The 120347-nt window shown below is 46.2% G+C and overlaps 18 protein-coding genes across 39 annotated transcripts; 12 read left to right on the forward strand and 6 right to left on the reverse strand.

Moving 5' to 3' along the window:
• Nucleotides 1-1375: 1375 nt before the first annotated feature.
• On the reverse strand, nt 1376-9859 carry tnk1 (tyrosine kinase, non-receptor, 1). Its single transcript, XM_086103886.1, has 13 exons — nt 9383-9859; nt 8061-8277; nt 6637-6707; nt 6381-6554; nt 5583-5735; nt 5231-5508; nt 4986-5112; nt 4673-4914; nt 4336-4578; nt 4190-4251; nt 3003-3409; nt 2758-2853; nt 1376-2270 (listed from the first exon to the last, which is right to left on the reverse strand). Exons 2-13 carry the CDS (start codon nt 8215-8217, stop codon nt 2094-2096), a joined length of 2187 nt encoding a protein of 728 aa, XP_085960012.1. The 5' UTR covers nt 8218-8277; nt 9383-9859; the 3' UTR covers nt 1376-2093.
• A 3711-nt stretch (nt 9860-13570) lies between these two features.
• Nucleotides 13571-18805, reverse strand: LOC147209014 (decapping and exoribonuclease protein-like). 2 transcript variants are annotated; one of them, XM_086103908.1, is made up of 7 exons: nt 18635-18805; nt 17622-17931; nt 16416-16645; nt 15427-15646; nt 15035-15170; nt 14880-14974; nt 13571-14518 (listed from the first exon to the last, which is right to left on the reverse strand). In XM_086103908.1, exons 2-7 carry the CDS (start codon nt 17915-17917, stop codon nt 14410-14412), a joined length of 1086 nt encoding a protein of 361 aa, XP_085960034.1. In that variant the 5' UTR covers nt 17918-17931; nt 18635-18805; the 3' UTR covers nt 13571-14409. The 2 variants fall into 2 exon arrangements, with proteins under 2 accessions (XP_085960034.1, XP_085960025.1); XM_086103899.1 differs by having other exon boundaries at nt 14880-15170.
• Nucleotides 18806-23679: 4874 nt separating this feature from the next.
• On the forward strand, nt 23680-29787 carry trmt44 (tRNA methyltransferase 44 homolog). 3 transcript variants are annotated; one of them, XM_086103934.1, is made up of 12 exons: nt 23937-24064; nt 24172-24233; nt 24687-24810; nt 25149-25368; nt 25492-25560; nt 25650-25757; nt 26705-26776; nt 26956-27062; nt 27144-27327; nt 27488-27773; nt 28773-28889; nt 29014-29787. In XM_086103934.1, exons 3-12 carry the CDS (start codon nt 24743-24745, stop codon nt 29247-29249), a joined length of 1467 nt encoding a protein of 488 aa, XP_085960060.1. In that variant the 5' UTR covers nt 23937-24064; nt 24172-24233; nt 24687-24742; the 3' UTR covers nt 29250-29787. The 3 variants fall into 3 exon arrangements, with proteins under 3 accessions (XP_085960042.1, XP_085960051.1, XP_085960060.1); XM_086103925.1 differs by having other exon boundaries at nt 23681-24233; XM_086103916.1 differs by having other exon boundaries at nt 23680-24233; nt 26956-27327.
• Nucleotides 29788-29918: 131 nt separating this feature from the next.
• Nucleotides 29919-37593, forward strand: LOC147209016 (F-box/WD repeat-containing protein 7-like). 4 transcript variants are annotated; one of them, XM_086103959.1, is made up of 14 exons: nt 29919-30724; nt 31083-31233; nt 31883-31959; nt 32058-32193; nt 33068-33202; nt 33283-33406; nt 33517-33632; nt 33690-33803; nt 33926-34107; nt 34271-34496; nt 35643-35724; nt 35802-35945; nt 36009-36158; nt 36543-37593. In XM_086103959.1, the coding sequence occupies exons 5-14, from the start codon at nt 33146-33148 to the stop codon at nt 36722-36724; spliced, it is 1377 nt and encodes a 458-aa protein (XP_085960085.1). In that variant the 5' UTR covers nt 29919-30724; nt 31083-31233; nt 31883-31959; nt 32058-32193; nt 33068-33145; the 3' UTR covers nt 36725-37593. The 4 variants fall into 4 exon arrangements, with proteins under 4 accessions (XP_085960085.1, XP_085960091.1, XP_085960070.1 ...); XM_086103965.1 differs by having other exon boundaries at nt 32058-33202; XM_086103944.1 differs by lacking the exon at nt 31083-31233.
• Nucleotides 37349-40490, reverse strand: anapc10 (anaphase promoting complex subunit 10). 2 transcript variants are annotated; one of them, XM_086103970.1, is made up of 5 exons: nt 40312-40488; nt 39863-39980; nt 39497-39587; nt 39307-39427; nt 37349-38004 (listed from the first exon to the last, which is right to left on the reverse strand). In XM_086103970.1, exons 2-5 carry the CDS (start codon nt 39975-39977, stop codon nt 37771-37773), a joined length of 561 nt encoding a protein of 186 aa, XP_085960096.1. In that variant the 5' UTR covers nt 39978-39980; nt 40312-40488; the 3' UTR covers nt 37349-37770. The 2 variants fall into 2 exon arrangements, with proteins under 2 accessions (XP_085960096.1, XP_085960092.1); XM_086103966.1 differs by having other exon boundaries at nt 39307-39587; nt 40312-40490.
• Nucleotides 40491-40909: 419 nt separating this feature from the next.
• tox4b (TOX high mobility group box family member 4 b) lies at nt 40910-46653 on the forward strand. Of its 4 annotated transcripts, XM_086103990.1 has the most exons (10): nt 40910-41035; nt 41525-42034; nt 42150-42218; nt 42290-42574; nt 42650-42910; nt 43252-43575; nt 43659-43739; nt 43810-44397; nt 45357-45511; nt 45608-46653. In XM_086103990.1, the coding sequence occupies exons 2-10, from the start codon at nt 41927-41929 to the stop codon at nt 45663-45665; spliced, it is 1929 nt and encodes a 642-aa protein (XP_085960116.1). In that variant the 5' UTR covers nt 40910-41035; nt 41525-41926; the 3' UTR covers nt 45666-46653. The 4 variants fall into 4 exon arrangements, with proteins under 4 accessions (XP_085960116.1, XP_085960133.1, XP_085960109.1 ...); XM_086104007.1 differs by lacking the exon at nt 41525-42034 and having other exon boundaries at nt 40924-41035; XM_086103983.1 differs by having other exon boundaries at nt 40932-42034.
• A 699-nt stretch (nt 46654-47352) lies between these two features.
• Nucleotides 47353-56110, forward strand: supt16h (SPT16 homolog, facilitates chromatin remodeling subunit). 3 transcript variants are annotated; one of them, XM_086104021.1, is made up of 24 exons: nt 47358-47679; nt 49004-49096; nt 49173-49343; nt 49438-49590; nt 49665-49811; nt 49880-50031; nt 50299-50471; nt 50547-50637; nt 50701-50774; nt 50874-50986; nt 51165-51230; nt 51301-51399; nt 51701-51816; nt 51890-52043; nt 52116-52243; nt 53165-53427; nt 53507-53625; nt 53723-53961; nt 54108-54183; nt 54298-54467; nt 54538-54667; nt 54742-54871; nt 54961-55035; nt 55500-56110. In XM_086104021.1, exons 1-24 carry the CDS (start codon nt 47614-47616, stop codon nt 55598-55600), a joined length of 3099 nt encoding a protein of 1032 aa, XP_085960147.1. In that variant the 5' UTR covers nt 47358-47613; the 3' UTR covers nt 55601-56110. The 3 variants fall into 3 exon arrangements, with proteins under 3 accessions (XP_085960167.1, XP_085960147.1, XP_085960157.1); XM_086104031.1 differs by having other exon boundaries at nt 47360-47679; nt 54745-54871; XM_086104041.1 differs by lacking the exons at nt 54538-54667; nt 54742-54871; nt 54961-55035; nt 55500-56110 and having other exon boundaries at nt 47353-47679; nt 53507-53635; nt 54298-54461.
• Nucleotides 56111-57140: 1030 nt separating this feature from the next.
• Nucleotides 57141-63968, forward strand: LOC147209020 (E3 ubiquitin/ISG15 ligase TRIM25). Of its 4 annotated transcripts, none has more exons than XM_086104060.1 (9): nt 57141-57233; nt 57663-57909; nt 60697-61323; nt 61404-61512; nt 62122-62220; nt 62304-62537; nt 62632-62654; nt 62766-62914; nt 62985-63968. In XM_086104060.1, the coding sequence occupies exons 3-9, from the start codon at nt 60710-60712 to the stop codon at nt 63311-63313; spliced, it is 1557 nt and encodes a 518-aa protein (XP_085960186.1). In that variant the 5' UTR covers nt 57141-57233; nt 57663-57909; nt 60697-60709; the 3' UTR covers nt 63314-63968. The 4 variants fall into 4 exon arrangements, with proteins under 4 accessions (XP_085960186.1, XP_085960178.1, XP_085960203.1 ...); XM_086104052.1 differs by having other exon boundaries at nt 57146-57233; nt 57632-57909; XM_086104077.1 differs by having other exon boundaries at nt 57146-57233; nt 57632-57909; nt 62125-62220.
• A 216-nt stretch (nt 63969-64184) lies between these two features.
• Nucleotides 64185-67007, forward strand: mrpl48 (mitochondrial ribosomal protein L48). Of its 2 annotated transcripts, none has more exons than XM_086104100.1 (8): nt 64185-64300; nt 65133-65161; nt 65230-65261; nt 65341-65429; nt 65502-65671; nt 65754-65856; nt 66674-66763; nt 66841-67007. In XM_086104100.1, the coding sequence occupies exons 1-8, from the start codon at nt 64280-64282 to the stop codon at nt 66916-66918; spliced, it is 612 nt and encodes a 203-aa protein (XP_085960226.1). In that variant the 5' UTR covers nt 64185-64279; the 3' UTR covers nt 66919-67007. The 2 variants fall into 2 exon arrangements, with proteins under 2 accessions (XP_085960226.1, XP_085960216.1); XM_086104090.1 differs by having other exon boundaries at nt 64201-64300; nt 65130-65161.
• Nucleotides 67008-67151: 144 nt separating this feature from the next.
• Nucleotides 67152-73628, forward strand: tec (tec protein tyrosine kinase). 3 transcript variants are annotated; one of them, XM_086104134.1, is made up of 16 exons: nt 67152-67349; nt 69060-69234; nt 69312-69416; nt 70084-70165; nt 70250-70378; nt 70479-70758; nt 70874-70939; nt 71043-71097; nt 71240-71322; nt 71403-71536; nt 71636-71710; nt 71801-71972; nt 72061-72342; nt 72418-72536; nt 72648-72805; nt 72877-73628. In XM_086104134.1, the coding sequence occupies exons 2-16, from the start codon at nt 69097-69099 to the stop codon at nt 72958-72960; spliced, it is 1962 nt and encodes a 653-aa protein (XP_085960260.1). In that variant the 5' UTR covers nt 67152-67349; nt 69060-69096; the 3' UTR covers nt 72961-73628. The 3 variants fall into 3 exon arrangements, with proteins under 3 accessions (XP_085960260.1, XP_085960250.1, XP_085960268.1); XM_086104124.1 differs by having other exon boundaries at nt 67153-67349; nt 69023-69234; XM_086104142.1 differs by lacking the exon at nt 67152-67349 and having other exon boundaries at nt 67356-69234; nt 70250-70375.
• A 920-nt stretch (nt 73629-74548) lies between these two features.
• LOC147209023 (uncharacterized) lies at nt 74549-76151 on the reverse strand. The gene is made up of 2 exons (XM_086104196.1): nt 75662-76151; nt 74549-75580 (listed from the first exon to the last, which is right to left on the reverse strand). Exons 1-2 carry the CDS (start codon nt 76110-76112, stop codon nt 75441-75443), a joined length of 591 nt encoding a protein of 196 aa, XP_085960322.1. The 5' UTR covers nt 76113-76151; the 3' UTR covers nt 74549-75440.
• A 1004-nt stretch (nt 76152-77155) lies between these two features.
• On the forward strand, nt 77156-81128 carry LOC147209024 (leukotriene B4 receptor 1-like). 3 transcript variants are annotated; one of them, XM_086104173.1, is made up of 5 exons: nt 77156-77201; nt 78180-78735; nt 80078-80278; nt 80353-80393; nt 80579-81128. In XM_086104173.1, the coding sequence occupies exons 2-5, from the start codon at nt 78190-78192 to the stop codon at nt 80874-80876; spliced, it is 1086 nt and encodes a 361-aa protein (XP_085960299.1). In that variant the 5' UTR covers nt 77156-77201; nt 78180-78189; the 3' UTR covers nt 80877-81128. The 3 variants fall into 3 exon arrangements, with proteins under 3 accessions (XP_085960299.1, XP_085960280.1, XP_085960289.1); XM_086104154.1 differs by lacking the exon at nt 77156-77201 and adding an exon at nt 77231-77905; XM_086104163.1 differs by lacking the exon at nt 77156-77201 and adding an exon at nt 77233-77386.
• Nucleotides 81129-81697: 569 nt separating this feature from the next.
• On the forward strand, nt 81698-84362 carry ltb4r (leukotriene B4 receptor). The gene is made up of 3 exons (XM_086104185.1): nt 81698-82349; nt 82442-82718; nt 83411-84362. The coding sequence occupies exons 1-3, from the start codon at nt 81880-81882 to the stop codon at nt 83792-83794; spliced, it is 1131 nt and encodes a 376-aa protein (XP_085960311.1). The 5' UTR covers nt 81698-81879; the 3' UTR covers nt 83795-84362.
• Nucleotides 84363-84483: 121 nt separating this feature from the next.
• LOC147209026 (kelch-like protein 33) lies at nt 84484-87846 on the forward strand. Its single transcript, XM_086104113.1, is given in 5 exon segments — nt 84484-85362; nt 85365-85979; nt 86080-86450; nt 86534-86704; nt 86791-87846. Coding segments are annotated over 5 exon segments (2451 nt in total). The 5' UTR covers nt 84484-84588; the 3' UTR covers nt 87311-87846.
• A 267-nt stretch (nt 87847-88113) lies between these two features.
• LOC147209027 (kelch-like protein 33) lies at nt 88114-92238 on the reverse strand. Its single transcript, XM_086106013.1, has 4 exons — nt 91044-92238; nt 89996-90935; nt 88933-89100; nt 88114-88784 (listed from the first exon to the last, which is right to left on the reverse strand). The coding sequence occupies exons 1-4, from the start codon at nt 92236-92238 to the stop codon at nt 88262-88264; spliced, it is 2826 nt and encodes a 941-aa protein (XP_085962139.1). The 3' UTR covers nt 88114-88261.
• A 1062-nt stretch (nt 92239-93300) lies between these two features.
• On the reverse strand, nt 93301-96643 carry LOC147209028 (uncharacterized). The gene is made up of 5 exons (XM_086106014.1): nt 96500-96643; nt 95434-95493; nt 95247-95317; nt 94994-95165; nt 93301-93977 (listed from the first exon to the last, which is right to left on the reverse strand). The coding sequence occupies exons 2-5, from the start codon at nt 95464-95466 to the stop codon at nt 93795-93797; spliced, it is 459 nt and encodes a 152-aa protein (XP_085962140.1). The 5' UTR covers nt 95467-95493; nt 96500-96643; the 3' UTR covers nt 93301-93794.
• A 3850-nt stretch (nt 96644-100493) lies between these two features.
• On the forward strand, nt 100494-109778 carry ndrg2 (NDRG family member 2). The gene is made up of 16 exons (XM_086104209.1): nt 100494-100688; nt 104078-104163; nt 105253-105294; nt 105374-105479; nt 105572-105692; nt 105796-105858; nt 105926-105986; nt 106054-106140; nt 106215-106271; nt 106765-106868; nt 106948-106986; nt 107079-107130; nt 107202-107249; nt 107324-107359; nt 108010-108061; nt 108146-109778. Exons 2-16 carry the CDS (start codon nt 104089-104091, stop codon nt 108301-108303), a joined length of 1101 nt encoding a protein of 366 aa, XP_085960335.1. The 5' UTR covers nt 100494-100688; nt 104078-104088; the 3' UTR covers nt 108304-109778.
• A 534-nt stretch (nt 109779-110312) lies between these two features.
• On the forward strand, nt 110313-119992 carry LOC147209030 (uncharacterized). 2 transcript variants are annotated; one of them, XM_086104221.1, is made up of 33 exons: nt 110313-110413; nt 110498-110557; nt 111269-111334; nt 111416-111472; nt 111565-111606; nt 111761-111787; nt 111886-111924; nt 112020-112880; nt 112961-113062; nt 113146-113232; nt 113296-113358; nt 113444-113503; nt 113578-113613; nt 113706-113771; nt 114337-114381; nt 114459-114527; nt 114617-114688; nt 114776-114862; nt 114949-115011; nt 115071-115151; nt 115264-115374; nt 115450-115491; nt 115566-115619; nt 115718-115801; nt 115983-116102; nt 116198-116308; nt 116379-116420; nt 116488-116550; nt 116958-117032; nt 117123-117162; nt 118466-118517; nt 118596-118941; nt 119045-119992. In XM_086104221.1, exons 1-33 carry the CDS (start codon nt 110393-110395, stop codon nt 119444-119446), a joined length of 3546 nt encoding a protein of 1181 aa, XP_085960347.1. In that variant the 5' UTR covers nt 110313-110392; the 3' UTR covers nt 119447-119992. The 2 variants fall into 2 exon arrangements, with proteins under 2 accessions (XP_085960347.1, XP_085960354.1); XM_086104228.1 differs by having other exon boundaries at nt 116201-116308.
• Nucleotides 119993-120347: the final 355 nt, after the last annotated feature.

A 120347-nucleotide genomic window follows, 5' to 3' on the forward strand; every position in this document is an offset into this window, starting at 1 on the left:
CTGCACTGTGAAGCCGACGTGCTAACCACTGGACTACCGGGCCGCCTCTCTCTCTCTCTCTCTCTCTCTCTCTCTCTCTCTCTCTCTCTCTCTCTCTCTCTCTCTCTCTCTCTCTCTCTCTCTCTCTCTCTCTCTCTCTCTCTCTCTCTCTCTCTCTCTCTCTCTCTCTCTCTCTCTCTCTCTCTCTCTATTATATATATATCCATCCATCCATTTTCCGAACCGCTTGATCCTTACTAGGGTCGCGGGGGGTGCTGGAGCCTATCCCAGCCATCTCCGGGCAGTAGGCGGGGGACACCCTGAATCAGTTGCCAGCCAATCGCAGGGCACACAGAGACAAACAACCATCCACGCCCACACTCACACCTAGGGACAATTTAGAGGGTCCAATCAGCCTGACATGCATGTTTTTGGAATGTGGGAGGAAACCGGAGCACCCGGAGAAAACCCACGCAGGCCCGGGGAGAACATGCAAACTCCACACAGGGAGGCCGGAGCTGGAATCGAACCCGGAACCTCTGCACTGTGAAGCCGACGTGCTAACCACTGGACTACCGGGCCGCCTATTATATATATATATATACAGTATATATATATACAGTATATATATATATATATACAGTATATATATATATATATACAGTATATATATATATATATATATATAATTTCTTTACAGTGCCATGAAAAGGATTTGCCTTACATATTTATTACACACAAAGGTTTCGGTTCATCAAACCAATTTTAATATCACACAGAGACAGCCCAAGGAAATACACAATGCAGTTTCTAATTGGCCCTTTAATTTATCAAGGCACAAAAAAAAAAATCCAAACCTACCTCAGTGTGAAAAAATAATTGCCACCTGAACCTATTAATGGGTTATGCCACCCTTGGCAGCAATAACTGAAATCGAGCGTTTGCAACAATTAGTGATGAGTCTTTTTGTTGAAGAATTTTGGCCCACTCTTCTTGGCAGAATTGCTTCAGCTCTGCCATATTAGAGGCTTTTTTTAAGCATGAGCTGCCTGTTTAAGGTACAAGGTGGGTGGGGCAATTACTCTTTCAGATAGGGACAGGTAGTTTGGGATTTTTTTGTGTGGGGCCTTCATAAATTAAATTGACCTTTAGAAACTGCATTTTCAGTATAATATTAAAATTGATTTGATGAACTGAAGCCTTTGTATGGAAGGGGACAAATATCACAGATATCAGGAAGGGGACAAATACTTTTTCACAGCACTGGATAAAGCAGCACGGTGCTCTCCCGAATTATTGGCACCTACGGTTAAGATGTGTTCTTTAGATTCTAATAAATTCCGTTTTTGTCTCAATATTGTAGGACCAACATTTAAAAAAAGAGGAAAATCCAACGTTTGAATCAAGTGCATTTATTCTGTGGGGAAAAACCAAAACCCACATCAAAATATTAATTCTTTGACATCAAATGATGTGTGCCACAATTATTAACACCCCTGAGGTAAATACTTGGTACATGCGCCTTTTGCCAACACAATGGCGCTTCATCTTGTTTGTTTCACAAGATGGGCGAATACAGAAAGAGGGATCTTGGACCATCCCTCTCCACTTGAGCCCCCCCGCCACAGGTTTACAATGGGTTTGAGGTCTGGGAACTGAGATGGCCATGGAAAGAGCTTAATTCTGCTCAGCAATTTTGACCATTTTCAGTGTGTGGATGCTTCTGCTTTCATTTCAAGGCATTTAACACATCTTAACCAGGGGTGCTGATTACAGGGGGGGGGGGGGGCAGTGTGTCGTCAGCGATATTGACATGAATGCCATAAATTTACCAGACGCACCCATACAAAATATCATCGACTTGCAAGAAAAAAAGTCATCGTACGTACAAATTTGTAAACTCACAGGTATTTTTTTTTTTTGTGGATAAGGTCGCAAATCTCATGAGAATAATGTACAACAAATTTATTCAACAGAACAAATTACACAGGGAAATATGAACAAGTGTCCCATCAACAGTAATACAGTAGTGAATAGAATATTTTAAAAATGTATAAAATTAAAAAAAAAGTGTAAGAAATGGTGAGTGTCTTTTGAAAAGTGACAATGCATTTTTACACCCGTCTTTCGCCGCTAAGCTGCGCACGCTCTCTCTCGCCCGAAGCCGATCGGTCATCGCGCGACCAGCGGATGAGGTAGCGGCTGGCTAGCTGCAGGTTCCACTGGTACCTGGACAGGATCCGCAAGCAGTCCTCTCGCGAGCAGAGACTCAGTGAGTAGAGCTGCTCCATCTGTGGACGGGGTGCAACATTCTGGTTAGGGTGACGGTGAACCACGGCAAAGAGCTCAAATTGAGATGGCAAAGACCTCGGCGTGGCTTTTAATTTGACCTCATTTTGACCTTTGGGAAAACAAACTAGAACAACGTGCGACGGGAGAAACAAGTTGTGATCTTATCGGAGTAAAGAAGAAAAAAAAAGCATAAGGACAACAAAAGTTGCTATCGAGCAAATAACCAATAACATAAGTTATCTTTTGAGAATTTTTTTTCAATCAGAATTTGCCCCCCACCCCCAAGAAAAAAATGTTACTCGAGAAAAAAAAAAAAGGTATTTGTAATCTTTTTTTCCATGGAAATAGTTGTAATGTTTGTATGAAAAAAGTATCTTTTCTGGGGGGGAAAAATTGTATCCTTCAGGGTTGCAAGCTGTATTTTCTTTCTTTTTTGGGGGTGGGGGTGTTCTTAGAATAGAGTGAAGAAAATTTGAATTTTTTTGCCTTGAGTTGCTGCTCAGCCCGCAGAGGGTTCCATTCATTCCGCTGGAGTGCGCCGTGAGCCTCCTCGATGGTCACCCCGTGCACAGCCTCCATCACCTGAACACAACACAACGGAAAGATTCCAGGACGCGCTCTGTCCTAATTCTACCAGATGACAAAATCGTGATCTTACAAGAAAAAAAAAAAGTAATGAATGAGAAATCTGCATTTATTGGATTAAAATTTAAAAAAAAAAGGTTGACGACCTGCGAGATGAGCGCATCTCGGGCGTAGTGCACAGGAGACGACTTCTCCCTTTCGCGAAGCCGCTCTTTTCCGTCCACGTACTCGTCCAGCTGAGGTGTGGAACGTGCCAGCTGGGACATTTTGACCAGGTTGGCGCCACCCGCCGGTGGAGGTGGCGGCGGCCAAGAGGAGCCCGGGACCGGGTGCACGGTAGGCCTCCTCTGCGGCTTCCAATTGGCGCGCTTGAAGTTGGGCGGTGGCGGGCGGGGAGGCGGCAGGACACTGGCCTCGCTGAAACGCCGGACATCCTGCTGCATCACCACGCTGCGCGCCGCCATCGCCGGAGCCGCTGGCCTGCCCGGGGCGGCCGGCGGAGGCGCCCGGGACTGCCGACCGCTCAACACCGACTCCAGGCTTCGAGAAATACCTGCAGGCGGCATCCAGTCGGTGAGTCATGTTTGGCTTCCAAAAAAATGACGTGACAGTGATCCCTCGCTATTTCGCGGTTCGGTTATCGCGGCTTCGGTACATCGCGGATTTTTTCAAACATATTCATAAAAAAGAAAAATATATATATATATACTGTATATTTTTTGCCCCATATACATGTAGTACAGTACTGTATATGTTGCTCTATGTGACTCGCTGTTGTTTTGCTGACTTTCGCAGCTTCTCGCGGACCGTTTGCGGACTTAAAAAAAAAAAGAGATGTTTACTGTATTTTGTTATTCATATACTAACCTAACTTATACATGTTTAAATCCATGAGTACACAGCATTAAGTCATGTTAATTACTTCAAAATTGACTTGTACATGCATGTATACCATTAAATTAAATTAGTTTTTTAGTTCTTCCTACTCCCTTGATCATAATAACTGTGTTGAATGAAGACTGATTTCTTACTTTTTTACTATTTTATTTACCTTATTTTCTGTCAAATTATTACTGTATACATTTTATGTTCAATAAACAAACAATTTGGCCTTATAAATATTATGTACACGTACCTATGTGGAGGGGGGGGGGGTCGCTATTTCGCGGATTTTCGTTTATCGTGGGTGGTTTTGGTCCCCAATAACCGCGATAAACGAGGGATTACTGTATTCAATTGCAACTATACGAAAACATGTATTTCTTGCTCAGTTAATGATGCGGATGACACATAAAAAGGGGAAGGGAGAGCAGGATTTGAGGAAATACAGCACCTGACATTTTGAGCAGATTGGAGCCCTCCTTCTCTCTACCTTGCCTCCAGCCGCTACTGCTTCTGCCCACCACAAGAATAAGTAAGTAAGTCAATCAAAAGTTCACCAAATAAAAATGATGCCCATTGCCGTCAAAGGCGACTGACTCCTCCAAGTTGTCGGGCGATCCCCAACTACGATCCACATGAACGTCTCCGTGTGCCGCGTGGTGCAGGCTGCCCTTCACCGTGGGCGAGATGAAATTGGAGGCGGGGTTGGGCGCCGAGTTGGCGGCGGCGACCGCAACGGGAGGGACCGACGGCGGGATGGGTGGCATGATGACGCAAGGAGGGAACCAGCCCACGTTGAGCGTCCTGTGGTTCTGGCCACGCCACTCGGTGTGTTCCAGGCTGCGCAACGGATCAGCTCGATCACTTTTTTATTTTTTTTATTTTTCTTGCCATAACTGATAACTCTCATGCTAGTGGACTTTTGACGGGTTACCCGTGCTCGACGACGGTCACGAGGTCGCCGGGCGCCAGCGCCAGTTTCCTGGCTTCGGAGAACTCCCGGCCGGCCTGGACCTCCATGGGCTTGGCCTCGGTCACCATGGCGATGAGCCGCGCGAAGTCGGGCCGCTCGGCCGGCTCACACGCCCAGCACTTCCTCATGACGGCGTACAGCTCCTGGGGCGAGTCGGGCGGCTTCTCCAGCCGTTCGCCCTCGCGCTCCACTCGCCACAGGATCTACAATTTGCACCACGGTCAGCGGGCCTTCCTGTAAAGTGCTCGCCCGGCCGCCCCGACTGCCCGCTTACCTGCCTTCCCGACAGGCCAAACCACGGCTCCTCGCAGTACGTGAACATCTCCCACAGGGTGACGCCGTACATCCACACGTCGGACGCGTGCGAGAATGAGCCCACGCGGAGACTCTCTGGAGCACACCTGTGTGAAGAGCGGGGGCGACCGGGGTTACAAATTTCAGAAGGGTACCCAAGGTCAAAGGTGCAAAAGTCAAACGTCGCGCTAGCTGAGTGGCGCTCACGTCCACGCGAGCTCTCACCACGCGAAGGGAATGCGCCGATGCGCCGACATGATGTAGTGGTCGGCATCGTGGCTCAGCCCCCTCATGAGGCCGAAATCGCCGATCTTCACCATATCCTTGGACGCCAGCAGGACGTTGCGGGCCGCCAGGTCCCTGTGGATGAAGCGGCGCGTCTCCAGGTAGTCCATGCCGGCCGCGATCTGGCAGGCGAAGAGCCACAAGCGCGCCAACGGGTACTCGTACTGCCGCGAGCGTAACGTGTCGTACAGCGAGCCCAACGGGGCCAGTTCGGTCACCTGCAACGGGTGCGGCAGGCTCATGAGCAAACGGAGATGGTAAAGCGGCCGGGGGGGGGGGGGGGTCCGCTCACCATTTTGAGGGGCTGCGTGAGCACCACGCCGTAAAGTCGGATGATATGCGGGTGGTCCAGCGACTGCATGCTGGTGACTTCTTGTAAAAAGTCCGTCAAGGTTTCTGCATGACGGGACATGCTGCTCCGCAGGGATTTCACTGCAACGGGTAACTGCAACACAACCGGCATAAAATATGGCAATTATTATTTTACAGTTTTTTCTTCAATTTTCTATGTTATGCATATTTGGTTTGGTCATTTAAAAAAATATTTTGATTCAATTTTAGTTTTTATTTATCCAATTTTAACTGTATGTATTTATTGTTTTAATTATTACATTACCTATTATTGTATGTATTTAGTTGTATTTTCGAATGTTTTTACTCTGTTTACTTTAAACGCTTATTTTCTTTTTACAAATGGTGTCATGCGTTATTATATTTATTTTTACAACATGTTTTGTATTTTATCTTGGCTTCATTTCATAATGTTTTTTGTTTGTTTTTGCTCATTTCTTTTACTTGAGTCGAATTATATTTCTGCATTTGATTCTACTGCCGATGTATTGATTGAAATAGTTCACATGCCATTTATTTTACTTTGGTTATCATCTCACTGTGTTCAGATTTTATTTGAGAAAATCATGTTTATTTTTTTTCTTTGTTTCATAATGTATTAATTTAAATTTTTCTTTCTGTCATTTTTTTATCAAAAAGCTCCCAAAACACCGAACCCTCAACGAATCTTTCCAAATGTGTGATTGATAACTGAATGTTTTGCTGGCGTCGTCTCCATGTTTTCATTTGTGTGTCTTACAACTCTTCCAGTGGGCGTGTGCCACTCCCCCTTCTTGACCACCCCGAAGGAGCCGGAGCCCAGCCTCTCCCCGAGAACCAACTCGCTGTCCTGGATGAGGCTGGGGAGCGCCCGGCTACCGCCTTCCGGGTTGTGCTCGCCGCCGCCGCCGTCTGGTCCGCGGCCGCTCGGCCCCTGCGTGCGTAGAGACGTTACAGTGGATCGGGCGTGCTTATCCGACGTGATTGCAGTTGTGGTTTCTTCCACGTGGTCATACCTTGAGCACCCCTGAGCGCCAGTTTCGGGACGTCTTGTAGCGTTTTAGTGCATCCCATAATCTTCTTTGTGCTTTGGTTCAAAAAAAAAATAAAATAAACCCACACACAATTCTGACGTCAAAAACACAATTGGTTTATTTACAGCAAAAATTGCTGCTATCCAATGGAAACTGAAAACCAAGTATGTTCAGTTGATTCAAACATATTGGCCCACTACTGCATAACGTAATATGTAACGCAATAGGCAACAAGCAAGACGCCACATGATATAATGAATCATAAGCCCTGATTGGAGAATTTGTGTCATTATGGGATTAGGGGTGTGGCCTTTTCTTGAATCACTAGGTTTTTTTGGAGAGCAGACCAAAATACGTATGTGCAAGTGGAGCTGACTCACAGCTCCAAACTGTGACTCGTGGCCTAACTCAGGGGTCAGTGTTAAGCCCCTTTGTTATTTGTGCTTTATATGATTGATCCGTGTAAGATTTCAAAAACTCCACACTTTATATGTCTCGAAGATGAAACGAGTGTTCTGTTTTGAGGTCATGATTTGGGGAAAAAAATACTGCGTCGAAAAAGGTGCAAACATTTTGAATAGTTTGATTCAAATGAATCAACCGTCAATTTAAACAAACCTAAATACATGATCTTAGTAAACCGCCCAGTCAATGACGACAGAACAGTAATTACAAAAAAAAGAGACTATAATGCAACATGTGAAAGAGACAAACTAAGTTGGATAAATCACAAAAGTTATATAACGATGAAATAATGTACATCTCTCGCATGATTGTTGAACGTTAAGAGTTCTTAAACGAACAGACATTGTTTATTTTGTACTCCTCCTTGGCTGTCCCTTATTTGACCTTTGTTAGAGGTATGGGGAAATACATATCAAACTACTATTGAGCCATTATTTATGATTCAAAAACTCATCTCCACGCATGAGAACAATGAGAACTGTCAAAAACGTTGCTTAAAGAGAAGCCATAAATCAGCTCTTGACTCATAAAATGACTTTAATGATCAAAGACTTGGTGGAATATTAAACAGCCCAATTTATGTACGAAATCTTTTTTTTTTTAAGTCTGAATGAAATGGAAACTGAAACAACTGTGTGGATTTTCCAGGAGATTGTTGCCGTGTGTTGTAACTTCACCCATGACAGTCGCACTTTTCCACCATCAAAAATTGGTGCTGTCCAATGAAAACCAACCTTAGTTTTTAATCGTAATGTTGATACTGTATCATATGATACGAAGGGTAGGACAAAATATCAATACCCCAGTTTAACCGTTCAGTCCTTGCAAAAAAAGGCCATCCTGGAATGTGGATTTCCCAGCATGGACATTTTGCTAAGCCGCATAGTCATTTTTTGCTTGGGCAGCGGCGATATTTGATGGCATATAAATATGAGACTCACCGGGTTTGCTGATACCGATATGCTCCAGGTCGGCCTCCTTGACATAGGCGAAGTGCTCGATGCGCGTGATGTTGAGGCCGTCGCGGACGCGCAGGTAGAACTTCTCCAGCTGCACGTCGGCCAATAGTTGATACAACCATTGCGTGTCCTGCTCCATCGGCGTGCGGCGGAAGCTTGGACTCTAACCGGGCAGCCGGCGGACAATGGTGAAGGGATTCTGCAACAGTTTCACAGAGATTTGTAAAAGGCGATCCAGTGAACGATATCCCCCCTGCTGGTCACTGTTTTTCGATGTCTCTTGAACGGATTGCGTTTGTTGCATTTCGTTGCAACCTGTGGTACAATGACAATAAAGCTAATTCTGATTCTGAAGCCGCTCAATTGGCCTTTAACAATCCTGAGACGTAAGCATGGAGGGGTAAAAAAAAAGAGCTGGGACTGACAAAGCTGGTGCCTGTGATGCTAACGTTTATGTGCACAGTGATGAATCTTTAACTGGCTTGGCTACTGAAAACACTCTTGATGCCTTGGGAGCACAGTCCATAATGTCAACACGTTGATCAATTAGCATCCAACCATCCATTAATTTTCCGACAGACTGCCTTTGTCCTGACTTTGGGCAAGGCGCACCCTGGACTGGTCGCTAGCCAATCGCAGGGCACATACGTAATGACAAACAAGCATAGGCACTCACATCTTTGGACATTTGATTATTATTACTTTTTAAAGGACTGAAATGGTTGAGCATAGATGGATGAGGTTGAAATGAAAGAAGTACAAATGTGTACAATAAAATATTTACATTTCTTTTTATTCATTCATTTCATTCATTCAATTCGTGCACAAAGTATCACTGGACTCGTGACAATGAACCTGGAAATGGTCAAACCTTATTGGTTCTTGCAAACGTGCAGCTTTTAGACGTTTGAACCCACAGTAAGGAAGACGTGCTAATCACGACGAATAACTTACCGTGTTTTAAAACAAACGTAAAAACGAGGGCTTTTAGAAAACATTACATATGTATATATAAAAATAAAGGGAACACTTGGAGTTATGTTGTGCTGTTTAAGTGTTCCCTTGATTTTTGAGCAGTAATTCTCAACTCAACTGTATTTATAGAGCACTTTAAAACAAGTTATATGTATATAAAACACATGTATTAACTATTATGGATCCTAAAACGTCATTTATCGAAGCGCATAAAGGCCTGTGCATAGCAGTGTAATTGGGTGTTATTAAGTGCTACAATTCGTTAAAAAATAAACCACATGCAATCCATATTTCCGATGTGTTTTGTGCGCTTTTAGGATGATACTTACTGTAAAGGACGAATATTGCTCACAGCTCGTTGTCACCCCCACACACACACCTTGACGCCAGACGACATGTTCCCCCTCCACCGCACAAATCTTTGGAAAGTCCTCGATAAGGCGTCACGATCCCACAAATTTGGTCTTTCTTTTCATAAAGAGAAAAAACAAATCCTCGCTACACGTCACTTGGAGCTCGTTCGGTTCCACTTTGGAGCGAGTCAACAACAAGCGACTGAGACTCGAGAACGTACCTGTCTGGGAGGCTTTTTTTTTTTCATTTCCGGGACCAAGCATGCCTTTTTCCGGTCATGACTCACCTGAATCGACACGCAAACGACGCAGACCACATAAATAATAATAATAATAATAATAATAATAATAATAATAATCAAAGTCAAGGCCTTGGCCTAAATCACTCATGCAAGCCAAATATTTTGATTTAAATAGCAAAGTACAATTAAGATATTAACTCAACTCAACTGTATTTACAGAGCACTTTCAAACAGCCACCGCTGCATACGAAGTGCTGTACATAGAGCAACTAACATACACAACAATAAAGCAATAAATCAGTACAAAGATGGTCGAAAGTACCAAACAGTAAAACTAAGATCAAGTCTGAGTCATGCTGAGTCAAATGCCAAAGAATACAAGTGAGTTTTGAGGCGGGTTTTAAAGATGGGCAGCGAGGGGGGCGGGGGGGGGGGGGCTTGCCGAATGTTCAGTGGGAGGTCATTCCAGAGAGAGGGACCAGCAACGGAAAAGCCTCGATCCCCTCTGAGCCTCCGTTTTACAAGACCTGTATTTGTTCTCACCCCCCCCCCCCCAAAAAATGATTTAATAAAAAAACTATCAAAAGGTATGATGAGAGCCATGTATATTTGGTGGGTAAATAAAAAAAAAGAAACAAACAAAAAACTATCAACATAAACTTGATTCAAATAATGAAATGCCAGTAGAAAAATAAACAATTTAACATTTTCCACATATATTGAGCCCTTTTTTTGGCCACCATTGTATTAGTCTTATTTCATGATGACAAATTACTACTACTATTACTGCAGCACATCTCATTCAAAACAAACCAAACACTAGGTAATTAATTGCCAATATAATTATGTAATTTCAAATGCCAACAGCCCTACATATCGTATTTATTCTCGATAATATGGCATAATATGATCATGTTTTCCTGAACAGTGTTAAGTATTTATGGATACATGTTTTTACCTAAAAACAAATGTTATGGTAGCGACATGAATATCCATCGGCTTTTGAAAGGTGTTCTCCTGGTGAAGTATGCGGTTCTTAAGAGTTCCTCCCAACTCATAGCGGCTACTGCCGACCGAGCAGGTTCAACAGGATTTTTTTTTTTTAACAGTCTGACGTGTTTGTATGCACTCTGCAGCAAGCCAGATTTTCCTGAACTTTGCACTTCCTGTCACAGTCGCTCCACCTCACCTGACTGAATGGTGGTTTTCTTTTTACAGTGGAAAAGGGGCAATAATAAACACTTACAATACGGGCGGGGCCCTATAGCCCCTGGGCTAAAAATAATTTTAGTTTTTTAGAATGATGTAAGCCAACGGGTTTATTGTGCAACCTTGCTATTTTCAGGTCGAGATAAGCGGTTTCTGGGGCTAACAGGAAGTTTGGTTTCACCTTGACACTTCCAGCGTGTAGGAATTGTTTTTTTTTTTTTAATTTCTCGCATTACAAGTGCTTGGCTGCCTTGGTAGGGAATTTAAGGTGTTGTGTTCTGTTGTCTGACAAATTACGGAAGAGGATTAGGGCCGATGAAGAAAAAAAAAAACAAGGTTGCCAAAATAATATCACAATTCGAAACTCATGCAGAGGACGGCTGCATCATACGTGTCGTCGTAAATTACGACAGAGATGCCTTGAGATACGAGTGACGATGATGTGAGATACAAGCAGTCGTTCGGCCAATTATTATTTTTCCCCGCTTTAGAATTGTGAGCAAAAATTTTGAGAGATGAGCACCTTTACTCACGGAAGTTTACTATCCAACTAAAAAAATTGTATAACAATTCATAACAACCACGTTGCTTAAGTCCACATAGCTGAATGCGAACAAGCGATGCAAAACTCCATTGACAAGCTAATGAATAGCATCAGTCTCACGGTGCTTTATTTATATATTTGAACCCAGTAACAACAAATAGTGTACCCATATGGATACTCTAAACACTCAAAAGCGTATATTCTTTATCACAGGCAAAGAATGACTATCACAAAGGCCCAAACGATTAATCAGCCGGACGATATTCAATATTTTATCATCTTTTTATTTTATGTATTAACACGTAAAGTTAATCAAATTCTTGAGGACAAAGTATTGATTCATATTTTTATAGTTGCATGTGTTAAGGGACCAAAAATGTTATTTTATTCATTACATTTTTTTTTCATTAATGGGCCATTCGGAACCTTATTCTGTAAGTATCAAACTCGGTCAGGCCTCAATTATGACTGCGGCTAGATGAAAAGCTGTTTCCGTCTCCATGTACATTCGATTTAGCTTGTTTTATACTGCCCCCAAGTGGACAAGGTGACACCAGGAGGAGAAGCAAAATGCTTATTGGAGTGAAGCAACTCATTTCAAGAGGGAAATTTGGTTTTCAGCTCATGCTCCTAATTGAACTCATATTTCAAGGCACCACATTACCCCGACTTTTTGCTACACACACCAAAAATAACCTTGTAGTGTGTCTGATGAAGGTCCTCATTTCTGAATTTGCCCCCCCCCCCCCCCGAGCTTCAGACGTGTGTTGACCACCCACATGGGCATTGTTAGTATCACATTCACCGCCCCTGCATGAGCAACAGCGACAAATGGTTTCCATTGACGCAATTATGGTTTCGGCATGGGACAAATTTGTTTGGCAAAATTTCCCAGCATCACACAGCCGTTTGCGTTTCGCCTGATATGATGCCCATGAGCAGGTCTTTGCCCTGTGACAGTCAGCCTCTTCAATGTGTTGACGGTGTAGAAGTCGACAAAGTTGGAGGAGCAAAGGCTGGAGATGACTGAGAACCAGCCTGTGTACAAAGCTAGCCTGTCACGTGTCATTCCCAGAGAGTGGTCAGTTATCTGCTGTCAAGAGTTTTTCTCTGAGAAAGTTAAGCAAATGACTCGACACACAGGGAAGATTGTCCTTTTGACGGCGGAAGAGGATCTCTGAGGGCGAACGACGGTTGGTGCCCCGTGGTCACTCTTAGAGTTCCTTGTCCTCCCGTCGGACTTTTATTGTTTACATATGCAAAATACAAGAAAAACACTGCCCCCGATATTTGCATACCACGCCCCTGGTCCGGCCCCTCGGGAGTGATCTGATTACCTTGGTTTAAGATTTGAACCACAGATATGTTGACACCTGAATCAGCAAGTTGCAGACTTCGCAAGATGACAAATGTCCGAACGGGCGCGACAGCCATTCCCAAACCGTCTTTTCATGTTCTACAACACTTTGTTCCCAAATTGTTGATTCCCACTTTGTGACCGAGTCGAGATTTCTTCCATCTGTTCGCCCCCTTGCTTTGACGTGATAACTGTGGACTTCAAAAGCCGACACCTTTGCGCACGGGCATTTGGGGGCGCTGGATACGCACCCAAACGTCTAGACACGCCCAAATTAAATTAAACTTTAAACATGATACCATTTTGCTCATAGATTTCGCTTATCATCTGCCCACATCACCAGGGCAGGTGTGCTATCTTGGCCAGGATGATCGGTGTGAAATTTAAAAAAAAAAAAAAATTGATTACAATTCTGAGACTGGAGATTTATTTCTGCCGCGTTTGCGAGGTGGTGGTGGACCTCAAAAAGCAGGCAAGAGGGAGGAGCAGGGTGTAGTTGAAGACGTGTATTGATAAAACACAGAAAATTAAATCCTAAACAAACAAAGTCCAACGTATCAAACAAAAACCATGACTGAAGCTCAAAACTATCAATAACAGAAACATGACCTAAACATGACAGACAAACAAACGTGACAGCAGCAAAGCGCAACAATGACCCGGCGATGAATGTTCGGGTGGGAGTCCTTTTGTAGAACTAATTACCTAACGACCAACAGGTGTGCAGCTGCAGGGGGAGCCCTACGGTGCCACCTGTTGGTCCCAAACCGAATCATGACAATTTCGTAGCTTGGAAGAAGGACAACACACTATTTCCTCAGCAGTTATTTATTTCATCGAACACACTGATACACAGATTGAAAGCGTAACAAAAAAAAACCACAGCCATTAAATAAAAGCGATGTCACCTAAATGGTAACTGCTGACAGACATACTTGGTTTCATAATTCATCATCAGTTCAACTTGAAAATCCATCACACCATCCTATTGTCTCTCCATTACGTTTCTGTCAGGTGAGTAGTTTGACTTTACGTTTGCTTTATAATACAATTTTCGAATCGCGCGACATCCATCCATCCATCCATTTTCCGAACCGCTTAATCCTCACAAGGGTCGCGGGGTGTGCTGGAGCCCATCCCAGCTGTCTCCGGGCAGTAGGCGGGGGACACCCTGAATCGGTTGCCAGTCAATCGCATGGCACACAGAGACGAACAACCATCCATGCTCACACTCACACCTAGGGACAATTTTGAGTGTTCAATCAGCCTGCCATGCATGTTTTTGGAATGTGGGAGGAAACCGGAGCACCCGGAGAAAATCCACGCAGGCCCGGGGAGAACATGCAAACTCCACACAGGGAGGCCGGAGCTGGAATCGAACCCGGTACCTCTGCACTGTGAAGCCGACGTGCTAACCACTGGACTACCGGGCCGCCCGAATCGCGCGACAGTGAAACACAATTGTACTGTTAATAAAGGTTTTAAGCTTGCGGCAGTGATCCTGGAATTCGTTCCCTTCACATCATTTTCATATGGGAAAAATTGCTTTCACTTGTAAGCCACTAAGCATTGCAAATTTTATGGCGGTTCAACTTTGCTATTTAGCATGCATCGTTTCAATAAATATGAAATGAAGGTGGTGTGACTCCCTTTATCTCATTTCCGTCACGTACCAGTCAGGCAGGAAGGAATAAGGGGAGTTCCTGTATACAATGAAGGTCACGCTACTGCGTGCTTTCCGGGAAAACAGATACACCACACTGGAAGAACAGAAATTAATTGTTTGAATGGAGAAAAAAAAGGATTTGCTATTTCTGTAGAAATTTTACATGCATGCTGAAGAGCTGACCAGGCCTGCATAGTGATATCATTGAATTAGGTATGTGGAATGTGAGAATAAAATGAATGGGGACTTTACATCTTGCCCTGTAGTTAGGTACAATTTGTAATGATAATTGCACACACACGCACTGACAAACACGAGTACGGATTTGTGAAAAAAATATTCGTGAAAACCTACCAAATTTTGACACAGGAGTTTTTACGGCCCGGCGCCAGCGATATGCAAATGGTCTTCAGCATTCACACAAGTGAAAGAAAGTACTTGGACTGGGAACTCACTGAGGGTCGTCTTCGATCACCACACGCTTGACAAAAGACAGGAAGTCGCTGCAGAAGTTCATGCAGACTTCTGGCTTCCAAGCCAAGAACTCACCCTGCACAAAAGTCACAAAGCACTTTGTGGGTCTGCTTCTCTTGTAAAACAAGAAGTATACCTGAACCAGCTGTGGAATTTCAGCAGTTCGATAAGTCCGCACAGACAAGACACGCCCGTTGTCATTGCTGAAGCCGACCACGATGCGAGGTACTCCGAGGAGGAAGGACTGTGCCCACCACTTGAGTAACTTGAACCTGATGAGAAGAAAATCCCAGAGACCACCCACAAGAGGTCGCTAAATCTCAAAATTGTGTCTTGTTCTATCGAGGTCAAAGTACACTTGTGTCAGATGACATCCTTCATCCTTGAATCAAAAACGTGAAAAAGCCAAGACTTGGAATTTGCAGTGAGGGTTGAATGCATGACTCGATGTCTCTGCGATCTGACCACTTCCTCACAAAATATGGAAAATCTGATTTAGTGGCACCACTGCGATTATTCTTGACAAACCTGTGGAATTTGCTCCGCTTTTTGACTGTGTTTATCTCTCTTGATATCTTGAGCTCCACATAGCAGGCAGGAGGAGCCGGAGCGTTCGGATCTCTGTCCCGGCAGTCCACCTCGCCGGAGAACAGCAGCCTGTGGTCCGAAAGACGAGTTCTGACCACGCTGCAGAAGGCCTCATTGTAGTTGACCACGCCAGTCGAATCAGGCACGCCGTCAACTTCGTCTTTGAGTGGGGAGGAGTGAGGCAAAAATTGTTTACTCAACATTACAAAACAGTTTGGTCACCAGTGTTGAGCAACTGAATAATAATTACTCAGAGTAATCCCTCGTATATTCTATTTTCACTATTTAGAAATTCACCTGTTCGCATATGAAAACAAAAAGTGCAGTAAAATGCCACAAGACACCGCCAATGTCCTTTCTTAATGGGAATTGCCGAGTCAAGGAATGATGGCGAAGTAATATATCTTGAAGAGAGACAAGCTTTGTGTGTTCAGGAGGAGCTAAATTTAACCTGGGTTGTTCGTGGAGGTTTGCTGAGTTTTCAATGTATCCAAGGGTTTCGGATCACCCTATTTATTTTTTACTGAAGATTATTGAACATCAATCCTCTTCAATCCTGTGTTTTACGCCGACTCAAAGTGATGGCTGTAGATTCATTTGAGAATGTGTGTACATCTTTGGCCAGGATTATCAATATACTGTATGTTGTGAAATAAATTATGGATAAAATCCGGATTTGTTTTCTGTCAACAGGTCGATTAATTCACGAGTTGTACAATATTTTTGTGTGTTTATCTTATGTGTGTTTAGAGAACCCTAAAAGAAAATGTGCCATAAATTCTATGAAAACATGCCTTGGGCATTTTTTCATTTAAGGTATTTAGAAAGGGTATTTCTATGCTGCGGATTTCACTTACAGCCTTTTTTTTTGTGAGTGATGTAAACAAAATCATTCCAACACACGCGACTACAAACCGTGCAAGTTCTACCTGCGCGCATGTACTGCTTAAACATGTACCCCCAGTACATATTCTCTTTGTGACTATCGGTGCGTTTCTGTCGGTAACAGCAAGCACTTTCAGTTTCCACTTCGTTGATGTAAAATACTCCTTGGAACTTGGTGACGGCAAGCGACCACTCAGATTCATCATCGTAAGGTGTGCAGAAAACTTTGGTCAAACGGCCTCGCGATGTTACAAAGTCAAAGTCAGCTGAAGCTCTGGGGAGAAAAAAAATGAAAAACGTTATTGGTGTCAAAGCAAAAAGTCGGGGTAATGTGGTGCCTTGAAATACGAGTTCAATTGGTAGCATGAGCTGAAAACCAAATTTCCCTCTTGAAATGAGTTGCTTCACTCCAATAAGCATTTTGCTTCTCCTCCTGGTGTCACCTTGGACACTTGGGGGCAGTATAAAACAAGCTAAATCGAACGTACATGTAGACGGAAACAGCTTTTCATCTAGCCGCAGTCATAATTGAGGCCTGACCGAGTTTGATACTTACAGAATAAGGTTCCGAACGGCCCATTAATGAAAAAAAAAAAGTGAAATAACTTTTTTGGTCCCTTAACACATGCAACTATAAAAATATGACTCAATACTTTGTCCTCAAGTATTTGTTTAACTTTACAACTGAGAAAAAAAAACATTAAAAATTGGCCTTTTTTTGTTTTTTTGTTTGTTTTTTGCCCAAGTGTGTGGTTTTTTTTTGGGGAGGGGGTCGTGGGTGTTTGAACGTCATTATCTTTGTCTTACATTGTAATGTGTTAATGCATAAAATAAAAAGATTATAAAATATAGAACATCGTCCGTCTGATTAATCGGTTGGGCCTTTGTGATGGTCATTCTTTGCCTGTGATAAAGAATATACGCTTTTGAGTGTTGTTAGATTTCCGTATGGGTACACTATTTGTTGTTACTGAGTTCAAATATCCGTTGTGAAAGCCCCTTGAGACTGATGCTATTCATTAGCCTGTCAATGGAGTTTTGCATTGCTTGTTCGCATTCAGCTATGTGGTTGTTATAAATTGATTAATCATTTTTTTCGTTGGACAGTAAACTTCCATGAGTAAAAGTGCTCATCTCTCAAAATTTTTGCCCACAATTCTAAAGCGGAGAAAAAAAATAATTGGCCGAACGACTGCTCGTATCTCACATCATCGTGACTCGTATCTCAAGGCATCTCTGTCGTAACTTACGACGACACGGACGATGCAGCCATCCTCTGCATGAGTTCCAACTTGTTGGCCAAGATCCATTGCAGGATGTGTTCCAGAGTTTTTATGAAGTTCTCATCTCCCTGTATGTCGCGGTCACTGTAGCCGTTCCTCAGGTCAAAATTTGTTGTCTCGTCAGGTTCCACAAAGTATCTCATCTGACTCTTGTCACGGTGGAATCGCCACTCCGTGTCGAGGGAGAAGGAACCTTCCTCCACTCGCTCTTCGAATGGAGGCGAGCATCTTTCATACAACTCCTTTCTGGCACTCAAAATCATAGCGTACAATGTGTCTGAAAGTGAGAGAACTCCAAATGAAAAAACAAAAACAAAAACGAAGGCTATAGAGGAAAGAATCGAAACACTGATCAGTTGGACTGGTGCATTTAAAAGTTTAGAGGTCAAATTAAGTTCACTTGTCAAGGTTTTGGCGCATTTGCGGTTCATCCCAAATCCAATAAAAGTGTCGTCTTATTCAACAATAGAGGCATTCTAATCCAAGTGTGTGTTTAGTTAACATCCTGAAGGTACTTATGAACTAATAACTGTGCTTTAAATCAGCGGTCCCCAACGCTGCTGGCTGATCCCGCCCAGGTTTACAATGTGGGCTGGATGTAAATGTTAACATTTCTTTTTCTAAAATAAACTAAAAAAACATCAACAAATAAAAATTACAAAAGAAAAAATATATAAGGAAAAAAAACATCCCCCCCAAGTAAATCGCAACTGCTTCAAATAATAACTGAGCATTTTCATCTTCTCATCCTGGATCAGTACCGGTGGACCTACATTTACAACCACTGAATATTCATTGCCAGATTTTCTGAGCTTTTCACCACAAACATTTGTCTGTAAATCATATCAAATCATAAAGTGAGAACATCATGAAAACCAAATCCCACCTATTTGTTGAAACCAATTATTAAAAAGTATATTTGATTAATTTTATGCTCTATCAACAAAAATTCAAGCCTTTAAAAAAGAAAAAACTCTCACCTGATCCAGGAACCGAGTGTGAGAGTGGGACGATCCCAACAGCGCTGTCAAGACTTGGTTTGGTTTTTGCTCCAGCGAAATTTCGGTTTTATTACTCATGAATTCAAGACACCACAGGAATTATGGACTGTTTGTTAGTTGCTCCATGTACAGCACTTTGGAAGCAGCGATGGCTGTCTCTATAAATACAGTTGAGTTAAATTGAGTTTCACTTTCAAAGGAAACCCTGCCCATTTTTCCTTCAAAACACACACCCACTCACACACACAAGCACACTCACACACACACACACACACGAACACGCAAACTGTTTTTGCCCCGTGAGACAACTTGAACCCCCCACCCCAAACAACAAGATTTTTGCTGTCTTTTCCCCATTCATCCAAAGGGAATTCACAAGACCTGAATGGAATCACTTCTCCCTAATAGTCCCCATTGTACCGCTGTCGGTCTGCAACGCCACCCCTTCGCTCATTACAATATGGGAGAACGCATCTAAAGAAGGAACGGCACCAAAAAAGTAACCCTCCGTCTCACAGAAAAGGTTTAATTTAAAGTTGACAGCGACACACACCAAAAATGACCTCGTCGTGTGTCTGATGAAGGTCCTCATTTCTGAATCCCCCCCACTCCCCCGGGAGCTTCAGGCGAGTGTTGACCACCCACGTCTTTTCATGTTCTACAACACTTCGTTTCCAAATTGTTGATTCGACGTGATAACTGTGGACTTCAAAAGCCGACACCTTTGCGCACGGGCATTTGGGGGCGCTGGATACGCACCCAAACGTCTAGACATGCCCAAATTAGTGAATAGCGCGCGGACCGGTCTTTGGGTGAATGTATATTGTAGTGATGGGTCCATGAGGCCTCATGAGGCGTGTCGACACAATGACACACTGTGTTGATACTGTGCTGATACTGTGTCGCTGACCACTGCCACCTGCTGGACCTTCAAAATTCCTGCAGCCAACCCACTTGACAGACTGAACAGACTGATTTGATGATGAAGTGTATACAATGCACTACCTCACTCTACCCACAATAGCCACAACCGCCATTGCTTATGTTGTTGTTTATGCTGTTTATATTGTTTATGTTGTCTATACTGTTCAGATTACATGTCGTTTTTATACAGTGTAGCTGCTATCCTTTCTTAGCTGTGTGTGTTTAATGCACAGCATGTTTGCATACATATATGCACTGAGGATTGAGAGGAAGAAATTTCATTTATGCTGCATGTCATACATAAAGCATATTTGACAATAAAGATGACATTGACCCTTGACAATATCAGCATGCAGGAGAGATTGGTCACGGTGATGCTGCAAAAGAGGTGGTCATCATGTGTTTCAGTCGAGATGAGCCGGCAGGTCTTTCTGGTCCGCGATGATAACGTGCGCTTTACTAATCTTTGCATGTGTGTTTAGATAAGCGCGACTCTTGGCACGACTCATGGCATCATGTTTGTTTCATCTTCTAGTTTTTCTCTGTGTAAGGGCTTTGTACGGCATCTAGTGTAATTATAAGGAGACATCCTACCACCAGTTAAGCTTCATTTTTCAACTAGTTGAAGAGGGAATTTCGGTATGTATGTTGAAAATAAAAAATAAATAAAAGAAAAAAAGAGGAACAGGCAGGTGAGGTTGGACGCAGTGATGCTGCGATAGAGGAGGACATCATGTGTTTCAGGAGAAAAGAGCCAAAAGGTCACGGGATGTTTAGAAAGTTGTTTGTAAGTCACAAGTACACTTTTTGACTGAATAAATGTATGTACCGGTACGTATAATTACTTGTACACCAGTGGCGGATGCTGGTCTGACATGGGGGGGAAGCTCAATTTCGGCCTACATCATAAAATGTGTCCGTTTATTTATACGTGAATTCTACTCTCCGTTCCTTTTCAAGAAAATGATCTGCAGTTCTCGCAAGCATTTATTCACACGAGGACTCCACAGACAAAAACACTGCTTCAGAGTGCGAGGACTGTCTTCCTGAGCCAGTTACAACTTTGGATGAAGAGTCAGCATATGATCTCACACCTGAAGAACTTTCATTGAAAGTTGATCAGACATTGTTCTGTTGTGATGGAGGCAGATGCACAAACAACAGGTTGATCGTCTGTAAAATAAATCATATCACATACAAGTATATAACATTTTTACCTGTGGGCTTTTTGGTTTTGTTATTACCAAATGAGTGGACATTATTTTTCAGACAACTTACCAGTTACTTGTAAATGAAGGCTCACTAAATTTTCTGATTCCTCTGATTCCTGCGGTGTCTTGAATTCGTGACTAATGTACGGAAGAGGATTAGGGCCAGCGGCCCGGTGGTCCAGTGGTTAGCATGTAGACTTCACAGTGCAGAGGTACCGGGTCCAATTCCAGCTCCGGCCTCCCTGTGTGGAGTTTGCATGTTCTCCCCGGCCTGTGTGGGTTTTCTCCGGGTACTCCGGTTTCCTACCACGTTCCAAAAACATGCATGGCAGGCTGATTGAACACGCTAAATTGTCCCTCGTTGTGAGTGTGAGTGCGCGTGGTTGTTCGTCTCTGTGTGCCCTGCGATTGGCTGGCGACCGGTTCAGGGTGTCCCCCAACTACTGCCCGAAGACGGCTGGGATCGACTCCAGCACCCCCTGCGACCCTAGTGAGGATTAAGCGGTTTGGACAATGGATGGATGGATGGATTAGGGCCAATGAAGAAATACATAATTCCCTTACATTGTCTGCCAGAGGACTGGGTGGTGAACCTTTTTCCTTAATTATCTCAGATATGGCTGGGCCTGATGCTCTGATCAACACGTACACGCCGTCTCTGGTCCCTCCCCATTTCACAGAAATGAAACATAAGGAATAAACAAGCAACTAATTATGTGCATGGCAAAGACAGCCGATGCAGCATCCGTGTGTGTTTCTCAGGAACTTTTATAGCATAGTAGTCAGACTTAGTTTCCCTCCCATCTGTTTGCATGTTTGCACTGAGGATTGAGAGGAAGAAATTTCATCTATGCTGCATGTCATACATAAAGCATATTTGACAATAAAGATGACCTTGACCCTTGACTTTGAAAGCTACAGACGAGCCCTCCAAAAACAAATAAGATTATCCAACTGATGTGAAACAAACGCTCACAAAGCCATTTCCAATCTAAATCTGAGGAGTCCCTTTCGAAAGAAGCACAGTGGCAATAAATGAAAACTTAAAACACACTTCGGTATTCTCTATCTCGAAATGTTTATTCCTCACGTATACTGTACCTCAGACGAATTAGCATATAGATAACCTATATCTAATGTAACCATTAGATGAGGAAGGCCGATTTCGCTTCCATTTGGGGCATGAGTCCACAAAAATGTCCGCCCAATATTGTGTCCATGAGTGAAACTGGTGTTGAGGTGCTCACCCCCCCCCCTCTTTCCAGATGATACATTAAACGAGCGATTACAGTTAATATAAAATTCAGGAAAAAAACAATGACTTGGCAAACGTTTGATACTGTATGTAATGAGTGTTGGGGGAAAGTGGCCTTCTTTCCCTCGCATGTTTGTTGAATTTCAGACGAGGAGGATGTTGGTCATCCAAATACAGGCTGGAGTCGACGAACAGTTTCTTCGAAGTTTTTAATAACAGAAATATTCCGGGCACCCGCGGTTTACAGACAATGGCTGCGGTGGTCACGAGCGCAAAGAAGGAAGGGATTCGCATCATATTTCCTGTATATTATCAGAAGGGCGGTACCGAAACACAAGAGGTGACATCAGAACTTTCGTTTCTACTAAACCGTTTCTTATCTTGTGCCGAAGACGCCGCGGGGGCTGGGGGGTGGGGGGCAAAACGATGAGGGTCTCTGGCACGAACAACGCGGGGGTTCCACAATGTTTGTGCGTCGCTACAAGGTCTCCAGTAGGGAGTGTTCCAATTTCAAGTGATGATTGCTTCAAGGACGCCAACCTACGCTGCGGATTGTTGTTGTTGTTGTTGTTGTTGTTGTTGTTGTTGTTGCCCCAAAGCTCACTTGTATTCTTTGGCATTTGACTCAGCATGACTTAGATTTGTTCTTGGTTTTGCTGTTTGGTGCTTTCTACCATCTTTATTACCGATTTGCTTTACTGTTTGTTGTATATGTTCATTTGCTCCATGTACATGCCGCGATGGCCGTTTGAAAGTGCTCTATAAATACAGTTGAGTTGAGTTGAGCAACCTCCTGGGTCCCAAAGCGGCTCCTAAAGCCACAGCGACCCGGGTACCTGCAGACCCAGTTGCCGGCTGTTGACTGGGAACTGTTCCTAGCCCGAAGGCACGCCCAACACCGCTTGGAGGTCGTTCCCGAGTTGGGCCTACGCTGCGGACGGGACAGTTATACAGCATGACTGAACATTAGCAGAATACACACTTCATGAGTATTTCACAACAAATCGAACTATCGTTTCACCCTCTTTTCAAACCTTGCGGTACGTCATCATGCAGCGACAATGATGATTCATTTAATACATTTCAGAATTTGTAGTGGACAAAGTGAGATTTTAAAAAGGGATTAACAGCTTGAATAAGTTTATTGTTGTTTAAGCAACAGTTCTACGCCTCACAAAGTACACCTTTCTGAGCATTCCGACTAAACATAGGGTTAGGTTCGTTAACACGCGTCTCAAATTACTCTTGTTTTATTTATGAATTATATTTATGTCTTTTTTACTTTTTTTTACGTAAATATTAGCTGTGTGTGGTCAATGCACTACATGTTTGCACTGTGGTTGAGAGAGGAAAGTAATTTCATCTGTGCTATATGTTACACATAGAGCATATTTGATAATAAAAGCTGACTTGACTTGATATGTATTATTATTATTTTTAATTAAAACACCAGTTTCTTGTTAATTTTGGAAAACACGACAGTACGCGAAACACTACGTAAAACACTCCATTGAGACTATCGAAAAGGACGTTATGTTTTCCCACGTTGCTCGAGCGCTCTCTTGTGGTAGCAGAGTGGCGTAATTTCAGCACATGTTCTGGTCGATAAACCCCGCCCTCTTCGGTTCTTACGCTGGGGCGCGTCATCACACGGGGACAAAGATTCTGCAACAAAAACAACAATTTTGTTCGGTGGAGAACTTGTTTTCAGTTTTATTTATTCACTTTTAGCGCTAAGATATATTTAATTATTCAATCAATACCCCACACTGTTTTTGTCAATCAAATAAAGAAGCGGACGTTTTTATTTGTTAAAAAAAATCTCTAAATTATCTCGCTGTTCGTAAACGCGTGTTTCCGGAGTAGCGTCGTAGACTCTCAACCATGCTCAAACGATTTGAAGTCAGATTTCCGGCGGATTGCGAAACCCTCCTTGATGGTTTCTGGTCAGCCGTGGACGTGTGGATAAAGAAACCTCACGTCGTCAACAAGCGCCTGTGCGGCGTCCAGGAGACCGAGGTTGTGGAGGGTGATGAAGAAGCACTGCGGTTACTGCCGCAGGATGTGCTGGCTTGGCTCAGCGGCAGCCACGGCACTCACCGAACACGTCTCTCCTCTCATGTTAGGACCTTTATCCCCAAAATCGACATATATGGCACAGGCAAACAGAAAGAGGTCGTTGTTAAAGGTAAAAGATGGAGTCAGAGGCACGGCTAAACAACGACCACTTGACTTCTTGTCGCTGCCTTGTCTTGCCGTGTTTTTTGTTGTTATCTTCTTGTTCTGTTGACCTCCTCTTGGTGACGTCTCGTCTTGTTGACTTCGTGTCCTAAACTTGTTGTCTCTTGTCTTGTCGTTTTTACCTTTTTGTTGACTTCTTGAGGTGTTCCTGTTGATTTTTCGTCTTATTATATTCTTGTCTACTTCTCGTTTTCCAATTGACTTTTTGTTGCCATCTCGTACTGACTTCTTGTATCTTTGTCTTGTGGTTCTTGTTGTCCTCTTCTTCATGGTTTTATTGTGTTGCTGTACTGTCGACCACTTGATTTCTCGTCACCTTGTCTTGCTGTTGTTTTGTTCCCTTCTTGCCATCTTGTTGATATCTTGTTGACTTCCTGGTGTCATCTCGTCTTTGTCGTAGACTTGGACGGACAGCAGGTGACGTTTGTTCCCTTCGAGGAGTCTGAAGCGAGGCAGATGTCTGTGAAGAAGGACAACATTTACAGCATCAAGCTGTGCCAGGTGGACTCCGACTCCGGCCAATGGTCAGTGGCCATGTTTTCACCACACTCAACTCCAGAGGGTATCGGGCATCTATGAGGCAGGAGGCCCTTCATAAGAGTCAGACTGTAATGTTCAGGCGTTTGGTCATGAAATTAGGATTCCCCCTCCCCCTTTTTAATAACTTTATTCTCATTTTATTAATATTTAAAGTGTGACACAATTTTTCTGACTTAATGACATTTTACTACTTCTTTGTCAAATTCTAACAGTGCTGTCATACGATTTATCCTCCGTCTTTGCACATATTATGACTTTTATAGACAAATAAGGGCCTCCCCCACAGTAGTAGCTAAATGTTGCTGAAGATGATGCCTGTTAGGGCGTTGGAGCTGCACGTGAGGACGGCGGAGGCGTGGTACTCGGACGGCGTGGCCTACCCCAAGATGGCCTGGCTGGCGGGGAACCTGCTGTCCAAACTGCTGGGCTGGGCCGTCGCGTGCAAGAGCGGCCATTTCCCCAACACCTTGTCGCTGCTGCCAGTCGAGAAGTACAGCCTGACGTACCAAAGGCTCAAGGACAAGTACAAGGCCATGGTCAAGGTGAAGAGTTAAAAAAAAAAAAAGACAACATGAGAATAAAGTCATTATATTTTAAGAATATTGTAATGTTCGAACAAAAAACATTTTTTTACAACTTTTTTTCCGGTGGTTTGGCAACTTGAGGTGTGGCCCGAGGTGACGGATCCGGAGAAATTTGTATATGAAGACGTCGCCATCGCTACGTATCTCCTGGTGGGTGCGTCCATTCATATCCACAGGTTGGACTTGAGCATCTTTTTTTTTTTTTTTTTTTAAACAAACCCTCACCACCGCTGCCGCAGGTGCTTTGGTCCGAGGAGCGGGCGGAACACGACGTGGACGTCCGCCAGTCCTTCGTGGACTTGGGTTGCGGTAACGGACTCCTGGTGCACATCCTCGCCAACGAAGGGGTGAGCTACACACTTTCCCTTTTTGGGCCAATGGAGGATTTAAATCTCTGAAATGTCAAGTCTGGTCTCCTAAAATGTATTGTCATATTCCTTGACTTTTTTTTTAAACAATTATCTGTTTTATCATGTTCCTTACTCATACTTTTTACTTCAACATGTCTGACTTTTTATAGTGTATCATTTATTTATTAATGTAAGTCGATGACTTGTTCTTAAAAAGTGCTTCTTTTTTTTGTTGCATGGATTGTTCCTTTTTTCTGTAATATTTCACTACAATAACAAATCGATCTTGTGATGTTTCATTCCATTTACAAGCTTTATTTGTCCACTTTTTTTAATATAATGCCAAAAATGTATTCCTATTCATTTTTTTGAAATTACTGTTACGTTCTCCTCCAATTGAGATTATTTTTCTTGTCTAACATTTAGTATTTATTCCGTAAAATCTGAGGTTTCTCCTTCTTTCCCCTTGGCTTATTGACGTTTTTGTACTGCGTATAACTAATTTGTTGAAATGGATTGGCTTTTTTTTCTTGTAATATTCCACCTTTTATTCTGACTAAATTACAACTTTACCTTTGTGAAATAGGGACTTTTTTTTTTTTACATTATTATTATTATTTTTGGTTACTTCTGACTTTTTCCGCAATTTTGACTTTTTTTTTAACTGAAGTTCCGATTTATATATATTTTTTGTCATGTTATGACTTTATTCTTGTGTATTGTAGACTTTTTCTTAACAATGTGAGAAAACTTTCTTGGACTTTTTGGACTTTTTTTCTTGTAATTTTCTGACTTTTGTCCTGTAAAATTAGGATTCAAGGTACAATGCATTTTGGTTACAGCTTTATTCTGGTCAAATCACGTCACCCTGACAACATTGCAACTTTATTCTATTAGAATTGGGACAGATATATATTTATTTGGTTTGTTTTTTGCTATTGCAGCACCCTGGAAAGGGGATTGATGTCCGTAAGCGGAAGATCTGGGACATGTACGGCCCCGACACTGTGCTGCAGGTGAGCAAGAAGAAGTTGACTTTGCAATGTGATTGATTGCATATCATAATGATCATATCCATCATAAAAGCATGTTCCCAACCTATTAAGGATTTCAGTTTGGCAGCGTGAAGCGCTGGACAGAGCAGCCTGATGTTTTCCCTAAGTTCCATTTTCTGCTGTTTTTTTTTTTTTTTTAGGAGGAAGCCATCACCCCCGGCGAGAACTTCTTGTTCCCGGAGACGGACTGGCTGATCGGGAACCACTCAGACGAGCTGACGCCGTGGATCCCCATCATGGCAGCCAGGCGAGTCGTTGATTTTCGACTTTGGTTCGGAGCGATGGGACTTCTGGATGAAGGTTCGACGGCATTGGTGTGCTTTTGCAGGTCATCGTGCACATGTCGCTACTTCGTCCTCCCTTGTTGCTTCTTCGACTTTTTCGGAAAGTACCGCCGGCGGGACAGCCAAAAGTCTCAGTACAAGGAATACATCGACTTCATTGACGAAGTGAGCCGAGTCAGCGGCTTCCACACGCTACAGGACTGCCTCAGGATTCCCTCCACCAAACGGGTATGCTGCAAAACCTAAAAAGTGCCAAATATAGCATGGAGACATTTTTTTATTTTCACTATATACAGTACATAGATTTTTTTTTTCTCTAATTTTGGCCGGACTGAGAATCAAGTCAAATGTTTTTGTCCTGAATGGCTTTTAATTGTTTTGCGTGCAGGTATGCTTGCTGGGAAAGAGACGCACGTACGAGGCGAGCGAGGAAGCTTGGGCGGAGGATCGGCGAGCCGGTTTCATCCGAAGCCGCCGCGCCGCATCCGAAGGCGACGGCGGGGATCCCGGGGGTGGCTGGGAAACGGGTTTCCGGCCTCGCGAGCGAACGGAAACGGTGCGCAACTGCATGGCGCTTTCTCGGGATCTGGTGGACGGCGTCGTGCTACGCGTGGCCGAGGCCCTTCTGGGAATGTCCGAGGAGTGCCCGTCCTGCGGGGACTGGAAGCGAGGAGGTAAACAAACATCGAGGGCAGTCTGTGGATGAAAAGGCCGGACATAAATAAATTGGCGGCCTGGAGTGGAATTGTTTCTCTGTTTTAGCACTGCGACTTTATTGTTACATTTCGGAGGTGAAAATGCAACTTAATGTAAGTTTTTCCTCATGGAATGTCATGACCGTATATTCCGCACTAAAAGGCATAGCTAAAAGCCTTCCATTTTCTTAAAAGCTCACAGCGCGCCTTCAAATCCGATGCGCCCTGTGTATGGTTATTACGGTAATATGTCGACCCTAAAATGGCTCCTTGCTAGAGACGTGCTTACAACGCAGAGTTCAAACTTAAGCCGATCGGGTTACGCAGTTGAAAACGGAAATAGAGCAGAGGCAAGAGAGTTCACTGTTAACGAGTCAATGTTATAACTTGCTGTTGGTTAAGTGAACTGTGTCGCTGCTTTATTTTTTACTGACATTTGATCGTTCTGTTGCAGCGCCACTCAACAGCTGAGCTATCTTAGCTGTTGTCATTTGTTAAAAGCTTCTTTGATCTGTGATGGCTGGTTGCGTTGGCGCTGATTGGTTGAACCACGTGTGTACATTTCCTTGAGCGTAGCTCCATCTACTGGATGCATTGTAGATTGCGTCTTTTAGTGCTGTGCATCCAATATATGAAAAAAATTACAAAATAGGCCATTCACTGAAGGTGCGCCTCATAATCCAGTGCGTCTTTTAGCGTGGAAAATACGGTAAGTTGGTACAAATGTTGATTTTGTGTTTGTTGCCAAATGGTAAACGGGCTGCCACAAATATAGTGCTTTTCAACATCGGATCCTGAAAGTGCTGTACGCTGTTACCTCATTCATCCAATAGATGACGCAACATCGGGAGCAATGGAGCGTTCAACATCTTGCTCAAGGCCACTTTGACATGGTGGCAAACGGGCAGGGATCGAACCACCAACCTCTGCATTGGCAAACGACCACTTTACCCACTGAGCCATGCCTTTTGCTTTCAGGGAGCTTGTGTGTGGGAGAGGTGGCGGCGCTTTTGCCTCAGGACACGCTCAAGCAGCTCAAGAACGAATGCGGTGGCCTGCAGACGCTACTCAAGAATAACCATCAAGTTTTTCAAGGTACTCTCAGCACACGTCACATTTGTCACAGGCCGGTGAAATCTTTTAATTTATCCTGATTGCACTTGAGATTTCTTTCACAAGTCGTGTGGAATTGCAGCAGGAGCTCCAATTTGTCTTTCAGTGGAAGGCGGAACAGTGCGCATCCGAGACTGGCGGGACGCAAGGCCCCAGAGGACGAATGGTAAGAGGAAGGCGGCTTTGTCGCCCGGCGCCCTTAAAACGCGCCCGTGCTGGTTTGACCGCCACCACCCTCAGGGCTGCCCCCTTCTGGCCGAAAAGTGCACTTTTGCTCACGGACTTGAGGAGTTGCGAGCGTCCACCAGACCTGGGAGGAACAAGGCAAATAAGCACCTTTGAGCTTTGCATCATTCAAATGCGGTTTGACTTTTTCTCGCCTTACCACCAAGTGTTTTGCCGTTGGCTTTCAACGTTTTGCTTGGAATGCCCTTTTATTCTCAGATGTTTTGAGTCGTTTTTTTTTGTTTGTTTTTTTGAGAAAGGACAATTCAATCCTGGCAGTTTTTCTTGCAAAATTAATACTCAAGAAAATATACGTCTCAATTTGTGTTCAATTCCAACATTTGTTCTGATAATGTTCTGGCTTTGTGACGTCGAATTACTTCCTCCCACTTGTTCTTTTTTTTTTTTGCAAAGTTCTGACTTTTTTTCTTATGATTCTCCAACTTAATTCTGGTAACGTTTTGACTTTTGTCACAAAGGACAATTTCATTCTGGTAAAACTGACTTTTTTTCTGGTAACATTACAATTTTTTTTTCTTGGTGAGCTATAGTACATATTTCTTTTTTTAAAATGGTAACTTGAGAAGTCATCATTTTGCAAACTCAGGTGAATCTGTTGGTAAATATTGGACATTTTAAAGTGAAATTGTATCAAGTTTTTGCCAACCTCATTTTTCATAGGGGGTCTCATTTGAAAGCTGGCGTAGTGTAGAGTGTGAATTTGGTGAGAAACTCAATGTCTTAAGTTTGGGCGCACCCCTCCCCACACACACCATTTTTGCATTTTAATTTTTTTACGAACTGCAAAAAAGCATAAAAATGCAGACAAACATACAATATACGTTTTCTACAGACCGCGTTGGGGAGCAAAATCCTGCAAAAACAGTAACCCCTCCCCCCCAACACACGCAACACAAATATAATGTCGCGGGTGCCGAACTGCGAAGATGCAGGGTTCATCTGTAGTTGTAATATCACAAATCACCACTAGATGGCAGACTTGCCTTAGTTGCACTTGGACTGATTCTTATACTGCCTCATACTACAGTACATGAGTAGGCCTATTTTTATTTTTTATTTTTTGGCGGATTAGCAACGATATGCACAGCAAACAGTACATCAATCATATTACATTTTTGAGTGAGTTGATTTTTGCGTAAATTTACAAAAATAGGGAAGCAGTTTTGTGCTGTCCTTGAATGTTCATGTGTGCTCTTTGCACTGGAAAAAAACATATTGCAAGTGTTTATTTTGTTGTTTGCATCAAATCATTTGCTGTTGGAGTCGCACTGTTGAAAATAGCTGGCCCCCCTCCGACATTTAAGTTGCCCGTCCCTCCTCTGGACAGTGAGAAAAGCAGCGTCTGTACCGGTAAAGATTGCCATCTATAGGATCGAAAGCGCAATTGCAGTCTTTGAACGCAGGATGGAATAGACGGGGGTGCGTCGGTGCAGCCAATTTGAGCGTCGTCGTGAGCGCGCACGCTAGAGGAAGACGACCCTCTCGTGCTGTAGAAGCTTCGTCCTTCCTTGGCGGCTTTCGGAGGCGCGGCCATGGGCTTCTACGGGACCTTGAAGCTCATCTTCTACAAGGTGAGCCGGCGAGCGGCAAACATTTACCACCCCACATGAACCGAGAGATGCACGCGCGCGTTGGCGATGACGAGGCGCTTTGTGATGCGCGTGCGCGTGGCCCAATGCGGCTTGGAGGACGAGGAGAGCGCTCGTGACAAGAATCACAAGAACGACGACAATAACCCGAATGTCATCTTGCGGATTGATTGGTCTCGTCTGAAATGCTCGCTGGCAAAAAAAAGGGGGATTGTTGTGTGATTGTCAGCCCGCACGTGATGCTGAAGGTTTTGTGATGGCATGGCTGGACCATCACATTCCCACTCTGAATTACTGACAGTGAAGTGAATCGATGAAAGATTCAATGTGCACTTTTCAGCGTCAATTTTTCAACATTCAACTACAAGATTGGCTGCAAAATGTCACTTCCGGCGTCCTCGCAGAGGCCAGGCCAAAGCAAGCGATGGAGCAGTTAGCCAACATCCTTCAACGTGATTGTTTGCCGTTGGATGCTGCAGCCTTGACTGCTGGTACGGCTGTCCTGGCGACTCAGACGTGACGTTCTGAAGCCCAGTGTTGAATTTCTGAATATTTTGATGGTAATGCAATTCAGTGTTAGTAATTCAAATTCAGAATCCGATGGAGCAGATATAATTCCAGACCCCGTGCTCCAATCATTCATCATTACCGATCCTGTAATCACTCCGACGGGATTTTCCCTTTTATATTTTAGGAATTATGTAGGTACACTGTGGAGAGATACTTCTTGGGCACCAGTTTAATACACACTTTTGAAACAATAATAATAACAACAATAAATTGCATTTGCTCAGTTTTTACGTCTAATCATGGTTTTATGTTTTGTTTATCAATACTCATTTGTTTAAAGACTGATCATGTTAAGAATTTTGTGCAATGATTAAGAAACCGACAAATACTTTATTTCAATAAATCTTCACCAGTGTTTAGAGTTTCAAATGATCACTTCTGCAACCTTCCTAGAAAATCACAATGTTCCATCACAGATGACCTATTTTTAGAAAGGCCCCGCAAGTTAGTCATGTGGTCCTTGGGGGCTACCTGGTACCCCATTGGTGACCTCTGTTGTTACCCAAGATTTAAAAAGTCCCCATGAGTTGGAAATGTTGAGTGATGCTTGTCTTGCTGTCTTCCCTTCAGGTCAAGAGGAAGCTGGATTACGGTCCAGACGGTCGGCCGTTTTCCTCAGGAAAGAAGCATTGCAGAGGCCATTTTAGGTATGCTGGGGCGCCGCGGCACTCCAGATGCTATCGGCTGTTGGCTAATGCAGCTTTTTCCTTCCTTCCTTCCTTCCTTCCTTCCTTGCGACTTGCAGTCCTCCCGGAGCGGTTCAGAGTGCACCCACGACATTTGGGGAGCTCCGGCTGGCCAATGGACATTCGGCTCAACGGCGTCGCATCACCTCGGGCCCGCCCCCTCGCGGTCTACAAGATTGGCTTCACACCTTTCAGGCACCTTCCTCCTTCTCTGTTTTTGGCGTGTCCAAGCGTCTCTCTCACACACACACACACACACACACACACACACACACACACACACGACAGCCTGAGCTGCTCGTAATATTCATGACTAAGAATGCCGATGTCAACATTTTTTTTGTAGCTTGTGCGCTATTGAGTACAGCGATTTCAAAGTGATGAAGATCCAACCAGATCTTTTTTTTAATGTGAGGAATCACACCATTAAATGAAAGTGATACAAAAAGGTCAAGGCCTCGCCGATTAATCAGCAAAGGGACATAATTGCCCGATATTAGTTTTTTTCAATTGAGTTTTTGGTGGGGAAAATTTATTGTTCTTTTTTTTTTTTTTTTTACACCTGAATACATTACAACTTGAAAGAATGATAATGTTCGAAGATAATGTTCAGAATTTTCCCTCCGTTGTCAAAGTTAAACAAAAACCAAAAAACTAAGAATTGTAAAACTGTCAATCACTGTCATCTTTTATTGCCGTAAACATTAATTCAGTTCATTTTTCAAGTTATGTCAATCAAAATATGAATTTTGCTCTGCCAAAAATCAGACTCGGCCTAAAAAATAAAATAAAATAATAAAATCCGGGGCTCTACTAAATTTGTAAATACTGAAATCTTGATGATCTGGTCTTCATTCACTTACAAATGGACGAACGGGTCTTGTTTTGATATCTAGTGGAGCGGAATTGAATTGTTCTGCCTGTCGCTATATGTCAATGGCATAGCTAGATGAATAAAACCCCACTGAACAAATAAAAACGAATTTTGGCCCATCTGTCCATCCCGCTTGAAGATTTGTTCCGGTGTTGGTTCAATGTGTCAAGTGGACAATTCCGTCCTGGTGTGCAGGCGTGGAGCGGACCCGAGAGGCTGCTGGCACTGGACCACTTGATTGAGGCGTGTGAAACGGGCCAACTCAAGCACGTGATGCAGCTCATCCAGCCGCACTTCCAGAGGGACTTCATTTCCCTGCTGCCCAAAGAGGTCAGATCGCAGACCACATACACGCAACGCACACTTTTTACACACGCATGATCCCTGTGTGTGTTTGTGTGTGTCCTCAGCTGGCTCTGTATGTGCTGAACTTCCTGGCTCCCAGAGACCTGCTGCAGGCCGCTCAGACCTGCAGGTACTGGCGAATCCTGGCTGAGGACAACCTGCTGTGGAGGGAAAAGTGTCACGAGGAAGGTGAGCCGGCCGCCTGGCGCGTGGGCTGGAGCAGCTTCGTATGCGAAACCAGTCATCAAAACCACTGACGTGTCATTTTTCTTCTGATGTTTATTATCTGTCGTGCATAGACGTGTCCGAGTGCGCGTCACCTCGCCGCAGGAGCTGCGTCACGTGGAAGTCGACGTACATACGACAACACCGCATCGACACCAACTGGAGGAAGGGGGACGAGCGCCAGGCCAAGGTACGCGCACGAGTGCCCGCGCACACGTGAACAGGGACTGAGTGCAAGTACCCGCAGGTGCTGAAAGGTCACGACGACCACGTGATCACATGTCTCCAGTTCAGCGGTGACCTCATTGTCAGCGGCTCTGACGACAACACGCTCAAAGTGTGGTCGGCCATCACTGGCAAGGTGGGAGTATGTGCGCTCGCGCGTGTGCGAGTGCCACATCGCCATTTAGCGCGGGGTGTGCGCACTTTTGCAAATACATTGCGTGTATTTCCTCAACTGTGCGTTTCTGGTGTTGTGGTCAGTGTTTGCGTACGCTGACGGGCCACACGGGCGGCGTGTGGTGCAGTCAGATGGCGGCCACCGCGGTGATCAGCGGCTCCACCGACCGGACGCTGCGCGTGTGGAACGCCGACAGCGGCCAATGCGTCCACGTACTGCACGGCCACACGTCTACCGTGCGCTGCATGCATCTCCACGACAACCGGTAATGAAACGCCCAGGTCTTTGTACTTGACTTGCGCATTGATTTTTGAGTTTTCGGACAACTTGTACTCCTTAGGTTGGAAAACGGATTCAGCGGCACGTTATGATAGGAGCGTCCGAGTTTTTTTTCCAGGTGTGTGTGTGTGTGTTTGTGCGCCTTTCAGGGTTGTGTCGGGCTCCAGGGACACGACGGTGCGGGTGTGGGACGTGTCGAGCGGTCGCTGCGAGCACGTGCTGACAGGCCACATGGCGGCCGTGCGCTGCGTCCAGTACGATGGACGCCGCGTGGTGTCGGGGGGCTACGACTACATGGTGAAGGTGTGGGACCCCCAAACGGAGGCATGTCTCCACACTCTGCAGGGACATACCAACCGGGTGTATTCACTGCAGGTACACGTACACACGCGGACACACACAAGAATCAAATTGGGGAATTTTTTTGCTGTTCGCAACATAATTTACAGTAAATGTTTGTGTTGTCATTTGAAAGTGGGCATGCACTCACTTGGGTGGACCGACTCCATGAAAGACCCCATCGAAAGCTCCTCCCACACCACACCACATGAATACGTACAGTGAAACTCCTCTACAACGAAATCATGTTTGCAGCAAGAAATTTTTCACAACAGGGGACTTTTCACTATAGCAAATTTATCTCAGATGTGAACACACACACACACAAATGTATATGTACTCTTTATTTTTATTCCAACAGTGCATAAGTATGAGCATACACTGAATTGACACTTCATATAGCCAGTGTAGAAAGAAAAAAAGGAAAGAAATTGCGACATTTACGATCAGCATTTACTTTCACTTATGTCAATGTCTTCCATAATGTCTTTTATTTTGCTTCCTCCGTCTTTAATTTTGATTACTTTTACCCTGTCTTCAAGCGTCAGAACTCGTCTTTTCTCAACTCCTTGGCATGCAAAGGTCCGTTTTGTAGCTATTTTAGCAATGGAACGTTTGTGTTGCGTCTGAAACTAACTATAACAAATACTTCCTGGACTACTGCGCATGTGTAAGCCACTGTGGTGTTTGCTGTTGCCATTTCCGAGCTAAGTAGTAGGAGTCGCTGTAGGCTGTGTAGGCTGAGGTTAGATTAGACTTTTATGGAAGGCTTGTTTTCGTTGTAGTGAATCTCGTTGCGGGTCAAGGGCAGAGAAAAAGATTTCATATTATGCAACAGGGGGATTTTTCGTTGTAGGGGGAGCAGAAAAGTGGGAATGGTTTTAATGCATGAAGATTTTTTCACACTAGGAGGTATTTTGTAGTTTTCGTTGTAGAGGAGTTTCACTGTATTCTTGGATTATCTGAGTGTCCCTCCTTTGGAAGGGAGGGGAGACAATGTTGTCATGTCTCAAGATTTTTATTGGTTACATATGAAAGTTTGACATTTGTGGAGATTTTTGCGAGAATCATGGAAGTCGATGCACAAGATTTGCTTTTGTGGGGGGCAAATGAAATATAACTTGAATGAAGATGACTTTGTCCCAATTGAGAACTTTGAAAGGCCCGATTCACATACTGTAGGTGTGCTTTGTGCAGTTTGACGGCGTCTTCGTGGTTAGCGGCTCGCTTGACACGTCCATCCGAGTGTGGGACGCGGAAACAGGTGGGATGTTTTGATGGAGGAATGGACCGGCCTCTGAAGAGCGGGCTATGATTTCCGCCAGCCGTGTCTCCCCGCAGGCAGCTGCGTCCACACCCTGACGGGCCACCAGTCGCTGACCAGCGGAATGGAGCTGCGGGACCGCATCCTGGTGTCCGGGAACGCAGACTCCACCGTTCGCGTATGGGACATCCGAACGGGACGCTGTCTTCACACTCTGCAAGGTGAGGTCGTCGGCGCCGCGTAAATTGAGCCCGTCACTGACGGTCCGCCGTCGTCTCCGCCAGGTCCCAACAAGCACCGGTCGGCGGTGACGTGCCTGCAGTTCTGCCGAGGTCTGGTCCTGTCCAGCTCGGACGACGGCACGGTCAAACTGTGGGACCTCCAAACGGGCGCCTGGCTGCGTGACGTGGTAGCTCTGCCGAGCTGCGGATTCGGTAAGCAACCGTTTCCACACACCTTTTGTGTTGCATGGGCCAGTGCTTCTCTAACCGTAGCTTGCAATCAATTTGTAGTATGGATGATTATTAGCACACCTAGTTAAAATGTTTTAGAAACATGTTCTCGCTGCGTGGATTTTCTCCGGGTACTCCAGTTTCCTCCCACATTCCAAAAACATGCATGGGAGGGTGATTGAACACTCCAAATTGTCCCTAGGTGTGAGTGTGAGCGCGGATGGGTATTCGTCTGTGTGCGCCCTGCGATTGGCTGGAAAACGGTTCAGGGTGTCCCCCGCCTACTGCCCGAAAACAAAAGTCATGAATCTAATAGCAAGTGTATGAACACGATAATCAATTCCATTCCCTCGGCGCGCCGGCCAGGTGGCGTGGTGTGGCGCATCAAGGCCTCCGACACCAGGCTGGTTTGCGCGGCCGGCAGCAGGATGGGCACCGAGGAGACCAAACTGCTGGTGCTGGACTTCGACCTGGACGATCAGCAGACGGACCAGAATGGACAGACCGAGTCGGACCAAGATTCCGTCGCGGAGGATTCCGTTCATTAAAAAAGGATTTTCCCGCCGGACCCGATCGCAAGGTGACCCGAGTTTTGAGGACGCAAAACATTTTCCAGCACCGGAAAGTGTTGATTTACTATTGCTGCTAACCAACTGGGAACTCGGCGTCGGACCGACAACTGTGTTGTCATGGTCCGTATGGTTGACACCCCCCCATTGCACGCTTTGCAGGGATCGTTTCCCCTCCCATCCATCAATGCACTTGTTAACTTTTCCGTGGCCAAAGTATTGTGCTGTCATGAATTAGTGTGTTGTTTGGGGATTGAATTGCCTGTGAAGAGTGACAATGTGATTCCCCAATCAAAGTGTTTGAAGTGAAATGCATAAGAATCATCTGATTATTCTTCATAATGAGAACTTTATAGCCACTGCCTGCCAGAAATGAAGCTAAACGCTTGCATCCACAAGACAGACGCAGGTGCGTGTGTGTGCGTTTGTGTGTCAGGGCCGCAACTAACGAGTATTTTAATAGTCGATTCATCTGTCAGGTTTTTTTTTTTTTTTTTTACATTTTATTAAATTCCCATCCCTTCATTCCAAAACAGGATCTTTCTGCTTTGGTCTGTGGCATCCGTCAGATGATGGCGATGTTCGATTTCCAAAGTCGAAGCAGATGTTTGAAAATTTCTTTATTTGAAAGAAGAAAAAAAAACACGGTCTGCTTTCACAACGGGCGTCAGAATAACTGGTGACAGTTTGAATTTGCAAGACTGTGGACAAATTGAAGTCAATGTCGCGAAACGATTAATTGATTTGTTTGACGATTCATCAATTAATTGTCGCACCTGTAATGTGTGTGAGAGAGCTCATGTAAATAAAAGAAAAGCTTGTACAAATGCTTTTGGTACACAGTGCAAGATGTCAGTCCAGATGACTTTTTGAAAGATGTTGAATGTTGAGAAGAGGTTTATTTGGGTGCGAAAAAAGGGGCACAGCTGTGGCTCTGGCAAACAATTCAAAGTAGAAAGAAGAAACAAGGTCAGCGCAAGTCATCGCGGCGACACGCGGCGGACGATTGCGCCGTCCGCCGCGCATCACCTGATGGTTCGGTACATCATGAAGTCGACGGTGGTGCAAGGTGGGAACTTGCCCACGGAGCTCTCCTGCACCGGCGTGTACACTTTAATCTGCCGCATGTGCGTGTCTCGGCCATTCTGGTGGTTGGCCAGCACGGCGATCTGGATCATGAAGGTCCGGACGGGCTCGTTGCTCAGCTGGTTCAGGAGCGACACATGAATCCAACCGCTGGGCTCCACCATCTCCAACTGCTGCACGCACCAACAAGATGGAAAGAAGAGCAAACGGAAGATAGCCACATCAGGTACGTGCGGCGCTTTCGCTCTCTGAATGACGTCAAGAAAGATCGAGTCCAAGTAGAGCAGCGGTGTCAAACTCATTTGACATTGTGGGCCACATAACGGCCTCGGTAGAAGTCAAGTGGGCCGGACCATTAAAATGATACCATACTCTGCTATAAATAACCAAAATATCATGTATTTCCTTTGTTGGCAAAAGCTTGTCACTTCTCGGGACATACAAGTTCAGCCGCCTTCATCATGCATCGTTTAACAAAGTCAACGTTGGAATACGGCTTTGATGCTAATGCTATTTCGCTAGCAATTAGGTAGCTGGCTTTTACTGCTGTGTTGGGTCTGTCTCAGTGACCGACTGAGACTGCTGTTCTCTTCTTCTCTGATCAAAACAATGTTGTCTTCTGCATCCAGTGTTCCCCTAGCGGATGATCCATGATATTCAGCTTATTAAAAAAATTGTGTCTTTGATGTATTTTTTTTACTTTTAAATTATCCTGCGTGCCTGATCGAACCTCCTTGGGGGCCGGTTACGACCCGCGGGCCATATGTTTGACACCCATGAAGTAGAGCAATGCGGATAGACAAAGTGCACTGTGTGGATTAGTTTTGTAAAACACAGCCAGCTTCAAGCAATACAATCTTATTATTGTGTTGCACAATCGTGCATTTGTTGAATGTAACACTATTATGCCACAGAAATTGGCATGCGAGTTGATTTGAACTCACAACATTTGTATCTCACATCCTCTTTTCCCCATTTGAAATGAATAGAAATGCAATTGATCCATTCAAGCCCCCCCCCCCCAAAAAAAATCCAATTTTTGTTGTTCATTTTAATGAGGAAAAATTACATTTCATATACAGTGGATGCATTCGGAACCATTCACTCAATCCCAACTCCCGAATCACAGGCAAGTGAGGATGCTAGCCAAGCTAAAAGCTATGATGGACAGACCCTCCCACCCCCTCCAGGCCACCCTGACAGCACTGGGCAGCTCCTTCAGCCAGAGACTGTTACACCCGCGTTGCAAGAAGGAGAGGAACTGCCACTCGTGCCTGCCGACTGCTGTCAGGCTATTAAATAGACAGACCTGAAAACCTGGACTCACCCCCAATCATCCATTTTTGAAATGCTTATATTTATATCTTATAATTAATTGTGTACTTTTTGTTCTTCTACTTCTCCCATTCATAAATTTGTTGCCGTAAATTGGGAAATTCTCCATTGTGAGAAAAATAAAAGTTTTCTTATCTTACCCTGACTTCATGCAGATCGTGGAAGTTGTTGCCCACTCTGACTGAGATCTTGCTGGGCGTGTAGCTCTCGTCCGACTTGTAGTCGGCGTAGATGCACAACATCTTCACCATGGTCCTCCTCCTGTATGGACATCGCGGTGAGACAACAAAACGGTGTCGCACATACGGGAGCAAGCGCACTAGCACATACCTAAACTGGATGTTGACCAGATGCGGTTGTGATCCGTCAGACTGCCAATACGTCTCCAGGTTGTCGTCCCTCAGCTGGTCCACGCCGAACCCTGAGAGAGGGGCATAGCGGTCAGGTGGTGTCCGACCACGGCTGACATTGACCCGGATGAATGACAAACTTGCGTACTTTGGTTGGGTTTTCATCATTCTGGCCATTTTGCATGTTTCAGGTTATTGATAGATTGTGCTCTCGGCGGGTCGTTATTTCTTATCGTTTTGTTATGTCAATGATTTCATGTTTGCTATTCCATTATTTTAATTTTTGGTTTTGCGGGGAAACCTCCACGGTCCTTGGGTTCTGAAACTTTTAGACCTGCGTGCTGACCCGGTTTGCAGGAGGACAGCGACCACACAGCCTGTGAGCCGATCTCCCGAACGGTACCAGTCCGTTCCAGCTGCTTCGGATCGGCTCCGGGCGGCGTCTTGCTCGGCGTGGCCATCGTCTGATGAGGCAAAAAGGGAGAATGTGAGAGCACAAAGCGGACTAGATCAGGCGTAGAAAACTCCGGTCATAGAGAGCCGCAGTCCTGCTTGTTTTAGAAGTTCCCTCTTCTAACACGCCTGATTCAAATGATCAGGATCACCATCCGGCTTTTACGGAGCTTGCTGATGAGCTATTCTTATGAATCGGGTGTATTGGAAGAAGGGAAACTTCGAAAACAAGCAGTACTGCGGGTTTCTAGGACCGGAGTTGCCTACCCCTGGACGAGATGAACGGCTGTAGATCTGGGGAACAGAACCTGGTTGACACACATTTGCGTTGCTAGTTTTCACCTTTGTCAAGTCTGCAGTCAGCGTTCCCGACTTTTGACGCAGTTTACGACGAGCCTCTGCTGCTTCTAATCAACATTTGATGTGGAAAAGTTGTGAAATTCCAATATTGCAATTCAAAATAACACAGGAGACGCTTCTGCTTGTTGCTTTACTTATTTGAATGATTTTGCGCTTGGCGTGAAACCAGCTTCACATGCATTACCGCCACCTTCCGAATTGGAGGGCAGAGCAGTTGAACAGTATGAAGTTGCACAAATTTGAACGAGACTGTTCCTGCTGTTTTCCTCTGGCATTTACAATTATATAAATGGGGAGTCATGTTTAAAACGTATCATATGTGGCACTTGACTTTTTGCGGCCTCCTCAACGAAACCTTTGATAATGAAGAGAATGGAATGATGGATGGATTGATGCATTTTATTTCTTCTTCAAGAATAAATGAAATGACTAGTAGATGTTTTGATTTGCTCCAAAATTAGCTTTTCGGCATAAATGTTTTGCCTTGTGTTGTGTTGTTGAGTGTTTAAATGGACTACCTACAGTTATGGTCGCCAAACGCCCCACTCGGACGTACTGACGTCACTTCCAATCGGACGTCGTCCAATCCGGTAGGTGCCGCCGGTGCCATGTTGTGATCGTTGAGGAAATCGATTGTGGCCGAAGTTCACTCAGCAAAGTGGATCCAAAACTCTATTAAAAGCGCATTTTGACAGCGGCCATGGAGGTAAGAGGAAGTATGGCGCCGATTGACGTAAAAATAATAATGACGTTTGTCGTCATACGTGATGACTGGCGGGGACAAAAACAACAAAAATATTGGCCGTCAAACTCAGAAGGGTTGTCGTAAATTGTGATTTTTTTTATTCGCGCGGGTTTTCGTACGTGTGTGTTGTATGCCCGTGAGCACATCTTGAATTGAAAAAGATTAACTTTGTACAGTATTTCTATTTGCTGAGCGCGATGCAACACATGCCGGATGTGTTACGTTTGTCAGCGTAAAAGCACACGCAAATGAAACTGGAGTTTGACAGTGCACGTTGCTGAGTAACGATTTCTATACACAGCGGCGTTGTGTAGTAATATCGACTGTTGTCCAAGTGGGGAGGGATTGATGTGCTTTTACTTTGAAATAAACATGTCGACATTTCCGATGTGGCGTTTTGCGTACCTTGACTCCTCCTTCCCCATCCGTGTCTCGGGTTCCATTGAGCAGCCTGGGCTGTCCCAGACGTCGGCGATTTGTGTAGGACGCGACGGCCACGCTCGAAGTCGTTTGAACCGGCGGTGACATGCCCGGAGCCTGCCCGGCCTGTGGCCGGTGACTGGGGAGAGAGACGGCGTTCGTTTTCGGGGGGGGACACAAGCATTCGAGTGACCGCCGAGTGAGTAGCAGTACCGCAGCATTGCGTCAAATCCGGCTAAAAGCTAAACGGCCGCACGACGTGGGGAGAACCACGTTAGGAGGGGTTATTTTGGGCGTCCACATGTTGGATTGCCGCTGCTGCTTCTGTTGGCTTTCTCTTGATTTTGTCAGAAGCAGAGAGCGACAACATTATTGTGATTATTAAGCAACGACTCGCCGTTACGGGTTTTTTTCGGGGGTTGGTGGGGCGTGATGGACCTGAATTTTTACTCCCATCTTACCGGCGGAAGCGGGCAGCACGACGGTGATCCAGAGTTCCTGGACCCGCAGTCCTTCAACGGATTTGACTCAGACAACAAGGTGACCCTCTTGTGTTGAGTCGGGGGGGCTAATGTCATTTGTCATCCACGCCAAGCTGATTTCATTCATTACAACGGCTTGTTTCCATCTTGTAACACACTCCTCAATGTTTCAGTTCCCAGGTGGCAATGACAACTACCTGGCAATATCCGGGTCGGGCCACCCCTTCTTGGCTCCGTCAGAGGTAAGTAAACCTTCCAGCAAGTTCCGTTTCATCTGACTGTTACTACCGTTGCTCCTCTTCCCACCTTGCAGACCTTCCACACTCCCAGTCTGGGGGATGAGGAGTTCGAGATCCCTCCCATCTCATTGGACCCGGATTCATCCCTCGCTGTCTCGGATGTGGTGTCTCATTTTGGGGAGCTGTCGGACACCAGTCCCTCCGACAACGTGGTGGCCCCCGGGAATGCCGTGGTGGAAGGCGACGACCCATCTTTCGCCTCCACTTTTGTCCACCCCCCTTCCCAAGGTCTGGAGCACCTGAGTCTTGGAGTCATCAACCAGTCTGGAGGCGCCCTGCTTGGCTCGTCCCTGGGAATGGTGAGGACGTTCTTGTCTGAGCTTGCAGTCCGTCGGACGCACGCAAACACGATCCTTTCCTTCCTGTGCGTACAGGATTTGGGCCATCCTATCGGCTCGCAGTTTAGCAGCTCATCTCCAGTCACCATCGACGTTCCACTCGGAGACATGAGCCAAGGCCTGCTGGGCTCCAACCAACTGACCACCATCGACCAGACGGAGCTCAGCGCTCAACTGGGTCTCGGCTTGGGAGCTGGAAATATTTTGCAGCGCCCTCAGTCACCGGAGCGGCCGCTATCGGCCACGGCGTCGCCCACCAGCTCGCTGCAGGATGACGACATGGACGATTTCCGCAGGGTGAGATTCCTGCTCATCTTTCTTTGAAAATTGATCGGAGGATGAATGGAAAGGAATCATATTCAAGCATAAATATTTTCCTTTTTTTTATAAGCAGTCGTGGAACTTGTGAATAGGGTTTTTACTGCAATATCATAAAAAGATAATCAACTGATTTGGATTAAGTGTGGTTGTTTTTGTCCTTATGATGCTTTATTTATGTTGCCTATTCGGAGCCAGCCTTCCGTTTTGTAAATTGTGGTTTATTCCCGTTAATTCTCATGGAAAGTTTCCAACTTTGAACATTTTTCAAGCCCACATCTCATGTGATGCGACACACCGCTTCTCTCCCCGCCCATCAGAGCATCCTGGTGGATTCTCCAGTCTCTCAGACGTACTGCCCCGGCGTCATCTCCCTGGACCCCGCTATGGCCGAGGCGCCGTCATCCGGCCCCACTTCGGGCGCTTCTGAGCTTACCGGCCGGAAGGCAGGCGGTGGCAGGAGCGGTAAGACGGGGAAGAAGAAGGAAGACCCCAACGAGCCGCAGAAGCCTGTCCCGGCGTACGCTCTCTTCTTCAGGGATACTCAGGCGGCCATCAAAGGACAAAATCCTAAAGCCACCATAGGAGAAGTTTCAAAGATCGTGGCGTCCATGTGGGACAGCCTCGGCAAGGAGCAGAAACAGGTCATGTGCTCAATATGTCTGCAGTGCTACCTTGACTTTCGAGTGACTTTGCAGGTGACAAATGGTTCTCTCCTTTCTTACAGGTTTACAAGAGGAAAAATGAATTGGCCAAGAAGGATTACTTGAGAGCACTTGCAGAGTACAGGGCCACCCTCAATTGTCAGGTGTGACGATGATGTTATTTTACTCGTGAGAGCGTTGACACGTTTTACTCTCCAACCGCTTTTTCTTCAGGTCCCCATTGAAGTGTTGGATTCAGCGCCGTCGCCACCTCCAGCGGCGCCTCCGGCCCCGCCCCCATCCCGCCCCAGCAGGGCCCAGCAGTACAACCCTGAGGAGAACACTATCACCAACATCTGCACTTCCAACATCATTTTGGACCTGCCCCAGGTCACCACGCGGTCACGCACAGGTGCCATCAGACCGCAACCTCCACCTGATTCCAACCCACCCACCGTGGCCAAGATCATCATCAAGCAAACGCAGCTCCCCTCGGGCGGCGTGTCGGTTACGGCCATGCCCGCCTCGTCGGCACGACAGCCGCCGCCGCTTCAGCAAATGCAGAGCACGCCGCCGCCGCCCAGGTTGCAGCAGATGGTGCACGCCCAAGCGCCGCCGCCCCTGCAGGCCAAGCCTCGGGGAGGCGGCGCCGTGGCTTCTGCGGCTCCGCCGCCGCTGCAGATCAAAATAGTTCCGTCAGTACGGCAGGCGGATTCGCTGATTTTGACATCGGCTTGTGAAACGTCGGATTTGGCCAAGGTGCCCGGACAGTCGGCCGCTGCAGTGACAAGAGGAGAGGAAATGATGGAGGCAGAGGAAGGGGTACGTTTGATTTTGTCGTTTGACCCCCAGAGGGCGCCGGTGACAATGTTAACCAACCCTGGGCGAAGCACACCCGTCCACAGTCTCTGATCAGCCCTTGCAAAGTTTTAGGAAGTCAAAATAAAATGTAGTGATGGCGCAAGGATATTGGCATGCTGCAGCACATACACAATGAATGAGCTGGTCCAAATGCCAAGTGCAGTGTGAAAAAGGCTTTCAAGGTTGCGGCTCAAAACAGAGCTATAGTCAAGTCCACATTTTATCAAGTCCATGTCCAGATGAGATCAAGAGTAAACCTTAAAACGGAAAACCACAATTTTCATGACCACTTCATAAGAGAAATTTCATTCTGCTCAACACTCTTCTTTGAACCCTCTTTAATACCCTATAAAGATAAAGAACAAAACCAATTACCTCCACTTGTTGAAAAGGTTTGACAAGAATCCGCAGGTTTTTTCATGTTTTTTTAAAGACATTGTGGCTAATGCCAATTCTTGATGGTTGGTAAAACCACATTTTCTAATCCCGCTGTTGGTTAACATGACTGAAAGAAAAACTGCGTTATTTAGTGATCACCATCAGGTTAACCAGTTAGATGGCTGTTTTGATAATCTGAAAAACGTTGTTTCAAGATTCTTTTGAAGGTGGACATTAATTTTCAGGAATACAAATGGGTGCACTCGATCAAGTCGATAAAAAATATTTTTCAAGTCCGGTGGCCAAATCCGAGACAAGTCACAGAGTCAAATGCCAAGGAGTCTAAATCAAGTGAGAAACAAAAAAATGTGGAGAGTCCCGACTTTAGAACTAAAGGCCTTGCTTAAAATGTCCACACAAAATGTGATCTTCATTTGATATTTTTTTTAAATATAATTTGAAAACAACTGCAATATGTTGCAGTTACTTTTTGGAAAATGAATTGGCTAGCCTTGATGTTACCAATGTCACTTGTGTGTTAGATGGAAGTGGAGGTGAAAGTGGCTCCCGGGCCTGGCATCACGCCTGCTGCCAGTCCAAACATTTGCGTGCGCAACGGGTGCACCAATCCAGCGGTGGACAGCAAAGACTGGGACAAAGAGTACTGCAGCAATGAGTGTGTTGCCACACATTGCAGGTGGTTGTTCCTTCAAATTGTGTTATTTTGTTTGTTTGGGTTTCTTTTAACAGTAGCCTTGATCTAAATTTCAACATATGCTTTCGTCCTCCACAGAGAAGTGTTCACAGCCTGGTGTGCCATTCGAGGGCAGAACTCCACCACAGTCACCTAGCGGAGGGACCATTGGGACCAATTCATCCATCAATCCATTCACCCCTCCCTTTTTAATTTTTTTTTTTAAGATCTTATCCTGGGGGAAGCTGGAGTCTGTCTCAGCTGACAGTGGCTGAAAGGTGGATTGGTCGCCAGTCCATCACTGGGCACTGAGACACAAACAACCCTTTATACCTACAGTCACTAAGTCAGCTACACGACACTATCAGTGAAGCCCCCCCCCCCCCCCCCCGCATGACCAAGGACAAGCGAGCGAGTGAAGGCCATATGAGGCTCAGGTATTGGCACACGTCTTTGATCCTGTTAGGAGTCAAGACGCTGCTGCCAAGTATTTCTTTATTCAACTCTGTGCGAAGACTCAATTGTGTGTTTGTGTTTTTTTTTTTTTTTTGAGGATTGAGGTTGTGTGAGTGAAATGTGAAAACTGAGCTCCTCTGTAAACGTTTGGGCAGCAGCTTCCTTGCGTGCTGACACAAAAGGTGGAGCAAGTGCACCTCGCTCCATCACGCGCAATTGTTTTCTGTTTGTCGTCCGGATCGATGGATCAGGTTTGTCATTCTCCTTTGTCGTGTTTGCAAAGTGACCACTAAAAGGCAGCTTATGACCTGAGTGTAAGATTTGGTAAGAACACAAGTTTCACTTTGGCGTTACGAGAGAGGCTCAAGGTTTTTAGCGAGGTGGTCGCCATATGTACAAGCCGCCTTTCAGGACAAAGCAAAACTTGAGAACTGGTGCTACGATTCAAGAAAGAAAACAAAACAAAAAATTCCCTCGCTTGGATTATTGTTATTAACTGTGATGCATATTTCGTGTCGTGTGGAATACCTGAGGTGCACGTGTCGAGTGAAAAATACATCAATCCTGTTGATGCTACTGAAAATGATTTTAAGAACTTTTTTTTTAAAGGAATATCAAATATTGAGTGCTTATGTGCTGAGGAATTCAGCAGGATCGGGGGATGGCTAATAAAGTATTTTATGCTTGAATATAGTTGGTGTTTTGTCAGAGCCCTCACAAATGACAACCACGATGGTCATCTTGAAAGTGATAACACATATGTCTATATATATATAAATTATAGATTTTTTTTTTTTTGCTGGTACATATGCTTGTTGAGGAAACCAAACAGTATACATTTTTCCAGTGAGTAAAGTCAAGAGTCAACATCAAGAATGTACTGGGCTACATCTTTGAATTTCTGGATTATTTTGGGGACATTGGCATAATAGGTATAGGTACACTAGTGTATCTGGGGACATTTCACAAAACATAACAGTCAACAGAAATAACTGTCTTGAATTTAAGAAAATAAACGTAAAGAATTGAAATACTGTATTTAATTTCCCATTCGGTGGAGCCCCTTTTACATTCGTGTCTTCCTCTCGATTTTTGTCGCGAGATTTGAAGCGGTGACGACGTTCGACAAACTGGGCGGGAAAGACCCCGCGTGGCGGGAAAATAGCGGCGTAGTCAATACACGACAGGGGGCGCTATCGAGAGAGGCACACAGGAACGGGAGAACAATCACAATACGGTCATAAATTAATTAAAAAAACTAATTAAACAAAATCAGGTTTCCTAAAACATTAAGATTTGGAGCCGAGAAGTCACATAATTTGATATTTATCTTTTTTTTTTTTTTTAAAGACACTCGAAAAAGGGAGGGGGTTGAGGAGGTGGACTCATTAATTGGTGCGCGTGCTCGGGAAGGAAGACAAACACAAATCTATTACGTTTCCCTTGCATATCCACAGCTTTTAAGCGAGTTCGATTAGCAGCGGCATCATTTGTGCGCGGAGGGAGAAGAGGACGACGGCGCGTTGTGTGCTGTGACACACACCAACATCGTCATCATCTTCATCTTCCTCATCTTCACCATCCGGCCTGCTGAGCTGAACGTGAGGCCGGCGCAGGCGGCGGCAGGAGTGTGCGGCACCAGACTCACCATGGCGGCTAACCTGGACAAGGAAGCGTACTACCGGCGGATTAAGAGACTCTACGGCAACTGGAAGGTAAAAATGTGAGCGCTACTCGCAGCTGCCGGTACGGCCGAGTCCAGATCACCATTAGCTAACTAGCACGCTAACTAGCTCGCTAGCTTGCTGAGCATCGTGACAACGCACTTGATATTTAGCTAAGTACAACGTCGCCGGGGCGAAAATTGCACCCAGGCAACGGGCCACCACCGAGAAATTCCTGACAGTCGATAGCGTTGACGTTTTGTGCGCCACGAGCAGTCCTTCCGCTGCATGCTAGTGCTAGCATGCAAGTTTGTGGTTGAGAGGAGGCAAGCAGCGTGCAAGAGGACAAGAGCAGCTCAACTTTTGTTCTCGCCACACATGTTCCTTTTCGCTTTGTAGGTAGAAATTCAAAATTGCAAAGATCAGTTCATCAACACGATTCCAGCGATAAAAGTACAGCTTTTTTTTCTGCGACAAGCGTTAAAAAAGTTGTAACACTTTAAAAGAGGTGTGAATGTACAAATTTTTAACTGGATTCGCAGAAACGTGACAAGAGTTGCCAAAAATGACACACTGTAAAAATACACAGTGTTGTGGCCACTTGGACAGGAGGTACATCACACCATGGATTTTGAAAATTTGATGGTGGGTTCCAGAGAAATACACTAAATTGTGTCTGTAAAGGGTCGGAATGGTGTACAATTGGTTAGCATGTCTGCCTCAAGGGGCCTAGGTCCTGGTTCGATTTCGGCCCCAGCCTTCCTTTGTGGAGTTTGCATTGTCTCTTCCCGTACCTTGGTGGGTTTGCTCCGGTTCCTCCGGTTTTCTTTCCCATTTCAAAAACTTGCACGGTAGGTTAATTGATCATGCTAAATTGTCCTTAAGTGTGATCGTGAGTGTGAATGGTCGTTTGTCTATGTGTGCCCTGCACCGGCTGACAACCAGTTCAGGGTGTACACCGCCTACTGCCCAAAGTCAGCTGGGATAAGCTCCAGCATGACTGTGACCCTCTTGAGGATGAAGATGTTCAGTTAATGGATGGATGCATCGATGGTTTCTGAAAATAATGCATTTTTGTGGACCATTTTCTTGATGTTGCTGATAGAAACTCCAGTCAAGAAACACCTTCAAATTAAAGTAAAACGCTGTCATCTTAATTCTTTCTCAGCACAGCTTATCAACCTATTTTGATCCCATTTCTGAATGGTTGGTATCATCGGAAAGCTTGCTGAACACAGACGGAGAGTAGATTTTAACCATGATGAGCCTAACATTTTCACAGAAAGTTTATAAAATAACGGTGGGAGCCAAGCAAAGTTTGCAGATGACGGTCAGACTCATATAAAGGCTTCTCCATCATGCTTTTTCTTCCCAGAAAGGAGAGGATGAGTTTGGTAAAGTCGATGCCATCGTGGTGTCTGTTGGAGTGGATGAGGAAATTGTCTATGCCAAATCCACGGCCATACAGGTGAGAGCATTGTGTTCGTGAATCACCAAGTACGTAACAAGGCCTCGTATCACAAAGGCTCTTATTCTGTCTTCAGACTTGGCTGTTTGGCTACGAGGTGACAGACACCATCATGGTCTTTTGCGAAACCAAGATCCTCTTCCTCGCCAGCAAGAAGAAAGTGGACTTCCTCAAACAGGTGGCCATAACCAAGGGCAACGAAAACGCCAACGGTGTCCCGCCCATCACTCTTCTCACCAGGGAAAAGGTGACATTGGCCTCCGAGTGCCCATTTGACTTCTCGCGGGGAATTAAAAAAAAAAAAAAAAAAGTAACAATGGCGAATGCGCCTTGTGTTTCAGAACGAGAGCAACAAGCCCAACTTCGACAAGATGATCGAGGCAATTCGCGGCAGCCGTGGCGGGAAGACGGTGGGCGTGTTCAGCAAGGACAAATTTCCCGGCGAGTACATGAAGAGCTGGAACGACACGCTCACAGCAGAGGGCCTGGAGAAGGTCAGAGGAGCTCGGTAGCTGCTGACCGGCATTTTCACACAGGAGATTCCATGTTGCTTCCTCTTTGCCCGCAGGTGGACATCAGTGCGGTGGTGGCGTACACCATGGCGGTGAAGGAGGACGGCGAGCTCGGCCTGATGAAAAAAGCGGCAGCCATCACCAGCGAGGTGTACTCCAAATTTTTTAAGGAGCGAGTCATGGAGATCGTCGACGCGGATGAGGTGAGGAACGCCTGACTCGGAGCAGAAAGCGCCATCTGCCCCACTCTCGTCTGTTTTCCCGCCAACAGAAAGTGCGGCACAGCAAACTGGCCGAGTCTGTGGAAAAAGCCATCGAGGAAAAGAAGTACCTGGGTGGCGTGGACCCCTCTACCGTGGAGATGTGTTACCCTCCCATCATTCAGAGCGGCGGAAATTACAGCCTCAAGTTTAGCGTCGTCAGGTAAGATCGTTACCTCCACCAAGGTCACTAGTTGGTCTGCAACACGTCTGCCTCTCACCATTTTTTTTTTTTTAAATATAACTGTCATGACTCAAATGTGTTATGGCGAGCGAAGATTAGCTCGATATTGACTGCAATATGTCGTCAGAGCGTCAGCATGCATATGATGTATCTCGTACATGTACACAAATTCATAATCTACACAAAATGTGATTGAAGGCAAATAAGTAGAGCTAACTGGAATTATCTACGTCTTCTTCCTGCCAGTGACAAGAATCACATGCACTTTGGCGCCATCACATGCGCCATGGGCATACGCTACAAGTCGTACTGCTCCAACCTGGTGCGGACACTCATGGTGGATCCGCCGCAGGAGATGCAGGACAACTACAACTTCCTGCTACAGGTGGAGGAGGAGCTGCTGAAGGAGCTCAAGCACGGTGCGGTCACGAGCTCGCCGCCGGGGGGCCGTGGGAGTTGTTTAATGTGGATATGACCTGCGTGCTTTTCCTCAGGGGTGAAAATCTGCGACGCCTACAACACTGTTCTGGAGTACGTGAAGAAGGAGAAAGCGGATCTTGTCGCCAAGCTGACCAAAAACCTCGGGTGGGTTCCCGTGCGGAATTGCGCTCTCGTCAGACGCTCGTCTCACATGTGGATCGTTTGCAGGTTTGCCATGGGCATCGAGTTCAGAGAAGGCTCCTTGGTGCTCAACTCCAAAAATCAGTACAAACTGAAAAAAGGTGCCAAAGTCGTGTTAAATTATGACCATCGCCTCCGATGTGTCCCAAGTTTTTATTCTATTCATTTATTTCTTTGACATGCCTGCTTGTGTCTGGCAGGCATGGTGCTGAGTATCAGTATAGGCTTTGCTGACCTCACGAATAAAGAGGGCAAAAAAGAAGAGCAGAAGAAGTATGCCTTGTTTGTCGGTGACACCGTGCAGATCAACGAGGTGAGTTGAACCCACGCGCGCTCGCTGGTTCGTGTAGTTAATTGTGTGCGGGGTGTAAAAAAAAAAAGAAAGATTCGAATCAGTTGGACTTTCAGATAATTTCACATTTTTAAGCTTCTTGTCAAATGCTTTTTTTTTTTCTGATGCTTGTTTATTCGTGGGTGTGTGGCGGTGACAGGAGGAGGCGGCCACAGTCCTCACGCCAGTCAAGAAGAAGATCAAAAACGTGGGAATCTTCCTCAAGGTAAGCCGAACTTCTCTGCAAATCCTGCTCGTGTGCGGCTGCCGCCTCCTGAGCACCTGGCATCTCTCAGAACGACGACGAGGAAGACGAGGAGGAGGAGGTCGACGACGCCGAGGAGCTGCTGGGAAAGGGCGCTCGCGGTGCGGCGCTGCTGGCCGACAGAACCCGGGTGAGTTGGCGCGGCGGGCGCGTTGACCCGATGCGCATTTGAAAGCTGCTGACTAAGCGTGTGCGTGTTTCTGGTCTCTACTAGCTACTTGGGAAGGTAAGTAGTCAAATCACTCGCTGAGGACAGCAAAGTGTCCTTTTTGTATTTCATTTTTATTTTTGTGTGCGTTTGCCTGCGTATTCAACTATTCATGTTCTCATGGTCTTCAGCATTTCATCATCGCATGACTGTTTGCGTGTCGGTGTCAAGTGCGTTGGTCTGCCCGTGATTTATTATTCTGCGGGTGTGTGTGTGTACTCAGAACGAGATGACGGCGGAGGAGAAGCGGCGCGCCCACCAAAAGGAGCTTGCCAACAGTTTGAACGAGGAGGCCAAGCGGCGACTGACGGAGCAGAAAGGCGAGCAGCAGATCCAGAAGTGAGTGTCGGCTGCGGATTTAAAAGCAGGAGCTTTTGAACCGGACCCCACATTCTGACAACTTTCTCCTTAGGGCCAGAAAATCCAACGTGTCCTACAAGAACGTGTCTCAGATGCCCAGAGAGAAGGACATCCGAGAAATGAAGATCTTCATTGACAAGAAATACGAGACTGTCGTCATGCCCATCTTCGGCATCGCCACGCCGTTTCACATCGCCACGATCAAGGTACGCCATCTTGGCCTCCTTTTGCCGCCAGCTGGGAATTTGACTGCACCTGACCTCCGTGTCGTCTGCTAGAACATCAGCATGTCCGTGGAAGGAGATTACACGTACTTGAGGATCAACTTCTACGTTCCCGGCAGTTCCTTGGGCCGACAGGAAGGGAACATCTTCCCCAATCCAGACGCCACTTTTGTTAAGGAAATGTACGTATCGGACCTGCAGGAAATGGATATAGTGAATATTGATTGCAGTGAAGCTTGAGGAAAATGATGGATTGAATCAAATTCGGAGTATCTGGCAGAAAGCCACCAATGGTATGATTACGGCACTTAAGTGGACCAAAAAATATCACATATGCCTCATGTGCATAATTTGCCTGACAAACGAGACTTTAAAATAGAAATGAATATACCGTATTGGCCCGAATATAAGACGGTGTTTTTTGCATTGGAATAAGACTGAAAAAGTGGGGGTCGTCTTATATTCGGGGTCTAGACATTATACCCATTCGCGACGCTAGATGGCGCCAGATATCATTGAAGCGAATGCTGAACTTGACTCCCCCGTCCAAAGCGAACCCCTGTCACGAAGAATAAAAATAGCGGTAGCACGAAGAAGAAAAATAAAAAATAGCGGTAAGAAAGAAAAGAGAAGAGAATAATAGAAGGGATAGCAGAAAATGGAGAAACGTAGCGACAATCTGGAGAAAAGTGGGTCGAAGATCGGCCAGGTTAACCGGCAGCTGAGGAGAAGTTATGTCGTTTACATTTCAAAAACCAGAAGCCATTCATTGACGAATGTGATTGCACTTTAGTTTACATATTTAAATGTTCAGATATTAAGATTTGAATGAGGCAAAAATTCTCCTCTCAAATATATTGTTGGAATCATTTGTTTCAGATGTACTGTAATTATTTTCTGTATGAAAATTCATTTGATGTTCAAGAAGTCTTTTTTTTCAAACTGGAGTCTTGAAAAAGAGGGGGTCCTCTTATAATCAGGGCCGTCTTATATAAGAGGGGGTCGTCTTATAATCAGGGCCGTCTTATATTGGGGCCAATACGGTACTGTCAGTACAGTCAGATGTCAGGCTGTCACCTGATGCTTCTTTCTTGCGGTGCCAGCACGTACCGCGCGTCCAACCTGAAGGTGCCCGGCGACACCTCGGTGCCATCCACCAACCTGCAGAACGCTTTCCGCATCATCAAGGAGGTCCAGAAGCGCTACAAGACGCGGGAGGCCGAGGAGAAGGAGAAGGAGGGCATCGTCAAACAGGACTCGCTGGTCATCAACTTAAATCGCAGCAACCCTAAACTCAAAGACCTCTACATCCGGCCCAACATCGCCCAGAAGAGGATGCAGGGCTCGCTGGAGGCGCACACCAATGGTAAGCTCGGAGGCCACGCCTCCCCCCCCCCCCCACATCCGCTTTCCCGGGTTTGAATCCCGCCTGTCTCCTCGGCCAGGTTTCCGTTTCACGTCTGTCCGTGGCGATAAAGTGGACATCCTTTACAACAACATCAAGCACGCCATCTTCCAGCCGTGCGACGGCGAGATGATCATCGTCCTGCACTTCCACCTCAAGGTGCCGCCAGGTGCTTGAGGACAACCCGGCCACGTTTTTCCCAAGTCAGGCTGAAGAGTGTCCGGTTTGCTCCCCCCCAACCCCCGTCCCTCTGTAGAACGCCATCATGTTCGGCAAGCGCCGGCACACGGACGTGCAGTTCTACACAGAAGTGGGCGAGATCACTACCGACCTGGGCAAGCACCAACACATGCACGACCGCGACGACCTCTACGCCGAGCAGATGGAGCGCGAGATGCGGCACAAACTCAAGTCGGCCTTCAAGAACTTCATCGAGAAGGTCGAGACGCTCACCCGAGAAGAGCTGGAGTTCGAGGTGCCCTTCAGGGACCTCGGGTGAGTATGGCCTCTGGTGTGTTATCCGTGCCCACTAACACAAGAGTCATCCTTCAATTTGGTCAATTACTGTTTCCAACCAAGCGATTCCAATGGAATATTTTTCAATCTTTCCCCAAGTTACATGTCCTCCAATGTGTTTGCAGCTTCCAGGGCGCCCCCTACAGGAGTACCTGCCTGCTGCAACCCACCTCCAGTTCCCTCGTCAACGTGACGGAATGGGTGAGTGAAAACGCACGCCGGTTTCCAACATTGCATGTGGATTACAAAAGGCACACGCGTGTTGAATAGTCACACTATTTAAAAGCGTAAATCATAAATCTTGAATGCGCGCAGCCGCCGTTCGTGGTGACGCTGGATGAGGTGGAGCTGGTCCACTTTGAACGGGTGCAGTTTCACCTGAAGAACTTTGACGTGGTCATCGTCTATAAGGACTACAACAAAAAGGTCACCATGATCAACGCCGTGCCTGTCAACTCCCTGGACCCTATCAAGGAGTGGCTCAAGTAAGATGGCCGTTGTCCAAAAATCACCTGCCACGCCGTTTTTAATCAACCTTCTTCCCCTCTTGTGCAGCTCGTGCGACATCAAGTACACGGAAGGCGTCCAGTCCCTTAACTGGACCAAGATCATGAAGACCATCGTGGACGACCCCGAGGGCTTCTTCGAGCAAGGAGGCTGGTCCTTCCTGGACCCGGAGAGCGAGGTCTTCCCGGCATTCGTCGGCGCCGAGTGACTTCTTGCGGCCGTCCTGGGCCTCAATTTGTGTCCTTTGCCCAGCAGGGGAGCGGCGCCGAAGAAGATTCCGAGTCCGAGATGGAGGACGAGACGTTTAACCCTTCTGCGGATGAGACGGAAGTGGAGGAGGAAGACAGCGATGAAGACTACAGCTCCGAGACGGAGAATTCTGGTATGTTTGCGCATGCGTCTCTCCAATGCCCGCCAGAATGAATCTTGGATCCCGAGCAATAAAGTTGGACTGTATGACATCGCCTGTAGACTACAGTGCATCACTGGGCAGCGAGGAGGAGAGCGGCAAGGACTGGGACGAGCTGGAGGAAGAGGCCAGGAAAGGTACACGCCGTTTATTTATTTCCTTGTCAGCAGACTTGAGTTCAGCTTAGGCTTTCACCAGCAAAGGTATTAAAAATCGATTGTTCTCCCAGTTATTCTTTCGATTATTTTGAGTAAAAGTTTGTGGCAAGATCTTTTTCCAATGATTGATTGACGGATTGTTATTTATTTGGTTGGTGCTCACACAAAACCAAATAAAGAACAATTAAGCAGTATCACAGAGAGGGCCTGATGTACTCCTCAACCTTTTCAGCTCATGATTGATGTGAAGGAAGTGCTAATCATTTGATTGTTCTTCCTCGGGCATGGTGGTTTCGTCTCCTTAACCCCCCCCCCCCCCCAAAAAAAAGAAATTGTATGCACACCATTATATGTGTCCAAAAATGAGCAGCGGAGCAGGTCGGTAAAATTGAACAAGGCCTGGGGATGAAGCCCGCCATCATCGTTTTTGTTGTTGTACACAGCCGACAAGGAGAGTCACTATGAGGATGAGGACACGTCCAACAAGAAGAGAAAGAACCGTTCGACGACACTGCCGCCAGTCAAGAAGAAGAGGCGGTCTTAGACGTCCGCCTCCCATAGCCTCGCCTCGCCCCCCCCCCCCCCACCCTCCTGCACTCTTGACTGGCTCACACGATGTGTGTGTGTGTGTGTGTGTGTGTAGACGTAGCGGCCGCCCGCCACGCCACGTCACATTGTCACGGTGACGTACCAGCAAAGTTCATTTTCTCTTCATTCCTCAACCGTCTACGATGTGTGTGCGTATGCGCAGAAAGCGTTTTTACCACAAATGTTTGTGTTGGTTCCCAAAGAAAACGCTTGACACGCCTCCTGACAAGTGTTTTTCTGATGAGGCAATCCCCAACCCCCCTCCGCGTTGTGTTCACGGTACAATCGAGGACATTCAACAACTTTTGTTGGGGGTGTGTTTTGTTTTTTTAATGGGGTTTGTAAAGAACACACACACACATACAGAGTCTGCCTCCTTTGTCCTCTTTTCTGAGTAGATGTTTGTTGTACTTAATTCTAAAAATTCATTTTTTGTTTTTGTAATAAAATAAAAAGGAAGAAATAACTCTTTGCGTGGACTTTTTTCTGCAATGAGAAATAAATTCTCATTCAACTACCTGCAAAAATGGCTTTTTCCACCTACATGGCATCTTCCATTTCCTGCCTCCTTGTACTCCTTAAGTGTCACTTGGTTGAGGTTGTGTTGCATCCCTCGGACGACCAGCTCAGCCTCGCAAGCCAGATCTGTTCTCCTGTGAAAACTTTGAAGGATACCCGATGTTGACGTTGCTTTTGTCTCATTTCAAAGAACACGCTCACGTCATTTGCAATGAGTGAGATGCACTTTTAGTTTTAATATATTTATTTCTTTTTTCTTTTTCTTGAAATTGGTAAGCTTAGTTCAATATTTTCTATTTCCAAACAAAGAATGCAAATGGGGGGGGGGATATGGCAAAACATCCACTCACATGTAAATAAATATTAATAGCTGGCCTTGATACACTGTTAAGTTATGGGGGGGGGGGGAAGAAAAACATGAAGTGCACAGTATCTGCTCTATTCATTGCTGGAGCCAAGAAAATGCGAAAATCCACCTCTGCAAGCTGGCAACAGCATGAAGATCTCAAAGGTAAATTGCAATGGATTCCGTTCTACCACATGTTCAGGATAAACATAGGCTATAGCATTCCAGGTGACCTCTATACCTTTAGTTGTAAATGTCAAGTGTTTCTCTTTTTCTTTTTTTTTGCTGTTGCTGTTCTCTAAGGACCTGATTGGCAAATTTGACAACCGGTTTTAATTTCCAAGGAAGTCCAGTTGCATGGCTTTCTGTGACTCTTCGACTCTGTTGAAACCATCTGATGACACTCACCTCGGTTGCTGCTTCCTCGCGATAAAAGGTTTTCAAATGATTTATCTTGCTATCGTTTTTTTTTTTTGGTCTGACAAAACCCAGCATTTGAAATGTTGAAACGTACGTTGACAATAAGAAGGTATAGGCGAAATAAGACAAACGCACAACATATACAGTATATATTATTTACTTGATTGCATAAATGCGGCGAGCAAGGGCCGCAACGTCACTGTGACGTAACGCAAAGAAACATCTTGGACTCGTGTTTCGACGTCACGAGCACCACGGCGCCTTGAAACATCGCAGTACACTCTGCAGACACCAACGACAAGAGGTGAGCGTTCTGATCTATCTGAGGTATTATTACTACAACAAAGTCTCACAAATATTAGTCTTTCCGCGGGTAATTGAACAGTAAGAGGACACGGCACAATTTCACTACAGGTCATCTTGCGGAGTGTGTCATGAACGTCTCATTTCGTCTTGTCATTTTCACTTTACTCGATTAGAATATAGCTTTTTGCGTGTTTTTAAATTATGCAGGGAATGGCATCTTAGAATATTAGTCAGACCATTATGTTATTTTTAAAAACTATTTGTCCGTGTGTTGCGGCGTTGCTGTGATGGTAGCATGTAGCATTTTTTAGCAGATAACCGGATGTCCGAGGTCGCATGAATGCGTCTCGCCTCATCGACTCATAAATGTCTTTGGTTTTCACGTCAATCCCACAGCGCTGTCTGACCGCCCCGCACTGTCGTGTAGCTTGCGGAAATTTCTAGGAAGAAACGCAGTGCGAAACAACAGCACAACACGCAGAGGGTTCGAAAGGTGGATTGTGTCCACGGACGCGTCACGTGGGAGCTAACCCGACAGGTGCACCGCGGCTTCGGGACTGTTCGCCTCAACCAGTGATCCCAGGTGGTCGGTGGTCATCGCCTACAGGGAAAGATAGCCTCGCTTTTGGCCGCGGAGCTTCTACAACAAGCCGTCTGCTTTCCCCTTCATCAAGGTGAGTATACGGCAGCACCCAAATCACAAGCTCCCTAAGAGGATTTACTGCTGTCGCTATCAAACTAGCTTTTTGTAGACTTTGGTATTTTGTACTTTGGACTTATATCTTGTGTGTCCATCGTGTCCTTTGGTGTTGCTCTTAAATACAAAATTAACAACTTGTCGTAGGGACATTTTATGTTTCAACTGCATGTTTTGTCACACCGTCATGCCGACGGTTAATGTAAATGTAGATTGTAACACAAGGCATTTTACGCATATGGTGTCTCACTCGGTGTGAACACCAAGGGGCGCTGGTTAAAATGATTACTTATCGAAGAGGAAGATGCAAGCCTGGTGGTGTACGGGTTGCTAAGATATCGCTCAGACTGTTCAATACAAAATCAAAAGAATTCAAAGAAATACAAAACTGCTTCTTGAGAATGCTGCAGGTTATAAACTGAAGCTGATGGAACAACTGAAGAGAAACCGAGCCGAAAGTGTGCTGACATGGCTCCTCCTGTTGCAGTATCGGGGCTTTTTTTTTTAATGATTACAGTAGTGGCACAGAGAACAGGTATCGGTCCAACCGCAGTTGAAAATAAATTCTGAACATGCTTGTCACTATTCTTTCCACCGATTAAAAAAACAACAATTCTGATAAAATATAAATAAAGTGTAAAAAGTTAGACTCGAATATTTCTTTCAGTAATATGCAGGGTAGGTGAAAAGTAAAGAGTTGTTAAAAATTTGTAATAAACCCATCAAGTGATTGGTCATCATGAAAATAAGAAATACCTAATAATGTTTATTAAAATGTTGCTCAGATCTGTTGTCTAGTCATGAGGGAAGTCAGGGGTCAGTGCTTGGTCCAAAACTATTCATCTTATATATAAATGATATCTGCAAGGTCTCAAAACAATTTAAATGTGTCCTATTTGCTGATGATTCAACTTTCTACTGTTCTGGAATAAATCTGAAACAGCTCCTGACAACCGTAGAAAACGAATTAAACAAATTAAAAAACTGGTTCGACAGAAATAAATTGTCACTTAACCTGAAAAAATCGAAGTTAATTGTTTTTGGCACAAGACCAATCAAACACCAAGCTAAAATTATGGTAAACTCAATTGAGATAGAAAGAGCGTATGAAATTATCGGATTAGTAATAGACTCAAAACTATGTTGGAAGCCACATATCGATAACGTAAAAAGAAAAATAGCCAAAACCGTAGGGATCCTCTACAAAACCAAGGAAGTGCTAAATAAGAGATCTTTGTACACATTATACACTTCATTATCCATCCATCCATTTTCCAAACCGCTTGATCCTCATTAGGGTCGCGGGGGGTGCTGGAGCCTATCCCAGCTGTCTTCGGGCAGTAGGCGGGGGACACCCTGAATCGGTTGCCAGCCAATCGCAGGGCACACAGAGACGAACAACCATCCACGCTCACATTCACACCTAGGGACAATTTAGAGCGTTCAATCAGCCTGCCATGCATGTTTTTGGAATGTGGGAGGAAACCGGAGCACCCGGAGAAAATCCACGCAGGCCCGGGGAGAACATGCAAACTCCACACAGGGAGGCCGGAGCTGGAATTGAACCCGGTACCTCTGCACTGTGAAGTCGACGTGCTAACCACTGGGCTACCGGGCCGCCACACTTCATTATTATTACCATATATGACCTGTGTGGAAATATGGGGAAATGCCTGAAAAACAAACACACTCCCTATTCTCAACCTACAAAAAAAAGCAATTCGAATTATTAATAGATCAAAATATACGGAACCCACAAATCCACTATTTATCAAATTAAATACGATGAAATTTTATGACCTGGTTGACTTTAAAACCGCCCAATTAATGTACAAAGCACACAATAACCTGCTCTGCCAAAACATTCAGAAGTTTTTCGAAATTCGAGAAAGCAGCTATGATTTAAGAGGTACCAACTTATTCAAAAAACTCAAAACAAGAACAAACATCAAGCAAAGAAGTGTATCTATCAAAGGTGTTAATCTGTGGAATAATCTCGAAACGGACCTGAAAATGAGTAAATCGCTTGCTGAGTTCAAAAACAAATTCAAAAAAAAGTACAAACAACCTACATCAATCAGAGTTAAAATGATAAATTCTAAACATTAAATATAATGATAAATCAGAACTAAGTTGATAAATAGAGAAAGGTATATAAATATCCATTATGAATACAAGAGAAAATTGACACAAGAGTGTCAGGGTGTGGAAGTATATAATCCCGATACAAACCAAAAGTTGTAAAAATATCACGGTTAAGGGTAAAGTATGAGCCTTAATGGAGACTTCTTTCTTCTTACTTTTTTCTTTTCTGATTGATATAAAAATGATTTATTAGATACAATCACATAACGGGGTAGGACTAGATAAGTTTTTTACTTCTTCCTACTCCCTTGAACATAATAACTGTGTTGAATGAAGATTGATTTCTTTCTTTTTACTTTTTTTTATCTACCTTATTTTCTGTCAAATTATTACTGTATATATGTTTTATGTTCAATAAACAAACAAACAAGTAAATTTCATCAAGGCAAGTACAGATAGCGTAAAAATCGTAAGAATTTTTCCATAATAAATTCTCACTACATTTTCTTTTATCCTTTTCCTCAAGCGCTTTGAGCAAGGGTTTTATACAATACATCTTTATTTATATTCACCCTGGACTGGACTGGCGGGTAGGCGCTCTGTGTTTTCATTTCTGACAAAGTGTATTGTTGAATTTGCCAGCCATCTCTCATCTCTCCTCACTTGTGCCGCTCCTCAGCGCCGTCGCCAGTATGGCATCAGGCTCGTCGGACCATTCCAACGTCCTCCAAGAGGAGCTGACCTGCCCCGTGTGCTTGGACGTCTTCCACGACCCGCGCCTGCTTCCATGCGGCCACAACTTTTGTAAGATATGCCTGGATCGGCTGCGGCGGTTAACGGATCAGAGCCGCTTCCAATGCCCGGAGTGCCGCGACAGCCACCGCTGCAACAGGAGCTTTCAGAAGAACTTCAAGCTGGCCAACATAGCTTTTGATTTCCGCCGCCGCCGCAGAGCGGCCACTGCCGCAGCCAATGCGTCAGCGCAGGCTTTTAAAGATTGTGTCGCAGTCATCCCCACTGGCCAGCGAGACTGCGTCCCGTGTGACTACTGCCCTCCTCCCGCCACAGAGTCGTCAGGCGCTGGCGCCTCTGCAGACGCTGGCGGCTCTCAAGAAAAAGGAGACATGCAGGCGGGTGCCACCGCCTCCAACATGGCAGTCAAAATGTGCCTCAAGTGTGAGGTGTCCATGTGTCCGGAGCACGTGAAACCGCATCTGGAGCTGCCGGCGTTTCGAGAGCATCCGCTGACAGAACCCATTAGGGACTTCTGGAAGAGAAAATGCCCTGACCATGATGAGATTTTCAAGTATGTGTCGGAGAAGGTGCACGCTCTGCGAAGACTTGACAACGCTCCCTCAGAAAGTCTCAATTCCGGTTGTTCTGCAGGTACTACTGCCTCCATGATGAAGTGTGCGTGTGCAACGCGTGCACCATCGAAGGACGTCATGCAGGACACACAATCAAGACACTGAAGAACACCATGGTAGACATCAAGGTGCGACGCGGCGCGTTCATTCGGCTTCCTCAAATATACCCATTTTCATTTGCTATCATCCAATAAGCATCTATACCTTCAATCTTGAGGCAACGTAATGCCACACGGCACTAGTTATTATTCGAGCCCAATTGATAAGGATTTTTCCTATGCTCATTTTTGACAGAAAAAAAATACAGATTAATCAGAAGATTTAAGAAAAATACATGAAAAAAAATCGATGGATGCCAATTCTACATAGCTTTGAGCTATTTGTGGGCCAGCCTGGTGCCTATTTCCCACGAATAGCGGGGATTGTTAGGGGGAAAAATGTTTTTGTCTCCTATAGATCGCAATATAGCATTTTTCTTTAAAATTTAAACGAATGGCAATTCTGTCAACGGTTAAGAATACATCAAGTTAAAAACAATCATAGCCGATGATGTTGGCCGATGTTTGAAGGGCCATCATCGCCAATTAATCGCCCAACCCCGAGCGTTAACAGATTTGTTCTCATCTTGAAGACTTGAGATTGGTTAAAAATTTGTTGAAATCACATGACACAGGGACAAAGCAATAGTGTGGACCTCTGAAAACAGTGCTTGACGAAGCCATTTTGCTGCCCTCTAGCAGGAAGTTTTACACAAGCAGCTTAACAAGACCCAGAAGAAGTACGCCATTGCCAAGAGAACGTATCACGAGCAGACCGAGAGGGAGAAACAGAACAAGGTGAGGAGGGAGGCTCCGGTATGTCACGTGATCCGTTCTTTCCCGTGACAAACACCCCCCCCCCCTGTCCGTCTCCCCTGTAGAAATTCATGGAGGACTCCGAGGCCTGCTTGACCAGGCTACGTCAGGATCTAGAGGAGAAAGTGTCGGCCTTTGTGAGCCGACTGATGGAGTGCGTGCGCACCAACTGCGAAACCAATGGGCCCACCATCCAGAAGAACATCACCCGCATCTGCCAGGACCTGACGCGTCTCCGCGAGGTGCGTTGCGGCATCGAAGGCCTCATGGAGGAAAGCGATCCGTTCCGCTTCATTGAGGTGAGTTAGTTCTCCGTAGACAAGTTTGTGCCCACCCGTCTCTTGGTTTCATGACCGTGTCTCATGTTGTGACCCCGCGCCCTCCTCCAACCAGGCCTACAAGACCACAGGAAAACAGTGAGTTTCAAATTCTGCATTGCAATGTGGTATGGATGGCATAATGTCATTTGAAGAGCTCAGTTTTTTTTTGAAGCAGTACTTTCACTTTACTTTACTTCTGTACGCCAGATGTCATAAATTGCTGAAGAAGAACATGTTCCACCCTGAATACGTGGACATAGATCCAGCGCTTCTGGGCATCATGATGGAGGAAGAAATGCAAAAGTTCCTCAACCTGGATCTTACCTTTTACATCTTTGCTGCCATCAACTTGATATGTAAGACAGTCCGTCCACTCCCATCGACCTGAGCGGCCACAATTGTTGCTGAAATGTTTTCTCCCATCAGGTCAACACAATGATAACGAGGAGGAGCAAGGTGAAAATGAGGACATGGCCAGGCAGACGGACCAAGACGGCAAAGCTGATGACGGCAACGACCTTGATGACGGCAGTGAGGAAGAGATGAGCGGGGAGGAGGAGGAGGATGATGAGGAGGAGGAGGAGGAGGAAGAGGAAGGGCAGGAGAATGAAGGTCATGAACTGAGTGATTCGGATGAACTTTACATTCCCGAAGAAGAAGAGGAGGAGGAAGAGTCAGAAGAGGGGGAAGAGGGGGGAGAGGAAGCTCAGGAAGAGGACTATGAAGACATTGATGATGGGGAAGAGCTAGATTAGCCACACGTACACACATGCGCGGATACGCACGCACACACAGTTGAATATAGAATCCAAGGCTTGAACTCGACTCCAGTCTGTAATTTTTCCTACCGTGTTGCTGAGTCTTTGCCTCATTAAAAAAAAAGCAGTTAGAAATGAAAATCTCCCTTGTGGTGGTTTCACATTATCACAGTGTTTACGTGGCTTTTATCCTCCCACATTTCAAAAAACACGTTCGGTTAATTGTAGACTAAATTGAATGTGACCGCTTGCTTGTCAATATCAGAACCGATGATGAACTGGCGATCAGCCCAGGGCGCACCCCGCCTCTTGGCTCTCGCCCAAAGCCGGCTGGAGACAGTGGAATTTTTATTGCATCGCATTAATGCCTTCATGCATGCGAGTTAGCCAAAGAGTTCAAAAATATATTTTGTGTGCAGAAATAGAAGATGGTTTGCATTGCGCTAACAATTAAGATCAGCAACTGAATGATTGCGTTGTGTTTTATTTCTTCCAGCGGTGCAATGTTCCCTTGAGCAAGAGAATTTGCACTTTCAAAATTGAATGGATTGCTATGCTATGTTGGGCCTACAAAATTTGAATGTTGAATCGAAGTATGTTTTGATACAGGTGATTTTGTGCAATTGTTAATAAAATATTTTTTGAAATGAAAGTTTGTGTTGTCAGAATAAATTTTTGATCATATAATTATATTTTCTCAAAATATATGTAGAAATAAAATGGGAAGCAAACATTTTGCATGCGCCCTTAAATTTTTGATCATATAATTATATTTTCTCAAAATATGTGTAGAAATAAAATAGGAAGCAAACATTTTGCATGCGCCCGCACATGCACGCACACGCACATAGGAATTTTGTTCTATACACGGACACGTGAAGGCACGTACCAACTTCCGGTTAGCTCTCCCGATTGGCACTTCTAATAACAACCATCGGTCATCGTGTGTTGCAGTGTTCAAATATGAATCCTGTCTTGCGAAAGGTATGTATGTATGTATGTATGTATGCATGCTTGCTTGTTTGTTTGTTTGTTTCACACTTCACCTGCTGATTATTTTTTGTTTTTAAAAGGTCATCAACTTTTGCTTCCTTCATGTTGGCGTCCTTCGCAAAAGTGATTAGAATTTAAAAACAAGTTTTATATGAAACGTTGAATAACAATCACCACCAAGTCCGGTTTTATTTATTTTTTGACAGAGTGTTCTTCCCTATTTGCGCATTGTAATAAGACTAAACAGATGACATACAGTATATATTTTGATTTCCCGAAAAAGAGGACCCTCGGCTCGGCTGAGATACTGAAATGATACCCCAAAATCTCATGGGTTATTACATTTGCAATATCAGCGATATTGTGATATGTATCACGTATCTAAAGAAATCATATCTTTATTCTCTCACGAAGAAATTGTTTACATGAATGGATGTTTTTCTGTGTCGATATAAGCTTTGAGCTCTCCGACCAGCACCTTGACTAGACATATAAACATTTTCCTGCGAGCTTTACACACTGTTATCTTTATCTCTGTATTGTCACTGTCCTTAACTCCGTATCGTTAGTCAGGGGCGCACTTACTGCAGTTGTATTCGGCTTTTTACCAAGTAAACATAACGCACCTGTCGGTCCAGTGACTTCAACCACAGCGGTGAAACACAGACAAACGGGATGTCATTCCATCCATTTTTTAGCGGCAAACAGTTGCCATTCACACTTGTGACTGCTGATTGCCTTCTCTTTCGGGTTCTCCCCGCCCGAGGCCAGCATCCACGTCACACTTAATAGTCTGATTTTTTTGTTTGTTTGAATTAAGCAGGTGCTGAGTCAAGCGCTGTTACTCTGCAGGCAAGTACCCCCACATTGCTCTGTTTCGAACTTCCTTTTGTGTTGACTCCTTCTTTTTGCCTTTGAAGGGCTCCAGTGTGCTCCCAACTGACTGCGTGGGGTAAGGCCACACGAGAAATGTGCATTACGGTACGACTCCTGCACATTGGTTACGTGACACGTTGCTGTGCGGCGTGCAGGAGGCGTGGCTCAGACTCAAGAAAGGCGATACAGAGGCTCTCGGACCGAAGGCATTGGGAGATGGCGGCATCTCTTATCCAGAGAAGCGGTCAGTGGCGGGCTCGAAGCTTGAATGCGATTCCATCACCACAGCTCTGAAATAATTCAGCTTCATGTTCAGCCAAAGAAAAAGAAAGACAAGCATCAAATGCAGAACATCACGGCCCCCACAAGCGTGGCATACGGCACCCTCAACGTCAATGTGTCGGGCTATGACATGACCGTGGTGGAACACTACGCTCAGTATATCCACAACCTCTGCAACCGCCTCGGCATCAGTGTGGCAGAAAGGTGACGCCGGGAAAACAAATCTTTTGATTGGTGAAAAGCTGGCGCGGTGTAAAATCCCATGTATGTTGTTCCTCCCGCTCAGCTATGCGCTGCCTACCCAAAGCACCGAGGTGATGCTGATGCAGGAGAGTGGCACCAAGATGTACGTCGACTCACTTATCAAGACGCATAAACGTGTCATTCAGGTAAAACATGCAAGAGTTGGAAAAAAAACAAAAACATCACATGATTTTGTTTTATTGTTTCGGACAACACGCTGCCACTTATTCATGGTGTTTAAAATCAGTTCTCGAGTCACAGAAGTTGAAATATATGAGATCGTGTTGCGCATTTTAAATGGCACATCTAAAAAAAGTCTTGCGTTAATCATCTACACGCAAATGTTGAGGACAAAGTTTCGGAAAGGCTTCATATTCAGTCGTGTTTTCCCAAATTAAGCGGTTAAATGACTGACAGCAACATTTTCATATACAGTAATCCCTCGTTTTTCGCGGTTAATGGGGACCGAAATCACTCGCGATAAACGAAAATCCGCGAAGTAGCGAACCCCCCGTATAGGTATATGTACATGTGTATGAGTATAAATAATCATTATAAGGCCAAATTTAATGGTATACATGCATGTTTGTAGTAATGAACATAACTTAATGCTATATACTAATATATTTAAACATGTATAAGTTAGGTTAGTGTATAAGTAACGAAATACAGTAAACACATACATATAGTACTGTATGTGTTGCTCTATGTGACTCGCTGTTGTTTTGCTGACTTTCACTGCCTCTCGCGGACCTTTTGCGGACTTTTTGCGTCATTTTCGCTTTTTTTTTAAAATGAAAATCCGCAATGCACCTAGGCCGCGATTAAACGGACCGTGAAATAGCGAGGGATCACTGTAGTTGAGTAGGGAAGTATGCTTTTTGAAAATGTCCATCCACAGTGATACCTTGAGATATTTAATTTGCGGCATGACCAAACTCCGTGGTAATGCGACACCTGCAGTTAAGCAGCTTGAAGGCGAGGCTGTGTCCCGTCTTGATGGACGTCCTTGTGAAGAACCAGCCGGAGGGGGTCCACCTGTCAGTCAAGGAGGTGAGTTGGCTTTGATGGACGACATCCTCTCCCACATGTACACAACATTATGTTTCCATTTGTCTTTTTACCCACAGCACGCGGAGGCCGACTTCCTGGCCCGCTTCAAGGCGCGACCCGAGCTGGAGGGTCTCGTGGCTCAGATAGGCCAATAGGCTGTGTGCAAAAAAAAAAAAATTTTGTGGGTAAAATTTGTTTTGGCATTGTATGCTGAATTTGAAAAAATAAAATCATGTCAGCTGTTCCCTGATAGTGTTTTTCGTTTATTCCCCATGGGGGAAATACAGTCATTATCAAGTGTGAGTTTGAGAATTAATCATTGATTTGAGTTGAACATTTCCTCTCCCACTTTGTGTTCAGTGTTTGTGTCTTTGACAGGAAGTTGACTCGGGGCGCTGCATGCGTATGTCAAACGTATGCCAGGCAGACGGCATCAAAAGGAGAAGTGAAAGTAACAAATTACATGTGACATCACGTAACTTTTTTTGGGGAGGTCATCACATCAGGTCTAAAGCTGCATTTGCTTGAGAAACAGCGCGGAAGAAGAAAATCCAGCCGTGATAGCCACACATGTGGTGCCGAATGTGTAAGTCTTTTTTGCATTTGTGGACCTTTTACAGAAGAAAATCAGTTGATGCTGTGATTGAATCTATCAGTCTAATGCCGTCTCTCATTTCCTCTGTCCTACACTGATGAAAGTGGGGCAAATGTTTCTCTGTGTGAAACATTCTTTCAAGGAAGTGTGCGTGTTTCATTGAACTGTACTGTACTTTCGTAGCTCTCAATGATTCGGTTGAAGAAATTAATTATGGCATATTGCCTTTAGTTTATCATGCCAAGAGCCCCAGTAGTATTTATTTATTTATTTTACTAGAAAGATTATTTACAATTAAAAAAAAAAAATTACAGTCAAATTCTCGTCGTTGAGTAGCAGACATGTCAGCGGCTAACAGTGCTAATTAGGTTGTTAGCTCCATCCTAACCGTGCTAGTTAATTATCAGGGTGTCCTGTGTTCTGAATAGTTTACTCGCTCTTATCATTAATGAGGAATTTATATTTTGTGGACTTTATTATTGACCCATCTGGCCGAAGGAAAGCTTTGGAGCACTACACTGCGTGTATATTATGTCATTACAGTCACATAGTTGGAATATAGCCTGCTGGATCAAGGTCAGCCAGGGGAACTATTGTAACAAATAGACTCCATTGTTGGAAGCAGTTTGTTTTACAAAATCGATACAACGCATCTTGATGGGCCCAATATCGTGGATGACCTCAGTTATTTGCTGAAAATCTGGTCTCGCTCCTGTGTTGCGCTCAGGACAAAACAATAAAAGCACCACTTTGGCGTCCTCTGGTGGAATTTTGTCCTGTTAAATTTCTTTCATTTTTGGTGGCGTTTTTCCCCACTATCTGTATTTGAAGTGTCCTGTTTTGTTGGCGGTTCTTGAATACGCATTCAAAAGTAAACATTTGTTTCAGCTTCTGTCTGCTACCTGACAGCCAGTGTAGACTAATTTTCCTGTACTATTTACCTTTGTGTGTAAATGCCAAGATGTGAGTTTCATGACCTCATAGTTTGTGTAAAATGATGGTGTATTTGTTCCCTCATGTGTGATGTCACATCAGTTTGTGCTAGCTATTGATAAGCCTGTCAGTTTTTTATAAAATAATTGGGTACATGCTAGTTGCATCTTGCGACGTCTATAAGTATCTTCAAAGTCAATTGTTCACAGATGTTCATTATTCATAGCAGGGCTTGCTCCCTATCCCCAGAGAAAAGCATGGGTTTATAATACTTATACAGAAGCATGAGCAGTTTGCTTCTTGTTCTGTTATTTTGCGAATTGGCAGCAGAGAGGTAAATTGACTTGTACGAATGGTGTCAGCTAGCCACTAATGGCGTTTAGTTCCTTGCTAGTTGTGTTGGTCAATTAGCAGCTAGCTGCAAGCCGTATCCTCGAGATGCCAGCGAAATGTTGTCCGCTAGCTCCAAGCTAGACCAGGGGTGAGCAATTCATTTTCCAAAACGGGTTGGATGTTCACAGAGATTTGTGTCACGATTAAATGAAACAATGATGCCGTTAATGGAGTGAATGGCAAACGGCATGTTGAAAGCCACCGACATTCAATAGAAAGAGAGATTTATTTCGACTTCATAAAAACTTTGTGAGGTGCCAGTCAGGGCGGAATGTGGCCCACGGGTCATTCTTTGACCATAGTCTGTGCTGGTCTAATGATTGACAAGCTCACGGTAGTCCCGTAGCTCAGATCGAGTCAAGTGTCTCGCGTCAGTGCCCGGCCATGCGATGACATTCGAATTGGCGCCAAGATGAGTGATGAGCCGCTGTTGGAAGAGAAGCTGATCAAGCGATCGCAGCAGAAGAGGAGGATGTCTCCACTCAACTACAAGGAGAGGCTGTTTGTCCTGACCAAGAACAGCCTCAGCTACTACGACGGCAGGGCGGAGGTAACGCTACTCTTTTGTCATCATTCGTGCATAGGAAGTAAAGCGCAACTAAGAAATTGTGTTCTTGTTGTCCACAGAAAAAGTTCCAGAGAGGCTCCATCGAGCTAAGTCGCATCCGATGCGTGGAGGTGGTCAAGGATGAGGGTGGGCTCAACCCCTGCCAGAACAAATATCCTTTCCAGGTTGGCCGTGTGAGCTCATTTACGAAAATGCAGCTCCTTTTGAACGTTACCACAACCACACTGAAAAAAGAGCCACTCCTCTCCCAAAAAAAAAATTAAAAAAAATTAGCCCATATATCGTCAAGCATGAGTTACGGTGTATCCAAAAAGTCTTCACCGTGCTTCACGTTTTACACATTACAAACTATTCCAGAAAGTGATTGAATAGGTTTTACAACACACCATGAAGTTAAGGTAATAAAACTATTTTTGTAATTTCTACAAATGTATTCAAAAGGGAAGTCAAGTCAAAAATGTTCCCAACCATAAAATGTCTGATGCGCCCCCTAGTCTAAACTCAGCATTCTGATTAATATTGCGTTTGTGGAATATGATTTTAAGTGGCTATCTTGACCGAGGCAACCGCTTTGCCACTTGCTGTCAACTGAAAATGACATCACAAAGTCTCAGCACTTAGGTAACGACCAGTCACGGCTTACCTGTTTTCTGGGTTTGCTCATGTAACCTTCGCAAGCACCGCGTGTGCCGTCATTGTCAATTCTGTCATTTGGTCTCCATCAACAAAGTGAGAAACGCATTGCAAACGTTTCTGACAAGTGCAATGCTTCCAAAAAGTTACTTGAGTGAACATACCATGTGGTGCTAATGTTTGAAAACAATTCTACAGGTGGTGCACAACACTAACACGCTGTATGTGTTCACGCCAAGCCACAACAGCCGGAGTGCCTGGGTCCAGCGAATGAAAGAAGGTCAGTTTTTTTGCTTTTCTCAGCATTCAACCGTTGCGCCACTGTCAGCCAGAAACTTGTCGGATGACGCCCGTGCGTTTGCAGAGATCCGAGACAACCGGGAGATCCTGACCAAGTTCCACCCGCAGTTCTGGTGGGAGGGCGAGTGGCTGTGCTGCCGTCAGGAGGAGAAGCAGGCCCCGGGCTGTGAGGAGTACAACCCGTTTGGAGGTGGTGAGCGGCCGCCGTCCCATCATTCCAAAAGCTTGCTCAAACAATATACGAGACGATTCGCACTCTCACTCTTCTTCCCCTTTCCGTTCCTCTTTTGCAGCTTCCAGGAAACCGCTGCCCCCGATTCCCGCTGAGGACGGCACATATGGGAGGGTGACCGCCCATTCGCGCGTTCCCGCACACGCCCAAAAGTCCCCCTCCTTCCCACAGCACCTGCAACCGCTCCTTCCCGAGACTTGCGACTATGATGAGGAGACCGTGGTGGCGCTATATGACTTTGAGGGCAGCGAGCTGCACGACCTCAGTCTTGTCAAAGGAGGCGAATACGTCATCGTGGACCGTTGCGATGTCAACTGGTACAAAGCGCGCAACCAGGACGGGTACGTTGGCAGGTTTTGGGATGCACTCATACGTGTCACATTTTACACACTGTTACCAGATGAGACTTTTAGGATAATCATCATCATCATCATCATCATCTCTCTACCTACACAGGGAGGAAGGCTACATCCCGAGTAACTACGTTGCTGAGAAAGAATCCGTGAACCTGGCGCAGTTTGCGTGAGTCATTCTAATCACTTTTAGAGAGAAGGCTAAGCCGTTTAAAAGCATCCAGATGAACGCGTGTGTGTTTTTGTGCGCGTTTCTCCGTCACGTGTGCAAGCTGGTACAGCAAGCATGTCAACAGGAACAAAGCTGAAGAGCTCCTGCGGAAAGAGGTGAGGACTTCTGGGTATCCCCTCTTGATACGTTTTCACAGGTTGTTCTGACAGATATCGTTAAAGTGCATGCAAATTTTTTGTGGTCAAATACGTTCTCAATGTTTTGAAAAATGCCCGCTGTGTCTGTCGCCCCCTACAGGACAAAGAGGGCACCTTCATTGTCAGAGAGTCCAGCACCAGGGGAATTTACACGGTGTCGCTCTACAGCAAGTCCGTGGCAGGGTAAGCGCCTCGCGCTCGCCCCCTCCCCCGTCGACCCGACGGACGACAAAGGATGTCACGATTGTCGCATTGTTTTGCAGGAATGGAGGCGGCGGTATTAAACATTACCGCATCAGGGAGACCAAAGGCTCGCCCAAACAGTTTTACCTGGCGGGGAAGCACGTGTTCCAATCCATCGCTGAACTCATCACGTACCATCAACACAACGCGGCAGGTGCACCACAGAGATTCTATTGGTCAACAGTTACATTTTTCTCGCGCACGGTAGATGACGTGCAGCGTAACAATAATAGAACAACTCTCATCACGTCAGGCCTGGTCACCAGATTGAGATATCCTGTTGGGAAACAGGACAGGTCCGCTCCGTCCACAGCCGGCTTCAGCTACGGTGGGACTTGTTTTTTTTTTTTGTGTGTGTGATAATACTGCTGAGATGAAATTAGATTTACGATATTTATTGTGACATCCGGTCCGATAGAGAAGTGGGAGATCAACCCCAGCGACTTGACCTTCATGAAAGAGGTCGGCAGCGGTCAGGCCGGGGTGGTGCGGCTCGGCATGTGGAGGGCACAGCACAAAGTTGCCATCAAGGCCATCAAACAGGGCGCCATGTATGAAGAGGACTTCATCGAGGAGGCCAAGGTCATGATGTACGTTAGAAAAGACAACGAGGAACCCCAGAGGTCTTCGCAATGGCATGTTTGGACAGTTGTAATCTCGCTTTGCCGTCGCCACCAGGAAGTTGTCCCATCCCAAGCTCGTGCAGCTGTACGGCGTGTGCAGCCAGGAGCGGCCCATCTACATCGTCACCGAGTTCATGGAGCACGGCTGCCTGTTGGACTTCCTGCGCAGTCGGCGGGACTGCATGGGCGCCGCCTCGCTGCTGAGCGTCTGCCTGGACGTGTGCGAGGGCATGCAGTACTTGGAGAGTAGCAGCTTCATTCACAGAGATCTGGGGGCCAGAAACTGCCTGGTGAATGATGCCCTGGTTGTCAAGGTGTCTGACTTCGGCATGGCCAGGTGAGCATGCCGTCTTTTGTCGGCCATTAAGTGAATGAAGCGGTTATTGGCAGATCTCCCGCTTTTGTGCCGTAGGTACATTTTGGATGACCAGTACACCTCGTCCTTGGGGTCCAAGTTCCCCGTGAAGTGGTCGCCTCCAGAAGTCTTCAACTTCTGCAAATACAGCAGCAAGTCGGACATCTGGTCCTATGGTCGGACGCCGCGACCGACCATAAACCTCAGATGAATTTTCTTGCACGTTTAGCGGATGTAGATTTACTTTCTGCCCTTACCTTTGCATTTTCGTCACTCTGACCGTGCAGGGGTGCTGATGTGGGAGGCGTTCACCGAAGGCCGCATGCCATTTGAGCACAGTGACAACCACGAGGTTGTTGCCTTGGTAACAGAAGGTCACCGCCTCTACAGGCCCAAGCTTGCCACCGAGGCCATCTATGACATCATGCAGATGTGCTGGCAGGAGGTCGGCCCCACCCCACACACATGATGTTGTTTCTTTGTACAACCGGATAACTCTTCCTTCTGTGTCCACAGAAACCTGAGGACCGTCCGTCCTTCTCCCAGCTGTGCCTCATGATCTCTGATGTCCTGGAGGGTGATGGCACACTCGCCAACTGACAGGTGTCATTATCCACGCCTCACAAAGAAGACTGTCCCTTTAAATTTTAAAGGTCCGCGGACCAACCGCCGGTCCGCGGATCCGCAGGGCATTTGGTACCGAGCCGCGCAGAAAGAATTTGCCTTAATTCCGTTTTATTTATTTCGGAATACGAAAAATGTTTTATTTTGAAAAATTACCGGATTCTCCGTTACATCCGTCTGTGTCACGCTTGACTCACGTCAAACCACGCTTCTCCGTCACGTGACCGATTACGCTCAAAACAAAACGTTGGAGGTAGCAAAATGAGTTTAAAAACTACTGGAGATCGCAAATGACGGCGGCTTTAAAAGTACGTTTGAGACAACTGGATTAAAGTTATGGCTGAATACTCTGAGATCGCCACAATAGCACTGTTGCTATTTCCGACATCCTACCTGTGTGAGGTGGGGGGGGGGGGGGGGGTTCTGCAGCAACGGCGACTAAAACAAAATTACGAAGTAGACATGGACATAAACCACACACATGAGGTGTCATTGTCTCCTATTACCCCGAGATGGGACCGTCTAGTTGCAGAAAATTAAGCTCGGGGCTGTGGTGAGTCGTCATTTTCATGCACTTTGAATTTGCGTTGTATCGTATTTTGAAGGCATTAAACATTACCATAGCGATCAGTGTTGCGGCCAGATTAGACGCTCCTTGTGTTTATTATTATATTTCGAAAACAGCACAGTTTTCATGCAGCTCATACCATATTATTTTGTTGTATTAATCCGCCACATCTTAAATGCCGGTCCCTGAAAATATTGTCTGACATAAACCGGTCCGTGGGGCAAAAAAGGTTGGGCACCCCTGCTTCAAAACACTTAGCAAACTAGATGACCGCTGTACTCCTTAGCCACATCTAGCCAGCAATCAACACGACGTTTTTGAAAACACCGGCAACTTGAGACACAAGTGACCTGACGTTTTTCTTGGTACTGTCATTTGGATGATTTTTTTTTTGTCTTCATCCATCCATCCATCCATCCGTTTTCTGATCGGATTGTCCTCACAAGGGTCGCGGGGATGCTGGAGCCTATCCCAGCTGTCTTCGGGCAGCAGGCAGGGGACACCCTGAACCGGTTGCCAGCCAATTGTAGGGCACACACAGAGATGAACAACCATCCATGCTCAAACTCACACCTAGGGACAATTTTAAGTGTTCAATCAGCCTGCCACGCATATTTTTGGAATGTGGGAGGAAACCGGAGTACCCGGAGAAAACCCACGCACGCCCGGGGGAGAACATGCAAACTCCACACAGGGAGGCTGGAGCTGGAATTGAAACCGGTACCTCTAAACTGTGAGGTTGACGCACTAACCACGGGTCCACTGGGCCACCCCTTTTTTTGTTTTTTTACTTGGACTTGCGAGCAGAGACTTAAGATTCGAGTGCTGCATATGCGCCGTCAAGTCAACACGCTCAGTAAGCAAGAGATTAGCAGAAGAGAAAAAAAAGAAGCTTCAAGATGTTTATTCCTTCTCCCAGTTCATAAAACAAATTCACTCACGTGTTGTATATTCCAAAGATCCAAACAACATTGCCTTAAGAATGTCCCTGCTAGCTTAATGTTAACGCATAATGGAAAAACTCAACTGATGGACTGACAGCATTAATTATAGCAGTGTTATAACCCAGCAACCCTTATAGACAGACAATATCACACTGACAGGCATATATTATTTGTCCACTGCAAAGAACAACTAATATTACCGCAGGTTATTGAGCCACTGAGAGAGGGAGTGACCTGTCTGTGTGACTGTATTATACTGTCCCCTGGTGGCCAATGTGGGTACACCAGAAGGAGTTTCTTTTTTGGTGGCCAGGCGGGAACGGATTAAGATAAGATAAGAAAAACCTTTATTAGTCTCGCAATGGAGAAATTCCCAATTCACAGCAGCAAAGTTATGAAAGGAAGAAGTAGAACAACAAAATATGGGAGCTGCTGGAAAGGCAGCCACTCACGCGGCGCCATTTTGAAGTCAAAATAACACAACACAACACATAGGACACAGACAGTCGTGCAATCTTCACCACTTTTCTGCATGCACTTTGTTGTCTGAAGCAGTTATAGATGAAAGAGGAGAGGATCAAAGTGTCCTTTCACCAGTGGATCAGATGTTCCATTCATTTCAATGGAGAAATATGATTTGAGGCATCAATTCTTTGAGTAAGAAGCATGGTCATTGAGTAAATTACGCTTGTATCTTGAGGTATTACTGAACTTAATTCTCAAAATCGTGTCAAGATCTCATTTGAGCCATTAAAATACTTCCAAAAGAGGCAACAATGTTTCTCATTTCATCCCAATTGATCCCCTCAAAATCTACTTTTGAACTTGGCACATGCAAGAACAATTTCGTGTATTTTAAAATAACGGTAACAATAATAGAAATGCATCGAGCATTCTGTGGCCACCTCTGCTGCCAGTGCCAAGGCTCCGTCTGGCCCGAAATGTCAAAGCAGCGTCAGTGAGAGCAGGTAACCGGCGGCAACTGCTGCCAGAGCAGCGGCCGCCGCCGCGATCAGGAGGAGGCCCTTGAGAATGTGCGAATTGTTCCTCGGGGGACTCGCCGACGTCCCGTCGACAGCACTGGCTGCAAAGACAACACGCAGCTTCGGTAACGATCCCCCCTCAACTGCCATTTACGTTTCATGAAGCCATTTTGGAGGCCTACCTGTCACGATGACTCGATACTTTCCAGAGTTCACACCGGTGCTGGTTTTAACTTGACACTGGTACACTCCCGAGTCTTCCATTCGCAGCTTGGACAGTTGGAGGCTTATTTGTCCCCGTCTCAGAGCCTCCCTGTCGCACCGCACGCGCCCCACCAAATGAACCGCCACGCCGTCCAGTAGTTGAAAGAGGACGGTGACCTCGCCCTCCCTGAAGAATTCGCAGTGAATCCGAAGCGAGGTGAGCGACACGTTGGCACGGCTGGTGAACTTCCAGCCCAGAGTGATGTTGTCATTCTCTCGGGCCCGGTAGGAGTCCTGAGTCACGTTCGCGTCTAACCCGCCCGCAGGAGTCAACACGAGGGTCGCGAGGTCACGCGATGGTTCAGGTATGGAGATCGACTCACAGCTGGACGTAAGGCCAGCGAGCAGGATGAGCCGGAAGATCGTCATCGTCTTCCTGAGGCCGACCGCAAGCGCATCAGTTCCTGTAGCGCTGCCAGATGACCCAAAATCTTTGTGCTCATCGGTGTCCATCTCCAATGTGGTGAGTCAGCAAAATACACTAGAACCAGAACTCACCTCAAGTCGATTCCTTTTTTTTTTTTTTCTTAGTCTTGAGGTGCCATTTCCGTCTCATGTCATCTTTTGACAAAGCATCCCAAGTCGCTTTAGTAAAGGATCCATTGTTGTCTAGAAACAGGCCACACCGCTTTTGGACGTCAGCAGTAGTTTAGTTTGTATGCGTATGCGTCGAATGTTCTGTGACTGAAGATCAAGTGAAGTCTTAAAGCTGCAATAACACCTCGAAAATGGGTGTGATCCCATCCCAGCCACTCTTTCTTTTTTTTGTGTACATTTCGAAACTTAAGCCTCTCTCAGGCCCGCAGCTATGTGCCCACACGTCATTGCCACATCGCCTCACATATGCGTTTACATTGCATTTGCCTTTGTAGTTTCGAGAAAGGCACGCGAGTGTATTTTATCACGTAACCCCTCCCAGAATGTTCTTAGAATGCTATCTTTACGAGGGCGTACGTACGACTTGTAAGGATGGAGCAAATGTGGGGACGAGCGCCTCTCCTGCAGAACCGTCTGCCCGATGCGATCCGGAGGAGCAGCCGCAGTCTCCCCATTCGCAAGAGTAAACTTCAGACTTGACTTTATGATCAAGCGTGTCGTCAGGGGATGACTGGCGCTTGTCTCCACAGTAGTTTTTGGTTGAGGTTACTTGAATTTTGCCTGTGGCGCCAAGTGCTTGCTCATTTCTTGGATTTATGAAGAGCGCGCTCCTTAAAGTTGCCTTGAGATAACTTCTGTTGCAAATTGACACCGCATAAATAAAACCGACTTGATTTGGTTCGCCCCAGGGGGGCGCATAAGGCGCATGCGGAAATCTCCTGAGCCTCGGCGAGGCTTCCCATTTTAAAAGAATGACATTGAAAGTACAAATATGAATGTTGTCTCACGATCCTCCCTGTCTGTGTTTAGTTGCTGCCGACTCTCCTTGTCCTTTGCTGCCGTACGAGACTCAACATCCAGGTAGGTGTAGGCGGAGAGGTAGCGAGAAAGCACCTCCCTCTCCTTCATACGCCGGCGTGCCGCAGCAGGCGCGAGACTCCTTGACGGGTCAGTGGGCGGGAGCAAAGGTTAAAAAGAGGCGCTACGTTGTTCATCTTCAGAATTCTTTTTCGGACGCCGTCTGTTTCTCTTTTGGGATTCAACAGGTGAGTCTTGGCCTTCTTGGTTTCCTCCGTGAGTGTTTACGTAGCCATTTTACGGCACGCGTAAGAATGAGTGGCGTGCAGGGTGTGTTGTGGCGGTAATTCCTATGCTGGTTATGAGTCACAGGACACTGAAACGCACCCACACACAAGACAATTATTATTGCGCAATGTCTTAGTTTTGGTAGCAACGCGATGGAGGGTCACTGCACGAGTACAGGATATGGCTGAAATACGAGGTGTTTTGTCGAAGCTCCCGGACTGGCACATCCGAATGAGATTTTTCAAATCAGAACATTTTCTTCGTCTGTGTGGGGCCAGACAGCCAGCCGGGTTGTTGACAGAGATCTTGCGCCAATTTCCTCCTTCGACATCTTGTGGTCGCTTCACCATGGCAGCACGCCTGCTCTCAATCTCCCGAGCATCCGACACTTCCTTGCAGAGAAGAGCGCCACCGTGCTGGAGCAAAAAAAACTTCCTAACTGCCCGGGATTTTTTTTTTCTCCTCTGTCCCAAGCTCAGGTAGGGCGATTTAGAAAATTTGGATGACAAGTTGCTTGCGAACATTTCTTTGGTTTATTTAGCAGCGTGGCGCGTTGAGGTCGGTTGGCGGTAAAGAGTAGAATGTTGCTCAACCTCGAGCGTGTCTGGTCTGGACTCTGGAATTAGGAGTCTCTGTTAAAACCCGTTAAGATCACCCCTCCCTCCGCACAAACACACTTGACAAAACCCGCGCGTGCTCAGCCACGTCGAGCTTATTTTTCTTGCTTTATTTCCTTTTTTTTTTTTTTTGCAGCTGCGCCCCGATGGCGCCAGCCAACAGCTCCACGCCGCACCTGCTGAAAAACGAGAGCATCGTGGACAGCACGGCCGCCACCACCATGGGCGCGCTCATCCTCGGCCTGGTCTTCCTCTTGGGCTTACCCGGTAATCTCTTTGTTATCTGGAGCATTGTGGCCCGGGCCCGTAAGCAGACCATCACCACTCTCTTCATCCTCAACCTCGCCGTCGCCGACGGTTCGCTGATGGCGCTGACGCCGTTCTTCATCGCCTACTTGGTGATGAAGAGGTGGGCGTTTGGGACGGTGATGTGTAAGGTGCTCTTCTACCTGTGCCTGGCCAACATGTACGCCTCCATTCACATCATCACCCTCATGAGCCTCTATCGACTACTGGCCGTGCTGCGACCCCACCGCGTCAGCTCCCTGGTGGGCCACAAGACTGTGACGTGGACGCTGGCACTCATGTGGGCCCTGGTGGCCTTTGCCTCTGTGCCCGCCATCGTCTTCCGGGACGTGAGGACGAGTGCCGACCGCGCCATTTGCGACTCCTACCATGACGAAGACAGTCACGTGAGTTTTCTCAGCTTTTTATTTTCGCTTCGGCAAAAACAAAAGGAAATAATAAAATAAGCCCGTCGATGTGGGAAGTTTATTTCATGCTGCTTCCACCATTTAGGTGGATCAGAATTTTGATAAGTGACTACTTTTGCAGAGTACAGTTGCTCTCTCTCTATTTTATATACAGTATATATACAATATATCTATAGATATATATATACTGTATATATATATTTATACGTGTATATATATGTGCATGTGTATATATATAATATATATATATATATATAATGTGTGTGTATATGTATACTGTATATATATATACTGTATATAATTTTTTTTACTAAACCCTGCCAAAAAATGCTTTCTAAAAGTAAATCACACTGTTCAACAAAATTTATTTATTTATTTATTTAACAAGAGCTGTAACAAATAAAGGATATCTTATCTTAACTTTTTTTTTTTTTGCACTGATTCTGAATCTGCCCTTGTTGTTTCGCTACCAAATCCTGTTTCACAACAACAATAATAATAATAATAATAATCATAATAGTAATAATGATAAAGGGGGAAAACAAGGAAGTGCAAGTACTGTTACCAGGTGTCAGTATTGGGCCGATATCTGGCCTTGTATCAATGTAGAATTACAGTACTGTACTTGCAACGGCCGGCAATACAGTACCTGTATTGGCCGCCCTCTTGTGGTCGTTTTTTGGTCAGGACCTTCAGGCACACATATCTGACAGATGGCTATTAAGATGACATTTCTTCTATGTAGAGATAGAAAATTGTCATTAATATGTGAAACCGCTATATAAATCAAGATGTATTGCATCATGGGATATATAGGTGTTTCTTTTAAATTATCTGTCATTGTTTTTGGGGACATTTTCTGTACCCAAAATACTAGTGTTATCGGTACTTGGCATTGGTAAAAAAAAATTCAAGAGTTGACTACTCATACTGGTATTGGCCTAAAAAAAGAAAAAATGGTATCGAACATCCTTAATATTTAGTACTCTATATGATTTAAGCGTTTGGTTCTGTAACCGATTTTTTTTCCTTCTGAAACGTCATAGCTATAAAATACAACTCATCAATTTGTAAATACAACAACCGCATTGAACATTTAAAAACAAACAAAAAAAAAGAAAATATCTCCAAAACCTGATGTGCTAGGAAAAAGGATCGACATTTATGAAATCAGCATCAAAAATACATTTTAAGACACTTACGGCCATCTCTGATTAAAACGAGTTGTCGACCATTGTTCACCAATTTGATGGAGGATGACTCACCCAGCCTTGAGCACTCTCTGCACAACATCCACATGTGGTTGTATCCTTGTGTACAGACGGTCATCCAGTACTTGCTGGAGCTGGTTTTGGGCTTCCTGATCCCGTATAGCATCGTGGTGGTCAGCTACATCTGCATCCTACGCCGCATCCGACAGACAAAATTCCGCCGACGCATCCGGAGCGAGAAACTCATCCTGGCCATCGTGGTGACTTTCTGCGTCTTCTGGCTGCCCTACCATTTGGTCAACATGGTGCACGTAAGTGCCGATGTACATGCCACGCGCATGTGGCGTTCGCAGACGGATTGACGTGACGTTTTTTTTTTCCTTAGGTCACATGGGCGCTTTGTCCCGATGGTTCTGTCAAAACAATGTAAGCCGTCACGTGTTCTTTTCATACCTTTGTTGTCTTGATTATGATTAGAAGTGAGGCTCCAGCTTCCTGCCTGTCTGTTGTTTTTTGGATTTACCAATCAGGAACTCTTCTTAAGTGTTTTGGATTTTCAAGCTGTCCGTTTCATCTCAAACTGCCATTCATGAGAGCTTGTCATCCAAAAGGCTGGCGAAAATCTGGCACCGGAGCCGCGCAGTCACGTCCTCGGTGGCCTTCATCAGCAGCTGCATCAATCCGGTGCTGTACTTCTTCGCCGGCAAGTCATACATCCGCCGTGAGGGTCTGGCTTTCATGGCCCGCCTGTTCGAGGCGGCCGGTCTGGACTCGGTCAGCAGAAAGAGTCGTCAGAACAGCCAGAACAGCCGCGACAGGGACAAAGAGGTGGATGGCGTCATGCTGAAGGAAAAAGTTCACGAGTCCAACTCGAGCGCCACTGTCAAAATACCGAAGCCCCAAACGTGACGTCGAAGCCTCAGAGGTCACGCGGGCGCCGCCCGGCATTTTTGAATGTCTCGTCCGTCCATTGGCACAGCGAGCTGTCCTGATGAACAATGAGGACGGCAAATTGTTATCGTGCTGGAGCTCCGAAGAAAAGCTCTGTCACTTACTCACGTTTCCTGGCATGGTCTGTGGTTGTAGTACTGTATGTACCGTCTTATGCAAAAATTGTGTCTGTGTGGCGAAAGAGGTCCAAATAAACAAAATGGAAACTATTGTTCCAGTTGCACCATAACACCGTTACAAGATGACGATTTTTTTTGTGTGTGTTTTTTTTTGGGTCGCAGACGTCATGTATTGTCGGTATTGTCGTCAAGAAAGTTCATCATGTTTTTCATGTGCTGTTCATTCATGTCCCGCTTGCACAACCGGATGCCCCCCTGTTGGGTAAACCTGTACAGCAAATGACATCTCGTACTCCACACTTGTAATTGAACAACAGAACTGCCTCGCATCATAGGGAAAGCTTTTTCCAAATATGTCGGTAATCAAATCCTAGGAATTTTGTTTTTTTTTACCTTTATCGTGTCTCTCTCCTACAGTGTGAACAATCGTCGCTCTTGAGAATGTGCCAGTATACCTAAAAATTGTCCATTGACTACAATGATGATTTTTGGGCCAATCAAAAATCATCATTGGAGTCCATCATTGTCGACAAAGCATCCCGCATTATCTCGCGGGCTGCATCTACTCAAATTGTGTTCTCTCAGCAGGACACGAGAGCCTCCTGCTCATCTACTCTGGTAACTTGATTTTATTTTGTTCATACTTGACCACGTTTGGAATGTCCAACTCACTGTTCACCGTGTCCCGGGGCTCTATTGTGAAAGTGCAATGTTGTAACGCCACTTCAGCACAGAGCAGCTTGCCTGCCTGCTGTTAATTCAACATATCCTGTTTCCTGTTCAAATCTCTGAAAGGTCGCAGACGCCAGTCAGAGAAGTCAAAGCGTTCAACGGATGAAGCGATGGTGTCCAACAGCACCGCCGCCTTCTCTCTGCCCGTCAGCACCTCAGCCAAAGTCGGCATCGCCATCCTGACCTTGGCCTTTGCGCTGGGCTTCCCCGGGAACCTCTTTGTGGTGTGGTCGGTGGTTTGTCGTGTCCAAAAGCGCTCGGTGACGTGCTTGCTGGTACTCAACCTGGCCGTGGCCGACGCCTTGGTGCTGCTCACGGCGCCCATATTCCTGCGTTACCTTGCTGGGGGGCAGGGATGGGAGTTTGGCTCAGCGGCCTGCAAGCTGGTGCACTACCTGTGCAATGTCAACATGTACGTCTCCATCTACCTCATCTGCCTGATGAGCATGGATCGCTGGCTGGCCGTCTCCCGGCCTTTCATGTCCCAGAAGATGCGGACTAAGCGCTCCCTGCTGATTCTCCTCCTGGTAGTCTGGATCATGGCGTTCCTGCTGTCCCTTCCGATGCCCTTCTACCGCAGGTTAGTCCTGCATGTGCGCTGATAGTGCGGTGCGACTTGATTACAGCTTTGTGTTCCTGTGTATGTGTGTGTGTGTTTGTATCTGCGCGCAGCAACCTGAGGAAAGTGTTCCCGAACAATGCCACGTTGAGATTTTGCATACCGTACCACTGGCGAAGTGTCGGTCATCAGGTCTTTCATTACACCTTCGAGACCATCATGGGCTGCCTGGTGCCCTTCTCCCTCATCAACACGTGCTACTCGTCCGTGATCTGCCGCCTCCAGAGCGCCATGTTCCATCGGCGGGGCAAAGGCAGCCGGCTGATCCTGATGATCATCTGTACCTTTGCCATTTTCTGGCTGCCGTATCACATCGTCAACATCATCGAGGTGATTCCGTCAACCTCCTAGGTCAGGGGTCGGCAACCCAAAATGTTGAAAGAGCCATATAGGACAAAAAAAAAAACCCAAAACAAATATGTCTGGAGCCGCAAAAAAATAAAAGCCTTCTATAAAATTTACAATGAAGGAGACACATGCTGCATGTATGTAGGAGACTGGACTGTCTCTGAATTGTTTATGTTGTTCATTCCTTTGTTGTGTGTTCACAAACGCCCCCATAGAATTTATTTTTGTGATTTCCTCGCTTAATTTTTTTGTTTTGTTGAATTATTTTCGCTTTTCTTAGAGTCAGTGAAGTGATCATTAATTTCCGTTTTTCGGAGGCTGTCTTTGAACGCCTCTCGAGTCGAACGAGAAGAGAGAAGGCACGGAGTCGCACGCAGACGTGTCTGTGTTTGTCGAGACTGTTAAAAGCAGAAATAAAGTGTACGTTTTAAAAAGATCAACGCCACAGCTCTCCTTTTTCGGAGCTGCAACATGTATCTACATCTATTTCAGCTATATTAGCCTACTATCAAAATCTTTTTCCATTTTCAAACATGTTTTATAAAGCTCCAGGGAGCCACTAGATGTCGCTCAAGAGCCGTATGCGGCTCTGGAGCCGCGTGTTGCCGACCCCCGTCCTAGATCCAAGGATCGAGGATCCTTCTGGCATTTAATCCTTTGCTCCCCTCCGGCAGGTGATCGGCCTCTCGCAGGGCAGCCAACCGACCGTGGCGGCCGCCCGGGTGGCCCGTCCCAACGTCACCGCCTTCGCCTACTTCAGCAGCGCCGTCAACCCGATTCTGTACGTCTTCGCCGGCAGCTCCCACATCCGCCAGGCCGGCCTCAGCTTCATGGGCAAGCTCTTTGAAGCCACCAACTCGGAGAGCAGGAGCACATCCACCTTCGGCCGCAGCGGACGCACCAGCTCGTCGCGGGACGATGCCTCCGTGCTGCAGACACTGTCAGTCAAACTGGGGAAGCCGTTCAGAGGCAGGCAGGGAGACAACAACAGCGTGGCGACAAGAGAGACGGACGAACCGGAACTCAAGACTCTGGCAAGTGTTGAGCCGTTAGAATAGCGCATGTGATCCATACTATGATCACTTTCCTTTCCGATTTGACAGACTGTACTCTTGGTTTTCCTTTCATTGTTAACTCATTCAGTACCAGCCAATTCTAGACCAAGTCTGAAAAGACGTTTAAAAACGTCTTTGGGAGTGAATGACTTAATATACAAAAAATTGCACCCACTTCCAACTTTCACCAGAACTTACGGTGCCTTGACAAAGCTCGTGTTGCTTCATTTTAAATGACAATGTGAGAGAGGTATTCATTTAAAATTATGTTTATTACTGTTCTATCGGTTCTACAGTAGTGGTAGTAATGTACAACTGTGTGGCATAACAGAGAGCCGGTCCAAACGTAAATTGCGCGATCAAGATCTGTGGCGACAAACAGAAGATTGCATCTGTGGAAACACACTTCCTATCTGTTTCATCACACGTTATTTACCAAACCTCACATGATAGCTTAGGGCCAAGTCAGAGGTCGTTTGAATCATTTTGACATTTAGCAGAAGCTTTGCATGAGAAAACTGATGTTTGGAGAGCGGCAAAAGTACCAAATAAAGTGCTTGCTGGAAAGTAATATGCACCTCTCGACTGTGAATGTGGCGAATGCGAATACATGATTGCGCCAACTTGGTGTGAAAGTGAATCTGAGTGACGGCCACGCTTAGAATAGCACCTTGTTGACGTCCAGCGGGAGTGTGAGCAGACAGCTTTGAGTCTCACGGTGAGAGAGAAGAGTGCATGAGGCACACTTTATTTGATTTGATTTTTTTTTTTTTTTACCTTGCTTGGTTGAAATTCACATGGAGGCGAGCGGGAGTGGCCTGCCAGCGGAATGGGACGAGCAATGGCGGAGCGAAAAGGAAAGGAGGAAACGAGTACTAACAGAAGGAAGGGAAGGTGTTGAGCAGGACAAGCGTGAGCTCCGAAAAATTGTGGCCTTCAATGACTCTAGATTAGGTCTGACAAGCGAGAGGGCGGAACCATGCGGATCCAAGCTCGAGGAGGACGGAGGGCGCGTCGATGATGTCCGACGCTATCCGAGCGAAACCTTTCCTGGTGAGATGTTCAAGGTCTTGAGGGAGTTACTTGAATCGGGTCTCCTCACGGATCTAACATTGACCACAGAGGATGGAAGCAGCTTCCGCGTTCACTCTTCCATCCTTGCTGCTGTCAGCTCTTTCATTGAGGCGGGGGTCAGGGTAGAAACTCAAACGTGCGAGGTGGCCGCCCACCAGTGGTGTCTGTTTCTAGCTCCGGATGTGGATCATTGTGGGCTACGGGCAGTTGTGGAGTTTGCCTACACCGGGGAGCTTATAGCAATGGGTGACACCCGACCCCAAATTGAGGCAGCGGCTCGTGCACTCGGAGTTCCGAGATTGTTGGACCTCTGCGACCAAACCGCTGGAGCGAAGGCAGATCTGAGAAAGGAGCAAGCAATCTCTGCTGAAGAGGAAATGCGACGAACCCTTCGTTCCATCCAGCAGCTCTGGGCAGACGGTGTGGGCTGTGATGTCATTTTGGATGTGAACGGAGCTTTGTTCCATGGTTTGTACAATCAGGCTTATTCTGAAGTGTTGATATTTTGGTTGTTGCTTCCGCTCGGACTGAACAAGCTGGTCTGTCAGTCCATAGGGTGATCCTGGCAGCAAGCAGTGACTACTTCCGAGGCATGTTCACCAGCGGGATGAGGGAGTCTCGTCAAGCTCGCGTTGCCCTTCCTTTAAAAGTCATTCCAGAGATGGCTGCTTTGATTTGCTTCTCCTACTGCGGGACGCTTCCTGCCAACTGGGACTGCGTCTTTGAGCTCGCCTGCACGGCACTCCGGTTCCAGTTCCGGTCAGCCGTCTCGCTTTGCCTCCGCTTCATGAAACGGGAAATGGGAGCGGGTTCCTGCCTGGATGTGGCTTCTTTTGCCGAGGCTTACGGGATGTCAGAGCTCCTTGAGGAAGCCAATGATTACGTGCTGCGAAACTTCTTGGAAGTGTCTGCGACTGAAAAGTTTCTGAACCTCCAAGCTGAGAAGCTTCTGGACTTCCTCTGCAGCGATGGTCTCAGCGTGCCATCCGAGCTTGTTGTGTTTCGAGCATTAGTCTCCTGGCTTGAGGTGGATTCTGAGGAGCGACTGGGGCATGCCTTTAAGCTGATGAGAGGAGTTCGCTTTCCCCTCATGACCTTTCGAGAGTTCAGGGAGGTGAGTGATTGTCTTCAAGAAAGCATGTTGATGGATTGATTCAAATGGAGTCACACTCACATGACTCACTCCTTCCTCCACTTTGTGGTCTTTGGTCTAGGTCAGGGCCATAAACCTACGCTTAGAAACCCAAGATGTGCAACTTCATGGTGCTGCATTTAAGGAGTTTGGATCTACCCTCTCAGTGCAGGATCACTGTCGGGTGAGGCGCCCCAAAGACTCCCTACTTCTTGTTGGTGGGGACCAGTTGGACCAGGATGTGGGTCAACGCGTACCAAGTGGCGAAATTTGGTTTGTAAACTCCTTGCGCTCCGGCATAGGCCTGGTGAAGGACATCGAGTGGAGGAAGCTGGCCCAGATTCCAGATAGGCCAAAGTTCAGACACGGGGTCGCAACCCTTGGGGGCCGATTGTTTGTGATCGGCGGATGTCACTTCTATGCCAAGGACGACGTCATGAAATCGACCTACAGGTGAACGCGGCCGATGGGCAGCCTTTTAGCGGTTCCACGGTGCTGCGTGGTCACTCACCTCTATCTCTTTTTTATCATACTAGCTATGAACCCAAGCAAGACCTCTGGAAGAGGTGCACCGACATGCAGGAATGTCGAAGTAACTTCTCAGTGGTCGTGCACCAAGGTCAACTTTGTGCCATCGGTGGAGATAAGCAGCTCAACACTAATTTAAACAGCGTGGAGATGTACAACACGGAGGCCGATACCTGGAGGTGCGCTTGAGCGGGAAGCTTATCGGTAGCTTGAAACATGAGCTTGATTTATTTTCCCCTCTCGTGCTGTTCTTGGATTCTTTCAGCTTTGTCCGTCCTCTGAACCATCCACTCAGCGGCCAAGCTGCCACGGTCCTCGATGGAAGGGTGTTTGTCTCCGGAGGTTTTGACCCCCAGTATGTTTGCCTTGCTTCCTTGTTCGTGTATGATCCCGAGGCGGGAAGCGTCCACATGGCAAAAATGACTCAAGACCGAGCCCAGCACTGCATGGAGGCACTGCGAGGTTGCCTTTATGTGGCCGGCGGCGTGTGCAACCTCAGGACGTATTACACGGACCAACTCACCTGTGAGGTTTACAATCCCGCTGTTGATTGTTGGACGACCTTTGCGCCGCTGCCCGTACCTCATGTGGGCGCAGCCTCTGCCATCTTGGAAGAGAATATCTATCTCCTGGGAGGGTACTGCCAGGAAGACTACAGTGAATCTGGACTGGTCCACAGGTTTAACCAGATCACGCAGCGCTGGGAAAGAATGGGAAAAGTCCCAGCAGCCGTTACTGACATTCGAGCCTGTGTGCTACAACTACCCCAGCACTTGAGATGGTAGCTTGAAGGACTGAAATGTCACTTCTGTATTGTCTTTCTTACCACTGCGCTGATAAACTTGCGTGGGACAGAAAAAATTACAAAATAAAATCCATTGAAGCTTGCAAAGCAGGCTCAGTGAACAGAAAAAACCACGGCGACATAAAGAAAACACAGACTTTCATATGAATAGAGGAACAATTGACCCCGCCCCCCTGTCCCCCGCGGTGGAAGCCAGAGGACAGCCATCTTACGTTGCCAATGGTACTGACATGGGTTTTGCTTTCATTTCATTGTTGATGGTTCTGACAACATGATGCAGACAAATCTTTGAGTAGTACCTGGAAGATATACAGTACCTTATAAGAGAATATTTATAATAATTTTCTTATCGATGAAATACGCATGCAGCGCCTCTCCTGGACTTAAGTGGTACAACGGTTTGGGATACACTGTGTTAGTTCTGCCGTGGAGACAAAAAATAATAATAATGGCCACTTTTCTCTACTGCGACTAAGTAGCATTACTAACCCTTTCATGCAAACTGTAACCTGAAAAGATAATAAACTGTCCACTGTAGTAAATGCCGTCCCTGAAGGGGTTAATCATATACTGTGTTGTAGATTGATGTTGGAGAACCTGCTGAACAAAGTGAACCGTCTCGGATAACAGGACAAAGGCGCACGAGTTTTATATGTTTCTTCCTGTACATTGTGTTCATCATTTTATTTTAGAAAGACACAAAGAGACAAAAAGGAAGTCAAGTCCTGCTGATGCTGGCCAGCGGTGAGACCGTAGTATCACCGTGTGTTTCTACCTGGCTTTTGCTATTCTTCCTTCCACCAGGTGCAAAGCTCAAGAGCTTAGTTTTAATTTTTAAGTTTCAGTTTGCACTCAACATGACTCTAAAACGTAGCAGCACATTCAAAATCCATCTGGCATTCAAAGCACTTTTGGAGCAATATACGTACGTCTACATGCGAACATGCGGTGGTAATAGAAGTACAGATGCTCGCAGGTCGTTGTGCGGCCCCGGCATCTTCCCCATGTTTTCCCACCTGTGCAGGGCGGGGTCGTAGCGGTGGAGCATCTTCGTGTCGCTGTAGTCCTCTTGACTGTAGCCGCCCAGAACGTACAACTTCTCCTCCAGAACAGCACTTGCCGCCCCCACATGAGGCACCGGCAGGGCCGAGAAAGCGTTCCACGAGTCTGTGGCTGGATCGTACACCTCACAGGACAGCTGATCTATCGCGATCTGGTTAGCATCTGATGTGATCCCGCCTGCCACGTAAAGGCGGTTGTCTAAGGTTTCCATGCAGTGGTGAGCACGTGCTTGAGACATGTTTTCCAGGTAATTGCTGCCTTTTTCTGGGTGGTACACAAACAGAGATGCCAGGCACTGATTTTTACTGTTCAGTCCTCCTGAGATGAAGATCTGCCTTTGTAAAACTTTGGCCACGTGTCCACCGAGGGTCAGATCCAGAGGCCGAGCAAAGCTGAAATGGAAAATCTGTGAAAACAATTTCACAACAACCATTCTACTCCGGCGACAATACATCCAAAAGTCTGGAACGTTTTTAGCAGTGTAAGTGAGGGGTTTCACTTTAAGCTACATTTGTTAGCATTTGTTAATTATATCCTTACCTCCAAGAGTTAGCAGCAGGTGAATAGCATTCCACGCTGTCGTCGTAATCAAGGTGACAGCGACCCCCGATGGCGTATATTTTTTCATCGATCACCACCGCAGAGAAGGAGCACCTCTTCTTTGTCATGTCAGCCATTCTGTCCCAGCTGTTTTGGAGTGGGTCATACCTGTAGTGAAAGGATGATTTATAATCCCATCTCAGAAACAAAATACAGTGGTACCTCGATTTACAAACGTCTCTTAATACGAAATTTTCAAGTTACGAAACGCCGCAACAGGAAAATATTGACGCTTGTTATGAAATAAATTTAAAGATACGAAAGGTAAAAATACAGTATGGGCTGCGAGTCACAGCTACGAGTTTCCTGAAAGCAACATACTTAGAGCTGCTCTGCCATTGGCTACTACCGAGCATCTTCCTGGCATCCCATTGGCTAAGAGGGACCTCTACCGAATGTGTCTTTGTGTGTGTAGATAGATAGATACGTCTCTGTGGAGCGTCCTCGTCATTCGCCCCTTGGCCCATGTGGCGTTCCAATAGTTTTACGTAAATCTGAATGACCCTGAAAAAGTGTTCACCAAACCAGCAATCGCTCACTATGCTGATGTTTGCCTTGGACATTTTCGAAGGATTGTTAAAAGCCGACAAAAGCAAACGTCCTTGGATCAGTTCCTGACAAAACTCCAGGCAAAAGCCACTTCTGAGAAAGAACATGAACTCAAGAGGGCAAAAAATGACGAGGACGCAGTTCAAAGTTAAATGACCATCATTTCTATTCTTTACTCTCTTCTTTGTTTTTTACATTGTGCACAACTCTCATTGATTGTGCAATAATCTAATTGAAACATGTGTTGTTACATATTTTGATGCATTTTTATGCTTTGGAAAACATTTATGTCTGAATTTTGGGGGCCTTGGAACGGATTAGGGCATTTACATGGAAAATGTGTCTCTACTTACAACATTTTCTAGTTCAGAAATTTCTTCCAGAACATATTAATTTCGTAAGTAGAGGTACCACTGTATTTGAACCTGAAAGAGGCCCTTTTGACAGGCTTCACCTGTAAACGGAGTTCAGGGTGTCTTCTGTGCCGTAGTACTTTTTCCCACCAAACACGTACAGTTGGCCTTTGACCACCGCGGCCTCATGACAGAACCTTGCCGAATCTGGCAGCTCACTCAACCGCCTCCACTCCATCGCCTTTCTTATTCCCGTGTGGTTCATCAGGGAATTCCCGAACCAGACTTCTCTGCTCATACATCGTCTACCCAGGTCCTCGGAAATCTGGTCACCTCCGGTCAAGACTAGAATCTGTTTAGGCAGGTAGATGCGCCACTGACTCTGTGGTCCCACCTCGTTGGAGCAGAAATGTTCCCATACTGCTTCATAGAGGTCCGCCAGCTTGTGTTCAGACCACAGGGGCATCGACTGAACCTCTTTGAATTCCTCAAACGTCATGAGTGGGAAGTGGATGGTTTCCATGAGCTCCCTGGCAAGTTTTAGTCTGGTCTTGGGCTTGGCTTGGATCCAGCCCGCCACCGCCTTGAACACAACCATCTCCGATGGAACACAAAGCGAGCGGCTGTTCAGGTATCTCGAGAGCTGTTTGGCAGGCAGGTCTTTGAACTTGGGGGTGCATGCCACCTTTTGGAATTGCCGCAACACAAAATCGTCTGAGGCTTCGAGAAGCGGCGCTACCTGGTAAGCTTCGGCGAATGATACCACATCCAAGCAGAAGTCCGCATTGAGTACTCGTTGCAAAAAGTCGAGGGTCAAGGAGAGCACTGGCTGGTACTGAAACTGCAGGGATGTGCTGCTGATCTCAAACATGCAACTCCAGCTGAGGGGGAGGGTGCCACTGTAGGAGGTTTCAATGACAACCTCCAAGTCTGAAGCCGACAGGAACGGAAGACTGATGCGGGACTGAGAGGACTCTTTCATCCCCGAGCTGAACATTCCATGGAAGAAGCCACTGCAGGCTGCCAGGATGACTCTGTGAGCTGCAGGTACGACAATAAGACTTGACACGTTCTATGCATGTTCTATCCTGAAGCAGACCACACGTGTTCGAATGTGGGTTGGAATGTTTTTTGGGGTTCGCTATTCACCAGGAAGCGATGCTCCGATGGCTTCGAGAACCACATTGCAGCCCACTCGGTCCTTCCACATCTTTCTAATCGAATGAAGACTGATGGCCATTTGTTCTTCAGCGGAGATGTTGCGCTCCTCTTGAGTGGTGGCGGAGGTCTTCTCCTGCTGCTTGCGGAGAAATTCCAAGACTCTGTGGGCGCCCAGGGCCTGAGCTGCAGCTTCCACATGCGGCACCACGTCCTCCTCCAGATGGCATATGCGTCCAGTGTAGGCGAAGTCCACGATCGCGTCCAGCCCACGGAGGTCCACGTCTGCACCCAAGGAAATGGAGTACCTGCGCTCCCCCTCATCCACACTGTGTTTCAATTTATTTTTGACCAGGGAGCTGACAGCTCCCATGACGGTGGAATGTAGGCGGAGTCTCCCGCCATCATTTGTTCTGAGAGTGAGGTCGGTGAGCAGAGCTGAGTCTCGGAAAGCCGTCAAGGTGCGAAACATCTCCAGGTCGTGCTCCTCTCTGCGGTACATCTTTATGTTGTGTGCATCTTGGTCCTCCTCTGAGCAACCTGCTTCGTCATCATCACTCGACTCCTCCTCCTCCTCCTCCTCCTGATCCACTTCTTCATGGCTTTTCCGTAACACGGTGACCATCGTCTCATCTGCCCCAGCTTCTCCTCCCTTTCTTAGAGCGCCCAATGTTTCATTTTGCCACTTTCTGCCATCTTGCGGTCGTCTAAAAACATGCTCCTCGTGGCATACACGTTTCTTCTCATCTTCTCCCGTCCTTCCCGAGCTTCTCCGCTCCAGCTCCTTTTGACTTTTCCCATTCTGCAGTGCACGGTCGCCTTTTCCCAGGTTCTCATGGACAGGAAGCCGTTCATCCTCCGTCGCCTCAACCTCCTCCCTCATTTCTTTGTCATCCTCATTTTCTCCTCCTGCCTCCTTTTGCTCCTCATTTTCATCAACAATCTCCCTGCTAGCTCCCATCACTTCATTGACTTTCACCTCCTCCTTCTCCTCCACCTCCTTGTTTTCAGCTCCCATCTCTTCATCCACCCAATTATCGTCCACCCCGTCATCCTTCACTTGCACTCCAGTGTCCTCCTCAGTCTCCTCGATCACGTCCACCCTCGCCCAGCGTCTCACCCTCTGCTCCACCTCCTTCCTCCATTGCTCCCGGTCCGGCTGCCGCTGTGTAATCGCCACCTCCATGGAGCTCTGTCAGACTCCAAACATCAACCTGTCGCAAAGTCTTCCCCAAATTTCTGCCCTGTCCCGTTCTGGTTTCATTCGATAGTCCACCGCCTCGCTCTCCTCTCAAGTGCACGTCATCGTCCCAGTGAACAAACATGTTGCTATATTGAGGGCACGACTGTGCAACGGCAGCTAATTAGAACCCCGGCTTGTCTGAGGTGCTAACGTTACTCGCGACACTTCACGTCGGAGCTTATTGCACTGCAGCTTTTATATCCAAACTCATTTGACCCACTTAAAGCGAGCCATTCAGACTTAGGGACATTTGGTCCCCAGCCAAAATTCTCTCTCTTCCCTAACCATATGACTGCAGGATCTTTATTCATCGTGCAGAGGGGGGGGCCAAGGTGGGGTTCACATTGCTCCTGTGCATCCAAACACTGCGGAATCTAGGTCAAGGATCGAGAGGCGCGTGGACGCCCCGGAGGCCAAGCAACACATTTACACCTGTTGTTGTGGTGTGTATGCTTTAATAGGAAGCTAACAGCTGGCTAGCTCAGGCATTATACGAACAGATGCTAGTAGCTCACCAGAAGCTCGTAAATTCATTTTGTGCTCACGTGAATGTGGTCCGGTCCATTTCTTGTCAATGATTTGAGAGCCCATACGACAATCTGCTCACAGCACCTTCGCGGGGCTTTAAGTTCTCGTTTGGGCTCCACAATAACAAGATCGCAATACGGCAACGGTTGCTGCCGTGCACTTGGCTTGTCACTCAAAATTCTCAGGTATTTTACATATAATTGCTGCAAAGACACACGTAGCGGAGTCTGAAATGTAACCGGGTCAAGACGGCAGGGTTTGAAGGAGTTCATCACCGGGGAAGGTTGTTAACGCCCTCGCAGCTCTGAAGGCCACATGTTTGTCAACTAGAAGACTGGCGGGGGTTCCGGTCCGTCACTGTGACGCTCTGGAAATAGATTCACTGGCCACTTCATTAGGACACATATAGACACAGTCTAATTTGATCTGATGCTCGGATAATTATGTTCATTTTTGTGCAGCCATTACCACGTGATGTGAAATTTGAAAAAAGTAATTTTATTGAAACTCTGTGGACCCGTCGAAACACTTAAAATGAGGATTAAAATCACAGTTTTCCCAACAACCGATTTTTTTTTTCAGCGGGCGTTATTAAATCGTTTTAAGCTACGAGTATACACGATGGGAGGAAAAAAAAAGTTCTAAGATGGCGCGCATCTCCTGCTATTGCTTCTTAAATCGGGTCTGGTTGCGCTTCCTGAAGAGGGCGATGGGTGGAGCTGAGATGGTGACAAGGACATCAAGGGGGCGTTTCTCAGCGCCGCGCCAAGTCGCACAGTCGAAACCGAGGAGTTGCATAGTCGTCATTGTTGGGAGTGCGCATCTACTTTGAAGTCAAGGTGAGGCGGCTCTGATCAAAATCGTCAACCGAGACACATGAAGGTTCTGATGTTTGACGTGGACACGCACAAAAAAAAAAAAAAAAAGTTTCATGTTTGTGCTTGATCCGATCGGACTCTTCGCTCGGCTTGTCAGGTTCTGACCCACGGGAGCAGGAAGGACGCGATGGCGGCAGCGATGGCGAGCAAGAGGACAACCAGTGGGGGTGCAGGGGGCGGTGCCCACCCGCACGTGTGAGCTTCCGGGCCCGCTTCCGTCTGCGTGTCCGCACCGTTTCTGGAGATGACTAGCGGCCTCACCTGAGAGATGCTCTCCTGCGCAGACGTCACAAGAAGTGAGGTTTGCAGACATTGTGATAGAACACTTTCGAGCTTAGGTTTATTTTTAAAAGTATTACTTTGACGCCATCTTGTGGCATCCTGCTGCTGGGGAACTACTTTATGTTCAAGTGACTGGAGATGCTTCGTTTAGACCAGGGGTGTCCTCTCCAGCGTTTTATAGATGTCTCCCTCCTCTAAGACACCTGAGTCAAATGATCAGGATTGTTATCAATTTTCTCAGAGCTTTCTGATGAACTGATCATTTGAATCAGATCTGCCAGAGGGGGGAGAAGTATAATATGCTGGATGGGGTCCTTCAAGGACCAGGGTTGGGCACCCCTGATTTCAACAAAGATAGGCTTTTTGCCACCACCTTGTGGCGTCTCGGTGTTGACGAGCTATGTCGAGGTAAGTTGAGATCTTTCATGCTGCTATCGTGTGGCATTTTAGCATCACGGAACTGTGTTGAAGTGAGTTGGGGAATTTCCATTTGACGAAAAATAATTCTTTGCCACCCTCTTGTCATCTTGGTGTCAAGGAATTATGTAGAAGTGAGTTGAGGACTTTCATTTGGAGAAAAACAGTCATTCTCTTGTGGCATGTTAGCGTCAATGTTGAAATAAGGTGGAGTTTCATTTACACAAAAATGTCATAATAAACTGTTTTAGGGTGCGGTGTCAGTGACTGCGGGATTTTCTCTATTTGCGGCAGGACCTCAATACAATATAGGCTGAATCTCCAATCCGACCTCTTTGGAAAGGCAATAAATCGTTCAAGCTGTTTGGCTGTAAATGACTTGTCTCGGGTATTCTCTGTCACAAGTGTCAAATCCAGATCCAGAAAGGAAAAACCTTGCCACAGTTTGGCTTTCGTCACAGGTGCATCTGTCAGATGGGTAGAAGTCAAACGATAGCAAGGTTTTTCCTTTCTGGACCCGGATTTGCCCTCTATGTTCCCTGTACTGTATTAAGAGTGAGTCATTTCATCCTAATTATGCATGTAAGGCTTACTTCAAGGATGGTCCGGCTGCGCGTCCTGTCCGGACTGAGCCGCAGGTTCCACCGATGTGAAGTGTGAGAGAGGCCGCCATCGTCTTCGCTCTCCGTGGTATCCTGCCGAGCCAGACGCTGCCGTTTGCGGCGCCGTGAGCTGATTCGCTGGAGCGAGCCGGGCTCTTGGAGCCTAGAGGTAAGATGTTATCGGAAAGCAGTCAGGTCACAGCTGGCAATCTCTGGTGGAGCCGACGGGTGTGAGCGGCGCCACCTGCAGTCGGCGTCCTCGATGTCAGCGTCTGCGTCGCTTTCTCCCTGAGGGTCGGACAGCACGCACTCCTCCTGTGTATGTGGGGAAGTTAACATTAACTTCGGCACTACGACAGGGAAACTACGAGGTCAGACGGACAATGATATAAAATCAAGTGTTTTGTGCTTTTGATGCGTTTCGAGGGTACCTCGGTTCCGTATCCCTCGGAATAACGGGTCATGGTGACTTGAGCTGAGTTCACCTGGTCCTGCCAATCCCACAAGGTAAAATATAGTGCATGCAAAAATGTTTAATTCTAATAGTCAATAATCTTATAGTTTATATACCATGTGACCTCCTTAGTTGAACACGTGTCTTCAGGCGATAAGGTCGTTAACCCAATAGCATAATTGCATAAGTAATGGTGTGATCCGTGAGCCGTCTCTTGTGATATCCATAAGAATCACTTCATAAATACGATTCAGCTGTATTCAATAGTACTAATATTAATAGTGTTTTAAGTTAATAACATTTACATTGATTATCAAATACCGGTTTAGGTTTAAACATTTAATTAGATACCATTTGGATTTCAAATATATGTATGGTACATTTTAAATGGAGTTAATGTAGCTAATGTTCAAACGGTGCAATATGTTGGAGTGGTTTACAATTCTAGTAAATACACTTTTTCGTAAGAGACCTAGTGTCTCCATTTTTTTCTAATGTTGGTCCATTAAGGTGATACTTGGAGAGAAAGTATTTTTAGATGGTATGGTGTAAAAACGTTCGAGATCGACTGGCTCATTAAACTTACTGTCACAATATCACTTAAAAAATACCAGTGCGCTTGCTCAAAAAAAAATAAAAACGAACAAACAAACAAACTGAGTAGGTTAGAACTGATGAACAGAAAGAAACTACTCGGTTAGGATTAAATCGAGGTAACCACGAATTATTGTTACGATTGTTTTTTTTTTCTTGTTTTCTGAAAACGTTCAAATATGAATTAGGCAGCTATGAGATTGGGGTAACGACATGTGTCCTCCTGTCGGTATCATGTGTCCTGATGTCGTTTACGTGCCGCACTCGCGTTACGTAACAGGCAACTTTTCACATCAGGACCAGACGCCGAATGATGGCGCGAACGTTACAAAGTCCCATTTAGCACAAAACGGACCGCATTTCTCGACTTTCACACGAGCCGAAAATGCCAAAAGGGAATCATTTGACGCGGTCACAATTTAAATAAAAAATATAGTCACGAATCTTACCTCGAAGACATGTGGAACACGGAATACGACCTAAACCCTAAATGGAGTCTGGTGCTTGGACTCTAAACGTACGCACGCGACGATGTTTGACATTGTCGCAAATCCCTCGTGACGTCACTCGTAGAGATGATTGACAGTCCAGGCCACGGGGATATCAGCGTGATACAGGGCGGAAGTGCGTAAGAGAATCAATGTATTTCAAAATAAACCGTAACGCGGACGCTCATGCAATAAATGTATTTTTCTAACGTGATGGAGTCCGTCGTTTAGATTCTAAGCCTCATTGGCGAAGCTAAATCAATCTTTTCTAAAGTTTAGAGAAAGCAGCCATGCCAAATTCAGAAACGTACAGTATGTCCGCTATGTAAAAACTCCATGAGTTGTTTCATAAATTCAGTCAAGCTTTCAACATTCAGTAAACTTTGTTCAAGCACTTTGGTTAAAAAGGTCAAATAACTTTTAATTTAGACTGAATTTCTCTTGAGAGTTCCCAATAAAAGAAGGCAAAGTGTATGAAGGGAGGCTACATGACAGAAGTGTGTCATATGAGATGTATTGACGCACATTGATTGGCAAACCTCTCAAATAAATTACTCTACTCTGGTCTGAGAGGAGTGACAGTTGGATTGGTGAAAAGGAGTCATGTGACACAAATCTCATTGCTGAACCAAAATCGCAACATCAGCCCCATGTTTTCTAAGCTTTTCTATTTCTAATTATATTTATTTAAGACGTTACAGGAAAAAACTGTTGCTGAACCTAACCCATGATTAATTAATATTACTGAAAATGTTGCTGTATTGCATTATCCATCCATCCATTTTCCGAACCGCTTGATCCTCACTAGGGTCGCGGGGGGTGCTGGAGCCTATCCCAGCCGTCTTCAGGCAGTGGGCGGGGGACACCCTGAATCGGTTGCCAGCCAATCGCAGGGCACATAGAGACGAACAACCATCCACGCTCACATTCACACCTAGGGACAATTTAGAGTGTTCAATCAGCCTGCCATGCATGTTTTTGGAATGTGGGAGGAAACCAGAGTACCCGGAGAAAACCCACGCAGGCCCGGGGAGAACATGCAAACTCCACACAGGGAGGCCGGAGCTGGAATTGAACCCGGTACCTCTGCACTGTGAAGTCGACGTGCTAACCACTGGGCTACCGGGCCGCTGCATTATTATTATTATTATTATTATTATTATTATTATTATTATTAGTAGTAGTAGTAGTAGTAGTAGTAGTAGTAGTAGTAGTAGTAGTAGTAGTAGTAGTAGTAGTAGTAGTAGTAGTAGTAGTAATATCGTCAAGTGCACCTCTTCAGCCTGACATTTACTCTCACGTCATCTCATGGGGGCACGAGAACAGCAACATATTGGACACCAGCAGCTGTCAATCAAGTGACAAATAGAACAATTGTTCCTTGATTTACAAGTAACTTTTTTCCCGATTACTAGCTGTTACTCTATTTTGCGTGTGTGCGTTATCGTGCTGCAAGCCAGAATTTGACATTCGATTATGTTTTCAAAAAATGCCCCCAAAAAAATTCCTGTATTTCGTCCTTAGAAACAGAACAAAAAATGTGCTGCTTTTGGCATTAAGAGTACATGATTCGTAAAGAAATCCAATTGCTAAGTGCAAAATAGTGAAATGTTCTCTTTTTTTTGGAATGCAGTTGGTAGCACTAATCTCCAATGGTTGGTTCCATATGGCAGCACTCGTCAGAGCGTTTTGTTGTGTCACTGCATGAATATTCATAAGCGCAGCTTCCATCTTTGGAAAGGAGGTTATTGGCAAGTGTAAATGATTTATGCGGCTCAGCAGGGCCGTGGGCGGAGGGGCTTGTGGGGGATTTTAAGTAACAGAACTGAAGGAGATAAATGCGACGTCACGGGCGCTTAAAGTAGGTCAGTCATCAAGTTGTGATGTCACATCGGAGTCAGCCGGTGACCACGAACAGCCCCCTCCTATTTTTCTTCTCTCTTTCTTAGAAGGAAAAAAAAAAAGATTGCCCAACGTCCTACGGCCTTTTTTATATGAAGCTGTCTCTGCAATCAAGCTCCTTAGCTTCTGCTTACACCAGTCACATGGAGAGCTGCACTAAGTCTGTAGACTTCATCATTTCTGAGGAGAACTCCTTTCTTGTCTATAGACCCCGCTCCCCCAATTAAAAAAAAAAAAAAACCAAGACCCATTGCCCCCCTCCCCCCCAGCCCCTTGTGAAGTGCTAAAAGAGGACGGTGATGCAAAGTTATGGTGAAGCTATTTTTGATTTCAGTTGCAGCATCAAACAATCCCACTCGGTGTCCTCAATGCGTGTAAGTGTGTGTGTGTGTGTGTGTGTGCGTGTGTGTGTGTGTGTGTGTGGACAGGAGGGGGCGCGTATTTTTTTAATACGAACCAGAGGTTTATTAGAGTAATGCCAACGCTGCATGAGAAGTGAGGCGAAACAAACGCACCCTCGCGGCTTATTGACCCATCAGGCGAAAAGACTCATGTGAGTGTCTCCTGTCAACATATGCTAGCATCAATTAGTTTAGGGCCTTGTCTGATTATGGTGGCACTTGGCTCGTTGCCATGGTAATATCAGTGGATTGTTTTACAGTTTGCAAAAGTCTATTTAATCCTTGGCTGAAACTGACGCTGGAGATGGGAAGCGGCAGCAGCATGGTTAAATTGTCGCTTGACGTCCGATAAAGCAAATGTCAACTTTCTGAACTAAACCCCCCATTTTTTGCTTCACTTCAGTAGAAATTGTGCCACTCCTTCTTGGTGTGTGCACCTTGGCCACCTGGGGGCAGTATACAACAGATATAGAGACCCCCCCCCCCAAGAAGAGTTTCACAACTGACTCAGTACAGTGCAGGCTAATATTATGATCATGATTATTATTATTTACAAAAGGTAAAGAATATAAATGCAAAGGCTAACTAGACACAATGTTTGACACTGTGTGCTGATCACATGTGTTTACACAAGGTCAACTCTCAGGCACACGCGCGAATGGTGTGCGACACACTCGAGGTGTGTCGTGGTGGGTCGTGCGTGGGTTACGTCACTCGAGGACTCGTTAATCTGTCCAAGCGGGACAGCTGGCAGCCTGCGTCCAGCAATGTCCAACACGGTTGACATGTGTACATGCTTATGTTATATTATGGATTTATTTACACACACAGATTTCATTTGGCTTCAGATTGGAAGCTTGGGGTAATGTGGAAATGTGGAATGTGCAGCCTTTAAACACAACACATACACACACGCGCGCGCGCACACACACATATACAGTATATATAAAGTATATATATATATATATTTTTTTTTAAATGAACACCTATTTTACAATTATTGTTTTGAAGTGCGCATACATGCATACATTTTGGGGAGGGGACTAAGAAAACCTTTATTAGTCTCGAATTTCTGGAGAAATTCCCAATTCATACTGTGTATATACATCAATACATTTCAAAAAAAGCCTGTAAATGGTGTTACTGTTATCTCAAAGCCACATTTTTATTTGTCACATTTGTTTTTTTACTTGTCCAGCATTTTTCTTGTTAGTTATACTATTTTTTTTCTTGTTGTAATACAAAAGAAATTGAATTAAAATTTAAAGGAGCCTGTGCAAACCACATTTTAAATATTTTCATGCATTGTACAAATTGTTGTATACAATTAATTGTCCAATTTCTTCATGTGGTTTAATATCATATATTATATAACGATAGTTTATCTGCGTGCTAAACAAGGCTGGACTGTACCACCGTCGGGCTGAAAATAAGGGTGGGGGGGTTGGAGGGGCTCCTCGGGACGCGTAAACCCTTTATATACTCGCACGCGCGGGCACGGCACGCAGTGTTCATGCACGCGCTTACCTCCGCCGAACTATACAATAAACCCACTGTGAGCTCTTTGTGGTGCATGTGAGGACATAGAACTTGCAACCCCCCACAGAGTCCTTTCCATGTCGCCTTTTGATTGACGGGCCCAGCCAGCCAGCCAGCCAGCCCCGCCCCCTCCCTCTTGTGCAGAACTCCGTTCCCGCTGCTGGAGAGGCAAACACTAGAGGACCGGAGCGGAAACCATCGCGGGCGATTTGAGATACGCTCTATTGGCACCAGAACCCGTGTGGAGCTCGTTGGACAGACTTGGACTTGTTGTAAGGCGTTTCGTTAAGGTTGCGCCGCACAAGCAGGTAAGATGACCCGGATGTAGTCGCTGTGATGCTGCGCATGATTGAGAGCTAACTGGTAGCGCGCGCGCGCGCGCGCGTGAGAGATATTTGTTTATGTATTAATGCATGTCAGTGTACCCCCTCGCCCCCATGAAACCCTCTTTGTCCAGCTCCCATGTGTGCGTTTATTGACGCGCACACGTGGCTAAGCACCCCTGCGACCCCCCCCCCGCCCCTCCACCACCATCATGACAGCTGCAAATAGGTCACTATTGACATTCTCCTCTTGCATGAACTTGAACATTTGAAGTAAACAGCATGCACGCGCTTGCAGCATCATAAAATTGAGCTCAGCTCCTAGAAGTTATTTTTGTTGTTGCACAAATTTGTTTTAGTGGGTTTTCCAGAGGTGATGGGAGGCATTTTGGGAGAAGTAGGGGGAAGGGGGAAAAGGGGGGGCGGTGGACTGTTAGGGCCAGAACACACAATGGTCTTCAATGTCAAATGGGGGTGTGTCTCAGTTGTCCACCTTTTCAGAGCCGGCTGTGAGGGGGAAAAAGAAAAACGCTGCACTTGATTTGGATGAAGGGACACGCGCACACAGACTGTTTTTCAGCAAGCGCGTGCACGCACATTCCGTGAGTCATGCCGCATTTGGAGGCTCTCACACACATATGCACAGCGACTCACCCTCTTGCGAAGTGCTGGGGGGAACTTGCTGTTGTTTTACTTAACAGGCCTGCTAACATGGTTGACGAAAGGGAAAAAAAACTGTGGCCTACTTCTCACCAGGACTATGTTTGACCTTCAGATGACCTGTGCTTTGAAGAGGGAGGGCTGTTTTCTCTTGATAGGGTGGTTGCACCTGCCATGTTTAAAGCGAAAAGCAGCACCATTGAAGTTCTGTTCACCTCAGTGCTTCTAATTGTTGTCAGGATTGGGCAAAGAAGAGGTGCGCAGGGGTTGGAGCAAATCCTGATCTGTTGGCTGGACCTGTGGTAATATTTCATCCTGCAATGTTTGCTCAGCCATTCGCGGCGAGCTTGAGGGAAACCATCACTGGCTTGTGGACCTTTAACACTTTTCATTCTTGACATTGTACCGAACTGCGTGGGGTCGTTTTACTCCCTGCAAAGTCCGTCTTGGGGGTTGCTGTAATTTGAGCTGTTGAAGTTCAGGATTGCCTCTGTCGGTGTTCGGCTTCAGGAGGCCTACGTGAGGAAAGCCGTCTCACGAGAGTCTTGGCTCAGACTTTGTTTGGCATTAGTAGATCAGCAAGTACTCTGGGTGATATGCACAGAGGTATGTATGATGGACTAACAATGCCGCTTACTCGTCGCACCAAGAAATTAAGGCAACGGTGGCTGTCTTGTGTTGCCACTCGCTAAGCGCACTTAACTTGAATACATCGATTTTACCGCAGCGTTTTCTCATTATTCTTCAGTCACCGTGGCGAAAATGCAACAGTGTGTGGCATACGGTTGTACCAATAAGTCTGCGAGAAGCACTACACAAACTTTTCATTGGCAAGAATGTGATTATAAATTTTCGCTGATCAGGTATACCTGCGAGGGCGACTTAAAGATTCATCTGCAACATGTTGTCAGAACCATCAACAACACAATGAAAGTAAAGCCCACCAGGACAAAATTGGCTGTGAAATGTAAAACTAACTCTTCTAAGTTCAACATATTTAGACAATAAACTCTGAATGGACAGTCGATGCAAACAGTGAAGTTCACTGACAAGGGTTTTCAGCTCAAATCAGACAGTTGTCAGTAAGAGTGGCAACATAAGATGGCTGCCCTCTGGCATAAGTCGCCGGCGGCAAACTGTTAGTCCATCTACAAGTCTGCGGTGATATGGCCTAAAATTCATATCAAGTGTAAATTGAATCACTTCGCGCTGGAAGCGTTTCTGAATGATTTCCTTAAATGTACAATGTAGATATTTCCAGAAAGTGTTAGATTTATTCTTCTCTCTGCTCACAGTCTACATTTCACATGAGCTTAGCGGTTATCGTGGCTTCTCCAGCTCCTTCTGTTTTTTTCCCCCAGTAGTTAGTCCTCGTTGTCCTTTAGTGATAGCACTTGTCAACTGATTTGCCGCCACAGAGGCGAGCATTATAGTTGCTTAAAGGAAAGGAAGGATAGCATTTAGCCACACCACCTAGCAAATCGTAGCTTGTAGCAGGCGCGCGTAGACATATGCCTGAAATTGAGCAAGCTAGCTTTGTGCCTAGCATTCCCCCAGTTTGTGAGCAGACGGGAAAGCCGGGAGAATATTCGAGGTGGATGCGTAGATTAAACAAATAAATAAATATATCAAATTAAAAAAAATAAGTCAGCTCCATTTTGACACAGAGGCAGTGTTATCAACAAGTGTTTGTCTACCGAAGGCCAACTGGATTACTGTCTACCGCATCAACCACATATACTGTGCACCCCTCGTGTGTGAGATGTTGTTGTTTGTGCATGTGAGAGCCACAGGTCTGGAGGGGGGGTTGCTTGGGGTGCTCAATGCTTCTCCCGCTGGCTGGCATCCAGATGCTAGCGGGGCCACAAAGCTGCTCTGTTCTCAGTCCTAACTGCCTATTAATAGTCCAATTTCCTGCACCGTTCTCAGGAATGCTCCGATTGTGAATCAGCCGCCGGTACGTTAGAAGTGTCAGAAAATAAACCCTTTGGCATCCTGTTGGCAAATACGACCCATTGAACCATGATCGATTCCTTGCCATGGTGTCCCACATCTCCTAGCGACAGGAGTTGGCACCATGATGGCAAACATTACCGGCCTGGTATTGGTTTTCTATGCGGAAGAAAATAAACAAGCTGTTTTTTTTAAACCCCCAGTCTATGTAACTCCCGGGGGGGCGGACTTGTGTATGACTGCTTTACTCTCTTGCCAGTGTGTGTGGCCCGAGTGTCCCCATAGCAAAGCGTAGAGAAGAGAATGCTGGCTCTCCGCAGCAGAACCGCTCACTGGCGCCGCTCACTGGCGCCGCCGCGTTAGGCCGATTAAAACGTGACAGGATGTAAGGGGGAGCCGATTAGACAGAAGATCTGCGTTATCAGTGTGGTCATATGATCACCATCTTGCACATCTGGCTGCGCATCTTCACAAATTGCACAGCTGCCTGCGCAACTCATGATACGTCCAATTTAGCAGACATAGAGCTAAAGCCGCTCGAAAAACGGTCACATCAACAATCCAAATCATGTAAAGTCTTGACAAGGACCTTGATCATTCCCCAAAACCTTTTCTTTTCATCTCTGCTTGGCGCTAATCACTAATTGACTTTCATGAGCCCCTGCAGGAACTCTGCAACACGTACTGTGTGCGTGTGCGTGTGTGTGTGTGTGTGTGTTTAGCAGCACATTTTGACATTTTGGTGTCTTCTGCTTGGCCAGGACGAATCGCCATGACAACGGAGATGCAAGAGATCACCATCACGGAGGACAAGCCGCTGCTCACTGGTCAGGCCGACTCCAGCAAGGTCAGGGAGGACACACGCACGCGTGAGCGCACTGTACACGCTGCGTGGCATTTCAATAAGCTGCCATGCTTTTGTGTGGTATCATCCTAGAGGACATTAAGTGCGCGTGTGTGCATGCGTGCGTGCGTGCGTGTGTGTGTGTGTGTGTGTGTGTGTGTGTGTGTGTGTGTGTGTGTGTGTGTGTGTGTGTGTGTGTGTGTGTGTGTGTGTATTTGATTCACACCAATGTGCTGCAGTGCTGGCTGGCTGTGATGCAGCTGGTTTGACGTCAAAGCCCTGGGGGAGTTGTGTTGGAGGGGGTTGGGGGTAGGGGTTTTTCGGTATTGCTTGATGCTTTGTAACCTCTCGCTACTGACCCCTGGTGGCAAAAGGAGGAAGTACAAACCCACACAATCCCACCAGTCAGAATACAGCAGTGCCTTGTCCATTTGTTCCGAGACTCCGAGACCACACTCGTATCTCGTCTTTCCCCATTGAAATAAATGGCAATAGATTAATCTGTTCTAGCCCCTCCATAAAACACCAAAGGATATTTCACTGTGTTTTTATTTCAGATAAATAGCACTCTGCAGTATTGTAATTTATGCAAACCAGCAGTACTAATAGCATAACTAATTAGAAATTAAAGAATAACATTTTTGAATTCTAATGAATTCAATGTCCAGCAGGTGCTGCATTTGGCCACTAGAGTGCAGTATAATTCAAATATTAAACTGCAGTAATCTCAGTCAATAACACAACAACATTGTAGCTAGTTTTGTTTGACTCTCTGTGGCGTTAGCATATTTTATGTAAGGCAAACCTCTGTCGTTTTTTTTCAACTACACAACTTCTGACATTTTGCGTCAACTGGGGCCAGTTGGTCTGTTCACAACTGTTCATTCTCTGTCTAATTTCTGCTTGATGTAAAATGAGTTGCGTTGAGTTGGCTGCCACCATCCAGAGCCCAACTGACGAATAGCTTCAAATTTTGGCTCGCAGCAAAAAAGTCAACCGGGTGTCGGCGCGTTTCGAGAAAGACGTGTTACTCGGGCCAAAGGGAAGTTCGGGTGCCCCGCTGTACTTTAGTCTTTCTGTGATTTCCATCAGGATGCTGAGCTGGCAGCCAGGATCCTCCTGGACCAGGGCCAGGTGAGAATGCCACACGGCATGATCATAACGTGCGACGAGGCGCAGGACGAACATGAACTCTTGTGCGTCCGTTTTTCAGGAGCATAGCGTGGAGACTCCTCACGGCGTCCTGCACGTGACGCTGCACGGCACACGGAACAGCCGCCGGCCCGCCATCCTCACCTTCCACGACGTCGGCTTGGACAGTGCGTGGCTCACTCGTTGCCGCTGCTGTTTTGTTTTTTGTTTTTTTTACCTGGCCGGGCTCACTGTTCATGCCTCTCTCTGCCTTTGGCAGGCAAGAGCTGCTTCTTGCCGTTATTCAAGTTTGAGGAGATGCAAGAGATCGTCAAGAATTTTACCTTGATCCACATCGATGCCCCGGGTCAAGAGGATGGGGCAGCTGTTTACCCGGCGGGGTGAGCTCACGTTCACGTTTGTCTTCACGTAACCTTGAATTCTGTCTTTTTCACGGGATCACAGAAGCTCGTTTGTGATTCCATTTTTGACCTATCCCAACAGCTACCAGTACCCATCCATGGAGACCATCGCAGAGATGATTCCTGCCATCCTGCAGTTCTTCAAGTAAGTCTGAAAACAAGCTAGCTCGCGAAGGTGTTGGCGCGTTAACGTGGGCCTTGTCGTCCCGCAGCTACCGTACCGTCATCGGAGTGGGCGTGGGCGCCGGAGCGTACATCTTGACGAAATTCACGGTGAGCGTCGGCGGCCAGTCTCCTTTAAAGGGCCGTTGCATCATTCTTTCTTTCTGTCTGTGCGCAGCTCGCAAACCCAGAATCTGTGGAGGGTTTGGTTCTGGTCAACATTGACACAAACGCCCGAGGTTGGATGGACTGGGCGGCTCAAAAGGTAACTTATGAAGGTTCGTGGTGTTGTTTCGCTCCGTGTTGGCAGTGGTGAACTATTCCAATCGATGTCTGCAGCTCATCTCTGTGACTTCTTCGCTCACGGAACAGATCATGTCGCACCTCTTCAGCCAGGTGCGTCTTATTCAGAAACACACACACACACACTGGGCCTTGTTCACAAACAGCCCGCACGTATGAATGTTTGGCTCATGCATTTTTGATTTGTGAATATGTTCTGTTCGATTCCCTGTCCATCGCACTCTTTGGTACACATACTAGTTGAATCCAGTTCAGACTGTGGAGTTACACATTGTCTAGTGGGTTTTAATAGCAGGCTAATATAGCTCATATAGATACATACAGCATGTGTTGCCTTCATTGTAAGGCTTATATAAGGCTTTTAATTTTGGGGTCCTCAGGTGATAGCCCATCTGATTTTTTAAACTTATTTTTTATTTTTTGACAACCATACCATCCATCCAGCTGCCATTGTCTTTGTCTCCTCCTCTGACACGCTAACCTCAATTTCCGATTTTTTCATTATGGGCACCGTCCTCTCACAACTCCAAATTGGTGCACATGCGTGTATCATGCGCGGGATTGTGTATCGCGTGGTCCCCTTCAGGAGGAGCTGTCATCCAATGCAGATGTGGTGCAGTTTCACAGAGAGCGCATCAACAAAGCACCTCACCTGCTCAACATAGAACTCTTCTGGAAAACCTACAACAGGTCATATGACACACACACACACACACAAATGCAAAGCCAAATGGCACCCACAGCAATCACATCTTCTTTATCCTCACAGCCGCAGAGATTTGAACCTGGACCGCAGTAGCACCTTCAAGTACCGTTTTTATTATTATGACCAAACCCAAGTCATCTTATTTCTCCTGATGATGAAGATGATGAACGTTTTCTCTGTGTGTGACCACTCAGGTGTCCCGTCATGTTGGTGGTGGGGGACCAAGCACCGTACGAGGACGCCGCCGTAAGTGCAGCGAGCGGCATGCCATCTCCTCGATCCGCTTGCGCTTCTCATGGTTGTTTGTCACTCGACAGGTGGAATGCAACAGCAAACTGGATCCCACCACCACTTCCTTCCTCAAGGTGATTTTCATGCTTTCCTTCTCTCCCACCGTCGTCGTCTTGACAATTTTTCTCACCGTCGCTTGTTTTCTCAGATGGCGGACGCCGGCGGCCTCCCTCAGCTCACTCAGGTAAATGAAGTCAAATTCAAAATGTCACGACAGTGGTGCCTTGAGATGACTTTCAGTCCAAAAATGTTTTCTAGTTTCATTAAGGATTTAATTTTATTTTTGAATTTCGGATGCACTTTAAATCTTTTCTGTTACATTTAATAAAGCTATTCTTTGTTGTAAGTTCTTTTTTTTTTTTAATTCTCTTATACGTTAATAAGGATACAGTGTTATGCAGGTGTGTACTGATAACAATTTTAGAAACAAATGATACTATTTATAGTCATGCGGGGGTTGGGGGGGCGTGAGATGTTTTCTTCTTCCTAGGGGGGAAAATAATTGAGAGGCGCTGCGCTAAGCGGACTTTCCCAGGGAAAAGCTGTTGTTGTTTTCAAACACGCGTAATTATGTGGTTTTTGTTTTGTTTGTGAGTACATGTCAGCTGGGAGTGGCATTCGAGAGCTTGAAGCTTCTTTTTTTTATTTGTGAATTGTTGGCTGTGTGCCAAACTGCATTGAGTTCCCGGCCGGCACACGGTGTTCGCAATCATCCAAATTACGACTTGTATCCATAAATACTTGCGTCGCTTACATCTCACGGCACCTCTGTACTTCCTGTTCCGACCACGGGTGAAAAACGCCCATTTGATGGGAAAATCTTTGCCTCTGCAGCCTGCAAAATTGACCGAGGCTTTCAAGTACTTCATCCAGGGAATGGGCTACAGTAAGTGAGCGCCGCGCACTTCCTCTCTGACCGCGTGTGCCACGTGCGCGCTCTAACCTGCCTGCCTGGCCTCTGCGCCCACAGTGGCTTCATCTTGCATGACCCGCCTGTCCCGTTCACGCACCACCTCGCTGTCGTCCTCGTACTCCATGGAAGGCTCGCGCTCGCGCACGCTGTCCCAGGGCTCGCAGGGGGGGCAGATGCCGCCCAGCCCCTCACAGACCATGGAGGTGTCCTGCTGAAGAGAAGGTGGGGGCGGACGGGGGAAGAAAGCCAAGAGAGACGGAAAAAAGTCGAGACTGATGTGTTCCCATTATTGTCACCACAATTCCCGTCATTCCCCGGCTAGGCAGGAGAAAAAAAAAAGTGTAAAGGGGAAAAGGGGCAAACATCTGTCGTCCATATCCTCGCATCCCCGTTATCCAAAAGGAAAGAAAAGATTCTTTGTGAAGAGAGGGAGGTGGGCACAACGCGGCGCCCCGCCAGCTCTGTTGTTAGCCCTTTAATTTAGCACAAGTATGTGGTCGCTAGAGGCCCTAACTCATAGTAATAGTCCTAAAAAGAAGCTGACGACTGATGTGTTGTACACAAAAGGTAGCCGATAGCAGAGATTATGTGTCTGGACAACCTTCCGAACTACTTGTTCTTTTCGACTCCCGCGCCCATTTTATGTTAGCATAATTGTGCTGTCAGGTTGTTATGTCTTCCAGCCTCTGTTTGCCGTTTTTTTTGTTAGCATCTGAGGAGATGGACAGGGAGTTTTGTTTTGTTTTGGGGGGGGTTATTGTTCTGGCTTTTTAATGCCGCTCGTTCGTCCAACAACTACTTGTAACATGCGAGTGCACGTGGCGTCAGACGGCAAACATTGAAGACGCCAGTCGCTCGAAGAGTGCTTCCAGTTCCCCCAGCGCTGTGTCCGGGATGCACGGTGACATCGCTACGTAGCACCAGGCAGAGCGTTCAGAAGGGATCACTGTGTTAATCTTGGTTTTTAAACTCTCTCGAAACCTCAGATACCTCTTAACGAAACCCAGCCGCCATACTTGAGTTTATATGCGTTCAAAGAGACTCCACGCAGCCTCCATGTTGTTAAAGAAAGTTCTGTACCGCTAAAATGTCACTGCCAGCAATACGATAAGACACAAAAAGTGAACGACAACCAGTTCGTATTCTTTATTGGTTATACATTTCAATCCTTTCTCACAGGCAACTGGAGTTAAAATATCTGTAGTGTCGTGAACCTTCTTAAAAAAAATCTAGCGGAGAAGAACGTCACAGGAGTAAATGAAAGCTAAAGCACTGCCAGGAGGACCGTAAGGGATGTGTTCGACAAACGTACGTGGACTGAACCGGACACGTAATTGATTTAAAAAAAAAAAAAAAAAAAAAAAGTATGAAGAAGAAATACAATGTTAAACGTGCCAGCCAAAGTGAAGGCAAAGAAAGTGAAGCGTAAAAGGGAAACTGAGCAGCTCTCACGTGAGGATTTAAAAATAAAATGGAGTTGTCCATTTTCTTTCCTAATTGCGTGTCTCATCTTTGTGTGAATCTTTCCCCAAATGCTCATTTAGTCTACCGAGTGTTATTTTACTCATTATAATTTTTGCTTTAGGCAAAGTCATGTAATAAACTTTGAAAAGAAAATGCAATCCCATTTAATTGTGTGACAAAAATGTTTGTGTAACATAATGAGACATGAATAAAACCTTACAAAGAGCTTCTTGCGTCTTTGAAAGTGTCAACATACTTTTTGAATCATTCATGAATCATTCAAATTCAATTGTCAATCCACGAACGTGCCTGAAAGCAGCATTCGCACTGATTTGACCATTTGACTATAAAGTTGGTGTTTATCTTAAATTGAATTGAATTTTAAAATGGGGTGGAGGTGGTTCATTGCGAAAGAGCAGCAGGGCGAGGACAACCGGTCGGTTCGCATTGTGATCTTCCAGACTTGCTTGGTGACGAAGACGATGCAGACACCTGTGTCAAGTCAATTTAGTCAGACACAAACCGGAAAACGTCACCCGACTTAATTTGCAGCACGGGCAACACAAGAATAGAACATCTCGGGAGCTGCAAACTGGGCAAAAAAAAAGAAGTGTCTCATCTTTATGTTATCAGTTTCTAAATTTGAATGAAAGGAGCACTTTAGCGTCTGTTATGAATCCTTTTTGTCCGCGGCCCTGGATGGGACTGTTACTCTGAAAGTCACTTAGCGGATGTGGCGTTCTCAACATGGAGACTTGACACAGGTGCGTTCAACAGCTGGATGATGATGATAAGCAAAAACAGTCGAAGAAACGAGCAGAAAGCGAGCAAAAGGGCAACATGAGAGCCGTTGTGAGCACGGTAAGTGGCGCACAACCTGACACAAATTCTCATGCTTGCTTTTATTCTTGTTAAGAGTTTGGTCTGGTTTCATGTCCAAATTAGGAGGGCCAGGAGGGGGTGAAGGACGAGCAAGGGGAGAGCGACACCATCCAAAAGCGACCCGTAAATCTTTTTTTTTTTTTTCATTTTTAGGATTGTTGTCATCCAACAAAAAACATGTCACGGAAAGCGTATGTTTTGCATTGTCATGGCTGATCACGTGACACCATATTTTCAACGCGCTGTTTCCTAAAACCTTAAACTCACCTTTGTTATATTTTCTCCTTTCTAAACTAACTTTTATACGCTATCATGCGTCGGCTACTTTTACATCACTGAGCAGAGATAAAAATTAATCTGGCACACATGCTGTATTTCCCGTCATTATTGTGATATGTCGAAGTAGAACTAGTAGTCTGGGAAATTTCTACCAATTATTGAGGCAAGGCATTTATTTTGCATTACAAAAAGGAAGTATATCTAATGAAGTGATGATAATTTAGTTTCGCTTTGACTGATTGTGTTGAATGAATGTCAACAAGTTGACACAAAGGTTAACTGGACCTTCTGTGATAAATTGATGGCAGTGGATGAGCAAGATTAATAACAACAAATCTGGCCAAGTGAATTTGGATAATGTCCTGCAGCACCGCTGATGAACATTTTTATTAAATGAAACCAAAATACAAATGTTGTGCTGATTGATTCAGTTCAAACGTATTTTACATAATTGCACCTTTGAACCTAAATGTTTGAAAGAGACCTGATTTGCTTGGCACTGCACTTCTTGTCTCCTGTTGCTTGGCTTGTCAAGTGATTGTTTGTCTTTTGCAGAGCATTGTGGTGCTACAAAACATGCTCAAGAAAATCCCTCAAAGCCCATTCCTCAATTCGCAGCAGGTATTTATCACTTTGCCGCCGTCCCGTTTACCATGACAACGGGACTTCAATCATCCCATCCCGTCCGTCCGTCCTCCTCAGAGCGTCCGTCCGTCGCCCTCCAGCGGGTCGCCTGCGAGTGCTTCGAGAAGCAACCGAGTGAGAGAAGCTTTTAAAATGATAGCGTATGCACACTGGGAATTGGGGGTGGGGTGGACAATTTTTATTTGTTTATTTCTCTATTTTTCTAGGACGACTTTCTGAATGTGACCACTGACAGTCAGCTGTCACAGGTGAGGTCCAAATTGTTTGTTAGCCGCTCTCTGCCTCCGCCCGATCACATTCACGCCCTTTATTTTTTCTGGGTCTCACCTTTACTCACAATTTCTGACGTGCACAACCAGTTTGCGCGTCGCCTCATGTTATGTCATGGCTTTCGTGTTACAGGATGCAGCACAGCGGCCGAACCCTCAGGTGACGGACACCCCCCCCCCCCCGCCTGTCCCACAAATCATAACGTTTGAGATGAACCACATCCTATTCAAAATGCTTTCTTATTTTATTCTCTGCAGCCTGTGGCAAACACGAACCCTTTTTGTTCCTATCAATTGGTATGGACCAGCAGCATTCCTTTTTTATCAGTTTCTCGACAGTTGGCTCACGTCATATTTATTTTCTTTTTTTTTTCTTGCACTTGTCACGTTAGGAGTCCAGGCACAAATACGACACCAGCGAGGATGTCGGACGAAAACCGTGGCAGGAAGCGCAGATGGCGAGTGACTTCGTTGCTCTGCCTGAATTCCGTCGTTCTCCGTTGGATTGGCAGGAAAATGGAGCCTCGGGGTCTGAAGGCCACAAGGACTCGGTCCGCGGCTTTAGCTCAAACCACCTGCCGGATAACATTTTCACATCCCAAATTGGGCAGTATCAGAACACGAGCCGCAGCTCGGCAGAAAGCCATCCTGAGAACTTGTTCAAGAACCTGGTGTCAAAGAGCTCCAGCCAGCAGGACCTTTTACAAGATTCACCCGAGGATTTTAGCCTCAGGGCGCCTTCGGGGAAAGTCTCGGATCCATTTCGGCCTTCTTCCAACATGGCGGAGGATCCGATCGGCTCTCCGAGGGATCCAGCCAGGAATCCGTTTTACTCTTCCTCAAGCGCTGCGTCACATTTGTTTCAGGCGAATGGAGCAAAATTCTCACCCGATGACAAACTCGCTTCTTCAGGATTATCCGGATCTGATTTGGACGTATTCTCCCCTTCTTCGAATTTCTCGAGCTCCATCGTAAAGGAGCTCTTCGGCGACGGCGGCAGCACAAGCGATCTGTTAAATCCGGAGGCGGCCAACGGCGGGGCCGTTTTCGGAAGCCTTCCCAGGAGCGGGTTGACCAAATCGACGTCGGACCTCTCGGAACACGCCGTCCGATCGATGTATTCGGACGGCCCACGCGACGTCGCGCTCACCACTCCGCAAGGAAGCAAACACGGCATCCTCCAGCCGACGCCCTTCAGTCAGGCCCAGAAACGGAGTGCGTCGTCAGACTCTTCCCCCACCGAGTCGAATCATGTGTGTAGCGTCTGCCGTTTTGCAATTCCAAGTTGGGTGGCTTCCTTCTAAATGTCTCCTCGGGCATCACGCCGCACCAGGTGACTCTCACCAGGCGCCCGCCCAAGCCGCTCCCTCGTTCCAGACCTCCCAGGTTGGAGAAGCCCCCCGTGCCGGATAAATCCCGCAAGCCGGCCTATATCGTAAAACCGCCTTCGCCTCCGTCAGAGTAACAAGCCGGCTTGCGATCTGCTCAACCGCGAGTCATCGTCTTCCGCTTGTCCAGGTGGAGCCAAGAGAGCCGCCGAAACCTCCTCCAAAACCCGGCAAAGCGCCCCCCGTTTCATTCGCCGGCGCCGCCGCCAAGCCGCAGGTGTGCCACGTGCTTGGGAGGCGATATTTCCATCCCGGCTGATTATCTTTGTGTGTCTTTTAGGACGGGAAAGCGCTCGACAAGGAGCGCTGCGACATCTTTGAGGACATCCTGCTGATTGGACAGGTGGGGCTCCGAATCTTGATCGTGGCCTTTACCCCCCCCCTTGGAGTTGTTGTGTCGATCCAACAAGTGGATTATGTCTCAACAGGAAAAGTGTGTGGAAGACTGGCCGGAAGACAGTCCTCAGTTCCACCCCGACTTCAAACCAGTAAGCCAACGAACGCCGGCCACCTTTTCACCTCTTTGCACGTCTCTCCCAATGTTTCTGTTTTGTCTTCCCAGTCTGGAAAATTTCGACTGCGTCGCGAATCCCTGACGGTGAGTGGCGATTTTATCCTTTTTTTGGGGGGGGGGAGGGGGCATTAGTGGAGATCAAAAGGAAGGCAACCAAGCGGCACTTCTCCTTTCAGGTCACGCAAGTCTCTGAGGAAGGAGCGACAGGAGAGAATCGGGATGATTTCGGAGGACACGTCAAGGTCATCCCATTGCCGTTTCTGCACTTTCAGATTCCGATTGAAAATACTTTTCGCGGTCCCCGAAGAGCAATTCAGTTTTACAGTCAAGTCGGTTCTTTGCGTTTGCGCAAAGCCAGGGGAAGTCTGACACTGGCCGCCCTGGAACTCGGCATCCGCAAAACTGGTCGGAGCTTTACGGTCTTCGGGTTTTTCAAAGTCTTCGAGCAAGAGATCATGAGGCTCAACACCCTGAAATCCGTACAGGAAAAGCTTCATCGCTCGGAAGCATCTGCTGAATCCAAATTTCGTGCATGCTGAGGTTCAGCGCGGTTCTCCACAGAGAGACTTTCCCTTGTTTTTGCAATTTGCAAGGTTGGTGTTTTCATCACGGTTCAGCCTTCCGCTGTGTGGTTTGTCAAGAACAGATCCCGTTTCCGGAAACTTTCCAGTGCATATTGAAAATTTGACAGTGTTGCGTTGGAGCAGTTAAAAAAAAAAGACGCAAACGGATTCTCTGTCTTGCTTGCTTTCCGATGCCAACGCTTGAACATGAATTTCGCACTCATTGTGTGAACATCTTCCACAGAAGAAGGACCGGAAGTTTTTGTTGTTGTCCCGAGGAGCCTCAAAGGTACAAAAAAAAAAAAAAACGGCTAAAGGTGAGAATGTCAGCAGTGTATTTGGGCTTACAAAGACGTTGCTCACCAGGACAAACTGTCTGATGACATGAAAGATGGCTGCAGCTGGACTTTACCTTCTCAAGGGAAATCCTCAAAGGTAAGCGGCGGCGGCGCCAATCAATCCAAGTGAGATGAGAAGAAGGCGCATCCTTCACACATCTTCGTTCTTGCTCTTCTTCCTCTCAGGAAAATTTCTACGAGATGAACTACCCGTCTGGGAAGAAGGAAGACGGAGAGCAAAGTTGGGCTGACGGCAAAGTAAGATTTTTTTTTGTACCCTTCGATCCTCTTCTTTTTTTTTTTTTTTTTGTCTTTCCACTCCCGTCATCTCTTTTTGTTCCGTAGAAAAAGCCCCTGAAGAACAAAGTCAACCAGCTGCTGAGGCGCGCGTCCACCAGCCTCGTCCAGCGACAACCGGCTCCGGCGAGCAAGGTAACGGCGGCGGCGACGGCGGGAAAAGCGCGCGACCGCGTCGGCCGGCCGCGCTCACCCGCTTTGCTCTCGCCGTCATCCGACAGGACGACGACTTCCTTCAGAAACGGATGAACATGAAAGAATCTGCTCTCCGGTGGCACTCCCAGGTATCGACGTTTCATGATTCGCATCCCATACGTGGCTCTCACGCCGCTCTCCTCCGTAGGAGGCCATGTTTGATTTCGGCAAAGGGGATAAAGAAGAGGCGGCGCGAGCGCAGCTGGACGAGGTCGACGCCTTCGCCGGCGTGAGTCCCTTTTTTTTTTTTTTTTTTTTTTTAACCTGAGACCCTCTTCTAGAAGTCGGCATGTCTAGCCATTGCTAATGTGCCCCCCACCCCACACCACCCCGCTCTCCAGAAAGGCAAAAAGAAAATGAAAAAGAAGTTTGCACATCTCAAAGGATTGACAAATTCTCAGGAAGAGCAGCCGCAGGGGGCGCATGGATACACACCTTGCAAGGACTCAAAGGTACCGCCGAAAATGGCGCGCGTGCGATGACGCAAGAAGGTGATGGACGGTGTTGCGTGTTTTCATGTCCCCCAGGACAGACAAGAGGAGTTTTTCGCTGGCGCCGACATGTGGCAGGTACGGACACGCACTCGCATGCGCTCTCGCTTTTGAACTGAGGTGAATGTTGTCCCCCACTCCCTCCCCGCCAGGAGCACGGCCTGGAGAATGTGGATGAGCTCAAAGGGCTTCACTCCAGCCGCCAGGTAGATCTTTTATTTTTTCAAAATATGAAGACAATTAAGTATGTTATGGCTTATGACTAAAAGAAAGTGCAACTTTTTTTTTCTTTTTGTGGGAAAAGGAGGAGGTGCCTTTCTTTCACTCCCAACAAAACAGCTTCCCGGCTGAGCAGCTCGATTATGAAGCGGCAGATGCCTACGCAGTGGTTTGTTTGCTTGTTCGAAAGCCCAATTGACCTTTTTTCTTTGTTGTTTCAATCATTCTTGATAAGACGTTTGAGTAAATGACATGCACGCAATGTCACAATGTCGTCCTCCATCTTGGTTTCTGTTGAGGAAAAGATTCCATCTTAAGATGCGCCCCCCCCCACCCCACCCCTTTTTTAGAAAAAGAACAAGTTCAAGGCCCCGGTGCCTTTGCCCCGCAAACCAAAGCCAAACCTCGGTTCACCTGCACCGGTGGAGGCGCTGATATTTGGCGACGCTGCTTTTGCACCCACGTCCGGTGTACGTATGTTTTCGATTTGGTGTTTATTGAATGAGCCGCGGGAGCTTCGGCTTCAATTCCAATGATTGGTTGGTTGATTGATTGATACTGTCAGCAGGCGGACAACTGGTCAGATGAGGGCGACGATGCTTTGAGCGAAAGACAACATGGAGATCCCGTAGTGGACTACTACTACAAACAGGATGAGCTGGTCCATCAGAAACCGGTAATGCGGATGGACAGGCTCACTTTTTTTTTGGCATCGGATTCACCACACTCTTGCTCTTCCCTGGCAGAAAAAGTTGAAGCGCAAACCGTTCCGAAAGCACAAATCAAAGGTGAGCGGCATGAGCATCACTTTTGGTCTTTTGAATCGCGCGTCTTTCTAATTGCGTCTCTCGGCAGAACAAAGTGTGGGAAGGCGCCGTGGAGGAAGTGCCAATCAACCACCTGTCGGAGGCGGCGCAGGTCAGTCGTTCCGCTTTTGACATTTCGAGAGAGAAAAGATCGTTACGCGTGTGGAATGTAAACACAAGAACTTTGTGTTTTTTCCGTCTCTGTCAACTGGCACGGCGGCATTAGCGGCACAGCGTCTGGCACGGGGCGTCTCATCTTCTCAGCTCTCGACAAGGGTGGACGTTTTGGGTTTTTTTTCCCCCGCTCGACTTGTTAGGTTTCTCTGTTCTGTCTCCCTCTGTTGGTAATTTTTTAAAAATGTCTCTTGGACAGGTTGCACTGTTAACTCATTCAGTACCAGCCAATTCGAGACCACGTCTTTGGGAGTGAATGAGTTTTAATTGAATTTCGTCGCTCTGCATTCGTGCAGTCAAGTGACAATAAATTTTCACGCCGCGGTCCGTTGCTTTTTATTCCAGGCCGAGTGGCTAGCGGCGCAGAGGGACGAGCGCGTGGTGGCGGGTCTGGAATACGGCGAGGGAGACGGCGACGGGGTCAGTGCGTTGCCGATGTGACTGGCGGCGGCGGCGGCGCCTCGAGCGTGTTGTTGTTGTTGTCGTCTCATTGTCTTTCTTTTGTCGCAGGACACGGACAGCTTGATGGAGTGGTGGTACACAGTAGAAAGTGAGTCACGGTATTAAAAATCAAATGAAAAAAATCAAAAGGTTGCAAGGGAGAAAGATGAAAACACACAGGCACAGTCTACTCTGAAAAAAGTTTTTCTGTGTTTCTCTCAGAAGTGGTTTTTGCCTGTCGTTTTGAAAAGTAGTGATCCAAGGACGTTTGCTTTTGTCGGCTTTTAACAATCCTTCGAAAATGTCCAAGTCAAACATCAGCATAGTGAGCAATCGCCCGACTGGTGAACACTTTTTCTGGGTGATTCACATTTACGTCAAACTATCGAGGGGCGAGTGACGAGGACGCTGCATAGACAACATATCCATCTATTTATCGATCTACACATATCGACAGTTTGGTCGAGGTCCCTCTTAGCCAATGGGATGCCAGGATGATGATCGGTAGTAGCCAATGGCAGAGCAGCTCGAAGTATGTTGCGTTCAGGAAACTCGGAGCTGCGACTATCATGCCATACTGTATTATTACCTTTCGTATGTTGAAATTTATTTCGTAACAAGAGGAAATATTTTTCCGTTGAGGCGTTTCGTAACTTGAAAGTTTCGTATGGAGAGACGTTAATTGGCCAGGTACAGTCATACCTCGGTTTTTGACCATAATTCGTTCCAGAATGCTGTTCGAAAACCGAAACCTCTTTTAAAAAAAAAAAAAAAAAAACTTTATTGAGCACGTCTGCTGACAATGGAACGCTACACGAGGAAGCGGCACTTCCTTGTGTAAGGAAGGCGAGAGGAGTCAAGTGGCGCATTCAAGTGTGTTCAGTTTGATCGAGAACTGATTTTCGGTCGTAACCCGGGGCATAAAAAACTCTAAATATTTGGTCGAAAACCGATTTGGTCGAGAACAAAGAAGTTCCAAAACCGAGGTTTGACTGTATGTCCAAACATACAATTTGTCTCTGCCAAATGCTGAGTAATTTCAAAGAGCACGAGTATACATTGAGTACCTGAACGCAAATCCATCAAGTCATGTCGATTTTGAACGTCTCTACTCGCCCTGAAAAGCAAGTTGGTGGAATTGGAGACCCGCGTGAGATAAGCAGTACAGAACAGGGATGGATGCGTGTTTGTTGATGTTGATAGCAAGGGGAAAGAAGCTCTCGGAGTGTCCACTGGTGTTAGTGTGCATCTTTTCGAAAGCGCCGACTCATTCGTCCAAAAGAAGGGACCGCATGGTTGTCCCGACACCACAAAAGCCCTCCGCGTTTTTCCCCCCACATCAGAACACGTTTGTCCATTGAGTGGCGATCGTCAGATGTTCATCTCTGGTCTGTCCCCGGGTTGTTTTCCAGAGTGGGACGAGGTGCCATCGGACGAAGAGACCAAACAGCGCGACGATTGCGAGTAGGTGCTTCCGAGCATTCCGGCCTCCGTTTTTCCGCAACTTGGCAGCTGACAAACCATTCCCCGCCCCCCTGCCAGGTCCTTCACTGTTTTGGCCGACAAGGTGAACCGAGGCCTGCAGGTGTTCAACAAAGTTTTCATGGAACGCGCCGAGGTCTTCTGGCAGCACGTGGTGAAGCTCCACGCCCTGGCGGACCACCTCAGCACCTTCCACCAGAAAGCCAAAGCGGCCGGCATCACGGGCAGCACCACGGCGGCCGTCGGCGGCGTGACGGCCATCGCCGGCTTGGCCTTGGCCCCGTTCACCTTTGGCGCCTCGCTCATCGTCACGGCGGTCGGGGTGGGCGTGGCCACCGCCGGAGGGATCACTTCGGCCTCCGCCAGCATCTCGGATAACGTCAACATCATGCAGGAGCGCAAGAAGGTAAATGCTACGCAAAGAAGAGCTTTTCTTCCGCATTCCTTGATGACCGTGAGGTTTGTGGGCGCTTCTCATCTGACGTCTTGGCACCTGCGCCGGTTTGCAGGTGGAGGCGGTGCTGCAGGAGTACGAGTTTGACTTTCGGGGCTTGGCCGAGATCCTTCACTTCCTCAATCACGGCCTGTACAAACTGCGCGGGCATCCTTTCCTCCGCTCGGGCACGCAGCACTATTCTGAGGACTGGGAGGTGCGCAAGGCGGTCCAGATGATCAGCCTGGTGGACTCGCCCGTCATGCGGGCCATGGAGGTGACGGACGCCATCTTGCAGCTGGTCCAAGGACTTAACGGCGGCATGGAAAAGTACTTCAAGGACTCCCGGAACCTGAAGAGAGCCTTCAAGAAGCAAGTGGTGGCTCGGATCAAAGAGGCGGCCAATGTGCTCAATGACGGAGTGGTGGAGCTGAACAGCATCAGGGAGGAGCTCCAGAAGGCCATTGGCAACTTTTAAACGGGTTTGTCAAGGATGATTATGGAACGGGTTGAAGAACGGCCGCAAAGACTGCAACGTCAGCTACTTTTTAAGAAGTGGAAGTCATCCTTTTTATTGATTGAGCTCATTTGCATTTGATTGTCAGGCATTTTCCCTGCTAACCAATCAAAGATTACATTTAGGCAGCGCTAGGCTACCGTAAGCGTCTCAGTTTATGCCAGTGTTGTGTCCAAGGACCGGCAACCCGAGGCCAAGGCCAAGGACTTGACTCCGAGGCCAAGGCCAAGGACTTGGAAAATTTTCCGAGGCAAAGGCCAAGGACCAAGGACTTGCCTCCGAGGCCAAGGCCAAGGACCAATGACTGATTTTGAAGCTGAGGCCTAGCCTTGTATAAAACAATGCTATCATACCATTTGGCAGGTCTTTATGATTTGCAACACCCCTCCATCATAACCCCTTGCACTCCCTAACGCTTGAATGAAGTGTTTTTATTCAAAGAGTCAGGGTACATGTTATTTATACTGAGAAAAACAAAAATAAAAGCATATGATATACATTTATGAATTAATGTTTAAGTGCAGTAGTTTCTTAATATGAAGTAAATCAACACTCGACAAGCATGACATGGCACGGAAGACAAGTTGAGAAATGACTTTGCATAGAAGTCAATCACTGAGTGCAGAAAAAGCGGTAATCTCTGCAGTGATAATTTTACAGTTTACGACCATGAATAGTAAGGCGTTTTTAGCTGAAAAAACGACCATGTGTAGTAAGGCGTTTTTCGACGAAAAAAACAACCATGAATAGTAAGGTGTTTTTAGCCGAAAAAAACGACAATGAATAGAAAGGCGTTTAAAAAAAACAAAAAACGACCATGTATAGTAAGGCGTTTTTAGCCGAAAAAAAACAACTGTTTTTA

Source organism: Hippocampus guttulatus, chromosome 2, assembly GCF_054856545.1.
Source record: "Hippocampus guttulatus isolate MCC_2025c chromosome 2, RoL_Hgut_1.0, whole genome shotgun sequence".
NCBI lineage: Eukaryota > Metazoa > Chordata > Actinopteri > Syngnathiformes > Syngnathidae > Hippocampus > Hippocampus guttulatus.

What these genes read in the sequence shown, in the direction of transcription:
- LOC147209023 (XM_086104196.1), bottom strand. Translation starts at nt 76,112, where the DNA reads ATGACGATCTTCCGGCTCATCCTGCTCGCTGGCCTTACGTCCAGCTGT. An exon ending in GTATCGAGTCATCGTGACAG is followed by an intron (nt 75,581 to 75,661) that starts GTAGGCCTCCAA and finishes TTGTCTTTGCAG; the next exon opens with CCAGTGCTGTCGACGGGACG.
- tox4b (XM_086103990.1), top strand. Translation starts at nt 41,927, where the DNA reads ATGGACCTGAATTTTTACTCCCATCTTACCGGCGGAAGCGGGCAGCAC. An exon ending in TTGGCTCGTCCCTGGGAATG is followed by an intron (nt 42,575 to 42,649) that starts GTGAGGACGTTC and finishes CTGTGCGTACAG; the next exon opens with GATTTGGGCCATCCTATCGG. An exon ending in TGTGTTGCCACACATTGCAG is followed by an intron (nt 45,512 to 45,607) that starts GTGGTTGTTCCT and finishes CGTCCTCCACAG; the next exon opens with AGAAGTGTTCACAGCCTGGT.
- ndrg2 (XM_086104209.1), top strand. Translation starts at nt 104,089, where the DNA reads ATGACAACGGAGATGCAAGAGATCACCATCACGGAGGACAAGCCGCTG. An exon ending in CCACGACGTCGGCTTGGACA is followed by an intron (nt 105,480 to 105,571) that starts GTGCGTGGCTCA and finishes TGCCTTTGGCAG; the next exon opens with GCAAGAGCTGCTTCTTGCCG. An exon ending in TTCTGGAAAACCTACAACAG is followed by an intron (nt 106,869 to 106,947) that starts GTCATATGACAC and finishes TTATCCTCACAG; the next exon opens with CCGCAGAGATTTGAACCTGG.
- anapc10 (XM_086103966.1), bottom strand. Translation starts at nt 39,977, where the DNA reads ATGGCCACGCCGAGCAAGACGCCGCCCGGAGCCGATCCGAAGCAGCTG. An exon ending in GCTGTCCTCCTGCAAACCGG is followed by an intron (nt 39,588 to 39,862) that starts GTCAGCACGCAG and finishes CCCCTCTCTCAG; the next exon opens with GGTTCGGCGTGGACCAGCTG. An exon ending in ACGATCTGCATGAAGTCAGG is followed by an intron (nt 38,005 to 39,306) that starts GTAAGATAAGAA and finishes TGGTGCGTGCAG; the next exon opens with CAGTTGGAGATGGTGGAGCC.
- LOC147209027 (XM_086106013.1), bottom strand. Translation starts at nt 92,238, where the DNA reads ATGGAGGTGGCGATTACACAGCGGCAGCCGGACCGGGAGCAATGGAGG. An exon ending in CATCGGAGCATCGCTTCCTG is followed by an intron (nt 90,936 to 91,043) that starts GTGAATAGCGAA and finishes TCGTACCTGCAG; the next exon opens with CTCACAGAGTCATCCTGGCA. An exon ending in ACCCTGAACTCCGTTTACAG is followed by an intron (nt 89,101 to 89,995) that starts GTGAAGCCTGTC and finishes CTTTCACTACAG; the next exon opens with GTATGACCCACTCCAAAACA.
- tec (XM_086104134.1), top strand. Translation starts at nt 69,097, where the DNA reads ATGAGTGATGAGCCGCTGTTGGAAGAGAAGCTGATCAAGCGATCGCAG. An exon ending in GTGAACCTGGCGCAGTTTGC is followed by an intron (nt 70,940 to 71,042) that starts GTGAGTCATTCT and finishes CACGTGTGCAAG; the next exon opens with CTGGTACAGCAAGCATGTCA. An exon ending in GAGGAGGCCAAGGTCATGAT is followed by an intron (nt 71,973 to 72,060) that starts GTACGTTAGAAA and finishes CGTCGCCACCAG; the next exon opens with GAAGTTGTCCCATCCCAAGC.
- LOC147209030 (XM_086104221.1), top strand. Translation starts at nt 110,393, where the DNA reads ATGAGAGCCGTTGTGAGCACG. An exon ending in CTGGCGCCGACATGTGGCAG is followed by an intron (nt 115,492 to 115,565) that starts GTACGGACACGC and finishes CCTCCCCGCCAG; the next exon opens with GAGCACGGCCTGGAGAATGT. An exon ending in AGCTGGTCCATCAGAAACCG is followed by an intron (nt 116,309 to 116,378) that starts GTAATGCGGATG and finishes CTTCCCTGGCAG; the next exon opens with AAAAAGTTGAAGCGCAAACC.
- trmt44 (XM_086103916.1), top strand. Translation starts at nt 23,930, where the DNA reads ATGCTCAAACGATTTGAAGTCAGATTTCCGGCGGATTGCGAAACCCTC. An exon ending in GAAAGAGGTCGTTGTTAAAG is followed by an intron (nt 24,234 to 24,686) that starts GTAAAAGATGGA and finishes TCTTTGTCGTAG; the next exon opens with ACTTGGACGGACAGCAGGTG. An exon ending in CGGGGACTGGAAGCGAGGAG is followed by an intron (nt 27,774 to 28,772) that starts GTAAACAAACAT and finishes TTTTGCTTTCAG; the next exon opens with GGAGCTTGTGTGTGGGAGAG.
- supt16h (XM_086104021.1), top strand. Translation starts at nt 47,614, where the DNA reads ATGGCGGCTAACCTGGACAAGGAAGCGTACTACCGGCGGATTAAGAGA. An exon ending in CCAAATCCACGGCCATACAG is followed by an intron (nt 49,097 to 49,172) that starts GTGAGAGCATTG and finishes TTCTGTCTTCAG; the next exon opens with ACTTGGCTGTTTGGCTACGA. An exon ending in CTCAAGTTTAGCGTCGTCAG is followed by an intron (nt 50,032 to 50,298) that starts GTAAGATCGTTA and finishes TCTTCCTGCCAG; the next exon opens with TGACAAGAATCACATGCACT.
- tnk1 (XM_086103886.1), bottom strand. Translation starts at nt 8,217, where the DNA reads ATGGAGCAGGACACGCAATGGTTGTATCAACTATTGGCCGACGTGCAG. An exon ending in ACACGCCCACTGGAAGAGTT is followed by an intron (nt 5,736 to 6,380) that starts GTAAGACACACA and finishes GTTGTGTTGCAG; the next exon opens with TTACCCGTTGCAGTGAAATC. An exon ending in TTGGCCTGTCGGGAAGGCAG is followed by an intron (nt 4,915 to 4,985) that starts GTAAGCGGGCAG and finishes TGCAAATTGTAG; the next exon opens with ATCCTGTGGCGAGTGGAGCG.
- mrpl48 (XM_086104090.1), top strand. Translation starts at nt 64,280, where the DNA reads ATGAATCCTGTCTTGCGAAAG. An exon ending in CTCCCAACTGACTGCGTGGG is followed by an intron (nt 65,262 to 65,340) that starts GTAAGGCCACAC and finishes TGCGGCGTGCAG; the next exon opens with GAGGCGTGGCTCAGACTCAA. An exon ending in GGCATCAGTGTGGCAGAAAG is followed by an intron (nt 65,672 to 65,753) that starts GTGACGCCGGGA and finishes CCTCCCGCTCAG; the next exon opens with CTATGCGCTGCCTACCCAAA.
- LOC147209028 (XM_086106014.1), bottom strand. Translation starts at nt 95,466, where the DNA reads ATGACCCGTTATTCCGAGGGATACGGAACCGAG. An exon ending in ATCGAGGACGCCGACTGCAG is followed by an intron (nt 95,166 to 95,246) that starts GTGGCGCCGCTC and finishes TCTTACCTCTAG; the next exon opens with GCTCCAAGAGCCCGGCTCGC. An exon ending in GCAGCCGGACCATCCTTGAA is followed by an intron (nt 93,978 to 94,993) that starts GTAAGCCTTACA and finishes ACGTCTGCGCAG; the next exon opens with GAGAGCATCTCTCAGGTGAG.
- LOC147209014 (XM_086103899.1), bottom strand. Translation starts at nt 17,917, where the DNA reads ATGATTTTGAGTGCCAGAAAGGAGTTGTATGAAAGATGCTCGCCTCCA. An exon ending in GCTGCATCGTCCGTGTCGTC is followed by an intron (nt 16,646 to 17,621) that starts GTAAGTTACGAC and finishes TTTTCTCCCCAG; the next exon opens with AGCTTCAGCTGACTTTGACT. An exon ending in AAGCGGAGCAAATTCCACAG is followed by an intron (nt 15,171 to 15,426) that starts GTTTGTCAAGAA and finishes TCTTCTCATCAG; the next exon opens with GTTCAAGTTACTCAAGTGGT.
- LOC147209020 (XM_086104060.1), top strand. Translation starts at nt 60,710, where the DNA reads ATGGCATCAGGCTCGTCGGACCATTCCAACGTCCTCCAAGAGGAGCTG. An exon ending in GACCATGATGAGATTTTCAA is followed by an intron (nt 61,324 to 61,403) that starts GTATGTGTCGGA and finishes GTTGTTCTGCAG; the next exon opens with GTACTACTGCCTCCATGATG. An exon ending in AGAGGGAGAAACAGAACAAG is followed by an intron (nt 62,221 to 62,303) that starts GTGAGGAGGGAG and finishes TCTCCCCTGTAG; the next exon opens with AAATTCATGGAGGACTCCGA.
- LOC147209024 (XM_086104154.1), top strand. Translation starts at nt 77,607, where the DNA reads ATGGCTGAAATACGAGGTGTTTTGTCGAAGCTCCCGGACTGGCACATC. An exon ending in CTCCTCTGTCCCAAGCTCAG is followed by an intron (nt 77,906 to 78,179) that starts GTAGGGCGATTT and finishes TTTTTTTTGCAG; the next exon opens with CTGCGCCCCGATGGCGCCAG. An exon ending in ACCATGACGAAGACAGTCAC is followed by an intron (nt 78,736 to 80,077) that starts GTGAGTTTTCTC and finishes CCTTGTGTACAG; the next exon opens with ACGGTCATCCAGTACTTGCT.
- ltb4r (XM_086104185.1), top strand. Translation starts at nt 81,880, where the DNA reads ATGGTGTCCAACAGCACCGCCGCCTTCTCTCTGCCCGTCAGCACCTCA. An exon ending in CCGATGCCCTTCTACCGCAG is followed by an intron (nt 82,350 to 82,441) that starts GTTAGTCCTGCA and finishes ATCTGCGCGCAG; the next exon opens with CAACCTGAGGAAAGTGTTCC. An exon ending in ACATCGTCAACATCATCGAG is followed by an intron (nt 82,719 to 83,410) that starts GTGATTCCGTCA and finishes CCCCTCCGGCAG; the next exon opens with GTGATCGGCCTCTCGCAGGG.
- LOC147209016 (XM_086103944.1), top strand. Translation starts at nt 30,686, where the DNA reads ATGGGCTTCTACGGGACCTTGAAGCTCATCTTCTACAAG. An exon ending in AGTGTGGGACGCGGAAACAG is followed by an intron (nt 35,725 to 35,801) that starts GTGGGATGTTTT and finishes GTCTCCCCGCAG; the next exon opens with GCAGCTGCGTCCACACCCTG. An exon ending in CTGTCTTCACACTCTGCAAG is followed by an intron (nt 35,946 to 36,008) that starts GTGAGGTCGTCG and finishes CGTCTCCGCCAG; the next exon opens with GTCCCAACAAGCACCGGTCG.